Here is a 144,179-nt window from a genome sequence, read left to right as displayed (position 1 = left end):
TAATCCAATGTAAATTAATAGAGAAATTAGGATTTTTCTATTGTTTTCATTGGAAGAAATGCTTGTTCGCGTGGAGGAGAAGAAGATGTTTGCGCAAATAGAAGATCTACAATCTATGATTTGCAGAAAACAAATCTGCAAACTGTGAGTAACCTCTTTCTTACAGGTTTGCAACCACACGAACAGCCCACTGTTATGTTTGATTGCTGATTTTTGATTGTCTTTTATCAACCATGATTAATTTCAGATCATCTTCTTGAATTGGATCTTGAATTAGACACCAAACCCTAGACACATTTGACCCAGATTGGAACAAATTGGTTGGACCGAATTTGTGTCTCAATAGGGACTGCTCACAGCCCTAAAATTTTATAATGGGCCAAGGGTTTGATGGCTGATTGCAAGATGCAATTCAGCCCAACCTGTAAAACCCAGTATTGTTAAGTTCAAACTACATCAGCCCTAATTCAGCTATATGGGCCAAACTGCTTTTTGCAGTTCTGTCCATGTACCTAGATAGTGTTTTATGATAATGTTATGGGCTCTAATGGGTTGATACAAATTTAACCTAACTATTTTAGGGCTTTACAGATGATCAAATTGATTGGATCAATTGTGGTTTTATTTCATGTATATGATGTATGATGTGTGATGTGCTACGTGCATGGGCCATAAGCACTTGGCCCATGTCAATTCGATAGTGGCTCTTTTGCACACCATAGCTAAATGCACATTATTGCCATGGTGTCCTTAAGATCATTGGATGATTTCACTTCTTGATGGGCCCCACTTCAGCTTCCTCCCAAAGAGGAACCGTGCAGAACCCTAGCCGTTTAGGGCCAATCTGAATCTGACTTTAAGAAAGTCAGTGGGAACCACTTTGGTTTGACCTAAATAAGAACTAGGGCGTAATTATTTGTTCCCTCTAGTAAAATATGAGAGCATGTCATAGGGAGATTCATATGATGAATACTCTACTTCCTTCATTAGCATGAAGATGGGTCCTTCAAAAATGAGGAGATGCACCATAAAATTGGGTTATCCATTTGCCGATGGGTCTATTGGATTGTTTCATAACATGATAGGGGCATCATAGACCGATGTGGGAGGGGCCTATCCTAAAATGGAAGATGATGAAGGATGATTTGGCCCGACCTAGTAATAGGAGGACACGTGGACACGACATGGCTAATAGATGACAACTCAGCCTGACATACCAGGTCCGCAACAGATCAAGCTCGGATAATCAAACCACCTTGGCACGGGTCACCTCGGTACAAGGTCGCATCAGGACCACCTCGGTCCCAAGGCACTTCGGTGTTCATTTCAGTTCAGAACTAAAGAGCATCAATTTGGGGATACTAACTCAGACCACTACACGGCAACACCGGAAATCTCTCCATCAGATTTCGAGCCTCACGGGATCATGCCTCGTAACGGTAAGCCTTATCTTCCCCCCGCCCGGTTTAGGTGGAATTGATAAGCCTTATCAGTTGGCAATGTTATCCCTCAATTAACGTGGAAACGGATCTCATCGTGACGAGGATCCCAGAACCGCTCCGTGAAACCCACGAGGACTCAACTATATAAAGGCTCCAACCTTGAAGGCACATGGTACGCGTGATTTCTCTGCTCTCAAGCTCTCAATATTCTCTGCAATTTTCAGCTTGCAACAAGTTTGCTAACTTAAGCATCGGAGCGACCTCGCCGGGTTAGCTACCCCAGGTTCTCTGATCCTCCTTTTGCCAATCAACCTAGTTCGTCGTCCGAACTGGAAGCTAGATCACCTCCAGTAGGGAGCAGCTAGATCGCGCTACATCATTTGGCGCCATTTGTGGGAAACGCTACAGAAAGCCTGTTCCACTATCAACATTTCAGAAATCCATGGCATCTTCCAGCAATGTCAGACAAAACACTGAAATGAACGTCTTCGGGGGGCAGCCTCAGTTCCCGTATGTCTGCATCGGTCAGTTCACCATACTGCTTACTGTAGCTAGGGTCCCGACATTGACCATGCCCCAAGCGACTACACAGGTAAACACGCCACTCCCTCCTGTAGTTGGCGCAACCTTCGCTGAACCGTCTGTGGTTCCCCCTGGAGTCGGGCAATCCCAGTTCAACGACCTGGTACACTACGTGCAGGCCATTCAGGTCCAAATGCAATAGGTCTAGCAGTTCCAGCACTATCAACAACAAGTTCTCCACCAGTTCTACCTGCAACATGACCAGCAACACTTCCCTCACTGCAGCAAAATCAGCAGCCGGTTCCACCCTGGCACCCTGCAATACAGCATAATCAACCTCGTCTGCAGAACACTCGCTCTCCCCGCCGAGGCGAGACTTCCCAGGTTCCACTTCCTCTTGGGAGCCAGGTCTCACCCCGCAGGAGAAGGGATGGACAGGTCATCCCGCCCGCTTCACAGGGCAACGTTGGAAGCAGATTAGGAGATACTTAGCCCACCAGGGCTATTTTACCTCGGCCTTTGCATCAAGAAGGTTCACTCGCAGGTAACCGGTTTGGGATTCTAGCCGCGAACTCAAGGCGAGGCCCTTCCATCCAAGGCAGTCAGCCTCAGCATCTAGAGCCACCCCACGCCAGAACAACAACCAACCACACAGAGGTCAGCAACACTAATGCGGAGCCGATGAAGAAGTAGCAGCAAAGGCGTCGCAAGGCACGATGAACTACAACTCAAAATAGCCAGCTCGACAGACCGCCTAGACCTCGTGCCAAATCCACCTGGACTTGTCATGAACTCCCCGCATCGGGTTGGGACCCCTGGCTCAGGGAGTGGGGGGCAATTGATGAAGGATGATTTGGCCCAACCTAGTAATAGGGGGACACGTGGACACGACCTGACTAATAGATGACAGCTTAGCCCGAAATACCAGGTCCGCAACAAATCAAGCTCAGATAATCAAACCACCTCAAAACGGGTCACCTCGGTACAAGGTCGCATCACCACCTCGGTCCCAAGGCACTTTGGCATTCATTCCAGTTCGGAACTAAAGAGCATCAGTTTGGGGATACTGACTTAGGCTACTACACGGCGACCCCAGAAATATCTCCATCAGATTCCGAGCCTCACGGGATCATGCCTTGTAACGGTAAGCCTTATCTTACCCCACCCGGTTCGGGCGGAATTGATAAGCCTTATCAGTTGGCAACGTTATCCCTCAATTAACGCGGAAACGGATCTCATCGTGACGAGGATCCCGGAACCGCTCCAACCTTGAAGGCACACAGTACGCGTGATTTCTCTGCTCTCTAGCTCTCAATATTCTCAGCAATTTTCAGCTCGCAACAAGTTTGCTAACTTAAGCATCGAAGCGACCTCATCAGTTTAGCCACCCCGAGTTCTCTGATCCTCCTTTTGTAGATCAATCTAGTCCGCCGTCCAGTAGGGAGCAGATAGATCGTGCTACATCAGAAGACTCTCTCATGGTACCTTGGCGTTCACGAATATGATGGGTAAGCACTTACTGGACAGAAAGGTTTAACCTAAAATGACAATGAACCTTGTCTAACAGAGGCCAAAGGGAAAGCTCATAAGATGAGTGGATATAATCCTTCACAGAAGGTGGTGGGGTTATATAGCTAAAATAGTTGACTTCGTGCACTGTATGTGATTTCTCACATTTCCAAAGACATACTTCACGGTCTCCGTCACTAAGATCGGAGGGAAATCTCAGAGATGAACAAATGAAAATTGAACATAGAATAAAAACCATATCTATATAGTAAACATGAATCAATTTAGGTTGTGGACTAATAATCTACCTTGCCTTTTATTAGAAATGGCAAATGGACAATTCGCCAAGTTGTTGGATGATAACAAACTTAAGGGTCCAAATTATACTGACCGGTTCCATAACCTTATGCTGGTGTTAACGTCTGGGAAATTGGACAAGGTTGTTAAGAACCCTACTCCAGATCGTCTGGGTGATAGGGCTTCAAAGGCACGTAGGAGGGAGTATCAAGAATGGGAATATAAGAATTCTCTTGCCCAGTGCTACATCATAGCCTCTCTCGACAATTTGGTCAAATCGAAGTGTCCAAGGATATTCTGGATAGTCTGAGGACCATGTATGAAGAGTAGAATTGTTCTACTCGGCAAAATGTCTTAAAGCAGTTTATGACCACTCAAATGTCCAAGAACCAGCTAGTTCATAACCATTGTCTTAAGATGATGGGATACATTAATGAATTGAAGGCTCTTGGATCTAGGCTAGATCATGTCACCAAAGTTGATGCCATCCTGAACTCTTTGCCTCCTTCCTTCAATCAGTTCATCATGAACTATAAAATGAACAAGCTAAATGTTAGCCTTCAGGAACTCAGCAATATGTTGTAGAGGGCCGAAGAACTGATAAAGAAGGATGAGCCCATGGCCATGCTTGTTGAAGGTGGAAAATCGGGCAAGAAGAAGAGAAAGGCAAGGAAGAAACCTTAGAAGAAGGTTAGCAAGCCTAAAAGGCAGAAGAAGGATAAGACATCAGATACATGTCACTTCTGCAAGTAGACCGACCACTGGAAGAGGAATTGTCCTCAATACCTGGAGACCAAATAAACAAGGTAATTTTGAATCCTTTGTCATAGAAACCAATATGTTGATTACTTCTGCATCCTGGTGTATTGACTTTGGGGCTTCTACTCATGCGTGTAATACACTGTAGGGGTTCAAGACAAGCAAAAGGCTGAGTGATGGGGAAGTGGTATTTTACTTGGGGACTTCTGCAAGTGTTGCAGCTATAACTATAGGAACTGTAGAATTGTATTTCAGAGAAGGAATTATTACATTAAAAGATTGTCTTTATGTGCCAAATTTGAGAAAAAAATTGATTTATGTTTCAAATGTGCATGGATGGTTATTCTATTTTGTTTAATAATGTGATTACTATTAAATGGAATTACAAATTTGTTACTTATGGAGAACTTGAGAATGGTGTCTATGTTCTCCATCCTTCTCTAGAAACGAATTTAACCGAAACTACATCGAATAATAACCCCAAGAAAAGAACTCGTGATATAGTTAATCCCACGAGTCTGTGGCATTACTGAGTTGGCCACATTAATATAGATCGTATCACATGGTTGGTAAAGGATGGTCCTTTGGATTTTCTAACTATAGAAGATCTTTCAATCTATGAACTTTGCCTTCAAGGTAAGATGACAAAACGGCCATTTACCGGTAAGCCTTAAAGATCAACAAGCATGCTTAACCTTATACATGTTGATGTATGTGGTCCCATGAATATTAGGACACATAACCAGCACGTTTATTTTATAACATTTATCGATGATCATTCACGGTATGGTTACGTGTACCTAATGAGACACAAATCTGAATCCTTTGAAATAGTTAAGGAGAGAAATTAAGACCCTTCGATCAGATCGAGGCGGCGAGTATCTCTCTAATGAATTCAATGACTACTTAAAGGACAATGGGATAGTGTCATAATTAGCTCCTCCTACTACACTACAATTAAACCTTCGATCAGATCGAGGCGGCGAGTATCTCTCTAATGAATTCAATGACTACTTAAAGGACAATGGGATAGTGTCATAATTAGCTCCTCCTACTACACTACAATTAAACGGTGTGCCAGAGAGGAGAAATCGGACTCTATTAGATATGGTCTGTTCACTTCTCGTCCATTCAGAGTTACCTATATCCTTTTGGGGTTACACATTGGAAACTACTATTTACGTGTTGAACCGGGTTTCAACCAAATTCGTTCCTAAGACTCCATATGAGTTATGAACAAATAAGAAACCAAGTGTGAGACACTTGAAGATTTGAGGTTGTTCAACACATGCTAAAAGAACTAGTGCTGACAAATTGGAATCCAAAACCAGTCATTGCCTATTTGTAGGTTACCCCAAAGGCTCTGTAGGTTACTTATTCTATGATCCAAAAGAGAAAAAAGTGTTTTGCAGTCAAAATGCCTACTTCCTAGAGGAAGACTACATCCTAAATAATCTTTCATTAGGAAGTTGTTCTTGATGAAGAGAGCCTAGGGGTAGTGGGAGATGTCTCACAAGCTCCAAAAAATAACCAACCTAGAAGTAGATTGATGCCATGAGAGCTGAGATGGACTCAATGGAAACCAATGGAGTATGGACTCTAGTAGATCCGCCCCTTGGGGTAAAACCAATTAGTTGCAAATGGATCTATAAGAGGAAGAAAGACCCCAATGGTAAGGTTGAAACCTACAAGGCTCGTCTTGTGGTGAAAGGATACACTCAAAAAAAGGGAATTGACTATGATAAAACCTTTTCGCCTGTGGCCATGCTTAAATCTATAAGGATTTTACTAGCTGTAGCAACATACCATGATTACGATATTTGTCAAATGGATGTCAAAACCGCGTTCTTGAATGAAGATCTTACTAAAGATATCTATATGCATCAACCACAAGGTTTTATAAATACAGGTCAGGAACACATGGTATGTAAACTTAATCGATCTATATATGGACTTAAGCAAACTTCTAGGAGTTGGAACATCCGATTTGACTCTACCATCAAACAGTTTGACTTTGAGAAGAATTCGAATGAGCCTTGTGTTTATAGGAAGACAATAGGAGATAAGGTTACGTTCCTAGTTCTGTATGTAGATGACATCCTAGTCATTGGGAATGGATATAGGTGAAAATATGGCTTTCACAACAGTTCTTTATGAAAGATCTTGGAGAAGCCTCCTACATCTTGGGTATTTGACTCTATAGAGATAGATCGAAGAGGATAATAGGATTATCCTAATCTGCTTACATTGACAAGATTGTCAAGAGATATAGTATGGAGAACTCCAAGAAAGAAAATGCTACTTTCAGGCACGAAGTCACTCTCTCTATGGGCATGTCTCCTAAGACTCCCTAGAAGATTGAGGGCATGAGAGAGACTCCCTATGCTTCAGCCATAGGGAGCATCAAGTATGCCATGTTCTCGGCCCAACATTGCTCAAGCAGTGAATGTGGTAAATAGATACAAATTTAACCTAGGGTAGGAGCACTGGACAGCTGTGAAACACATCCTAAAATACCTTCAAAGTACAATAGAATTTTGTCTAGTATTCAATGGTAGTTTATTGTAGATCATTGGGTATATTGATACCGACTGCTAGTCAGATCCAGATAGTAGAATGTCTACATCTAGTTACATCTACACGATGGAGTGTGCCAGTTCGACTGCCAGTCAGTAAAGAATGTGGCAGACCCATTGACTAAGCCACTGACATAGAAAGTGTTTGAGAAACACGTAGAAAGTATGAGACTCTGGCTTATACCCAATTGGACCCAAGTGCAAGTGGGAGTTGTTAGACAATGTATGCCCTTAGCTCCAATCAACTTGATGTATATTATGACATTTATTATAAATAAATAAAGTACATATTTGGTTCATGTTATTATGGTGTGTTTCTATGTAATACCCTTAAACTGGACACATATGAGACTTGTATTAGTTTAAATTCTTCATAATCGTTAGATAGATTTAGGGAGATTTATCCTACCAAGGCTAACACTAATGTGCCTTCAAGTTGGTTGGGGTGGCTTGTTTCAGCTGCCAGGGTGAGACTTGAGGTACATGTAGTGTGGGTTTTCTTAAAACCCTGAATCAGACCAAATTCTAGTGTTGCCCTGAACCTTGGAGATAGATGGGCAAAACTAGAATGTTACACCTGACCCTTAGACTCAATTATGGTATAGTACTAGGTGTCAGATTGGGCTATCTTTGATATACTAACCAGTGAGATCCTTAACAGGGGTCAAAACCTAGGTATGTTGGGGTAGTTCAAGAATTCACTTGAGTGGGTGATCATAGTGGCATGATCAGCCCTTTTGTTGGACAAAGTGAACAATTGGGGAAATGCACTCTCTCTGATGGAAACCTAAATTGTCGGCAATGGATTTCAAATGTGTTTGAAATTTGGTTTTGCAAAATATATTTATATAGAGATATACTTATATATTATGCTTTCAAATTGTTTGCAAAAGGTTTTAATTCCTGGGATCTATGTGAGTAGAGAGTGCATCACTATACTTTGCAGCCGAGGGAGAGGTCATCTTTTGTCGGGCAGTGTTTGATCATTAAGGGCTGAGAGGTTAAGTGTAAGACCATTGAGGGTTATACCTAATGGGCTAATTTTACATCTGCCTATAGTCCTTGGGCCTTCATAAGTTGGCTGTACCCAAGGACCATTTAGTGTAAATGTTGGGCCCATTAAGAGCCCATGGTGATGGACTCAGAGGTTCACTATGTCCTATAGTGAATTCGGACAGGCGTTGTAACTAAGGATGGGTTGAACCCATGTGGCTGATGTGTAGATCAATGACAGGGTCCCACGCCACACAAAGAGAGCTAAGCTAGCCAACATTAATTGGAAGTGAGCCTGAAAGCTTAATGAGCTTTAAGCCCATTTCAAACTGGGTTAATTGGATTAATTAATTAGGGGCAAATCTAGGTATGGATTAGCAGATGAGGATAAGAGGATAACTCTTATCAACTTAAAGTGTTTAGATCCATATAAAGATTTGGATCAAGAAATTCCTAATCGGATTAGGAGATCATCTCTTTAAGGGTTATATATATATAAAGAGCAAGGCGGACTTGAAAAAACAACACAGTTTGAATGTTTCTGCCTCTAGTTTTCTCTCTACTCTTGCCACCCTACCCTGTTCGATCTCTATTTTTTGGAACTGATCAAGATTTGATCTTGATATTGTTTCTTGATAGAAGAAACAATTCTGAACCTGTTCTCACTACCCCATTCGATTCTTGCTGAAGAATCAGAGGTTCTTAGAGAAGAACTACCTATTGATCCTGCATCATCCTAAGTTGTGTCATCTTCAATGGAGGGAGGATTTGGTACTCTCTTTGGGCGTGAACACCTGCGTTGGGAGGAGCTTTTTGCATGGATTCCGTATCAGGTTTACCTCTCCCTAATCTTGGTTTCAGATTTGGTCTAGTTTGGTTACAAGAACAAACCTTGAAAATGTAGTTTTCTAAATTGGGAATACAATTACCGGATGGGAGTAAAGAAATTTTTAAAATTTTGCCCAACCTTCCTATAGGGTACTATGGTTTGGCCATCCATGTCATGGATATCCCATCCCTTTAGTGATTGGAGCTTAGGGACTTCTTAATTTGTTACAGTTCTTTAGGGGATCGTCTTAGCAACGGTTCCCACAAACGATGCTAATTGTTGATGCTCAGATTGGCCGAAGACAACAATGTAATTTTGCCCTTGGGCTCTAGAAGTGGGCCAAAGGCTTCGAGGATTCGGAGATGAGGTGCTAAGGCCGAGGACTACAGGCCGGGGCTGATCGTGTACCGAGTTCCATAGAAGCCGAGGGTTGGTAGCTGAGGTGCTGTAAGGTAGAGGATGTTAGAGGCCTCGGGTGAGAACCCAAGGCGGAGACTCTGATGGTCAAGTCAATACGAGGGTACGAAGAGGGTAATTAAGTACAGATGAGGGCTCTGAGGAGGCTACTCATTGGCACTGAATTCCCAAAGTGAGTGCACTTAAGTTCTGTAATAGGATCAAATTTTAAGATCAGGATCCCTCACCTGGAAGGGGGGTAGCCCCTATTTATACTTGAGGCGCCTGGAGGTTGGTGGAGATGAATACCTGAGATGGGGGCCACATGAGGGCAGTTAGCGAGCTCTGTGGGGATGCGTGGGCGCTTCGCGATTGGCTCAATAGAGGGGTGCAGGTAGCCCCTATTGTGGCGAGTCGCGTCCCTTGTTCTGGCATTCATGGGTTGGGCGTCCCAGCCTAGAATGGGCTGAATTGGGCCACCCCACATCATGCTACTATAGCTAAAGCCACTTCTACATTTTTTTGCATGCTACTCATTTCCCTTTCCCTCAATTTCTTACATATTAAAAATCATCCAAAGATCAGTAGTCTTTCTCTTACCACCCCTAACACTAGTATTAGGAGTGACTTGAACAACAACATTATCATAGACACCAACTTTAGTGCTATCATACAGTGACTTAAACATCAACAAAATTATAAGAGGGAAAGGGATTTTGAGAAGGATTGACCATTTTAATAAATTTGAAATATTAAAACCCTAAGTTTAATAAAAAATAAAAAATAATTACCATTATCTGGTTTGTCAATCAAGTATTCCAATTTGATTTCAATTCATGAAATTTCTAAGCCGTAACTTGAGACACTTGAATAAGCCTTTTTAATGTTGAAGCTTGAATAAAGTTGAGAATTAAGGACTAGGAAGTAAGAAAGTATAAGAGTATATGACAAAGTATAAGAAAATGTGAGTATATAAGTGGAAACAGCGAAAGACACCCAATTTAAGTGGATTCCGGTGTGAAAAAATAATATAAGAAGAGTAAGGAGAGTATGGTACCTGCCGGAATGCTGGATTTATTGCCCGCCGTTGTGCAGTCAAGGACGAATTAGGGCTCGGAATTCTTGCCACCTATTCACACTTTTTTTTTTGTGTGTGTTTTTATCTTTTGTGGGTGGTTGAACCGCATTTGTTCAGCTATGTGTATTTCCATGAAGGTTTCAATCCAACGGTTTCTAACTTAAAAAAGATCAGCCAAAGTGATCTCCGTTTAAGACCATGTTAGCATACAACAACTTCATACATCTCTAATGATGGCGAAACCAGATGCTGACCCACGAGTTAGACGGTCTAGATCGATTCGACTAGACCGTCTGTGAAGTGTGATTGATGAACGTTGAACGTTGAAACCTTTTGTGATTCATCAACCTTGCAACGCTAAGAAATATTCAGTCATCCACCACAGAACTCGAATCTTCCGCCACAAGATTCTGACCACGCGTACCCATTTCCCTCGAGAAAGGAAATGAGATGCGAAAAGTCAAAACAGCCACCTTCTAGAAAGATCGCCTTTCTGAGTAGTGGCTGAGTACTTTTGTTATTTAGCCAGAAAGTTCTACCTTTGACCGCAAAATTACAGGGATATTTATGTCATTTAGCTCGTGAAACTCGTGGCACCGCCTTGCGTGAGAATAAATTCGACTATTTTTTTTTTCATTTTAAATATTCTCGTAGCTTCTGTGAAGGCGCTTTTTGTCAGAGAAAGAGAGAAGAGAGAGGTCGGTGAAACCCTAAAGGGTCTGCTCTTCGGTCTCATTTGTTCTCTTCAAAACTACGAACTAGAAACTCTAATTTCCTTTCCCCAGAGTTTGTGAGGAATGGCGACATTTAGCGAAGCTCCACCCGGCGATTCCAAGTCAGGAGAGAAGATTTTCAAGACCAAGTGCGCTCAGTGTCACACTGTCGACAAGGGGGCTGGACACAAGCAAGGTAAGATTTCTTGATCTATTCTGATCTGATTCTATTTCTCTGGTTATTCTTTATTTTATTGTTTCTTCCCTTCGGAAGAAGAGGAGCACGGTTGTCTGATTTTTCTGATCTTGTTTGATGGCTGAACTTCTTGCTATTTGGTTTTGATTGATTGAGATAAGGAGCAATTCTATTTTTATTAATGCGATCTGCTCAGAAGCGGTGAATTTATTTGATCTGTCTCTCGTTCCCATCTTGTTTACGATTTGTTGTGTCCTTATTTGTCTTTCCAAAAATGTTGGTTTGATTACAGATAAATTAATTTCCTTTTGTCGATTTTTCTGATTAATTTCATTTGACTTTCTGGATTTGTGATTAATCTATATATTGATATTTTTGTATGATTCTATGACATGATAACTTTATGTTGGGACTACTTGGTCAAACTGACTTTCATGTCAATTCATCTTTAGTTTTGAACTTCTTATTCGAGAATTTCTTTTATAGAGATGATTTTGACCGCTCCATACAAGTTTGGAGCTGGGTCGAGTTATTTGCTATTCGCCTTAATGGAGGAGATTCGTGTATGTTTTACCTCCTTGGTTATATTTAATATTCTTATTTGATGCAGATTAGTTCCGTGTGTTATTTTCTCCCTTTCCACAACTTTTTTCTAGGCAACGAAGGTTTTATAGAGAAACATTTTTAGTGATTTAAATATCTTCTGTGTTTGTAAGATAGTTAAATCTTTGGGGTGCTTGCTACCCGGTAGGTAGAAGGAGATGAAGTTATGGAATGGGATTTAAAAATCTCATGTTTAGTATTTGTGCTTTTTTTATTTCTGCTTAATGTCGATTTCTAGCATATCTTCGTTTTGTACTATATAATTTTAATTTGGTGACCTTAGTTCTGTGATGATCTCTATTTAGGCAAGTGCTACTAGGCTCAAATTAGAATTTGAAATCCAACCCTAGCATGTGCAGAATCCAAATCTTGAATGGAAAACTGAAGTTTGATTGTCTAGACAAATTTCCACTCTACCTAATGGAATCTACATCTCTTTCTGGATGATGTGTGATCCAAGATCCTTCTTTAAAAAGGGGGGCTCTCGTCATTTTCTCTACTCTCTCTCTCTCTCTCCTTTTAATCTGAAATCCTGTACAAACTGCCTTCATTATCAGCAATTGCTTCCTCCCATCACCAAAAATACCAGATCACAAAATGGTTGACTCCACTATCTTGAAGTATTGCATTGAAGCTCAACCTTCCAGTGATCCATAAAAGTCCTCCACCACTTCTAGATTTTCCAGAAAATCCTCAAATCTCTTCGCAGCTGCCAGAAGTCTTCTTTTGTTGTGCTCCGGAACGATATTCTTGGTTTGACTGTTCAGCTGAACCTTTTGAACAACCTCTCAGCTTGTGCTTTTACTAGGCAATGACATTCACAATATTTTTTTGTCAAATTGAGCAAAACAGGGGAAACTTTCAGATTGATCCTGGATGGATGCAATGAAATGGAACTGGGTGGGTTAACAGCTTTAGGCCAAGGTGGGTGAGGCAAAACTGATATTTCATTAAAAGCAATATTTTCAGGTTCTCAAGGGATCTTTGCACACAGATGATGTGTGCCCACCATTTAAAGGTCGAATTTCACCAAAGTAGAGATCCCTTTTCAGTAATGTAGTATTTGTAGCTATATTAGGGGTGTTGGACCTTGGACGAGAGAAAACAAAAGAGAGCAGCTGCATAAGAGAAATACATTCACAATATTTTTTGTCAAGTTGAGCAAAACAGGGGAAACTTTCAGATTGATCCTGGATGGATGCAATGAAATGGAACTGGGTGGGTAACAGCTTTAGGCCAAGGTGGGTGAGGCAAAACTGGTATTCATTAAAAGCAATATTTTCAGGTTCTGAAGGGATCTTTGCACATAGATGATGTGTGCCCACCATTTAGAGGTCGAATTTTACCAAAGTAGAGATCCCTTTTCAGTAATGTAGTATTTGTAGCTATATTAGGGGTGTTGGACCTTGGACGAGAGAAAACAAAAGAGAGCTGCATAAGGGAGATTACATGGCGTCCATCATTCCATCTCAACAAGAAAAAGGAATATACGTAGTGTAGTGGGAATGTGAGATACATTTGATTGTACTTGTTTCATATGCTTATTGCTTTCTGTCTCCACTGAAACGGGATTTCATTTGACTGTACTTGTTCTTGCCTTTACCATTGTATACTATATTGGCCTTCTTACAGAGTTACAGTGCACTTTCCAATTATTATTTTTCCATAAGGAATGTAAATATGTTCCTTTAAGAACCTGTCTCTGGTAAAAAGTGAGCGATAACTTGGGGACTAATTGAGGGGAGGGTGGCATAAGGTTCTGTTCTGACAGATTTAGCTCATTGTCTAATTACTGTTCGAGTGGAATAATTCATCATTGTGCACTGACTTCAGAGTTCAGATGTACAGCACCAATTTTTCACCAATTCCATGAGTGTCTGTAGATAAAATTATCGTCAATCTTAACCTTGTTAAAAATACACGTTAATCATGGAATAAGTAGATCTGCCTGCAGCAGGGGTTATCTTTGCTAATCAATACCCGTCTAAGTCTTAAATGAAAGACTGCACGTTTGCCTGCGAACTTGGTTTGTGATGTCAAGTTGTGGCAATTTCCATCCTGAAAACTAAGAGCACAGAAGCCCATTTGAATTTGAATTAATTTCAAATTGGTTAACTTTTTTGTTCTCATCTTAAATTGCCAGATGAGACTGTGTTACATTTTATCCTTGTCAAATTCTACGAATTCTCTTCTTGACTATGCTCTGTGCAATATGTAGGACCCAATCTGAATGGTCTTTTTGGAAGGCAGTCTGGCACAACCCCTGGTTACTCATATTCTGCTGCTAACAAGAACATGGCTGTGATTTGGGAAGAGAAAACGTTGTACGACTACTTGCTTAACCCCAAGAAGGTATGGATTTGGCTGATTTCACTTTCACATTCCATGATACAGATGCTTTCTTTTTAGTTATTCTGAAAATACCAGTAGTATGGCATTGTTGCGTGGGTTAGTATGCTTCATAGCAAAAAAGTAGCACATTTTCTTTACCCTACCTAAGCTCACCTTATTGTGATTGATGGTAGAGCATAAAAGTGAACAACGGATTTCACTTCAGAAAGCTCTTATTCTTTTACATGAACTGATGGCTGTCCGTCAAATTGTTTTATGCAGTACATCCCTGGAACAAAGATGGTTTTCCCTGGACTGAAGAAGCCACAAGAACGGGCAGATCTAATTGCATTTCTCAAAGAATCCACCGCATCTTAATGTTTTCTTTTCTTTTTCAAGCAATTCCTGTCTTTCTGTTTGCGGCTGTTAGAGGTGTCTGCAGTAGAGCCCAGATAAAACTATTTTTTTCAAATAAGACCAAACAAGGTCTCTTTCTTTTCCAACAGTATCAGCAAAGCCATTGCTTGTGCTATTGGTGAGAAGTACATTCAATTCTAATTTGTACTCCTACTTTGATCTTTGCCATTTTCTGCGACCATTTGATGATGTTTCCTTCTTGACAACATACATTCATTCGGTAGGTTTTTAATATTGGACCATACATGAATGCCTTTCATCTCATTCATAGAAATATAGTCAATGAAATGCTTAAGGCTACGTTTGGAGATGATGCAAGTAAGTGTAATTGCAAATCTGTAGTGTAAAACGGTCTATATGGGTTAATTTTGCACCGACAAATTTACCTTTTTACCAAACAAATTTTATTTTTAGTTGTAATGGATGTAAACAAATTTCAATAAAGCATATCCTTTTTTTTTTAATCAAAAGTCCACTTGAATACAAATGTAAAATCTGTTTTCTTCATTACAATTTTGCAATTTCTTTTGCAAAAGATTCACCAAAGGAAAATGAGGGGGGAAAGGAACTAAGGCCCAAAAAACCAAAATAAGGGGATTGTGGGGCTTGAAGGGTGCGATAAATGTAGGGTGCACTGTTGGGAAATCATTAGATGCGATTTCAACTTGCGCTGGGAAGGTCTAACTGCACCAAGTATTTTTGAGATGTGATTTCAACATATGGTGAAAGGGTCTAATTATGCTAAGTATCATTGGGATGCCATTTCAAATTGCGTTGGAAGGGTCTAACTATGCTAAGTATTGTTAATCTGATTTCAACCTACGTTGGAGGGGTGTAACTACACTAAGTATTGCTGAGATGAGATTTCAACCTGTGCTGGAAAGGTCTAATTGCACTATGTATCATTGAGATGCAACTTCAAATCGCAAAACTAGCAACCTTTAACTTTCTAAGTTTGAACCTTAATTGCTCACAATGCTTAACGTAAAATTGCACCTAATAAGCATCATTCCTACCAAGGTTCAAAGTATTGACACATATTGGTCCGTATCGACCAATATGTATCGTTCCGGGACCCTTTCGATACGCCCTTATAGTGGGTGTATTGGGGGTCTGACCGGTTCAAGGGGTGGAGGAGCCCTAAATTGGTCCCCTGAACCGGTTTCAAAAAAAAAAGTAAAAAAAAAAAAGAATCAATTCACCCGATACGCCCCTATCGGCGTATCCGGTGTATTGATATTTGAAACCTTGATCCCTAGTGGAGTCATCAACTCTGAGCTTCGAGAAGTTCATGGATGGTTCAAATGAGGAGTTGCCTCCCATCATTTAGAGGAAATGGGCCCTTTGTAACAACATTGAAATTTTGATTTATCTTTAAAATAGTGACTCCATTTTTCCAAGAGAATTGTACTCTATCAATAAAAAGATTGCTAAGAATTCCTAAAATCTTGTAAAAATGCTTTTAACTTCTCTTGAAACTAGTTTTAGGAAATGTTATCAAGTCTTTGGTATTAATTTCCCTAAGGCCCTAGATTCTCTACCTCTTTATCCTAATTCTAAAGTAGTTGGGAATGCAAGTTTTCCAAGATTTCAGAACTTCAAACACCTGGAACTAAACTAAAAATAATAGGGATCACAAACTTGAACTAAATGATGGAGTGAGAGGCTCACTTCTCATGCGTAACCTTGACAAAGGTTTTCTACCATTGAAATGGGTTGAAGTAATGTTTGTATGAGTTGTTGAGCTAGGGAAGTGCTTTTAATTGGCCTTTAATGTCAAGAAAAGTCTAAAAACTGTTAAAGCTTGAAGAGTTTTTTTTTTTTTGAAACACAATGGTTGGATTTAAAGTTTTAAGGCTCAAATGCTTAGGGATTTCTTGTAAATATGATCTCTATAGAGTATAAGAATGCTTCTAGGATCTCCCTTCTTTCTTTTGGGCTTGCGTTGGGCCTTTATTTATAGAGAAAGAAAGGAAAACCTGAATCTCACCCAACCAAAGAGCTTGGGTTTCAAGAGAGTGTTTTCTTGAAAATGGCCAAAGATTTTTAAAGAAAAATATATGTAGTGAACCTTTACTTCTTGGTGCAACATTTTTCCTCAATTTAGGATGTATTTCTATTATTTTTATGTGTCCAATGATAGTCTAGGGCATGATTGTCATTCTAGTCATATTTGGGGCTCCCAATGGCATAAAACGTAAATTTGACTCATTCATAAATGCTATTTTATCTTTTCTTAGCTTTAAGAAGGGGTATCTTTGGGTTTCTGGGTTTCTTAAGTCCACTATGATTAGTTTTATTGGTTCAGGTGTTTGAATAGGTCAAGTATGGGACTGACATCAAGCTCCACTGTTTTGAGGTCTTAAGTTGGAACAAATGAAGTGGTGATTTAATATGGTACATAGAAATGAAATCTTTTTAGTTTAATGGTCAAACAAATGTATTAGGTCATGAAATTTGACATACAAAGGTTTTTTGGGTCTTTGAGCATGGTGGTGAGGTATGATAAGAATGAATTAGATGCAAGATAGTATAAAAGGCTTGTGAATCAACAATGACTATTTACCTTCTAAGCTGGTCTTAACTCTAGTTATGAGCCCATTCCGGTTCAAATTTTAGGGAGTAAGAAACTCCCATCACTTCATAAAGTGTACTCTTTTGTTCAATTTAAGGAGAGTAGGATGGTAGCCATGAATCTTCTAGAGGGGGAGTAGTAGGTTACTCTCTTTGCCAAGGGAGGTGGTGGAAATAAAAATGGTGGTCCTAGGATGAAGAAAACCAAGGAAGTTGACAAAGATAAGATGTAGTCACTATGGTAAACCCAAACATACTAAACAAACATGTTGGAATCTTGTTAGGAAGCCGAAGAATTTTCAGCCTTTTCAAAAGAAGCAACCACAACATTCTAAAAAATATTCAAGCTCAACTAATGTTGTTTCTAGTGGTTCATCTCATGAGGGTGTCTCTATAGGTTCTAACCTTAAGAGGGATTACTAAATACCTTATGTGATTAGTTGGAAGAATATTGTAGGACTCTCTATCAACTTGAGGAGACCTTTATCACTCCTACTTCACATGTGTCCACTTTAGGTAACTAGGCCTCTACATTTCATGTTTCTTCTTTATCCTCTAACTTTTGGATCATTGATTCTAGGACAACCAACCACATGACTAGTAAGCCTAATTTGCTTTTAACATATCATTTATTTAAAGGAAAAGGCAAAGTTAAGCTAGTTGATGATTTTTACACCATCATTACTAGCCAAGGTACTGTACCATTCCAGAATGGACTTCTATGTTTTCCAAGATTTGATTTCTAGGAGAATGATTGGTAAGGATCGTGTGGTTGATGGTCTCTACACTCTGGATAATGTTGATGCCCTAAAATCAAGTAATACAATACCGCTTGGGACATTTATCTTTTCTATCTTTGAGAGTTTTGTTTCCAATGTTATTAAGTCAGTGTCTTTGTCTTCACTTTAGTGTCCAACTTGTCCTTTAAGGAAACATTGTAGAACAAGTTTCTCCCAAGAAATAAAATTATTGAATTTCCATCGCAAATTGTTTACTTTAATGTGTGGGGCCCTACTACTATTATTGCTAAAGGTGGTTATAGACATTTCATTAGTTTCACTCATGATTTCTCAAGATACACTAGGATCCATTTACTTTGTTAATGAGATGAAGTTCCAAATATAATATAAGACTTCCAAAAAATGATATTCACTCAATTTAATGTGGAAGTGCAAAGATTTCATTCAGATAATGCTTGGGAATATTTTAGAGATAACAAAATCAATTTTTTTCCTAGCACGATACATTCATCTGAGTACTTTCCCCAAGACCCTACAATAGAATGATACTGTTGAGAGGAAGAACAAACATCTACTTAAAGCAGCCCATAGTTTGATATTGCATATGCATGTGTCTAAGTGATTTTGGATTGATGTTGTGTTGATCGCTGCATTTCTTATAAACCATATGCCTACTCATGTTCTCAAGTTCATGGCCCCACACCAGCTCTTGTTTCCTTAGTCCTTCACTATTTTCTATCCCTTTTCGTACTTTTGGATGTTAGTGTTTTGTCTAGGATTTATCCCCGTCCCATGGTAAATTTGATCCGCATTATATTCCTTGCATTTTAATGGAATATCTTACCACTCAAAAGGGATATTAATGTTATGATCCCTCTACTCATCACACCTTCATCTCCATGGTTGTGACTTTCATTGAGCATCAACCATTCTTTATTACTTTTCTTTAGGGGAAAATAGTACCTTGGAGGAGAAGCAATAGATTCTTGTTCCTCTTTTCACCCGAGTCTTTAGTTCCCTTTGTTGCTCCATGTTGTTCTCGTTCTCTTGTTTGTGCTCCTATTCATCATGTTTGCTCTTTCTATAGATCTCATTTCTATCATTTGGATCAGCATACATCACCAGATGGAGAGGAACTTAAGAGTGTTCCCCCTGTACCTACTGATTCTCAGGAGGAAAACCTAAAGAGTAGTGCATTCCCTATTGAATCTGGTAAAGTCTCTATTATAATCTAAATTTTGATCTTGATCTTCCTATAGTTGTTCAGAAAGGTACCTATTCATGCACTCCTAAGCATTCCATTAGTCATTTCACCACTTGAAGCAACTTATGTTCTTACCGTTATTTTCTTTTTTCTATTTTTAGTGTGTCTATTCCTAAGTCTATTGCAAAGGCCTTGAATTCTCCTAAGTAGAAAATTCTATGCTAGAGGCACTTGATGCTCTTCATAAGAATTGCACATGGGATTTGGTGGATCTTCATAAGGGTAAAAAACCCATAGGATGTAAGTGGGTGCTTACTATTAAGCATCATAATGATAACTTAATGGAAATATATAAGGCAAAGTTAGTAGCCAAGGGATTTTCATAGACATGTGGAGTTGACTACATAGAAATGTTTGCTTCAGTTGCCAAACTAAACTCCATTCGTGTCCTTTCCCTTGTTGCAATTTTTTATTAGGGATTGCACTAATTAGATGTCAAGAATGCCTTCCTAAATGGTGACGTCGAGGAAGAGGTTTATATGGTTCAAATTTTGGGTTTTACTTTAGAGAAAATAGAAGTTGAGGTTTGTTGCCTCAAGAAGTCATTGTATGGTCTAAAATAATCTCCAAGGGCTTTGTTCGATAGATTTAATAATGCAATCAAATAGTTGATTTCAAATAGCGTTAGAGTGATCATAATATCTTTGTTAAGAGAGAAGGGGATCAAGTGGCTATCCTTATAGTTTGTGTATGACTGTCACTATAGGGAACTGGGGTCAAAGATACAAAATTTAAAGAAATTCTTAAGGGCTTAGTTTAATGTCAAAGAACTTCCTTGGAATTGAAGTTGTAAGACCAAATAAAGGCATCTTTATTTCTTAGAGGAAGCACATTCTAAACTTTCTATAGGGCACTGATAAGCTTGGAGTTAAGCCTACAGATACTCTAATTGATAGCAATTATAAGCTTGGCAAAGAAGGTGGTGATCCTCTCTCTAATGCAAGGCAATTCCAAAGACTTATTGGGAGATTAATGAACATCCTAATATATAAGTCAAGAAGGGCTCCACCCCTAACATCCTTTGGAAAATATTATTATTCTCACATTTCAAACCACATTATTGATGACTTACTATAAAGTATGAACTTAAATTGAGCTTTTCACGAGCTATTCAAGTTAGCTTGTTAAATGCTTGATTCAATTTGATCAAAATGGAGCTTCAAGCTAAGATCAAGCCCAACATATAGGTTTTTTTCCTAATGATCCAAGATTGAACTCAATGAAGCTTTGCTCATGGACTGATGACCAAAATGATGCTTGATCGGAGATGGTTCAATAAAAGATCCTTCATTGCTAGCTAATTAGGTCTATCTAGTGCTCACTTACCAATTTCTGAAGGATCGAGGACTTAGCGAATGGGATGAAACATGGTTTATGATAGGGGATATGAAATGAAGGGTATATAAGGCTAAAAAATTATTTACAATAGGATACCAGATGCTTGACGTTTATGCAGGGCTGTTATTTGCTCTTCATCATTTTATCTTTTCATTTTCATTTTCTTTCTTTTTCATGCACTTTACATCTTTCAATATGAAATGTTCTCCTTCACTTATCATGGAAGATTTCACTACATGATAAAGTAAATCAATTTAGAGAATGATAAGACAAATACTTAACCCAACAAATTCTAAAAATATTGAATCATATTTTTATGCCCCAATTTCTTCTTTATTACTCCTTTCTCTTAACCTCCTTTTGTAAATATCTCTCCCTCATTCCCTTTGTTTTCTAACTTCCCAACAAAATGCACACAAGGAATTTTAATAGTTAATCAAAGAAGAGGTATCTATGCCTCAACTCAATGGAGCTAACTAGCAGATCTTAAGAGATAATAAGGTCTCTTGAGAAATAAGATGGCCAAAGATGACCTCCAATCCTTTCCTTTATCAATTGGCAAAGCATTAGGTTATGATGATCCCTTCAATATGTGCTAACACAGGGGTGGATTGCTAGAGGACACATACTTAAATGGCCAATGCTGCCCCAGTTTAGGATACTTGGGTGTTCTTGGAAAAATATCAAGATTCATGCTCAAGGTTATTTGAAATGTTTAGTGAGGTGGGTAAGGGTGGGTGTCGTTGCTTAAATATTAGGCTTTCATGTTTCCCTGAATATTTTCATAACTATCTTTGGTTTTAATTATGCAACTTTCTTAAAAAGAAGAATCTTAATCTTCTTCCAAGGGTAATAGGACCCAATAGGACTTATTGTTCAATCATGAATAAGCACTTCAAGCAAAAGAAGATGACAAAAAAGCATTGAAAAAATTAGTATTTCTTTTATGGAAGAGGCTGAACCCATGAGATGGGCTGTCCTACATATCCCTTTGAAAGGGATTAGGCCGAACATAGTTTAAGGTGTCATAGAATGACACAGAACTAGGAAATAGATAACGACTATATACGTGGACAAACAGATGTTCTCAATCAATGTGAAAGTAAGGTAAAAAGCATTGACCCCTACTCCGAAAGTTACATTTAAACCGACGAAAGTGCCCCAATATCGGAGGTAACATTTGAAATAGTTGGGCAAACAATCAAATTATTCTTAACTTTTGACAAAACATCTGAATCGAACACATATACATCATATTCAATTGGACTTTTATTAACACACTCTACGGCCTTGACAACGGTCAATTCTTTAATCACTAGCAATGGCTCAAAATTGCAATTGTTAACTTTTCTTGGTCAAAGCTATAGCAACATCAAATTTCTTTCTTTATAATGGCTACCTCCTCTAAGAATTAGTAAAGAATTAATGTTATGCTTTGGTTGAGGCCTTCTTTCTAGGGATGGGCCACTAGTGGATCTCCAATAGCAGTAATAAGAATGTTAGGATCACAAAAAGCCTTTTCCTTACCTAGGAAGTTGATAGAAGTGTCAAGTTCTACCTCCGAATTAGGTAATGGGTTCTATTGACTTCTACAAAATGTTGCATTTGCACAAGGTCCTGGTTAGCAAGAATGTTGCCATCAATCAAATCTTAAATCACAAATTTCAACTGCCAGCAATGGTCAGTGGTATGATTGAGCCCTTGATGATAAGCACAATAAGCATTTCCATCATAATTTCTAGTCTTGGGCTCTCATGGAAGCCTCCATGTAAGCAATTGAAAAAACCCTCCATGAATTAAAGCAAGGAGAAGCTGATAATGAGGACATGGCAAAGGGGAAATATTTATTCTTTCCTTTTAAGGAAATTGATGATGATCGGGGTTATGGGAGAAAGATGATATATTTGTGCTTATATAGGTGTCAGCACCCAATTTTTGCGTAGTCTCTTCTTCCTACCCTACTTTTAGACCCCAAACTATAAAACGCAACCAAATCAAATTGAAACTTTCCAAAAACCAATATTTCCTCTTTTGACACAATCCACAGGCAAATGAAAACCTTGAAATCAACATCAACATCCAATCAAATGTCGTCCACAGATTTCGGAAACTATAACTTAGTCACATATCCACCGTTCATCATACCAACTTCCTTTCTAATAGTGCTAATTCAATGCATCCATTGCCTTAAGATCACTAGGATACAATCAACTAGCAAATTCCACCGCAAGTCTACAACGATCAACCTTAAATTACCAAGATTCCATTCTGACGGTCCTGCATGACTAGAAGTAGAAAATCAAGCTTAACCATTTATTTCTTAGATCAGAACCATCCACTTGACTCATCACCTTAATCCATGCCTACCCACTAAATTTTAGATAAAAAATTCCTCTATTTGATCCACTATCAAGCCTATATCTTATTTCAACAAATCTCATTGATTATAACTTATCATCCATCATTCTAGATTTATTTGGCCAATCAAACCTCACCACTGTGTTCGGAAATCCAAGAAACATTGGCATGCCAAATTTCACAACCAAACTCCTCAATTTGACCATTAAAAAAGTGAGATTCCATTTCGAGCCTTTTTATTAACTAATAAACCTTTGACCCAAAATAAATATGTAAATCTACACATCTGATCAAAGATTCATCACTTCCATCAGATTGGGGACATAAAAAATGATTACCCATCAAATTTCATCCCAAAATTCCCCTGTTTGACCCATCATCAAGCTTAAATCCTATTTTAGCAAATTCCGTTATCCAAACTTACCAACTATATATCTCTATTATCACAACTTCATTTGACCAATTAAACCTCACCACTATGTTCAAAGACTCAAAAAAACCCTATCACATCAAATTTCACAACCCAATTTGCTCGTTTGACCATAAAACTTGAAATATACCATTTTGACACACCATATTAAATCATTATGTCATCTATTCTAACCTGAAACCTTAAAGGATGTGATGTCTGATGTCAGAATCATTATTGACTTGTTCAAACACCTGAACCAGTGAATTTGGGCCTAATAGACCCAAAAAACCCCAAAACCCAAAGATACCCCCACTTAAAACATAGAAAAGGCAAAATAACTTTTGTAAGTGGGTCAAATTTATATTTTTTTGCCACTAACAGCCCCAAATACGAGACTAGCTATTATGACAAGCACGCCCCAAGCTCCCATTGGACGGACAAAGCCTGTGAAAACCACCCCCAAATTGAAGAAAACCTTTCACCAAAGAAGAACGCTTGACTAAACACCATGTTCTTTGAAAAATCTTTACCTATTTTTGTTAAAAAAGCTATTTTTAAGTCCATGTCCTTTGATTGGATAAATTTCAGAACTCTTTTCCCTCCTTTTCCATATAAATACAAACCCAATTTAAGATTTGAGAGGGAAAGGAACCTGGGGGGCGAGTTGAAGAGAGGAGAGGAATAATAGAAACCTCATAAGAATTCCCCATCCTCTATAGAACTCCCCATTCCCAACTCACTCTCTATAAAACTCCAAATCTGTCCACTATTTTAGATATGAAATATGCTCGAAATCTCCAAGCATTCAACCATATCAAATTTCCATTGAGCTCATACAACCACTCTTTTGGTTAGTTCGATTGCTGGAATATCACTAACAAGGTTACATATGAGAGGTAAGCCTCTTACCCCATCTGTAACTCGAGTTTGTTTTTTTCTGGGTTGCTCAAAATTCTGAGACCTTGGAAAACCATTGTTTTCAACTATTTTTAGGCTGAGAATAAAGGCAAACAGGCGAGGGTGGTCTTAGGGAAATTAGTACCTAAGACTCGATAACATCACCTCAAAGTCAGTCTCAAGAGAAGTTGAGAGCATGTTTTTCTAGATTTCAAAAATTCCAACAACCATTTCTATTGTTTTTCATAAGAAATAAAGCCTAAACAACTCGCATATTGGGCTGCTATGGTAGCTTGGAGAAAAGGGTGCCTAACACATTCCCTCTCCCAATCCCTATGACCTAAAATCTCTCGGTTAGGTGCCTTTCCTAGTAAAGAACAGAATCGCTATCAAAGAGATAAAATTGATTTTCGAATCTGATAATGAGGGCCCATTTCCTTTGAAAATGGGTGGTGATTCCATTTCTTTGAGTCAACTATGAGCTTCCCGGAGCTCACAATAGGAGAGGGATAATATGTCTACTCAGGGGCAGTTAAACTAGTCTGAGAAGATCTTGGATAGGCTACAACTTTGAAACTTGTCAGATAATGGGCTTGAGGTAGCCAAGACTTAAAAGCAAAAATAGCTTACATTTCATCTCTTCTTTATACTTTGGAGAGGGTTTCCCATGCGATGATGAATTCTTAGGGATCATCACTAGGTTAATTCAACCTTGTCTAATAGCTTCTTTGATTATGACATATCCATTCACGACATCACTAATATCCTTCAAAGTTTGTGCAATCAACAGGGTATGATATGGAACCTTTATCTTCTTGATGAACATCCTTACCATCTCTTCTTTTGGCATCAAGTGTTGTAATCTAGCTGCCATTTTGCACCACCGATATGCATAATCCAGAAAGCCTTCTCCTAACTCTAAGTCATGGACTTGAGATTCCATCGATCAAGTGCTAAATCTATGTTGAAAGAGGACTGGTATAAAAGAATGTTTCTAAAACACCTTTCCAATCTTTTCATCTATCAAATTCGCAAACCAGGTTCTAGCACTCCCTATAAGACTCTTCTAAAACATTTGAATGAGTAGTTTCTCATTTGAGTCATATTAAAACATGTCACTGCAATAGATTTTCAAATAGGTTTATGGGCATTCCTTCCTATTAGACTTTTCAAGGTTTGGCATTTTGAACTTAGCAAGCAACTCCGCATTAGGGTATAAGCACAATTCTCTGAAATCTATAACTCCCAAGTTACGAACTTTTTTCATCCTCTTCAATTCATCATTCATTTGTTCTATTTCATTCTTAAGGGAATCTTAGAGTGATGAAAGGGTAATATATGGTAGTATATGGGATGCTATGTCATCAAAAGCTAAAGTGAAACATAATAAGGCAAAAATGTAACTAAAATAATATGCTTATTCACAATATAAACAATCAAACCAAAACGGATCCCATGTGAGCCCTACCTATGTTCCAAGAATTCCCTAGTGGAGTCACCAATCAGTGAGCATCGGGAAATGACTCACTTGGGTTGATTTGGAGTCGCCACCCATTAGTCAAGTGAAATGGAGGTGATGGAACCTCTCAAAACAATGCCAAAAATCATCTTTGTTTAATAGTGACTCCAAGATCTAAGGCACTAACTGAACCAATTTGGGTAAGACTTAGATGGAAAAGAGAAGGGGCTAGACACTCCTTTCTCGGGTCCAATATGTAGGGTCTACACAATCAATCTAAAGCATAGAAATTATAGAGAAAGTAACAAAGTTGGGAAACAAAAGGGAATCTCCCCTATTTTTATTTATTTATTATTTATTATTTTTCTTCTTTTTATGTTCTATATTTATTATTATTATTATTATTTATATTTTTTGTTTACTTTATTTATTATTTTGCTATTTATTTATGCAACCCTATTTGTTTATTTCTCCAACTATGCTACGATGTTACGTGGGTAGACGCGGGCAAAGTTCTTGTGGGCAGGAGATACAAACTCAGTTTATTCCCCCTGCAAATATATCTTTTCTATCAAGTTAAACATTCAGGTATGCTAACCAAACCCGTTATTACAAATTTTCACTTTAGTATTATTTTCATTTTTTGATCTTTTTGTATTATTATTTTTTATTTATTATTGTTTTTATTTCAAATCTGTTTTGTTTTCTACAACCGACACCCCTCTTCATTCTAATCTAGGAATATTGCTCGACCCTAATCTGTCATCTCCCCCTATATCATCTCTTCCTTATTCTCTTTTTTATTTTTTTCATTTACCATAGCAAGAAATCCTCCCAAGAGAATTCGAGCCAGTCGTCTTCTTCCACTTTGGCATCAGAGACATTGAACTAAAGACAAAAGAAAGGGTCTCTAGTCATGATCTCCAGAGGTCCAATTCAACGACTGCTCAGTCCGAGTCCAAGTAAATGAAGAGAAAAAACAAACAGATAGTCTACATAAATCAAACATCATCTGAACTAATCAACATTGAATTAACATCGACTTAAACACAAAAAAAGAGCAAAAGAAATTAATCCTAAGTCATAGCTTAAAGTGATGATCCATCCTCAAGATAATTAGCAGACATCTTCTGTTAAAATTAATCCATTCAACGAACAAGGCATTTGGAGGAAGCTACGACGGGATTGGGTGGGCATCGAGCTTATAGGAGCCGGTTCGAGGGAACCTCATCACCAGCTCGTCGACTCTCTCCCTCTCCCTCAACCTCCATTAATCGATGGCAGAAATCAGGTAAAAGAAATATACATATATACATATATATATATATACATACATATATACATATGTATATATACATACATACATATTATATATATATTATATATATATATATATATATTTTTTTTTTATAGAGAGAGAGAGAAATGAACCTGAAGAATAATGCAAACGGGACTTATATTTGGTTGATAGAACAAGGAGGTCTCTCTCAGTTCCGATTTCAGAACTCTTATCTTCAAACTGGAATGATGATCGTAGGTTGCCACCGGGGGTCGACATGAATGAGGAGGGGGGTGATGCTACATCCTTGGGTCAAGCTCGAAATGAAATAGTGAATGGTGCAACGGGGTTGCTACTGCTATCAATGGGTGTTGCTTGACTGAAGGCAGAGATAGAACAATAGAGGTGTGGCTTGGCTTGAAGAGGTAAAAGAGAACTTAAAACCAATGGGGGAACAACAAAAATAGAGGGCATGGGAGAAGATGGTTCGACTAAGTTTGGTTACATTCAAACAACGACAAAACAGGGTCTGATGCGTGGTCTGGAAGACGGAAAGAGGGAGACAGAGAGGAAAGAAAAGGAAAACATGGGAGGTGGAAGAAGAGAAGGAGAGAAAGAATAGAGAAGAAGAATGAGAGAGAGGATAGATTTCTCGGTCCTTGCCGCTTTGTTTGGTTATGAGATTTAGAAGATGATGTACAACTGATTTAACCGATTGGTGGAGGTGAAAAATGGAGAGAGAGGGATAGAATCAGTTATGGGACAGAGGATTCGTTGCTGCCGCTAGTTACATTCAAAGACATTGCTGCAATGACTTGCAATGACAAGAGATATGTTCTGGGTGGTCGGGGACGACAAAGAGAAAGAGAGAAAGAAAGAGCAAGGAGAGATATGTTATGGGAGAGCGGGCTTGTCGTCGTTGATCCACAACAATGGTGGTGAACAGTCGATTAAGTTTATGGGGGTAGTTCGGTCATTTTGGGTTCAAGGAGGGCCAAGCTAGGATTCTAATCTAGTGGTGGGAGTTTTGGGTCAAAGATTGAAGGGTTGAGATGGGTCTAGGCGTATACAATGGTTTTGTGCGTGGGGCCAATGAGATTGATTGAAACGATTTTCTTTTTAAATAAATGGATAAATAAGGACATTTTTGTTGAAATTTTCCTCCGTGGGTTTTTTGGGCATTCTGAATTGATTGATGGGATTAGATTGGCCCAACTAGGCCCAGATCAAGTAGATCTAGAGGGTGCTTGATTCAATAATTTGAAGCTTCAAAACGGAATCTATTTACGATGAAGGGGCAAACAATAGGTAGGGACTTTATAATGTCTAGGATTTGATGGTGATGTCCAATTGGTTCAAGGGGGTCAAGATTTAGAAATTTTGGGTCAACGAGGGGATCTAAAAGGAAATCTTGGTTTGATAGATGGGTAAATGGAGGAATCTTGGGTTAAAATTCTATGGGTAGGTATTTTGGTAAGTATGGAGTTCAGTGGTACAATTTGATTGGTTTCAAGGTGTTACAATTCAAGAGGACTTGGGTTGCAGGTGTTTAGGATAATGAATGGCCACAAAATGAAATCTTGGTTTCATGGAGGGGTAAACGCAAGGGTCAAAGTATTGAAAACGCTAAGTGTATCAGAAAGGAAAATTTAAGAGACATATCACGATATGCCTCAGATACTCATGGATACACATGGAAATGCTATAAATATTTCAATAAATCATAAATAAACATCAATGTCACTAAATATAAGACTTAAATGAACTATTTATACATAAAAATCACATGTTTTAGTGGGTTTCATGAAAAAACATCTTATAATCAACATACGGGAATAATCTAATAAATTACTTAACTCAGTTCCAACTTCAAATTTTAAATCTATTATAATTTACAAATTCAGCATGTGAATCCCAATATGATGAAGCTAGAAGTTAAAAGTTAGAACATACCTTGATCACTTTCATTATCTTAATGGCTTCATTAAACTAGTGAATGGTGACAAAGTGATGGTGTTTATTAATTATTTAAATAAAAATTATTAAAATTAGATAATTAATAAATAGAATAAAATCATAAAAAATTATTATTACTTGGCAATTTATAATCATACATAGAATCAGAAGTGATGACCATCAATATCATAGGGAGTTATGTGCAGGTTAAAAGTTACTCATATCAACATTAAACTAATCTGACATAACAACAATATTGATTTCAAGTCGTCCTAGTAGAATAAAAATTCACATATGTTTGTATAAAATACTCATTGCTCCCAAGTGCATTGCTGATAATGACTTTGAAATTGATAACTTGATTCATAGTCATGTGAATCATATTGTTGTGTACTCTCTGTTGTATGAAGATGAATCATCAGTTTGCCTACTATCATATCCTCCATCACCAAAAATCCAAAAACCCATAAGGAGCAAATTGAATAGTAGCCATGTGTCCCATGCCATATCCATAATCTAGAGATGATTTTAAATTCATGCTACCCATGCCTTGCATCATTTCATTCCCAGGCTTATCATAAGCTTGGCTCTGCTCATTTTGTTTTCCATAATCATAATTGCCCGTTAACTCATTAACTATGAATCCATACACTTAGAACAATGTTGTTTTTCATTAAAAGGCATTGAATCATATATTGTAGTATATATTTAAGAAATTCACCACCTTGATCGCCTTAATTTTGGCCACCTCTAGAATTAGCACCTTAATTGTTTCTAATGTTACGAGCTACATTACTAACACCATCACCATCATCACCACCACCACCACCACCACCACTATCATCATCATCATCATCACCATTAGTTGTATCTTTTCTCTATTTCTCTTGTTTTTTGACCCACTGATTAATATTTACCTCTATTTGACTAGCAACAAAGGCATCAAGTCTTGGTGGATCACCTAACTCATCTAATGATGTATTTTTCTTCTCTGCCAAGTATGACAATACTAGATCATCTTCATCATATATGTTATTAAGATTTATTAGGTCAAAGTGACTTTTTTTATGCTTCCTATATGTAATAAGATGTCTAACCCTTAGTCACATATTGTAATGCACATATACCAACTTTTCTAGAGTCTCATAGGATATACGATTCTTTTGTTTCGTATGAATGAGGCCGAAGGTACTCCAATCGTGTTCACAACCACTAGATTAAGTAACTTGTGATAATACCTTGATTGCAATTTTGCAAAAATGTGGGGCATCTTGACCATACATCAACCACCATTTATTTGAAAAATATAAAAAAAATCTTTCAATATCATATATCATTAAAATAAAAATTTACTTACTAAAAGACTAATAATTCTAAAATATATTAGAAGTTTAGAACTCCATTATACCTGGGTCAGCTTTATTTATTAATCTCTTTGCTAAACTCTCTCCAAATCCTCCTAGTGCCTCATAGAATAATTTGACCTTATTGCTATTTGAGATAAAAAAGTATTAATATTATATGATCAAATCATCAAAACATATTATTCCATTTATAAATTTATAAAAAATAAAGAGCAATAAATAAACAAATAATAACTAATAATTATATAAAAATTTATACTTACAACTTACCTCTTGTATGGCAATGGAAGCATTATCTTCATTAGGCTCCAACTTTGCATCCACCCTTTTAAAGAACTTAACAAATCTTCATTAACACTGAGATCCATGGAATATTGAAATGTTGGATTTAAATAATATACTAAAATTCAAAAAATACAATAATATTAATTATTACTATAAATATTTAGTCAACATAAATGATTGAATGCAAATAATATAAATGTACGAAAGAACATACATATTTTGTAAATATTATGAACGAGTTGTGAATTCCATCTCTTCTCTGTGATATTTATGATTTTCTTTTGGGAATTTAGGCCAGTTTCTTTTTTTTCTTTTGATAATAAACGTAAGGGGCTACACAAGACGGGGGGTAGCACGTCCCCACAAATTACTACAACACATAAACGCTAAAGGCCAAGGTAGCTTACAAAGGTTCAGAGAAACATAACTATCACTCGACAACTCGACAACTATCACTCATGCACATGTCCTTCATAACAGGAATACACATTTTTCCTTTTGCCATCCTCCTCGAGCAATAAATTCTTTGAAAGCTCCAGCCACCAATCTTTTATGGACCTATCTTGATCTTCAAGCCCTTAAATAGTTGGGAGAATAATCCTCCAACAATTCCTTACAATAGAACATTTTCTAAAAATATGATCTGCATCCTTATCCTCACCACAAACATGACATCCACCATCGATATTGAACCCCTTGCGTCTAAGAAGAGACTTAGACAGAAGTCGATTGTTCAACAATAGGAACATAAACACATGAAGTTTTGGCGGGCACTTTAGCTTCCAAATGTTCTTACTCCAATTAAAACTATTTATTGGATTTGAAACAATACCACATTTCAATCTATAGGGAGAATTTGAAGAAAATTTGCCATTAGCATTCAACCAAATATCATATAGAACAAGACTGCATGTTTCCTCTCTATTCCAAACTTTCTAATCTTGATCAATCACATCACTAACTAAGAGTCCCTCATTAACAATGTTTCCTTGAGGAACTAAATCAGCAGTGCTTTATCTCCAATCCATCTATCTCTCAAAAAATTCACTGATTTACCATTACCGATTTCTTAGCCCATACCCTTCATAAGAAGCTCTCTATCCCAGAGGATCCCTCTCCAATTCCACGAGATACCTTTCTTGATTTTAGCATCTAGAAAATTGCTTGTTTTTAGATATTTACTTTTAATTATTTTGACCCACAAATTATTTTCATTAGTAAGAATTTTCCAACCTAATTTTGCAAGGTTGGATTCATTAACCCAGACAAGGTTCTTAAGGCCTCAACTACCCTTATCTTTAGGAGTACAAACTTTTTCCCACTTCATTAGGTGAATTGGCTTCCTGCCTTCAAAGTTAAACCAAAGAAATCCCCTTTGAATTCTATTAATCCCCTCAATCATATTCTTTGGGATTTGAAAAGATCTCATAACAAACTGAGGAATCAATTGACAGAAGAGTTAAGAAGAGTGATTCTTCCAACTATAGAAAGAGAATTCTTTTTCCAATTAGCCAACTTGCTAATAATTTTCTCATGGAGATTGTGAAATGTATTTTTTGTAACCATGCTCTTGATAATGGGGGCCCCTAAATAGGATTTATAGTTTACTTCTAATGGAATTTTCATAAATTTAGCTAAAATTTTCTTGAATCTCATGGGCATGTTTTCAGAGAAAATAATTGAAGATTTTGCAAACTTAGTGCTTTAACCCAAATCCTTTGCAAAGTCATCAAGGATTTCTTTGACTTTAAGACCTGCAAGGATAGTAGCTTCAGCAAAATAAGGCAATCATCAACAAATTGCAGAATAGGAATCTTAGGAGCACCTCTAGCAATTTTATAGCCAATAGGGTTTCCCTAGATAAAGATTCTTGCTCCAACTTTCTAGCTAAGGCCTCAACACAAAGAACAAAGATGTAGGGAGAAAGAGGTTCCCCCTATCTTTTTCCTCTAGTGGGGTGAGACCCAATTTACCCATTTCTCATGGAAACCAAATTTCCTCTAGACTTTCCCAATAAAATTCCACTCCAATCTGTTATAAGCTTTCTCCATGTCAATCTTGCAGGCCATCACCCCTATTTTACCCTTCTTCTTTCTCATAGAATGCATCATCTCATGAGTAATAAGAATGTTATTATTGATTTGCCTGTTAGGAATAAATGCACTCTGATAAAGGGAAATAATTTCATCCAATATAAGTGATTCTATTAACTAGAATTTTAGAAATAATTTTATAAATAACATTACATAGACTTATAGGTCTAAAACAATCCACTAATTCTACATTTTTCTTCTTAGGAATAAGTGAAATAAAGGTTTTGTTGAGAATCCTACATAGCTTTATCGAATGAAAGAAAGCTTTCACCACTTAGCACATTGACCCCTTAACAATAATCCAATATTTTTTGAAAAATAAAACATTGGGACCATCAGGACCTGGAGCTTTAAGATCTTTCATAGAGTTGAGGGCACAGAGAATCTCCTCATCAGTAACATCACTCCCAATATCATTGTTTTGATCATCACTTATACAAGGAGTGATACCAGTAATGACTTTTTCAATATTACAAGTCCCTTCAATGAAGAATCTTTTATTAAATTATTTGCAAAAATAATCAACAATTTCATTCTAATCATTAATTAATATTACATCCTCATCTTTAATATAGATAATCCTATTTCTATCCCTTCTGATTATAGCCATTGTATGAAAAAATTTGTTATTCCTATCCCCTAGATTGATCCAATCAATTCTAGATTTTTGGGCCCAATAAAACTCCTATCTTAAAGATATTATTTAATTGTTTATGGAGAGCCCTCTCTAAGTTAGGTAGTGAGGGATCATTCATTGTATCAACTTGTTGCCTTTTCACCTCCTCTAGTCTCCTGAGGATACCCTCTTTCCTTTTGAATATGTTGCCAAATTTATTTCTATTCCATTCTCTAAGAACTTGGACTAGTTTGTTACCAACTTCTTTAATTACTAAAATAGATGTTTACATTGTTTTATATATAATTTCCATTGTTGCTCGTTTTCACCATCAACTATCTGAAGGATTTTAACGATGGGCTTAATCATATTACAATACAGAAAATTTACTCTTCAAAATTGATGTTACTGACTATTTTTTTCAACTTTTTGCCCTACTGGTGTTTTACTTCATTGCAACAATTTCCACTCATCTGAATCAATCATGGCTCTCACTACTGCTTTTTGAGAAACAAGACTTTATAGAGCAATGTAATGAGTAGCAAATTTGGTAGGTCCTAGACGTATTAATTCTCTATCTTTTGTAACTTTATCATCAAGTTGAAAGCTATGGCATGATTATAAATGAAACTTGTAATTTTCCGCCCTTTTGCAATAAGATTAGACACTATGTAATTTTAAAATATTTTTCAATATCAAGTCAATATAATGGGCTGCACATGGTTTCCAATATATGTGTTTTTTATTTCCTTTCAACATGTTCCCAAATGCTTTATAAGAGCTTCTATTGTCAATTATGATTTGGATAACATTTTTAGGATCAATTTTATCAATCATTGAATTCATTAGTTTATACAAATATTGTAAATTATGCCGCTCATATGATGCATTAATATATTTGTGCAATATTGTTTGTCCATTGCAATACATTACAAAATTTATGATGGACAATCTGGTTGGCCATGTCCAACCATCACACATGATGGTAAGTTCATAGGTGTTAGCCTTATGATAAAATGTCTTGAAATGGTCTTTCAATTCAGCCAATTCTTCATCTAAAAACTTTCCCATCACCTCATAAGTTGTGGGCCCCTTTAAACCTTTTTCTACATATTATGAAGTTGTTACACTTGTAGGAATGTGATTGTATAATAAAAACTTTGCAACTACTCTTTTCATATTATGTCCAAAGCCTTTCTCATAACACTCTTTAAGTTTTTTCCATATAGCATCTTTGTTTCTATACAAATATGTATCCATCTCTTCATTATTAGGAGTGTCCTTACTTAATGAAGATTTTTTAAAGGGATTTAGTTTTGAAAATGCTCATTTCATACTCGATGTATAGAATAATTTTCTTTTACTCTTTGACATGGATGTTTGTAATGATCCACTACCCCCTGATAATCTGAATCTACAAATACATACTTACTTCTCTGAAATCATTGTACTTACTCCGCTTCCCATTATGCAGCTCGTGATGCATGCCCCATATTATATGTTATTTATACTTTTCTGCATCATCATCATATATGTTAAAATATTGAGGCCTTGATTCTATGTCATCTTCCTCCTCCCCTTTATCATCATCATCTCTAGGCCCTAATATTCTTTTAATCATTTTTTTTTTGTCTTTTTCTTGTTAATTCCTTAACATCTGTTGTTCTTTAAGATGATTTTGCATTGCCTTGAAAATTTCTAAGGGGAATTTAGGGCAATCGACAACATTTGAATATCCCCTTGCTAAATGATGTTTTAGGTGGGTCACACCACCACCTTTCATAACTAGCCCACAATAGTTACATTTTGTATGGAATCGATTATCATCAACTCTTGTGCCATCTTTCCAACCAATATCTTCTTTTTATCTTTTAAGTGCCATGTCGAAGGTTTACATGGTGAAATTCTATATCCCAAATATCACATATTCATAATGTCACACTATCATAATGCATATGCATAAAAATTAATTGAAAATTTAAAGTTATAAAATAATATCTAATAAAATATTCATAAATAATAAATCATAAATCTAACAAGTAATTAAATAAATTATCTAATTTAAGAAATAATAATCATCAAGTGCCCAATTATCCATCATGTTTACACATTTAAAAATTTAAAATCATCTAATTTAACAAATAAATTTATAAATATCCACTATGTTTACAACATTATATGAATCACATCAAAATTCTATTATTAAATAAATTATCCAATTTTAAGTGTTAATTTGTTACTAAACAAAACTTCAAGTGTTATTAGGAAATCTCTTTTTTTTACTTTTTGAAATATTTTTTTCACTTATAATCTAATCCAATTAAACAAATAACAATTATTTACAAATTTTTTGAGTCCACAATTATCATGTGAATTATATCAATGCCTTTTATTCTGTAATTTTTTTTAAACATTCTTAAATATTCACATAAATTCTTTTTAGTTACATTAAAAATTTTGTTAATTGTTATCTAATGCAATTAAACAATTAAAAATTATTTATTCAAATAATTATGTAACATTTTTAACTAGTCATGTAAGTATGTAATGATTATTTAACCAAACATTTTTTTCTATAAATTTTAAATAATTATTTATTTTTATTTAAATAATTATTTTCCATGTTTATTCTAAAAATTACACTAAAATTAAAAAAAATAAGCATGTAATAGAAAAATTGAATGGATTTATGGACATTATAGTTCACCCATATATTTATAGCATAATAAATATTTATGATTAGATCCGAGCAAAAAATTAGAGAAATAAATAAGCATTTTTAATCTAAAAATAAAAAATAAAACAAAAAATAAATTTAAATTTTCACATGATATTTCAGGATGGAATTATGGAGTATGTTAAATCAGTGTTATCTCTACAATACACTCAACCTATAAAATTAAAAAATTAATTATTTTAGAATAAATTTTAATTGATCTATGGTTATGGTAGATCATCCATAGATCTACAACATAATCAATTTTTAGAGGTAGATCACATCAAAAACATAAATTTCCATTTTTTGTATTGTTTTATTATTCTAAAATTTCTTCAAATACTCACAAATATCTACACTAAAATTAAAAAAAATAAATATGTAACAGAAAAGTTAAATGGATTTATGGACATAATAGATCACCCATATATTTACAACATAATAAATATTTATGATTAGATCATGGCAAATATTAGAGAAATAACTAAACATTTTTAATCTAAAAATAAAAAATAAAACAAAAAACAAAAACAAATTAAATTTTTTACATGATATTTAAGGATGGAATTATGGAGTATGTTAGATCAGTCTTATCTCTACAATATACTCAACCTATATGGTTAGATCACATAAAAATAAAAAGATAATAATAAAAAGTTAATTATTTTAAAAGAAATTTAAATTTTTAGAGGTATGGTAGATCATCCATAGATCTCAAACATAACCAATCTTTAGAGGTTGATCACATAAAAACATAAAATTTTCATTTTTTTCGTCTTTTTTATTATTCTAAAATTTCTTCAAATACTCACAAATATCTACTTATATCAGCAAAATATGTGCAGCTTTTAACACAAGGGAAGCATATCTACACACATAACAATGTTTCTAAGCATCCGGCCAAAAGAAAACACAAAAATCTTGTAAAAAAAACCATACCTATTATCGCCCCTTTTGAAACAACTTGGAAAAACTTGATAGATGTCACAATCTTGTGGGTTTTCTTCCAGATTTGCAACAAATCTCACTCTCTAAGGACAAGGAAGAGTTCTAGAGAGTTTTAGGAAGAAAGAAAGCTTCTAAAGTGGGTTTAGAAGCCTTCTTTAAAATTGTTTTCGCAACACAGTAAATTTGTAGTGTATCAGTTGATGTGCTACTGTATCGGTAGCATATTGACCAATACGTGCACAAAACATGTTGAAATGCCACAATTCACATAGGAAATGACGAATAGGAATGGTACATGCATTTTAGTACCGTTCCCTGTGTCAATAAGCCAAAAATACGATATGTACCTGTCGATACGGGCCGATACATTGCAAAATTTTAAACCTTGGGTAAACGGAGGAATCTTAAGTTGAAAATTTACAAACCATTATTTTAAAATGTCAAGGGTTTGATGGTGTAAATAGGGGTTAATCGAGGCTATCAAATTGGCAATGAGTAGGTTTAATGGTGGATCTGAAGGCTTTTAGGTTGAAATTTAGGCTATTTGAGTTTTTTGATGTTTCAAGAAGATTAAAATAGTCTAATCAAGTGTTCGGAGTGAATTGGGGATCCAAGCGGTGGACTGAACAAAAATCAAGTGCTGACACTAATCAAGCTTATATTATATATAATATTTTTAATCTGTGTTTAATAATAAATCATTTTTATATGTAAATATTATATGTGTAATTTTTTACATGTACAATTTTTTTATGAAGATTGGCTCATTGCTGAACTAGAACATATGAACTTTTGAATCAAGTTGAATTGAAGCTCAAATCTCTAGCTTGAATCGAGTTCAAATTTTGTTTTTTTATCAAGCTAAACTCGAATAGCCAAATAAATATTTGGCTCAACTAGACTCAAATCCACCCTTTCTACTTCAAATAGGAAATAGGAAAAAAAACCCAATCCTTAGATTAGTCTAGAATGATAATATCACGTTGACTGGATTTATCATAATTATTCCTAATGTTGATTGTATTTGGTAGTGATTGGTACTGTTGATGTTTTTACCTTAAATATTTTGAGTTGATCAACACAAATTGGCATACAACTGTTAGCTGTTTACAGTTGAAAGAGGCCTAAATTAAAAATGCGTGTAAAGGCATCTTATAAGAATGCCAAATTGGGATTTCAAGTAAAAACAGCAATTGTATTACCATGGAAAGGGGTTCTTTAACCATGCATCATATGTCGATCACATTTTTGACATAGGATGTGTAAATTAGGCATTTACTGCCTCCAAGATGCAAGTTGGCATCAGTGAAGGATTCTCCAGATCAAGCTTTAGACATTTTGTGTTCTTGATAAAATATCAATGATTATTGTTTTGGAGATCTATACTAAACTCTAATGCTCCCTGCATATAGAATAATCTTACACGTCATGTCATCTTTAGGGATCTACTCAACTTTGAGGGCGGTGAAATTTGTCCGGATTTATATAGAATCTGTCCAATATGAAAATCCTTTGAAACAGAACCAACGTGTAATTTTAATTTAATCTGCCCTAATATATAGCTGGGATAGGTTATAGATAATACTTGTAAACTTAATTGAAGTCAAAACTGAAAAAATCTTGAATGAAAGTTGAAATGAACAAACCTCTGACAAAAATTGTATTACCATACAAATGCCACCCTTGGTTCAGAACTCCATAATCTAAAGGGTGTTTGCCAACGTAGTCATTTTCCAAACCCCAGTATTTCAGGAAAGCAGGTCCCATAATTTGATTTGGTTTTCTAAAATTTGAAAACCAGGAAATAAGGTTAGAGGATCTTCAACAACATTCATTACGACATTTTAGAATCAACCGAACTTGATTTGATTTGGTTTTCTCAGCTCATCTTTGATGCTTGTCAAATCAATGACCTTTTTCCCTTGATTTCTCTGGTATTTAATTCAAGGCAACTATTGCTGTGGTCGACGGAGTCCTGGTATCTGCAAAAGATTTTAATAGAGATTATCGTTAGAACTGATGTAGTATGTATATCCTTATATTCCTTAGACTTCATCAATTTATATTTATTTGTCCTTTAAAATTCAAATTAGAAAGGAAATTGAAAAAAAAACAAGGACAGTATATTGTTGTCTGCCACAGAAAAAGAGGTAGAAATAAGAAAAAAAAGAAAGAGTGTTGAAGAGCAGCAAATTCAGAGTGGGTGGCATATTTAGGGTCAAACATATTAAGGATGATTACCAAAGTACCCTTTCATTTAATGTAATCAAACATATTAAGCATTGGGTAGATACACTTTTGGTAAAAACATCAGCTAATTGATCTATAGAGTTTACAAAAAAGAAGGCATTTCACCCTTCTCGACTCTTTATCAGATAAAAGCACATCTATTTCAATATGCTTGGTCCTCTCATACTAAACATGGTTACAAGCAATGTTTATTGTTACCTTGTCATTGCAATAAAGACATTGAACCTCTCATGGGAAACCCCAATTCAGTAGTAAGCTCCTTAACCACAAGACCTTACCAATAGCCCTATACTTGGCTTCAACACTAGATTTGGCAACAATTGCTTACTTCTTGTTCTTCCATGTCACTAAATTCCCTCAATGTGCAGGAACTTGTGATAGATCTTCTATCATCAACAGAACCATCCAAATCAACATCTACACTTCAACTCAAAGATAACCATTAGAGAAAAGAATACCTCTCCCTGGGTGCTTCTTTAAGTACCTAAGAAAATGCTCAGTAGTAAATTGGGCTGTTGTAGAAGAATGTATGTACTCGTTGAGAACTGAATATATCCAATATCTGGTCTAGTCATAGACATGCATCGAAGTATCAACCTCTGGAATTGTCTCACATATAAAAGCTTCTCTCTGCAATCTTTATCAAGTTTTAGGTTAAACTTCATAGGTGTATCAGCTGGTTTGAGCCTTTGTACTAGTTTCCTTGAGTATATCTACGATGTAATTTGGAAAACTAAGATACCATTGTAAGGCCTAGCAACTTCAATCCCTAGAAAGCACTTTAATCTGACTAGATCTTTCACCTTGATTGTGATGTCAAGTAACTTTTTTAACTGTTCAATTTCCAGTGATGTCAAGATTACCAACATGTATACTAAGAACTAAAATTTAGTCTTGTTCCCTCTTAACAAACAAGATGCGATCAATTTGAAATTGTTGGAATTCTACATATTGTAGTATCTTATTAAACCTTTCAAACCATGCTCTAGGGGACTGTTTGAGTCCATATAAGGACTTTTTCAAATAACAAACTTTTATTCACTACCTTCAAGTTGGAAACCTAGTAATTACACTATATATACCTTTGCTTCTAAGTCTCCATTAAGGAAGGCATTCATCATATCCAATTGATGAAGTGACCATTCAAAATTTCTAGCTATAGATATAATAGAACCCATATCGAATTCATGTTAGAAATTAGAGCAAATGGCTCATTATAGTCAACCATTGTACTCTATACACCTTACTACTTTTGAGTGTAGATGTTTTGTTTATATCTATTTCCTTTGTCTGGGAAGTTGGATCCTAGGTTACTCTTTAGCTCAAAAAGGGTACAATATGTTATGGTTTGATGTCTCAAAAGTCTTATATATCTACAAACATCTTTTTTTTTCTTAGTCTTAGGCTTTTTTCCTTGCCTATTCCTATATCCTCATCTAGTTCTTAGCATTCTCCAAAGCGTCGTCTTTAATATCATCACCAAAGGTCTAACCCTTAGCTAAAAATGTGTAAATGCCAAAGCTATACATGCAGTATCAACAAGATCTCATGGGGCAAATCTAAACCAGAGGACTCTGTCCCAACCATTTTTTTTATCAATAGCAAATGAATTCATTAATTAAAGAAATAAGATTACAAAGGGGAGATAACCTCTCTTGTCTCCCCAACAAAAGAAACGTTACAAAAAAAAATTACAGTTGAGCCCTGTTTCTACTGTAGCTACAGTAGTCCAAACCAGTAAGAAGAAGAAGAAGGAGAAGGAGAAGGAGAAGAAGAAGAAGAAGAGAAGAAGAAGAAGATGAAAGAACTGTCGAACCTAATAGCTAAACCCAATCAGTCGACCTCTTAATAGTGATTAGGCTTCTAATTAAATGTACAAGGACTAAACTGCCCCTACTTAAGTATGGGACAGAGAACCTCTAATAAGACTGCCACATAAGCTCATAACTTAACCAAGGTGAGTTGACTAATCTACCCTTATTCGGCTAACTCTAACAAGCCCAAAACAAGTTCTCCCTATTCACCCCTTGTTTTGCTAACCCATCAGCAAAGGAATTTGCACATTTCTTTTTTTTTTTTATCAATAACAGGAACCCATTAGATTAATAAAAAAAATGTAGCTACTGCACTCTAGAGAGAGATAAAAAGGCTTAACTCTCTCCAGGAGGACAACAAAGAAATAATTACAGAACAGCCCAAAACATTTTATCCCTTCCCACCCCCTGCTTTGCCAAGGCATCAGCAAAAGCATTTTCTGTTCTCTTAACCCACTGAAAATGGATTTCTAGTCCTTTAGTCAGTCACTTAATCTCCCTCCTCTCATTAGCAAATTTCCAAAGTCCACTCTTTTTCTGTATCCAGCTTAACACCAGCTTTGAGTCCCCTTCAACAACTAACTTTGTATATTCAGTTCCTTAGTCTTCCTTATCCCCTTCAGTACAGCATGGATCTCAGCTTTAAGAGAGTCCCCAACCCCAATGGGACCTGAATACATTGCAAGCATCCTCCCATCATCATCTCTGAAGACCCCTCCTACTCCTGACGGACCTGGATTTCCTTCACTACTACCATCAAATTTTAGCTTTGTAAAGCCACAGGCTGGTGGTGATCACACAGGACAAACAGAAGGGTGAGTAGGAGCAAAATTTGCCACCTCCGTCCAGCTATTCAGCAACATGTCTGTAGAAACATCAACAAACAGGTCCAAGGATTTAAGCCAGTGCACCACCCTAACTATTATTACTTCAACAAGGCTTTCTTTACTACTTCCATTTTCAGAAAAATTTCTGGCATTCCTTTCCTCCCATAGGGTCCAGCAAATAGCAGCCCTCATAGATCTCCACATAATCCTTCCCCTTTTGTTTGGCCATCGAAGGAACAAAGAGCTAAACAAGCTTTGAATATTTGGTGGTGGGGTCCACCTGCAACCAAATAAGGAAAGAAACTAGTCCCAAAGATCAAACAGCAAAGGGGCAAGAAATTAATAAGTGGTAGGAGCTTTCATCGTTAGCCTTGCAAAGAATGCACCAATTAGGAGACAAGCACGAAAAAGGCCTTTTTCTTTAGAGTAAGTCATAAATATTACACCTTTCTAGGAAGGCTTCCCAACAAAAGGCTCCAACCCTTGGAGGAATCGGCTCACCCCAGACATCCTTAAAAGGAAAATTTTGTGCAAAATTATTGGTCGAAGGTTAGAGAGACTTAAAAAGGAAGAACAAGAGAAGGTCCCAGAGGGAGTTGGGGTCCATAGTCTCTTATCCCGCTTAGAGGGGTACAACACCACCCCGTTCAAGATCTGAACCAGATTCAAGACATCTTCAACCTCTACATTCCTTAAGCCTCTTCTGAACCCCAAATCCCAATCAAACATAAAGTTAGACTAAGAAGGAACTAGAAAACTGGATACAACCTTGCCTTTATACCTAGAGAGGGAAAACAAAGAGGAGAATTGATCTTTCAAAGGTACCTCACCCACCCAAATGTGCTCCCAAAATTTTACATGATTTCCAGAGTAGAGGTCATACCTGATGTACTGCAAAAAAGAAGGAAGAATGGCATGTATTGATTTCCAAGGAGAGGCACCATTAGACCTTGCCAAAATTGCAGAGTCCTAGCCGTCATTTACCTGACCATGAATACTCAGAACTACCCTAGTCCACAACTTATCCCTCTCACCTTCTAAACTAGTAATGTTCCCTTAAACGTCCCTTATAACACCCCCAATACCTGAAGGCCCTGGGTTTCCGATACTGCTTCCATCAAAGCTCAGTTTATAGAATCCATTTGGAAGGGACCAAATTGGAACTGAAGCCTCTTGAACCGGAGCTGAAAAGGCAATTTCTTTCCATTTACTTGATAAATCATCTATTGAGACCTTGTTGAAAAGATCAATTGATTTAAGCCAATGGAATACCATAGAACAAATCACCTCCTAAATGGTTTCCTTATTCCTCTCCCTCCATGAAAAGATTATGGAGTTCCTTTCTTCCCATATTGTCCAAACAACAACAGCTCTCACACAATGCCACATTATTTTTCCCCTTTTCTTTGGCAATCTGGAGAAGGAAGGAGCAAACAAACCTTTCACATCTGATCGAGGGGCCCACTTACAACCAAACAAAGAAGAAAACCATTCCCATAAACCTTTAGCAAATGAACAAGAGATCAATAAATGGTAGCAATTCTCACCAGCAACCTTACAAAGACAGCACCAATAAGGAGACAAACAACTCTTCAGTCTTTTTCTTTGAAGCACATCACATGTGTTAATTCTTTCCAGGTAAGCTTCCCAGTAGAAACAACCAATCCTTGGTGGGATAAGTTTGCTACACACTCTTTAACAGGAAAATGTAGACCCCCAATGGATTCCGGTTGGGTTAGGGTGTTGAAAAAGGAAGAGCAAGTAAACAAACCATGAGTGGGGCTCTAAATTCTTCTATTAGCTTGATGAGGGTCCATCAAGTACACTCAAGAGAGACAAAGTACAACTTAACTCAGTATCCCTAATAGCCCTTCTTAAGCCCAAATCCCAATCAAAACCAGAACCGAAATTGTAAGGAACCAAGAAAGTAGACATAGGCTCGTTTTTATAGAGTGACAAAGCAAACACAGAAGGGTATTGATCCCTCAAAGGAGAATTCCCCACCCACAGATGTTCCCAAAATTTAATACTATTCCTAGCGTGCAAGTCATACCTGATCCAAGGCAAGAACAAAGGATAGCTTGGATGGCTTTCCACAGGGATGCTCTTGTAGTCCTTGCTCTCATTCCAGTGTCCCAACCATTTTCCGTAGTCCCATGAATGCTCACCACTACCTTTGCCTACAACTTTTCTTTCTCATCAGGGAGTCTCCACAACCACTTACCTAAAAGAGCTAAGTTTTGTTTCTATACATTTCCAACTCCCAAGGCCCCTAATTTCTTTCTCCTACAAACCACTTCCCACCTAACCCTATGATCCTTTTCTTCCTCTCCTAGGGTTCCCACAGAAAATCCCTCATTAGTTTCTCCAACTTCATAGCTATTCCATTGGGAATCTTGAATACTGACAAAAAATAAACATGCAACTTAGCTACAGTGGACCTAGTTGAAGTAACCCTTCCTCCCATGGGTAGGTAATTTCGTTTCCAAGAGGCAAGTCTCTTTTCAAATCTCTCCACCATTGGGGACTAGAAACTCACTTTCCCAGGGTTATCACCTAGAGGAAGACCTAGGTATTTCATAGGCTAACTAGATACCACGCAGTCGCGCACCCCAAAGTACCAAAACACTCATCCATCTCCCCCTCTCCCATATTCACTCCAGATATGCAATTTTTCTCAAAATTTACTTTTAAGTTTGACATTTGTTCAAAAAGTTTCACCACAACTCTGAGATTCTTCACCCACCCCTGATCTCCACCATCACAAAACAAAATTGTATCGTCAGCAAACTGTAGATGAGTAAGAGATACTTCTTCCCCACCAATTCTCCATCCTTTTTTATGAAATCTGTACTATATAACGCAGAAGGGCATTTTCATCGTTTCCTCTTTTTATTTTGTCTTGTTTGCCCTAACATATAAATAGCAATGTTGGGCACCGCCAGCAGTGATTTCTTTTTGGCTCTCATGTCATTCTTCTTCTCCTCTTCTTCTTCTTGCTGAAAACATGGTATCAGAGCAGGTCGGTGATCTGTAAAATCTCCTCAACTGCATCGGCTGAGTGTTCTGTGATTTTTGGACTAAGAACAAAGGAAGCACACTGATGTTCTGGACCTGAGAACTGTTCGACTGCATATCCTTCGTCTGTTCTGGGCTTAAACTCGACTAAAGCGATTCTGGGAGGTGTTAATGATTGGCTGAATCTTCCTAAGAGGTCGGCTGTTCTTTTTTTTTCTCTGTTGTTCCCTACTGTGTTACTGGAAAACCCAGAATTCTCTCAGACTGATCAGGGACACTTTGTAAATTTTTTTTTGTTCTTGGTGCTGATACCAAGAACAGGTTAAGGTTCTTTTGCCTTGACCGAATGATATAAGGTGGGTTTAATCCCTTTGTGGATCGGATGATCCAGAAAACCCTTTTTTCTTTGTGAAGAAATCTGTAGGTCATGAGTGACCTGGTTCGGCTGACTGGTACAGCAGCTGTTTACTGATGTTTGTGGCTAATATTAGCCTTGGAGGATCTGTTACACATGTGAGAGTGTTCAGGTGACCAGTATCGCAGCAGAAGTTGGTTTTTTTATTGTTATTTACTCAGAGTGAGGGTTGTGTCTTCTCTTGTGGTGCGTATAGACTAAAACCATGAACGCTGAAGAGTCTGCAACTTCGAGAACCACCATGAATCACAGTGGAATGAGTAGTGGTCATGACTCCATGAATTTCCCAATGACTATCACCCCGTTGGATGGTAGGAACTACCTGGCTTGGTCTAAGGAAATGCGGCTGTATATCACAGCCAGGGGTAAGGTAGGATATGTTAATGGGAAAATAAAGGAACCTAGGGCTGGTACTGCAAAATACGATAAGTGGGACCAAGAAAATTGCATGATTATGTCCTGGCTTTTTACATTCATGCTACCATCTATCAAACAAAATTTTATGTGGGCTGAGATAGAAAAAGAAATATGGGACCAAGCACAAGCAACTTACTCAGAGCAGAAACATTATGCTAGAATTTACCAACTACAAGCAGAATCTTCGACATGTAAGCAGGGAGAAAGGAACCTATTGACATATTATTCTGCCCTCACTTCAGTTTGGAAAGAACTTGACTATTACCAGAACGTTGAGTGGAAAGCGAAAAGGATGCCAAAGCATATAAAAAGTTAGTTTCACAACAAAGGGTGTTCACTTTCCTTCTGGGTTTGAATCCTGTGTATGAACCTATTCGTGTTCAGATTTTGGGCAGCAAGGATCTTCCGTCTGTCCAAGAGGTTTATGCACTTATTCAATCTGAAGAGAGTAGGAAGTCTGCCATGAATCCTCCTGAGGGGGGGACCATTGCCCTTGCTGTAAGGGGTAACACCGGGGCACCGAGAAAAGGGGAAAATCAGAAAAAGACAGATGATAAAGACAAAATGTGGTGTACTCATTGCCAAAAACCTAGGCACACTCGTTAAACCTGCTGGGAATTGAATGGGAAACCGAAATGGTCACAGGAATTGGGTAAGAAATCAGCACAAGAGCTAAGCAAGAAGCCATACCAGAAGAAGTTTACTTTGGCTCAGTTAGCATCTCATGAACATCAGAGTACTTCTCAGGGCTGCCCCCCTTCTTCTGACCCAAAGGAAGATATTATAAATTCCTTTCGTGACCACCTAGAACAATATGGTAGGGCTCTCTGCAATGCTGATTCTGGACCCACACCTTCTACTTCTTTTGCCTCCTCCTCAGGTAATTCTGCCTCAGCTTTCCGTGTGTTTACTGATAACCCGGAATCCCTATGGATCTTTGATTCCGGTGCATCCAACCACATGACTAGTAACTCAACCTTGTTTCAAACATATTCTCTTCTCTCTGGCAAAGATAAAGTGATGCTAGCAAATGGATCATTCTCCTTCATTGCTGGTCAAGGATCTATATCTTTTCCTTTTGGCCTCTCCTTATCTAATGTCCTACATGTTCCAAAATTACCCATTAATTTGTTATCCATTAGTAGTATTACTCATGCTTTGAATTGCTCAGTAACTTTTTTCCACATTCTTGTGTTTTTCAGGATTTGGCTACCGGGAGGACGATGGATGGTCTGTACGTGCTAGAGAACAAAGTTGGTCGTACAGTTTCAGAGTCTTGAGTCCGTCGAATAAGAGTCAGATTATTTTGTGGCACCACTGTTTAGGCCATGTTTCTTTTGAGTCTTCAAAGTTTTTGTTTCAAGAGTTGTTTAAGTCTTTGTCTATTAGTGATTTTCAGTGTCAAGTGTGCCAACTGAGTAAACATTGTAGAACCCCATTCCTTTACGTAATAAAAGATCAGAATTTCCTTTTCAAATTGTGTATTCAGATGTGTGGGGACCTGTTAATTTTCCAACTGAGATTGGTTACAAGTATTTTATTTCCTTTGTTGATGACTTCTCTCGCTACACTTGGATTTATCCTATGCACTCATGGGAGGAAGTTCCTAAAATTGTGAAAGACTTTCAGCATATGGTTTACACCCAATTTCAATCCGAGATCCGAATCTTCCAATCAGATAATGCCAAGGAATATTTCCATGGAGACCTCACAGATTTCATTGCCTCCTGTGGCTCTCAACACAGGAGCTCTTGTGCCAAAACCCCACAACAAAATGGGGTTGTAGAAAGAAAAAATCAACATCTCCTTGAAGTTGCTCGAGGATTAATGTTACAGATGAATGTTCCTAAAAGATTTTGGGTGGATGCTGTGCTAACTGCTGCCTATGTCATCAATAGAACACCATCTCGGGTATTGGAATATAGGTCTCCTCATCAGCTCCTTTTCCCTAAAGCTCCTTTGTTTCCTATCCCTATGCGGGTCTTTGGATGTAAGTGTTTTGTTCATGATCTCTCTCCTACTCGTGGTAAGTTTGATCCTAAGGCTATTGTGTGTATTTTTCTTGGTTATCCCCTTGCTTAGAAAGGTTGTCGTTGTTTTGACCCTGTGTCTAAAAAATATTGTGTCTCTATGGATGTCTCTTTCTTTGAAGATGTTCTGTACTTCCCTGTTTCTCCTTAGGGGGAGAGTAGAGTTGAGAAGAAACAGAGTTAGACTCAAGTTTTGTTGCCCTCTATTCCTGAGGCTCCTCTATTTCGTGTCTTTTGGAGATTGCACTACAAAAATCAAAGCCAACATAGTTCAATAGCCACAGAGCCACCATAAACCATGCCACCAATGCCATCAGAATCTCAGAAGCTGGATCCTTCACCCCACCCAGGTGCTATTGTTCCAGTTGATGTTCCTGAACCTATTCATATTGACACTTCAAGTTGTGATCTAAACCTCCCTATTGCAAAAAGGAAGGTGTCAGATCATGCACCACACACCACCCTGTATCTCATTTTTTATCCTATGAGAATGTCTCATCTTCCTTTCGTGCTTGTCTATCTTCCATTGATAGTATTACCCTTCCCAAGAGTGTTGCGGAGGCCTTACTTGTTCCTAAATGGACAAATGCAATGAAAGAAGAGATCAATGCTCTCCACAAGAATGGAATGTGGGAACTGGTAGATCTTCCTTAGGGAAAGGAACCTGTAGGGTGCAAATGGGTCTTCTCTATAAAACATAAGGCAGATGGGTTTGTGGAAAGGTACATGGCTCGGCTAGTTGTGAACGGTTTCACACAGGTGCATGGAGTTGATTATGCCGAGACTTTTGCTCCGGTTGCAAAAATGAACTCTATCCAGGTTCTCCCGTCTTTAGTTGCAAATCTTGAATGGGAGCTTCACCAACTTGACATAAAGAATGCCTTCCTAAATGGTGATTTGGAAGAGGAAGTGTATATGACTCAACCCCCTGGTTTCTATGTTAAGGGAAGTGAACAGAAAGTCTACAAATTGAAGAAATCTTTGTATGGTCTAAAGCAATCTCCAAGAGCTTGGTTTAGCAGGTTTCATCAAGTAGTTCAACAAATGGGTTTTAAGCAGTGCCAATCTAACCACACACTTTTGTAAAGAGGGAACAAGGAAAAACAACAGCCTTGATTGTCTATGTAGATGATTTGTCATCATTGGAGACTGGGTCTCAGAGATTCAGAGGTTAAAAAAATTTCTTGCTACACAATTTGAGGTAAAGGACCTAGGGCACTTGCGTAACTTCCTTGGCATTGAGGTTGCTTGCTCTCAGCAAGGCATCTTCATTACCCAAAGGAAGTACACCCAGCTCTCAGCAAGGCACCTCTCAGCAAGATCTCCTAAAGGATATAGGGAAGCTAGGAGCTAAACCAGCTGACACACCTATAGATGTAAATCACAAACTTGGGGATTGCAGTGGTGAATTCTTGAAAGATCCAAGGCAGTACCAAAGACTTGTAGGAAAGCTTCTCTACCTATCCATGACCAGGCCTGACATAGCATATGCTGTGGGTGTCCTTAGTCAGTTCATGCATGCACCTAAGGAGGCACACTTAGAGGCAACATACAGAGAGTTCTTAGGTACCTGAAGAAATTTCAAGGGGCAGGTTTACTCTTTAAGAAACATGGGCACATGGGAGTAGAGGTGTATACAGATGCAGATTGGGCCGACTCAGTGGATGACAAAAAATCCACCAGTGGATATTGTACCTTTGTTGGTGGAAACCTTGTGACTTGGAGAAGCAAAAAACAGAGTGTGGTGGCCAGGTCAAGTGTAGAGGCAGAATACAAGGCTATGTCACATGGAGTTGTAGAGTTACTGTGGATCAATAACCTATTGAATGAATTAGGATTTCCTTTTGATGATCCTATGTCACTCTATTGTGATAACAAAGCTGCCATCAACATTGCAGCCAACCCAGTTCTCCATGATAGAACCAAGCATATTGAAGTGGACAAACATTTCATCAAAGAGAAAATTGAGAAGGGATAAGTGTGCACTCCCTACATTAGGTTTGATGAACAACTTGCAGATGTTCTTACTAAAGGATTATGCTCACTACGACATTATAATCTTTGTGACAAGTTGGGGATGATTGACATCTACACCCCCATTTGAGGGGGAGTGATGAAATCTGTACTATATGCCACAAAAGGGTATTTTCGTCTTTTCCTCTTTTTTATTTGTCTTGTTCGCCCTAACATATAAATAGCAATGCTGGGCACCGCCAACAGTGGTTTCTTTTTGGTTCTCACGTCATTCTTCTTATCCTTTTCTTCTTCTTGCTGAAAACACTTTTATTAGACCCCTTGCATCTACTTTTGAAATCAATCTCCCCAACACATCTACTATTAGGGTGAATAGGAAAGGAGAGAGAGGGTAATACTTGCCACTACTCTGCATGTTTCTTCAATTCCTTGTGACCACTGGATTATTGACTCAGGGGTGTCAACCACATTACCGATAGGCCTAGTCTTTTTTCTTTATATTAACTGCGATCAGGGAGAGATAGGGCGAGGGGGGCACCTTGCCGCCTAGTTTCCTAGGTGATGGATTTTTTTATGTAGAAAACATAGATTCTACAGTAGTTCCCTAGGTACTATAACCATATTTCCTTAATAATTATTCATAATTTTCATAAGAAAAGTTTAGAGTTCATGTTAAAGTATAGAAAGTCAACATATTCATGAAAAGAAAAAGAAGGAAAAGAAATTTCAAAAATATAGGGACTGAACCCTTATTTTTGTTATAGGAAAAGAAGAAAAGAAAAAGTAGTACTAGTAGAAGAATATATGGAAGAAGAAAATGTGTTGATTAGACAAAATTTTAAGCTCTTCCCTACTTAGTGGTTCAGGTTTCGAAGTCTTTAAGGGTTCAATACAGCATTTAGCAATGTTTGTGTTGATTAAACCCTAACAAATAAGAAAATAATAAAAAGAAATTAGTATATAAACACACAAAATGGATATTTTAGTTTAATAATGTCTATTTTATAACTATAATGTCAAAAAATAAAGAATAAAAAACTATATTATAATAGAAAGTACAAAACTTCTTGTCAATTAGGTGAGACGAGCCTCAAAGGGTGCCTTGTCGGCTAGGTGCCGCCTTAACAACTATGTTTCCTACTTTGTTCAAGTCAGTGTCTGTGTCTTCATTGTAGTGTCCTACATGTAAAATAAGTAAACATTTAAAACTTATCCTTTAAGTAATAAAAGAGTTGATTTTCCTTTCCAAGTTGTTCATTTAGTCTGTGGGGTCATACCTCTTTTGCAATTAATGGTGGATGTCATTGTTTAATTAGTTTTATTGATGATTATTCCAAATACACTTGGCTTTTCATGTTTCAATCACGAGATAAAGCTCCACAAAAATGATTATCTGTAGAAGTCCATAAACCAAACAGTACATTGTGAATCATTCATGTAAACCAAGCACAAACCTCAATTCCATGAGGGCCAATACGATTGCGAGCAATAAAATTGAGTATAAGTGATGCAAATTCATCAGATGCATCTTCCTGCAACATATAAGAAATTTAAACAAGACATAATCTTAATGAACTCACTGATAAATTATGAGGAAATATACTAAAGAAAATAGAGAAAATAACCTGTATAGCATGACCAGTGTGCCGGACAACCTCCATTTGGAACTTGCCTTGCATTTGACCTATCGTGAGAGATCTGTAACAGTATATGGAAGTTAACTTCTTAATGTATTACATTTAGTTGACCATTTCTCTTGTCTTTGATGTCCTTAATTTAAGACTGACGATTGATAGGACATAACATGGTCAAGGAAATATCTCAAGACTTGATTTTCTTTTCTTACTACACCTTGGTTAGTGGACCCAAGTTGAAAATATTGGTCCCTATAAATAATCAAGAGAATTTTGTTCTGATGAACAGGCATGTGACAACTATAGAGTATGAGAACCTTGTGTTGGATGATCAAAAGAGTTGTGAGATACCTGTAGGGGTTAGGATGAGTACTCCGTCTTTTTGCTTGATGTTTGGAGTGCAAATATTGTTTGGCAATGTTTATTGTTTTTTTTCTTTTATTTTTATTTTTATTTTTGATAGTAAAACAAAAATTCTCATTTAAAAGAATAAAGAGAATTACAATCCACTCAGGTCTTAAGGTAAAACTAAGAAGGAACAAGTTAAAAGAAACTCTCAGAATTACAATTTTGTAACTCAAGTACATCACAAAAATTAACCCTAGACTTGAGATGCAAACATGCAAACTTGTGCACCACTACACCCCAGGCCTAGATTGCAAGCCCAAGCCTGGCCCTATACGAGTCTGAGCTGGGCTTTCTGGGCCTATGACATGAAATAATAAAATTTAATTTAATTAAATATTGTGTAAATGTAATACGTACAAAAAATTACACAAGCCAAAGTTAAATTGGGCTTGGCTATGGCACAAAAAACAAGGCATGACCCTCATTTAATTGTTAGACTTGATTTGGCTTGGGTTACCTATCCTTTTATAGAGGAAGCAAGGCCTTCATTCCCATTCTTGAGTATTGTGGGATTTGGAACACACTAAATAATTAGTGCAGCCATTGAGTGTTTTCCCAGGTCCCACATTGCTTAGGGAATGAGAATGAAGCTTTTGCGTTCATCTATATCAGGCTTTGCTTAAGAGGACAAATTTCATACTTGAATTGGCTCAAGTGTTGACATATGTATTGACACGTTTCAATTCATAAATATTTATTTATATGTAAAATAAAATAAAATTTTTATATTTAACATATATATTATGGGCCGGACTGGGCTTAGGTTGGGCTTGAAGTATTAGAACCAAGCCTGGCCCTGAATTTTCTGGGCCAGAGCCAGGCTGTACAAAAAAAATCTAAGCCCAAGCCCGGAAATTGCAGGCTGGGCCAGGCCGGGCCAAGAATGATCACCCCTAGTTGGGGGGGGGGGGACTTTGTGTTGGAGGATGAACTACCCCCTAGTGTGTAGCTCTTCAAAAGATATCAAAATATAATCTTGTCCAGCATGATGGGACCAAGCACATTGAGATTGATAGAGACTTTGTGAGAGAGGATTGTGTCTAGAGAGTTATGTATTCCTTACATGCCATCTACAAGACAAGTTGTTGATGTCTTCACTAAGGGTCTTGCCAAATCCAGATTTGGAGAATTGGTATGCAAGCTAGGCATGATGGGCATCTATACTCAGCTTGAGGGGGAGTGTGGTGCGACTTAACAGTGTGGGCCTCGGCCCATTTATGTTATGTCTTTCTTATTTCTTGTTGGACTGTACTGTTGTGTTAATGGGCTTGGGTCCACTTTCATTTTATGTTACACTACCTCTTACTAATGAGGGGTAAAATTGTAATCTTATGTTTTATTGTTGCTCTAATATAAATACCAGTTTGAAGGGCTGCTTAGAGGCTTCCACCCTATTCTCAATCTCACTTCTTCTTCATGAATCAGGATACAAATACGTCCAATCCTAAGTGTAAAAGTTGTCAACTATCCAAGCATTGTATACATTCTTATATTACAAGCAATAAAAGATGTTCAGTTCCATTTGATCCTGTTCACAAAGATATGTTGGGACATTCCTCTTGTCCTCTCATGTATTTCAAGCAATAAAAGATGTCTAGAAAGAGGGAAGCTGAGCCTCCTTTGCAAGCTTGATTTGGAAAAAGCTTATGACCATGTTCACCGGAGGTGCTTAGAAATTGTCCTTGAGAAGGACTTTGGTCAGAAGTGGAGGAATTGGATTGAGGTTTGCATTACTTCCCCAAATTCTCCATCTTCCCACAGTTGCTCCAACTGGTTGTTGACCAAGACACAATGGTGGCCGACTGCTATGAGCTCTTGGGGAATGTTCTAAAATATTAATAGTTTAGTAAAATATATAAAATAATAAAATATTAATAATTACCTAAATAGTTAATTAATAATTGTTGTTAGGGTTGATTTTCCCACTATTTTACCTTTTGAAACCAAACAATGTAACTTGAAAAATGTCCACCCATTTTCCCTTTCTCATCCCATCCCATCCCACCAAAATCTTCCCACAAACCAAAATGCAGCCTTAGAGATTTCTTTACTACAATGATGGTATCTTCCCTATTCCTTTCTGTGTTTTTGGTTGCACATGCTTTGTCCACATCTAAGGTCCTCACATTAACAAGTTTGACACTAAGACTATGAAGTGTATATAACTCTAATCAAAAGGAGCATTATTGCTTTGATCCAATTAGTGGAAAACGGTTTGTTTCTTTGGATGTGTAATTCTTTTTAGATTGTACCTTATTTTTCTCACAGGGAAACAAAATCAATTCTTTACTCCTCTATTTTCTGAGTCTCAATGTCAGTCTCTTGCTTCTACTTCTAAGTCTCCTCTTCTTTTTCCTATCATTGATTCTAGTGATGTTATGATTTAGGTATATTGACAAGAGAAGAAAGAACGTTCTACTGATCAGTCACTTCCTGTCTCTTTTGATGATGCAGGCAATATGGACCCATCAGTTCCTTAACTACTTTACCTCCACCATTTACTTTGCCTTCTCCTCCATCTGACCTTGACTTATAGCTCTCCATAAGGGTAAGTGTTGCTCCACCACTCATAGTATTTCTCATAATATTTCTTATGATCATTTATCTTCTGCATAAAAGTCCTTTCTTGTATTTCCTATGTATCTATTCCAAGAAATGTGATTGAAGCAATAGGACAGCCAAAGTGGAAGGCTGCAATGCGGGAAGAGATGTATGTTTACTTAACAATGGCAAATGGGACACCATGCACTTACCAAAGAGGAAGACACCAGTTGGTTGTAGATGGGTGTTCATAGTTAAGCATACATAAATCGGCAATTGAATATGAGGAGATATTCTCACTTGTAGCAAAAATGGCATCTATTCGCGTACTCTTGTCTCTAGTTGCCCATTATTCTTGGTCTCTATACCTCCTAGATGTCAAGAATGTCTTTCTTAATGGGGATCTTCATGAGGTATATATGAATGCTCCACCTGGTTTTTTTAGTGATTTGCCTAAGGGGAATGTAAGCTCAAGAAATCATTGTACAGGTGGAAACAATCTCCTTGTGCAGATTTGACCACTTCAGATGTTAGATCATACTCTGTTGATTAAGAAGTGTAGAGAAACTGACTGTGGGGCCACTCTGTCCGTAGGGTAGAATATACCTAGTCTATCTGTTATGTTATTCTGTTATTCTAGTTCTGTTATTTACTTTTCAGTTTTTTTATATTGTTAAGTGTTATGATGTAAACACCAAGGGCAAATATGTCCTTTCATGTAACTAGCATAACAAATAAATATTAAATTGAAGTGGCGGCGGCAGATCATTCAGAATCTGTCCTTCCTTTCAAACCTGTGTTCTACTGCTCTCTCACTAATCTTTCTCCTCTTTCTTCTTCACTTTCTCTTCTGTTCGAACCTGAAATTCCTTAGTGTCCAAGACTGATAGCAGTCTTTATCATCATCATGGTATCAGAGCCAAATTAGGGTTTTTTATGTGAGTCCAATACCAGCCGACCACATGAGAATCTCCTAGGACTAGAAGCTGAAAAGGTGGAGTTCACAGACTGATTCTTGGAGATCACCAGAAGTGCTAGCAGCTGTTGGAAGTTTTGTTATGGTTGCAGAGTATTGGTGGTCAGGAAGGATCAGAGAAGACTAGGGTTCGGGTAACCCTAGAAGGCAGCGAACAATTCTTTTTCTTGTAAGTCATCTACTTTTCTAAGAAAAGATAGGTTGGACCTATCTGGAGAGAAAGGCTGAACCGCTCTAGGTTTTCATCTCTTCGATTCACTAGGGTTTTACAGCAAACCCTACTGTTCTGCTGTGATTAAAACCCTACTGTTTTACACTTCGATTCACTAGGGTTTTACAGCAAACCCTACTGTTCTGCTGTGATTAAAACCCTACTGCTTTACACCGAACTGTCTCAGCCTTGTTTCTTTCTGCACTAGAGTTTGAAAGTGATCTTGCGGCAAGCCCTAGTGCTGGACTGAATCTTGTGATCTATCTAGAGCTGTCCTCAAGTTTATTGTTAGCATTGATCAGATTCTAGGGTTTCATATTAACCCTACTGCAAGTCTATCTATACAGTACTGATTAGATTGTGCAACTGAATTGATCACTTTAAGGACTGATTAAAACCCTAATTCTGCAAAGGCAAATCAGACCTTCTTCTAAGCTGTTTTTCAGAGTTTTTTGGGGCTTTCGAACTCTCTTAAAGGGGTTAGAGCTCTACGGACAGCCACTGTTGTGTTTGTTAGTTGATTTCAGATCAGAGCTATCCCAGTTTTGTGCACATACACTGTGAATACAGATCAGGCCTATACTGTTTTTGATTGTGATTGGTAGTCCAAGTGCTGTTTTAAGACTTGACCGAGATGGAGTTTAAAAATCAGGCAGAAGGCAGCTTTGGAGGCATCAGTTATGGCAGTGTTTCTGAGATGGGTGGTCAGATTACAACCGTAAATTCAGGTACTCTAGCTTTAGCCTACCATGCCTCAGCTCCAGGTACTACTGAACCTTGTTGGGTAATAGATTCAGATGCATCCGACCACATGACTAGCTTACCTTCACTGTTTACCTCTTACCATTTGTCATCTGGTAGGGATAAAGTATCTATTGCTGATGGCTCCCTGGTTCCTATTTCTGGGAAGGGGGACATTAAGTTATCAGATACGATCTCCTTGTCTTCTGTCTTACATATTCCTAAGCTTGATACTAACCTCTTTTCAGTCAGTAGTATTACCAAACACATGAACTGCTCAGTAACTTTCTTCCCTGACCGGTGTGTTTTTCAGGACCTAGAGACGAAGAAGGTGATTGGGACTGGCCGTGAGACGAATGGGATCTATCTGCTCGGGGAGAGTTCTCGTCGGGAAGAGTCAGTGGGTAAGAGGTCACTTGTTTCCCAGAGTGTGAGTTCGGTTATGCTTTGGCATAACCGATTGGGTCATCTGTCTTTTCGGTCCTTAAAGAGTCTGTTTCCTACTTTGTTTGAGTCTGTTGAGTTGTCCCAGTTGCAATGTGAAAGCTATGAGTTTGCTAAACATTGTAGAAACTCTTATTCATTGAGTAATAAAAGAAGTAATCGTCCTTTTGATCTTGTGCATACGGATGTTTGGGGGCCATATCACATTCCTTCTATGGGTGGGTACAGATATTTTTTGTTATTTGTTGATGACCATACCCAGTTTTCTTGGGTTTATCTTATGCGTTCACGAGATGAGGTTCCCGCCCTGACCCAAAACTTTCACCAAATGATCCTAACCCAGTTTGATGTCAAGATTAAAGTTCTTAGATCTAATAATGCAAAGGAATACTTTGCTAAGTCATTGGCATCTTACCTTCTTACTCATGGGGTTATCCATCAGAGCTCTTGCCCTCATACACCTCAGCAGAATGGGGTTGCAGAAAGGAAGAATAGGCACATCTTGGAGGTGGCTAGAAGTCTTATGTTTACCTCCAATGTCCCTATTCGCTTCTGGGGTGATGCTATCCTCACGACGGTATATCTTATTAATCGGATTCCTTCCCGGGTTCTTGATTTGCGATCTCCTTTTTCCCTTCTATACCCACATGAGGAGTTGTTTTCTATTCCCCTTAAAACATTCAGTTGTACCTGCTTTGTTCAGCTTCTCGGACCCCATCACTCCAAGTTTGAACCCAAGGCCTCCAAATGCATTTTCCTTGGTTATACACAAACTCAAAAGGGGTATTGCTGCTATGATCCTGTCACAGGGAGGAAGTTCGTCTCCATGGATGTCACTTTCTTTGAGGAGACACCCTATTATCCTCGGGTTTCTCCTCAGGGGGAGAGCAATGAGAGTAGGGGTTTAAGTCTTTGTCTTCAGGGGGAGAGCAGTGAGAGTGGGGTAGTTCCTTTACCTATTCCATTGGGTGATGGGAGCTGCAATGGTGAGGGTGGCCAGAGGAATCAAGAGTTGAGGGGGAGCTGCAATGGTGAGGGTGGTCAAAGGGATCAGGAGTTGAGGGTCTATCACAGGCGGTGCAGGCAGGTTGATCCCGATCATCAGTAGTCCAGGCCAGCTCCAATCTCATTTACGGCTCCAGGTCCAGACATTACAGTCCCAGGACCCACAGAGACTTCTTCTAATGTTGTCATTTCACCTCCTACAGATGACCTTGATCTTCCGATTGCAGTCCGTAAAGGGAAACGACATTGTACCACATCTACAGCCCATTGTATTTCCCATTTTTTATCCTATGATCGCCTATCTCCTACCAACAGGTCCTACCTTAGTTCCATTTCCAATGTCCCTATTCCAAGAACAGTACAAGAGGCTCTATCAGTCCTGGAGTGGAGAGGTGCAATGCAAGTTGAAATGGATGCCCTGTTGAAAAATAATACCTGGGAGCTAGTTGACTTGCCCAAAGGAAAGAAACAAGTTGGATGCAAATGGGTATTTACTGTGAAGCACAATGCGGATGGATCCATTGAGAGGTACAAAGCTCGGCTAGTTGCAAAAGGGTTCACTCAGACTTATGGTATAGATTACTTGGAGACATTTGCCCCAGTAGCCAAGATGACCACCATTCGGGTTCTATTATCTCTTGCAACAAGCCACACTTGGCCTTTGTACCAAATGGATGTTAAAAATGCCTTCCTGAATGGGGACTTGCAGGAAGAGGTTTACATGCAGTTGCCTCCTGGATACTATGATACAGAGACAGGTAAGAAGGTCTGTCAGCTCAATAAGGCATTGTATGGTTTGAAGCAGTCACCTAGAGCTTGGTTCGACAAGAGGGTGGAGTCTTCACTGACACTACTTGCAGTATATGTTGATGATATTGTGGTGACAGGAAATGACAGCCATGAGATTGAGTCCCTCAAACAACTCCTTCATCAAGAGTTTGAGGTGAAAGATCTGGGTACACTACGGTATTTTTTGGGCATTGAGGTTGCTAGATCTAAACAGGGGATCTTTGTCTCTCAGAGGAAATATGTTTTAGATCTGTTGGCTGAAACTGGAAAGCTGGGTGTCAAACCTGCAGATACACCCATTGAACAAAACCATAGGATTAGTGCAGAGAGTGGGGAGCTGTTTGAAGACAAAGTTATGTTCCAGCAGTTGGTAGGAAAGCTCCTATATCTCTGCCTCACTCGGCCGGATATTACTTATGCTATTAGTGTTGTCAGCCAGTACATGCATTCTCCTAGAACTACACATCTTCTTGCGGCAGAAAGAATTTTAGCCTACTTGAAGAGATGCCCGGGTAGGGGTATACTGTTCAAGAACAATAACCACATGAAGGTGGAGGTCTATATAGATGCCGATTGGGCTGGGAGTGTTGATGACAGATGGTCTACCTCAGGATATTGTGCCCTTATCGTCTCCTGGAGAAGTAAGAAACAAAGCATTGTCTCCCGGTCTAGTGCTGAAGCAGAATACAGGTCCATGGCCAACGGAGTGGCTGAAATCCTATGGCTAAGATCTCTACTTGAGGAGTTGGGCATTGAGTATGAGAAGCCTCTGATGCTGTATTGTGATAATCAAGCAGCCATTAATATAGCACATAATCCAGTGCAGCATGACAGAACCAAACACATTGAAGTTGACCGACATTTTGTATGAGAGAGGGTCTCATCTCAAGAAATATGCCTCCCTTACATCACATCCAGTATGCAACTAGCAGATATCCTCACTAAAGATGTATCAAGAAAGAAACTAGAAGCGGAGCTATCCAAGTTGGGAATGATAAACATTTACTCCCAACTTGAGGGGGATTGTAGAGAAACTGATGTGGGCCCCACAGCTGTGGGGCCACTCTATCCGTAGGGTAGAATATACCTAGTCTATCTGTTATGTTATTCTGTTATTCTAGTTCTGTTATTTACTTTTCAGTTTTTTTATATTGTTAAGTGTTATGATGTAAACACCAAGGGCAAATATGCCCTTTCATGTAACTAGCATAACATATAAATATTAAATTGAAGTGGCAGCGGCAGATCATTCAGAATCTGTCCTTCCTTTCAAACCTGTGTTCTACTGCTCTCTCACTAATCTTTCTCCTCTTTCTTCTTCACTTTCTCTTCTGTTCGAACCTGAAATTCCTTAGTGTCCAAGACTGATAGCAGTCTTGATCATCTTCAAGAAGTAACGGCAGTTTATTGTCATCTTGATAGCATATATAGATGATAATCTGATATAGTTCTCACAGGGAACAATGAGGAGGAGATCATTCATCTCAAAGAGTTCTTGGAAAGTTGAGATATTTTTTTAGTATTGAGGTTGCAAGATCCCAACATGGCATTTACATCTCTCAGCAAATGTACTAAATCTTCTCACAGAGACAGACAAACTAGGGGTGAAGCCAATTGACACCCCCATTGATCCTAATCGCAGGACTATTGCCACTGAAGGGGAGCTTCTTAGTGATCATTGAATGTACCAAAGGTTTGTTGGTAGATTGTTATATCTATGTATGACTCAACCTGACATAGTTTACTCAATTAGTGTGGTGATTCAGTAAATGCTTACTCCTCGCACCACTCATTTTGTAACAAAATACAGGACCTTGCCTACTTGAAGGGCTGTCTAGGGAAGGGTATTCTATTCTCTAAACATGAGTAATTGAGAATAGAAGTATATACTGAGGTAGAGTGGGCAGCTTCCCTTGGTCCATTGCTTGTCTCCAGTGCCTATAAATAGCATGGATAGTATGAACTTTCCTACAGCCATCACACCTCTTGATGACCTAAATTACTTCGAGTGGTCAAAGATTGTGAAGTTGTTCATGACCTCAATGGGAGAATTAAGGTACCAAAGGGTGGTACTGCTGAACATGATCAATGGGATCAAAAGAATAACATGATCATGTCTTGGCTAAGACTACCTATGAAATTTGGGAGTAGAAAACAGCCACCTACACTAAACAGACATTATTCTGTTGGACAGTGTATGCCTTTGGAGATCCAATGATGTTTGTGAACTGTTTGATTGTTAATAAAAGTGCCTTATACACTTATGTGTCATAGTGGCAAGATTCAAAATTTAGCTATGTATCGGCCCATATCGGCCGATATGTATCGTTCCGTTAAAGGCCTCATAAATGGAATGTATAGAAACTAGTCGTTCTGTTTCTTTTCATCTGTATAAAGCCGATATAGGCCCATATTGGACCATTTTGGGTCTGTATCGGCCAATACGAACCCGATACGAGCTGATACTCTAATGTATCAGCCAATACATTGTAGATTAATTAATTTAATTAATTACTCTCCCTCTCATTAATTACTTTAATACTCCCTCTTTCATTAATATTTCTTTTATTGCTAACCCTTCTAATTAATTTCTCCCCCTCTCTCTCATTAATTACTCCCTCTCTCAATAATGTTTCTTTTATTGCTAATCCTTCTCATTAATTACTTCCTCTCTCTCTCTCTCTCTAATCTTTAAGGCAAGTTTGAATTTGAATTTCATATTTGGCACACCATTCTGATGCCTATTGCACATAATTTTGGGTGTAAAAACTTGTAGAAGACTGGGCCAATTGGGTGCTAGCATAGTTTTCAAGGCGCCAAGGCGAGGCTAGGCGATAGTGGGGTGCCTTGTCGCCTAGGCGATAGATTTTTTTAAGTAAAAACATGTATCTTATGGTAGTTCCCTAGGTTCCATAATCATATTTCCTTAATAAATATCCATAATTTTCATAAGAAAAGTATAAACTCCATGTTAAAGTATAGAAAATCAACATATTCCAACATATTCATGAGAAGAAAAAGAAGAAAGAAAAGAAAATTAAAAAAACATAGGGGCTGAACCCCTATTTCTGTTATAGGAAAAGAAGAAAAGAAAAGGTGGAAGAAGAAGAAGAAGAAGAAATTATTATATAAATACACAAAAATTAGTAAAGAAAAATAAGAAAATGTGTTGATTGGACAACATTTTATGTTCTTCCTTGCTTATTGGTTCAGGTTTTGAAGTCTTTGAGGGTTCAATACAGCATTTAGCAATGTTTGTGTTGATTAAACCCTAACAAATAAGAAAATAATAAAAAGAAATTAGTATATAAACACACAAAATGAATATTTTAGTTTAAAAATGTCTATTTTATAATTATAACCTCAAAAAATTAAGAATATAAAAGTTTTTTATAACACACTATAGAAAACTACTTGGCGATTAGGCAAGGCGAGCCTCCAAGGGCACCTTGTCGCCTAGGCGTCACCTTGACAACTATGGGCCCTAGCCCATTACTATCTTATTGTTAGTTCTTCCTTGTTGTTTTGTTTATTAATGAGCCTTTTCTCTATGGGCCTTTAATTATTTTTTATGCTTCCTTTAAGATGATGATGAGCTGGACGCCCACTCAAGGGCAGATTTGTAATTTATTCAATCTTAGTAAGATTAATAAAAGAATAGAGAGGTGGAAGAGGAGACCATCGAACTCCTTTCTCCCTACTTCTTTCTCTTTTGTTATAATCTGAAATATTTTACAATTTTTTATTGGACTGAATCACATCTTGGTATCAGAGCGGGTCTTCCTTTTTGTTTTTCCTTTCTTTTCCCATACACCCTTTGATTAGAAGAGTGTATGGAGAGATAAGTTGCTGATTATTCAGAGGACTTTATGCCTAGTTGGTAGAGGGTTTGGAGAGTTAGAAACTGACTGTAGATTGCCAAGAAAGTGGGGCTGCTGATCTTTTGCCCAAAACCCTAGCCAACTAGAGAGTTTCCAGTTACAGGTTAAAGAGACTATTTGGGTTTGGTGCTCAACCCTTAGGGGGTTCCTTTTAATCTCTAGAAGTGGGCAGCTATAGTTGGAAGAGGTTTGGGAAGCTGTTGTAGGAGCGGTTACTTCTTCTCTCTTTCTCCCCAGAAGACAGGTGTAGTGAAACCCTAGTTTTTGGACATTTAGGTATTGAACTAACCTCACGGGCAATAAGGAGAAACCGATAGAGACTGATCCTACATATGAGAAATGGGTGCAGAAGAACTACACAGTGATTAGATGGTTAGTCTACTCTATCCAACCTCACATAAGTCAACATTATCTCTGGATGACTTTAGCCAAGGAGATTTGGGATAATGTTACAGAAACGTATTCTCAGAAATTGAATGTTGCAAGGGCCTATAAGCTGACGAATGATGTGAATAATCTAAGATAAGGGGGGAAGAATGTAGTTGTCTACTACTCAATGTTGAAATCACTATGGCAAGAGATTGATGTTATGGAAATAGTTGTATGGGAGAGCACCAAGGATGCAAGAGACATTTAGAAAATTGGTGGGCAGAAACAAGGTAGTTGAGTTTCTTATAGGACTTAACCCTGAGTTTGGTATTACGAGACAAAATATTCTAGCCAAGGATGAAGTAACTCTTGCTCAAGCATATTCTATGGTGAGCAGTGAAGAGAGTAGGCGGCAAGTACAGGTACAGGGACCACCTTCAGAACATTTTGCACATGCTGGAATAAAACCAAAGGGGCCGATTGAGAAGAAAGAGGTGATGTGTGTATACTGCAAGAAACCAAAACATACTAAGAATATTTGTTGGAAACTTCATCCAGATCTTCTCCCAAAAAGGTTTCGGAATAACAACAACTTTAAGAAAAATGGTCAACCTGTGTTGAGAAAGTTTAGGCAATGGTGTTTTTAGTCTTTTCCTCTTCTCTTTGTACTCTCTTTGTATTCAGGTGCCCAAGTAGGGGCCTAATTGTAATTTCTTGTTTCAAAATATAAAGTGCCTTTTGAGAGTGTGAACAATAACAAAAGCACACCACTCGACACATTCTTCTTCTTCTCTCTTTCTTTCTTTCTTTCTCATACAAACCCTAGATTTACAACACTAGTTTCACAACTTGGTAACAGAGCAGGTAAAGGCACTTGGGAGTATCTTTCCTACTGACTCTATTCGACGAGATGAATTGCTGATGTTGGACCGCCGCCGGATGACGTTAGTAGTCCGTACAAGTGTCAGCAACAATACATGGATCCTACATGGTTTGATTTGCCCTGATTTTAGAAGATTTTTGGTATGACTCCTATCTCTATTTGAAGCTTCTATGATTTTTAGTGGCTTTTTTCAAGCAGAAAATTGTAGAAATTCCAAATCTGATGTCGAGCCTTATACACTGTTTAATCAATTGTTCTGCTACAAAACCTAGACCATTCAGGTCATTTTTCACTTTGGGAGCAATGGGAAGGGGTTCAGTAATTTTCTAAGCCCTAGACAATTTTTGGGAGATTTTCTTCTCCCTCTATTTTGCCGCCAACCTAGTTTTTTGGCCTTTTTTGTCTCCTAACCGTGTGGTGACCTAGTTTCTTGGGTCCTTAGCTGTTGTTAAGTATTGGGGGCCCTTTTTGGTTGACGCAAGTGTTTTGCTAGAATATGGAATCATTTAAGGATGTACAGATGGTTTCCAATGTGCTCTCGAAAAGTGTAGACATTTCCAGTGGTATGATAACTATAGTTAAACTTGATAGAACGAACTTTTTAGAGTGGTTCCAATCTGCTAAACTTACCATCAATGGGAGAGGTAAACTGGGATTCATCACAAGAAAGGAGGTGAAGCCAAACCTAGAAGATCCGAAATATGCAAAGTGGGAATAGGACAACTCCCTTGTAATGTCATGATTAATTTGCTCAATGCAACCTCATATTGCCCAAAACTACATGTTTCTTCCAATGGCCAAATATATTTGGGATAGAGTTGTTGCCACCTATTCCCAAGTTAACAATACTGCTAGAGTGTACCAGCTTTAAAGGGAATATTGTAGTATGTGTCAAGGAAGAGATTTGTTGCTATGTATTTCTCTTCTCTACAATCTATCTAGGAAGAAATGGATCACCTAAAGGCACTTACAATATGCGTCAGGGGGAGAGAGTTGTTGCTTGAATCTAGAGTTTGATTTTACCAAGCAACATATTCTTAGTGCCGACCAAGGATTTAAATATCGACAAGATACACCCGGTACGGGGCATATCATATCGGTATTGGTTGACAGCGGTACAGGATCCGCTACAAATAGAAGCATATCTCATAAGTTGTTTGTATCGCACTGACACGGATGCGTATCAGCCTGTATCGTATTAAATTGGCCGGTACGCATCAGTACAAGGCGATACGCACGAAACGCCATGTCTCTAAACTTCATAAAAAATGCACATATAACGATACGAACCCAACTCATTCGAACGCGCCTATCTTTTGCCACACTCTAAATAGAATAAAATACGTGTTTAAATTTTATTAAGTAGAATAAAATAATTATAATATGACGTGTTTATTCTATTTTATTAAATAGAATAAAATAAATTATATTACCTTTTTTGTGTCAACATACAATTTAAACAAAAAACACGTTTATATTTAACAATTCTAAATATTCCAAACATTATTCAAAAATAGTATTTTATAAATTAATAGAATAAATAATCTATCAAGTCCATATTTATATAAAAAGATGATTTTTAATATCAATAAAATTATAATAAAATATTAATAAAAATAATTATTTTAATATTTAAATTGCACATGATATGCATCTTAAATTGTTTATATATTTTTACAAATTATTAATTAATATTTTAATTTACATTAATAAGTCATCACAACATATTTATTATTTATAAAAAATAAAAATATTATTTACAAAATATTGAAGAATATAATATTAAATTGAATCTATCAAATCCACTATCTACATTTATTTCAAAAAATGATTTTTTTATTTCGAATTATTTATAGAAATAAAAATATTAACAATGGAATAATTATTTTAGTAATTAAAAAATATGAATTTGTATAGGATATGTATCTTAGAAATTTTAACAAATTTGATATACTTTAATTTAATATAAAATATTATATATAATATTAAGTGTCATATTAAAATATTTATATATAAAATACATATATTTAAATATATGGGTTGGACCAACCCTAAACACAAAACCTAGGCCCAAACCTGGAATTTCCAAGTTGGGTCGGGCTGAGATAATCACCCCTAGATGTTTGTCAATAAATGGTAAAATTGATTATTAAAATTTATATGTTAACAAATATTAAGATTTAAGACATTATTTTGATTTTCTGAAAACCAAGGTAAGGTATATATGTACACATTTTAGTTTTTCCGTCATTTTCAGTAGTTACCGATTGTATTCTGATGTCTCACACTTCATGTAAACCATTAAAGTAAGGTTTTTATGTTTAAATAACTTATTAACTTATTTATGGTCATATATACCAAGTGCTTCTTGTTATTAATATACTTTTTAGGATTTATTTGAGTTTCATAGTGTGCATATCTTGGTTTTACATTTGTATCTATTCGTATCCAAAGTGTATCCTGGTATGTCTCTTAAAATTGCCTTCCGATACACTTTGCATTTCTATTATTGAGCCTTGCATAGTGGTATGTTTCTGTGATTTAGTCCTTATCTACATTATATAAATAGAATTGTATAAATTGATAATTAATAGACAATCATAATTGGTATGTAGACTAAATGTTCTCAACCGGTGAATAAGATTGGGCAATTTATTCTGACAAGGTTGACATGCTTGTACTGCCTTGAGAGGTGTAGTTTGTCACAACCATTATGTTAAGACCCAAGGTGCAAGTATGGGTGTTTGAGAAACACTGAACTGGACAATTCCAAAGTATCCTAGACTTTGTGATTGTTGGAATATCTGGATTGTTACATGTAATGGTCAAACTTGATATGGGTACCTTGCTGGGTGACTGATCTTTCTACTTTTGATGTGCCAACTAGTGGGATCCTTTTGGGTTGATACCTCGGTATATTGGAGCAATCAGGAATGTGTTTGTAGTAGGTGATCATTGTGACAAGATCTATCACTCTGTTAGATAGAGAGCATACCATGAGACATGTTTTCTCTGATGGATACCCAAATTTGTTGATAGTGGATTTCAAATGAAGTTTGAAATTGGTTTTGCAAATTTTATTTATTTTAATAAATAGTATATTTTCTAAAATGTTTTGCAAAGTTGTTTTCCCGGGATTCCATCATGGTAGAAAACATAGCACTACATTTTACAGAATAGGGATTAAGTCCTTCCCCAAATCACAGTGTTGGTATTGCTGACAGAAGGTTTATTATGTAAGTGTTTTAAGAACTAGAACCTGACAAACATGATTCAAGTTGGACCATTACTTAGGCTTGGAGAGTGGTTACGCCTAAACCCTGCAATGTTAGACTTTAATGGGCTTAAGTGTAGGCCCATTTTACCTAGATGATTGCTCCTACAATGATTAGGATAATTCGGCAAGGGTGGACCCCACCTCTTGAGATCAATCTTAGGATTGAGGGAATCCCATGATAATGGTCTCCATATCTGTAACTCCTATGGGTCCTATGCAATCTTCTTTTCTTAATTGGACTCAAAATCTTCTTTTGTTTAGCAAGTTCCAAATTTGTTTGAGCTGGACTAGCACAGTCCTAGTTGAACTAGAACCCTCTAATTGTAGAGAGATACTCCTCACCGGTTTAGGCCTAGGGAACTGCTTTTAGCAATTTTCCCTCTCTCTAGGCATCAAATTGGGCACCCTTTAGAAGCTTAGGGAGGTTATATATGTCTCCCATTGGGATTCACACACACAATAGACCTCCTAAAAGAATTCAGTCATAGTTATAAGAACCTTTAGACTCGTGTAAACAACTTATTTTCTGGTCCAATCTCCTCCATCGAAGATTGTCTTCATACTCAAACTGCTGGGGAACCAATTGGAGAATACAAAGAAGCATCCATTTCTGCAAGACATACGGTTGTGCCACTTACAGCTGCTTGCTAGGATCAAGAGAAAGGTTGTAGTTTGAAGCATGAACACCCTAGTGACCATATGCACTTGTGGTTGGATTTGTGCATCAGGTAAGAGTTATATTAATTGTTTTGGTCTAAAACAAATTCATTCTTCTCCTCTTCTCTTCTTCTCTACTTATTTTTCAACCATTACATAGTTTTTCTTCTTGTTTTACATTTTCTGAACTGAACAAGCCTAGACATTAAGATAGGAATCCATCATCACCACTTCCAAAAATATAATTTACTATTTACTAAGGTCCAAATCAACTTCAACTTTACATAGTGCTTGGGAAATTGGGAAACATGGCGGGAGCTTCTTTGGGTATTTCTTTTTTTTTTCCTCTTCCACTTTGGCCATACTGCTTGTATCCTTTACCCCTTTAATGCGAAATTTCCTTTACTACTATTACAAATAGTTTCCAAATTTCATATAATATATTCAGAAGAACAATGTGAAATATGTAGGTACATGAAGATTACCTGTCCAGTCTGTCTGTTCCTGCTAATAGTAACAGCTTTGGCACAGGACATGAGAGAAACTTTTCAGAAAGCCCTTCATACCTGGAATATTAGGAAAGTGTGTATCAGTTAGTTAATATAGGTTTAATGGACCTGCATCTTGAATTATTAAAGAAAATACTATAAGAAAAAAAAGGAAAGAGTAAATAGAGAAAGATAACCAAGACATTTCCCACATCACATAAAGCAAAAGTAAAGACAAGAATCATTCATCAAAAAAATAAAGACAACAATCCCAACAAGGAAACCTAGGCATGAGGCATTTGGGATATGACTATTAAATTCAATGGATTAAGAAACATAGTGATTGATATACCAAAAACTTAGTAGACATTGTAGTTAGGCAAGGACTCACAAACAAATAAAACCCCCAATGACCAACAGCTTGTGTTCCACATAACAACATGGACCCCCTAACCTGGAAAGACATTCAATAGACCAACTTGCCCCCTATGCTCCCTTCCCCACCCAAGTTGATGTGATTGTGCTTTCTCCCTTTACTACCCTTCTTTTCTCACATGATTCTTCAAATGACTATATCTAAGGTAGCCCAACCATAGTTCTCAAGGTGGAACCTAGGCACCTGCCTAGGCCACAAGGTGCCCTTGGAGGGTCCCCTCACCTAATCAACAAATCTTCTTCTTCCACCCTTTCTTTTCTTATTTTCTGATAACAAAAATAGGGCTTCAGCTCCTATATTTTCTGAATTTTCTTTTATTTTTTCTTTTTCTTTTTCTTTATACTTTTCTTATGAAAATTATGGATAATTATTAAGGAAATATGGTTCCTAGTTACTACGGAACCTAGGGAACTACCCTAGGACATATTACTTTTAATTAAAAAACTGAATTGCCTATGCGAGTAGGCAACAAGGTGCCCCCAATCTCCTAGCCACACCTTGGTGCCTTGAAAAAACTATGAGCCCAACAAAATATCCCCTTCCACCTCACTTGATTGATAAACCCTGACTACTCTTTCAAAACTAATAACATTAGCTTCACATATCTCACCACCAAACGCGGAGGCATGACGCGAGGTGTTCCACTACCTAGAGGTATGAGGTGTAGTTCAGAACGTAAGAGGTGTAAACCTTCTAAGCACAAAGAGGCATAAGCCTACTTAAGAGGAGGGGGAATGAGGAGGAAGGAGGATCTCATTTTTCTTTATTTTTTTTGATAAATGAGTGATATTTTATATTCATAAAGGAACAATATGATAATACAATACAGACTGCCCAAGGAGAGGCACGAGCTGGTACTTCTCCTAAACAACAACCATGTATTACATCAGACTAGGAAATGAAAATTTACAGAGCTGCCCAGAATAAATGTTCCCATTATGCCTCTTGCTTAGCTAAGCCATCCGCTATGGTATTAGCTGTTCTACCCACCCACTGAGAATTAACAGTCATGTTCCCTTGATGCCCCTTGCTTAGCTAACCCATCCACTATGGTATTAGCTGTTCTACCCACCCACTAAGAATTAATAGTCATGTTCCTTGAAAACCAATTAACTTTCCTTAGAAGGTCCCTATAGTACCATATAACTGAATCTAAATCTTTTAACCAACCCACAACTTTGGAGTCTCCTGCCATAACAACTTCACCAATTAGTATCAAGGATTAAAATGTCAATATGATACGCCAGATACGAGGCATATTGTATCAATATCAAAGTAGGGCGATACAGGATACGTATCTCGTAAATCACGTGTATCGGATCAATACGTGTGCTTATCGAACCGTATCACATTGTATCGGCCGATACACACTGATACACAATGTCTTCTATTAAAAATGTAAACAATGCTAATAGCATGATTTGAACCCGAAACACTACGCTTGTGGCACCAAAAGTCTTAAACCCGCCATCAAACCACTAAGCCATGTCATGCTTTGTGATATTTAACGAAATAAAATAATTTTTATTAATGCCTATCCAAACAAATAATCAATATTTATGTTTAACAACTCCAACTAAAAACTAAAATATATAATATTTAAAATTAGTATTTTATAAACAAATGGAATAAATAATCTATCAATTCTATATTTACATCGAAAGATGATTTTAATATTAAGAAATACCTACAAATGAAATATTAATAGTAGAATAATTACCTTACTACTTAAATTTATAAATATGCACTTGATATATATCTTACAAATTTTATATATTTTTAGAATTATTAATTAATATTTTAATTTACATTAAATGACAATATATTTATTATTTACAAAAAATAAAAATTTGTTTACAAGATAGTCAAGAATATAATATTAAATTAAATTTATCAAATCCACTAATTTACATTTATATAAAAAAATAAATTTTTTTTAATTTCAAAAATTATAAAAATAAAAATTTTAATCGATTTGATATATTTTAAGTTAAAATTATATATTGTTATAAATTATTAAATGATAATTTAATTTATATTTGAGAATTTAATATTCTGTTACCTTTTTTGTTTATGTGAAAAAGTAAAAATAATAAAACAGAAAATAATTGATATAATAATTAGGATAAATATAATAGGTCCATCATGGACTCTTAATTAATGCATTGTATGATATCTGTGCATTCTGCTATATTAATTATAATATATTTTTATGTACACCATTAAATATATAAGTCTTATATATTTATACATTATTTATGGCCATTTGACCATAAATTTAGTGTTATTCATGTATTTATGAAATTTGCACATGTTTCCCTAGTGTATCCAAGTGTTTCCACGTTTTTCGTCTGTATCCATGTGTTTCCAAAGCGTATCCATATCCGTATCCAAGTTGTTTGATACGATACTCAATACCGATACTTTAATCCTTGAGTAGTATATAACTAGTGGTTTCTCGCCCTACCTTGGAGTGTTTGCATCATTCTTCAACTTGTATGCTCTTGCCACATTCATCTTCTTGGAGTATTTCAACTACATTGTCCCATATCTCCTCAGTTGGATCCATCCATAAATAATGTTGACTAATGTGAGGCTGCATAGAGTTTCAATATTGGAAATATGATTTCCATGTGCTCATTTAAAGTCATTTTATGTCTCTATATCCTTTCTTTATTTAATGAGACATTTATTTAAGGAATTTCTTTATGTATGTTTATTACTATTTAATCCAAAGGTTACATTATAAAGCATTTAGGTGATGAGTGAAATATCATGATTATGGATGACCTAGTTCCTTGTGGACCTAAGACATCACAAGTGTGGACTAGAGAAGTTGACTTTATGGTTGGCATGTGGACAGTTTATGGTGATATTTTAACTATTAGAGTGAAACTCCGAGCTGCCATGTGTGTATCATATGCATATTGATACTAATCCAACTGAGTTCAACCCATCACAAGATTCGTTAGTCACTGTCAATGATTATGATCAAACAGATGTAAAGACTTTTCTACCAGGACCTTAGAGATACTCAGGATAGTGGTATTATGATAAATTTGCTTTGACATACTGTGGGTGAGGTTATTATTGAATTATAACCGACACACTAGGTATGATTTTTTATCAATAACTGAAACTTTTTGATAAAAGAAATTAGAAAAGGTACATAAACAAATAGTAACATAGTGTATGTTGCGAAGCGGAAAATGACATTGTAATCTTGGGGATTGCCAACAAGAAATCTACACCCTCAGACAAGAAGAGATTGTCACATGAATTGTGTTTCACCTAGTTCAACCTACACCCCTTATTATGGTAATAATCGAATGTCACTACTAATGATGATAAACTTCAAATCCTTGCATTGACAATTTGAACCTTTCTACAACATCTTCTGGCTCATTGTCTTGAAAGAAAGTATTTCTTATACCTAAACTAAGCGCCAATGTAATTTCAATTGGACAACTTGTTGACAATGGATATGATGTTCATTTCTCATGTAATGGTTGTTTGATTCAAGACCAGCTCACTGGGAAAGTGGCAGAGAGTGGTCGTAAGGTTAAACATCTCTTTGCATTGAAATTTAATCGTGACTACTCCACCAAGTTGTTTTATGCCTCTTCCAGGAATTCTCATGATACTTTTTGGCAGCTTGGGCATCGTTGCTTAGGTCATCCTCATCATGATCAATTGTGTTTGATTGAGAAGAGAAGAAAAGAGAGAGAGAGAAAGAGAAGAGAGAAGAGAAGAGAGGTTCGATTGAGAACCAAAGACTAAAGGGCTGGCCGGCTACCAGCTTTCTTATTTATATTCCCTTAACATAATAACCAAAGACTAAAGGAACTAGCTAACAGCACCTAGGTTGACTAGGCTGACAGCAAAATAACAGCAAACCAAAATAAGTTTCCCAACACTCTCCCTCAAGTTGGGCTGTATATGTCTATCATGCCCAACTTGTCACACAACTCATTGTGCCGCAAGTATGGAAGTCCTTTTGTGAGGACATCAGCAAGTTGTTCCTTAGAGTTGACATAAGGGATGTAAATTTCCCTTTTTTCTAATTTTTCCCTTATGAAGTGTTTGTCCACTTCAATGTGCTTGGTCCTCTCATGTAGGACAGGATTGTTGGCGATGTTAATGGCTGCCTTGTTGTCACAGTAAAGAGACATAGGATTATGAACAACAACTCCAAGCTCCCCTAGAAGATTTTTTAGCCAAAGAACTTCAGCCACCCCATGTGCCATAGCTCTATACTCCGCTTCAACACTTGACCTTGCTACCACACTTTGTTTATTGCTTTTCCAAGTCACTAGGTCTCCTCCCACAAATGTGCAATACCCATTTGTGGACTTTCTGTCATCCACAACACCTGCCGAATCAACATTTGTAAAGACTTCCACCTTTAGATGATTATGCTTATTGAATAGTAAACCTGTTCTTGGATACTTTTTTAAGTATCTAATAACTCTCTCTGCTGCCTCCAAATGAGGTTTCCGAGGAGAGTGCATGAATTGGCTCAGGACACCAACTGAATAAGCAATGTCTGGACGAGTCATGGACAAATAAATTAACTTTCCCACTAACCTTTGGAATTGTTTTACATCTTTCAGAGGTTTACCATCACAGTTACCCAATTTATGATCAACACCCATAGGAGTATCTGCTGGTCTTGCACCTAACTTGCCTGTGTCTTGTAATAGATCAAGAGTGTACTTCCTTTGAGAAATGAATATACCCCCTTTAGAGCAAGCAACTTCAATTCCAAGAAAATACTTTAGAGGACTTAGATCTTTCACTTCAAATTTAGATGCAAGGAATTGTTTCAATTGTTGTATTTCTAAACTCCAATTTCCTGTGATGATAATATCATCCACATACACTATCAAAACAGCAACCTGTTCCTAACATCTCTTCACAAAGATCGTGTGATCGGACTGACATTGCTTGAACCCTACTTGCTGAACTGCCATATGAAACTTACTGAACCAAGCCCTGGGAGATTGTTTCAAACCATAGAGAGACTTTCTTAGCTTACACACCTTATTCTCACTTTCTTAGCTTACACACTTTATTCTCACTTCATCTACAAGGTCAGGAGGTACCCAGCCCAATAGTGGAAGGTCTACACTCCATGATTAAAGGGGGGTTTGGAAAAGAACACCTGCTGCTGATGCAGATGGGCCCAGTGCCTATTGGGCCTTTACTAAAGCTAGAAACTGAGGTCCAATCATCTAAGGACCAAGATGGCATACAAAAGGTGATAGGCCAATTTCCAGAAGTCTTTAGAGACCCAGATCAGCTTCCCCCAAATCGGTTCCAAGATCACCGTATACCTCTAATTCCAAGGGCAGCCCCTACTAACGTGTAGCCCTTCAGATACCCGCATTTCGAAAAAACTGAGATTGAGAGGCTCGTTAAGGAGCTCCTGTACAAAGGATGGATACAGCCTAGTACGAGCCCATTTTCGTCCCCAGTGCTCCTTGTAAGAAAGAAAGATGGGTCCTGGCGTTTTTGTGTAGATTACCAGGCCCTGAACCATATCACCGCCAAGGATAAGTTCCCGATCCCGGTTGTGGGTGAACTATTAAATGAGCTGGGGCAAGCCAAGTATTTTTCCAAAATGGACCTCCAATCCAGCTATCACCAAGTCCGGGTCCACTCTGAAGATGTATACAAGACAGGTCTGACCGACCAATTTTGGCACCTTCCAATCCCTCCAATCACTGCGTGTCCGTGCGGGAGGCCAGCTTGCTGCCATTGTTAATGTAGCGGAACTGATCCGGGAGGAGTTTTACTTCAGGTTCAGATCTGAAATCCCTAAAAATCCAAGTTATTTTGCCGTTTCCAGCATGGTATTTCTTGTGCTTATTGCTGTATACATACTTGAGGTATTGCATGTAACTTGTCTTTCTGTCCACATCATTGTCCAATCACAATGAGATTTTCTTAGTAGGTAAACCAGGTCTGGGCGACACCAGTTACAGTTTCCCTTCAAACAGATGTTTTCCCAAAGAGTTCAACGAAGATCTCCCTTGCTGAAATCGCAGTCAGAGTAACCAGGATTAGGGTTGATTGAAACAACCCTAGCTTCAGTCGATGAGTCCAAAAACCAGTAGGATTTGAGAGGTTAATGAGTGAACATAGAGCAGATACAGTCTACGGAGCAACCTGCTCTGATACCATGTCACACATTCAGTTCGTACAAGAGAGTTCAACAGGTTTAGGGTGAAAACAGAATAATTGATCCCACCCCAAAGAGGCAGAATATATAAATATATATATATATATGAAATATGTGTATTTACAGAAAAGCCCCAGGCAAATATGATTTAAAGGAATTTTTCCTAAATATTTTAACATATGTTATCTGCACGATACTGAAAATCAGATATGCACAAAGCAACTTTTGACCAAATGAAATGAAGAAAGTATTCTTGTATAATGCATTTGATAAGTCAAATCCTGATGAGCATTCCTAATTTCCATTAGCAATTGTAGAAACAACGACTACATAAGTTGCCACTTCCAAAGTATGTACAAAGCAAATTAATACATACCAGCCCCTCCAGTATCCTTCAGTTTCTTCTAGCCGTGTTCGGTAAATATAACTGCCATACGCCTTCATAATTAGAGACATGGTTGTCTAATATAGAATTAGAAAGTGTACATTTTGTAGAATATGGTATGCAGATAATAAATAAAGAAAGAGCAAAAGAGAAGAGGTGAAGAAAACAGCAGAGAGAAAAGATGAAATCTGTTGATTGAGGAGAAAAAAGCTCAGCTTCCCAGCCAGCCAGGATATATGTGGATAAGGTCATATGTGAAAGCATAATTACAAGTATCCCTTGTTCAAGCAATTATCGTATTTCCTAAACTACCACATTTAAGAAATAAAATAAAAAGACATATATACCCCAGATCTAAACAAATAAAACAAAGAATAAATAATATAACAGCATATATAACATAACAAAAACTCTCAATACTGCCCCTCAAGCTGGTATATATGTTATATAGACTAAGCTAGTTACTGAGAAAGCCAATCCAAGGCCGATGCAACGCCTTGGTGAACAGATCTGCTAGCTGATTTTTCATTTCTCAGAAATTGTGTATCCACAACACAACTTTGAATCTTTTCTTATGGCAATAAACCTCAATGTGCTTTGTCCGTTCATAAAAGATAGGGTTTGATGTAATATGTACAGCAGCCTGGTTTTCACAAGATGCATAGAAGTGTCACTGTGATCTTCATCATCTCCTTAAGTAAACTTTTAAGCCATATTATTAGCTCACATGTAGTAAGACTCATGGAACAATATCCGGCTTCAGCAGTAGGTTTGGTCACCGCAATTTCCTTCTGGCCTTCTAAGAGACTAGAAACAACTAGGAACGTATAATATCCCATAATAAATTGGCAAACAATAGATGAACCAACCAGCCCTGCATTGTTAAACTCCAGCATGATCAACTGTCCAATGATCCTAAATAATATTCCTAGACCTGGTGACTCTTTCAAAAATCGTAATATCCTAAATACTGCTTCAAGGTGGGGTTCTCTAGGTGAGCATATGAATTGGTTAATAAAACTAGTAGCAAAGATATATTAGGATGAGTGATGGTCAAATAGTTCAGCTTTTCAACCAGCCTTCTATACAGTCGTGGATCATCTATCTATCTATCTATCTCAGTGTTTTAAAAGTGCAAGACCCAAAAAAGGCGCAGGGATCAATTTGCACCCGAGGCGCAAGGCACAAGGCGAGGTGGCACCTTTCTGAAGCAAGGTGCAAAAATTAAAAAAAAAATGCTAAAAATAAAAAAAAAAATGTCAGAAAATTCAAAAATGCCAAAAAATAAAAAAAAAATCAAAAATATAAACTTAAATTTTAAAATAAATGTTTTAAAAAATAAAAAACCTATTATCTAAAATTAAAATACATAAACTTAACATGTAAAGCATATTCAAATTAAAATTTAAAAGTAAAATCAAACATATAAAACATTTTCAAGCATGTAAAACCCGCAATCTCATTTTCAAACATATAAAACATTCCTTGTCGCCTAGCCTCGCCTTGGTGCCTTGAAAACTATGGTTTAGACATTAGTTTGGGTCCAAGCTAGGGTTCATATTTAGGTTGGCCCTTAACCTAACCCACCCAATCCATCAAATTTACACCCCTTCTTTTTTAGAGAGAGCCAAAAGGGTTCTAAAAGTGATTTTAGAGGAAAAGAGGGATTTAATGGGGATGGGAGATAACACAAACATTGACTATTAAGGTGAGAGAGAGAGAGAGATTTAAGAATGGTCTTACTAGAGAGTAAATATGGATTTTATGAGAGACAATAAAGTCCAGTGAGAGTGTTAATTTTGCCTTGTTATATTTTTTTTATTTCATTTAAAAAATAAATATGTACATGTGTGAGAAAGGAGTGGAGGAGGCCCCTGAGAGCACTGTAGTGAGAGGACTCCTCACCTCCCCTATTTCCTATTTCTATTATATTGCCACCAGACTTGTTTTCCAAAGAACAAGGGTTTAGTAGGAACAATAATCTGAGAAGGTTTGTTTGAAAAACTATTCTAGTGGTTACATAAGATATGAAGAGAGCTCCAATGCCCAGATAACCATGGTTAAACTTGATGACACCAATTTTTTGAAATGGACTCAATCAATGAAATTATCTATTGGAGGATGCGAGAAGATGGGTATTCTTACAGAGAGAGAGGTGAAACCAAATATCATCCTACTTATAATCGATGGGAGCAGGACAAATTATTTGGCATATCATGGCTTGATTGCTCTTTGCATTCTCACATTGCCCAGAACTAAATGTCGTTGATTATAGTGAAGGAGATATAGGATAGGTTTAATGCTACTTATTTCCAGGATAAGAACATAGTGAAGGTTTATCAACTCCAATGAGAGGCCAATAATTTGAGGCAGGGGAGAGAAGTCTGTTGTTATGTACTTTTCTTCACTGCAATCTATCTAGGAAGAGATGGATCACCCTGAAGCTCTAGAATAGAGGAATCCATGCTGAACAGTACAAGAAATTTATTGAGAAGACTCGAGTTTTAGATTTTTAGCAGGGTTAATTCTGGAGTTTGTTTTCATGAGGCACCAATCAGATTTAACATGGCTCTCAAAGTTGTGTAAAGGAGTACAGAAGAAGGCAGGTCAGAAGATAAGGGAGAACCAGTATACTGTAATCCTTGCTCTGACACCATCCCTGTAAAGATGACAAAGAAAGAGCAGAATAGGAGAACAGAACAACAGAGAGAAGATTTTCCAATTGAGGAGATATACTCAACTCTCCCAGTCAGCCAGGTCACTAAATAATAAATATAAATAATCTCATAACTGAAAAAATAATTACAGGCATGCCCCTTCTTAAGAAATTACTGTAGTTCCTAAACTACCCCATTTAAGTCATCATCATCCATACCTTATCCCAACTATATGGGGTTGGCTACATGAATCCTGTTTTGCCAACCTGTTCTATTTAAAGCCATACCCACTGCAAATTATTAGTGCTTAAATCATTTCTTACTACTTCTACCCATGTCCTTTTTGGTCTACCCTGAGCTCTTCTAGCCCCTTCAGTGTGTAACAAATCACTTCTAACTGGCACAAATTACTCCATTTAAGCAACAGCATAAATACCCCAGATCTAAAGAAAAATAAAACAAAAAAAAGACATCAAGAAAAAAAAAAAAGCAAAAACTACACACCATCAGAAAGTATATATGGCAAGTATGATACAAATGAGAACACTGGTTGTATTGTTAAACAGATATCTGTTGACAATGGAAGTTCTTACCATTTCTTTGAGTCATCATACTTCAAAGTCGACGGAATGGACAGCCGAGCAGACTCAATGTTCCTTAATGAGCCTCCTTTCACACTCCATTCAATCTATGAAAAACTTCTTCATTTAAATACACTAAGTTGATAATAGCAGACTATGACAGCAAACAATATGATACAATCATTTTTTTCTAGTAAAAGAAATAATTTATTAAACAAAAGAGAAATTCAAACATATAGAAGACAAGGATTTATGGCCCAAGCATCAATGCCAAAATAACTTATATATAGCATTAATATCAAACATAACAACCAGACAGATGACAACCGCACAACTGAAATGTTCCCACGGCAAGAGCATCCACAACAGCTTTCTTTTTAGTAAAGTCTCCATTGTATTAAATTTGTCATGGCAAACCTCCCAACAAAAGGCTCTGATTTTGGGTGGGGTTGGACCTTTCCAAAAGTTTCTTAGAAGACAATTTGAAGAGGAGAGGAAGTCCCTAAAGAGATCAAGGAAGAAGTCCACGTCCACGTCCATCCATTAGAGTCCACGTCCCTAATAAACGTCAGGAAACAGGGAGAGATGGCTGAAATAGTTTTCCAGGTGAGGAAAAAGCTCTAACATGAAGTCCACGTCCCATCCATTAGAGTGTAATCCGTGAATACTTTCGATAACCTGGTGCCAAAGCTTGTGTTAATTAGTGGGGAATCTCCACAGCCATTTACCCAGAAGGGCAATGTTTCTTGAAGTTACTTGTCCGATCCCTAACCTCCCTTACTCTTTACACTTGCACACTGTTTCCCAATTAATAAAATGGTCCTTTTTCCTTTCTCTCAGTTCCTAAAGAAAATCTCTCATTATCTTTTCAATTCTTTTCGCTATTTAGACCGAGATTTTAAACATAGAAAGATAGTAAACTAGGAGATTGCTGAAAGTGGATTTAATGAGTGTTATCCAACCACCAAGGGAAATGTAATTCTTCTTTCAAGCTGCTAGCCTTTTAGTAAATCTATTAATGATCGGATTCTAAAAACTAGAACACTTCGGGTTTCCCCCTAGTGGAAGACTGATATTTGATGGGCCACTAAGCAATTGCACACCCTAAGATTTCTACATATCTCTTTGAGACACTCTCATCTAAGTTTAAACCCACTAAACAATCATTCTCCAAGTTTACTTTCAGATTAGTGCTCCTCTCAAAGAATTTTACCAAAATCTGAAAATTTCTCACATCCTCTTGCCCCCTATCCTGACAAAAAAAAAAATCATTACATCGTCAACAGAGGGAGTGTGAGACCACCACTTGTTCCCTACCTACTGGTCAGCCTTTCAACAACCCTAACTCATCTGCTTTCTGAATCAAACAACTCAGGACATCCACCACAATATTAAACAAGAATGGAGATGAAGGGTCTTCTTGTCTAAGGCCTCACCTAGCTGGGAAAAAATCCTTAGCTGTGTGTCATTTATATTCTGTAGTTAGTTTGTCAACTAGACAACCATCTTGTTGAGATGTACGGGTTTGGTTTCCAGTTTAATGAATTTTCTTTGACCTTTCAAAAAAAATCCTTAGCTACCCCGTTGGCCAAAATGGATGACAAGAATGAGTACAGCCCCTAATTCATTTCCTCCATCTATCACCAAACCCACAATTCATCAAGGCTAAATCCAGGAATGACAAATCAACAAAATCATACGCTTTCTCCAAAAGTCCAAATCAAGTTTGCAAACCCAGCCTTTGCATCTTCCTCTTCTTATTTCCTCTACACTTTAATTGCCAATCAAGATTTGGTCTATAATTTGCCTACCTGAGATGAAGGCCCATTGGTTTTGAGGGATTAGTAGTGGTAGCACTTTCTTCAGTCTCAAGGAAAGGACTTTGGCAATAATTTTGAAAAGGCTCCATACAAGGCTGATGGGCCTGAAATCCTGAGGTCTAGAGGCAGTCAGGGACTTAGGGAGAAGGGAAACAAAGGTGGCATACTCCTCTATTGAGGACACCCCTCTCATGGAATTCCCTAACCACTCCTAATAACTCTCCTTTAATAATCTACCAGCAATTTTGGAGAAAAAAAACCATTGTAAAATCATCTGGTCCAAGGGCTTTAGAAGCATCCATCTCAAACACTCCATTTTTTTTTATTCAGTCTCCTCAAAGGTTTCTCCAGTTCCGCAACTGACTGACTCTCTATCTAGTCTCTGCCACCCCAAACCACTGACAGAAAGCCTTGGAGGGGGTGAGGAGCCAAATAAATTTTTAAAATGATCAACTAAGCATTTTGCTATCAGCTCACGATCAAGAATTACTTCACCATTCACAGCCAGCATCAAGTTGTGGTTCCTTTTACTCCTATTGTTTGCTAGCTGATAGAATAACTTAGTGTTGCTATTCCCTTCTTTTATCCACCTGCTCTAAGACTTTTGCCTCCAACATTATCTCTTCTCTTCTTAGTATCTCGTTCAACTTACTTTTTAGTTCATGTCTTAAAGTTCGGTCTTCCTCCCTCATATCACCCACACCTTCCTTCAAGTCCAATTCCCCAATTTTGTCCAATAGGTTCTCCTTTTCCTCCCCTATTAGCCCAAACACCTCTTTATTCTAATCTTTCAACTCCCCTTTCACCTTTTGTAATTTTTTGGTGAAATTGTAACCCTCCCATTTAATCTTGACACTATCACCCCACCATCTTTTGATGTTTTCAGTGAAAGTAAAGTGTGAGAGAGACATGTTCCCAAACGTGAAAGGGCTACTACCTATCTCTTCTTGAAAGTTGAAATAGCATAATGGGGCAATGGTCTGACACAGGTCTAGGTAGGGCAAAACAAACCAATCTATCCCAAAATTCTTCCCAATCAACAGAAAATGGAAACCTTTGTAGCTTAGAACAAACAAGGTTGTTTTGAATGTTCAACCATGTAAATTTGGCTTGACACAAGGGGTATTCCTTTAGGCTATGTTTGGTTTGATGGAAAAGGTAAGGACAGGAAGGGAAAGGTAGGGAAACCTATACAAACCAAACATAGCTTTAGGGAATGATCATTGATATAAGAGTTGAAGCTCCTCATACTAGTAGAGATGGAGTGATTTTGAGGAGAGGTTTCAGTGGAGAGTCTGATAACATTGAAGTCTCCCCCAATCACACAGGGACCACCCCAGAGTCCTCTAATAGAGTAGAGTTCTTCCCACAGTTCCCGCTTTACCCTATAGGAATTTGATCCATAGACATTAGTCAGGACCCATGTGAAACCAACTACATCTCTTGATTTTACTGAAACTATTAAGTTTCCTATCAATGATGGGGACATACTCCATTTAACATTCCCCAGAAGCTCCCCACAATGGGAGCATACTCCATTTAACATTCCTTCCCTTCCAGAAGTTCCTAATCCAACAAATATCTATCTCTATCAGCTTTGACTCTTGGAAGAAAACAAATTTCAATTTCTGCTTGAGTACGAGACTCTTTATAGATCTCCTCTTTCTAGTGCTACCCATACCTCTGACATTCCACCTAATGATTTTCATCTTACCTCCCTTAGTCCCTTACTGAGCCCCTAATCCAACAACATGTCTACTTCAACCCACCCTCTTCCCTTTCCATCAGCCTTCCCTCCAAATTTATCATAATTAATGTTGCATCGGAGGTTTTCAAGTTCATTTCTCTTCTTCCACTTCTAAAACCTCCTCCTTTAGTTTTACAACCATAGACCTTAACTACCGAAAACTCTCACCACCTTTTTTTTTCCGAAGTCTCAGGTTGCAGCCACAATTTAATCAATAACTCCTTCACTTTCTCTTCCATATCTCCTTCTACCTCAGCTTGCTCATTGACCTAGCCACCATATATACCTGCCTCTTCACCCAAAACTTCAATAGCTTTGGCACCCTCCTCTTCCCCCATCAACAATTCCTCAAACTTCTCCTGAACTAGGTTTCAGATAAACTCCCCAACCTGGGTAACTTCCATGAGCTTATTGTTTATCCCCAAAGATTCAGACAAGTAGAGGCCTTGATCACTAACTCTCTATTGAATGGGCGTGTGCTCTGCATAACCAACAAGAGGAAAATTAGTTCTGAACGAACAAGGCACAACAAACGGAGCAAAAGAAGGGAGCAGAAGGGTTAACAAAAGCTTGAGGAACAACACTTAGGTTAAGAGGTATCCCTTTTTTAGGAGACAAAACAGCAAAGTCACTAGGTGTCGCTTTTCCTGAGCTTCCCCATGGACACCCTGAGCTAGTGTCTTGGTCTAGAGATAAGGTTCTCTCCTTATTCAGAGACCGAGTCGAACTCCCCTACAGGTCTGAAAAAGTCAATCTCCGAACATCTTTCTTAGGATCTTTGTTATCGGTCCCCACTGAAAGCTAAATTACTGTAGCCGAAGTAGTAGAAAAGAGAAGAAGAAGAAGAAGAGATGCAGGAATGTCGAACTCTCTACTCAGTCGACAGTACTATTATTTATATTATGGTGTAGTACAATGATACAGGAAGTTACTAGAATGCCCCTGATTAGTGATGGGACACCCAGACAACTTAAAACATTAAACAGGATTAGGCCCATTAACAAAGGCCCAGTACAGGACAACTTAAACTTAAGTATAGGCTAATAAGAACTCTTATCAGCCGAATACTCATACATACAAAAACTTCAATCCAACACTCCCCCTCAAGCTAAGCATGGATATAAATCATGTTTAGCTTGCCAAGCATGTCCCTAAACTTTGCTACTGCCAGCCCTTTAGTCAGTACATCCGCAATTTGCATCTCAGATGGAGTATAAGGCACACAGAGTTCACCCGAGACAATTCTTTCTCTAACAAAGTGCCGATCAATCTCAATATGTTTTGTCCTGTCATGCTGCACAGGATTGTTGGCAATGTTGATGGCAGCTTTATTGTCACAATACAGCCTGAGAGGACCTTCAGCCTTAATGCCAAGTTCATTAAGAAGAGTTCTGAGCCATAAGAGTTCAGCAACCCCATGGGCCATAGCTCGATACTCTGCTTCTGCACTTGATCTAGCCACTACATTCTGCTTCTTGCTGCGCCATGTGACTAGGTTTCCTCCCACAAATGTACAGTAACCCGAGGTTGACTTCCTGTCTCCAACAGACCCAGCCCAATCTGCATCAGTGTAGGCTTCAATTTCAATTCTATTGTTTTTCCTGAAGAGAATTCCCTTCCCTGGGCAAGTCTTCAAGTACCTGAGAATCCTTTCAACTGCTTTCATATGAGGAATCTTTGGAGAGTGCATAAATTGACTGACAACATGCACAGCATAAGCAATATCTGGCCGAGTGAGGGATAAGTATATCAGCTTCCCTACCAATTTTTGATATCTCTCTTTATCATAGTAGTCCTCCCCTACTGATTCCTGCAGACCATGGTTCTGTTCCATTGGAGTATCTGCTGGCCTACACCCCATCATGCCTGTTTCCTCTAGGAGGTCAAGAACATACTTCCGCTGACATATGTAGATTCCCTCTCTTGACCTGGCAACTTCAATCCCAAGAAAATATCTCAAATGACCCAAGTCTTTGATCTCAAATTCAGAAGCTAGAAACTCCTTCAGTCTTTTTATCTCTTCCAAGTCATTCCCGGTAATTACCATATCATCCACATAAACAATGAGTGCAGTAAGTTTGCTATCCTATCTCCTTATGAACAAGGTATGGTCTGCACCACTCTGAGTGTACCCCACTTTCTTCATGGCCCCACAGAGCCTCTCAAACCATGCACGGGGAGATTGCTTCAACCCATATAATGCTTTCCTCAATTTGCACACCTTTCTACTAAAGTCATAGCCTGGTGGAGGTTCCATAAATACCTCTTCATGAAGGTCACCATTTAAGAAGGCATTCTTCACATCCAACTGATGAAGTTCCCATGAAAAAATTTCTGCTAGTGACAATAGAACCCGAATTGTGTTGAGCTTTGCTACCGGGGCAAAGGTTTCTTTGTAGTCAATCCCTTCTTTCTGAGTAAACCCCTTTGCCACAAGTCTGGCCTTGTACTTTTCAATGGACCCGTCCTCCCTGTGCTTTACAGTAAACACCCACTTGCACCCAACAGTGGTTTTCCCCTCTGGCAGATCCACTAATTCCCAAGTTCTTGCTTTCATTAGGGCTTTCATCTCTTCATTCATAGCTTCTTTCCACCTTGGATCAGACACAGCCTCTGAGTACCTAGAAGGAACACGCACAGAGGAAAGAGCAGACACAAAGGAGTGATAGGTAGGAGATAAATGTGAGTAAGAAACAAAATCAGCAATGGGGTGCCGGGTGGTGCAAGAGCGGATAGGCTTACGGAGAGCAATAGGAAGATCCAAATCAGAAGTATGAGAGTTGAAATTACCTTGGATTGTAGAGACAGATTGATCTGAGTCCAACTGGTTGCTGTCATGAGGTTGAGGACCCCTTTTCCTTCTGTTGTATGTAAGTATCTCTTTTTGTTGCCTACTGGAGCCTTCAAGAACATCTGCAGCATCAGGAGAGGTAACTGGCACAGTGGGAGCCTCACTGGGTTGACCCGGAATGTCACAACAAGGAATAGGAGGAGAGGATGGAAGACCCGAGGTAGATAGGGGAACAAAAAAGGAGGGAGAATGAGAATCCTCTTCCATCCCACTAGTCTCCCCCTGAAGAGGATTTTGAGAAGACTGAAAATAGGGTTGAGACTCAAAGAACACCACATCTCTGGTGACATACTTTCTCTTGGAGACAGGGTCATAACACTTGTAACCCTTTTGTGTAGGAGAGTACCCCAAGAATATTCCCTTTGTAGCCTTAGGATCTAGCTTAGTCTTCTTTGGATCCTTCACATGTATGAAACATATACAGCCAAAGACCCGAGGAGGAAGGGGAAAATCTAGAAGAGTGGGGCACAAAATAGAGAAAGGGGTTTTCATACCCAACACCTTAGATGGCATCCGGTTTATCAGATATGATGCGGAAAGTACAGCTTGAGACCAGTATTGCTTGGGGACTTTGTGTTGGAATAGTAAGGCTCGAGCTGTCTCCAATAGATGTCTATTCTTGCGCTCAGCAACTCCATTCTGCTGAGGAGTATAAGCACAGGATGACTGATGTAGTATGCCAGCATCTTCCAGGAATAAGTTCAAGGATTTTTCAAAGTATTCAGCAGCATTGTCTGACCTGAATTGCTTAATCTTCTTATTAAACTGTGTTTCAATCATCTTGCAAAATGCCATGGTTATCCGTGGTACTTCATCCCGTCCTTTTAACAGGTAGATCCATGTACAACGAGAGTAGTGGTCAATAAAACTGATAAAGTACCGGAAGCCATCAAAGGAAACAATGGGTGAAGGGCCCCAGACATCAGAATGAACCAAATCAAAAGGAGCACAAATTTCATTGCTGGAAATTGGATACATAGTTCTACATTGTTTTGACATTTGACATACTTCACAGGTTAGACTCTGACTTGGAATGCCCTTAAACAATTCGGGAAACAACATTTCTAATGAGGAGAAAGACACATGACCTAGCCTAGCATGCCAAAAATGCAGCTTAGCTATTGACTCCACACTTTCCGGATTACTAGCAGCAGATACTTGTAAGGCTGAGCCGATGTCTGCATCAAGGTAGTAGAGGCCTCCATACTCATGACCGCACCCAATCGTTCTCCTTGTCAATCTGTCCTGGAAGACACAATGAGTAGGAAAAAAGGTTATACTACAGTTCAAATTTTTGGTAAGTTTTGAAACAAACGAGATTTGAGGTAAGACTGGGAACATGTAAAACTGATTTAAGAGAGAGGTCCTTGCTTAGGTCAACAATTCCCTTTCCAGAGATAGTGGAGAAAGACCCGTCAGCAACTCTCATCTTATCCTGACCAGACAACAAATGATATGAAGAGAATAGGGAAGACATATGTGTCATATGGTCAGTAGCACCGGAATCAATAACCCAAGAAGTAGAGTCAATAAAGCCAGTGGCACTGAAGGCAGAGGCTGTACCTGATCTAGCAAGAGATGTAGAAGCAAAAGAATTATTTCTTAGACGGGCTAATGCCCTACTAAGGATCTCAACCTCACTAGCAGAGAAGCCCAATGTAGCAGTTCCAGAGGAATCAACAACCTGTCCCATAGGAGAAGAAGACACTGTTGATGTATTTTGTGAGTTGTCATCATTGTTGCTGGTGACAAAATTCCCACTTGCCGCAGGCCTGTTATCTCTAGAAGAAACATCTCTGGGTATTGAAGACATCTTGACTGCAGCCACTGTGTAGGTGACACTGATTGAGACTAGCCGAAGCAGTTCTGAAGGTTCTGAACCAGTTCTGGAGCAGATCTGATTAGCTGAAATGACCACAGCAGGTTCTGACAGCACTCGACACAGTTTCAGACTTGCCGAGACTGTCACAGTTCTGAAACAGTTCAGTTACAACAGCAAGCAAGGAGTTCTGGGCTGGTAACCGACCTGAAGCTAAGGGTTCTCAACTATTGTGCTATGCAGACTCCACTTGAACTTTGAGTACTGCAACTGTAAAGAGAGTGCCCTTCCTTGCGGCCAATACTAGGACTGCTGACATCAGTCCTCAACTAGGGTTCACAGTGCTGAACAATCTGGAGCTAGCAGCTCCCTAGGTAATCTCACAGCAGTGGTGAGGGGTTTCGGACTGATAACCACCCTGAACTTGGAGCTGTTTGCCACATTGCTATGATGGTAGAAGTGTTCACAGTGCTGGTAGAACACTAGATAGACTTCACTTGGGCTGAACCAAAAACTGCAACAGTTCGGGTACAGTAGTGAGTGAACAGTTCGAGGCCGCAACAGTAGCAAGTGAACAGTGGGCTCTGTAGAAGAAGCTAAGTCTGTGCAAGTCTTGCTGGAGCACCGAAGCTGTAACTGTAGAAGTAGCTAAGCCCCTTTCGGCTAGTGCTAGGACTGCTGAAATCAGTCCTCAACTAGGTCTGTCCTACACAGACCTCTCTTAGTAGCCAAATAGCTACTATTTGCTGGAAATAACCTAGTAGGACATCTACTTCTGGGTCTTACTTCCCTTGAGTCCCACAACCAAGAGAAACCCTAGGTTCGAACTTGCTTTACTCTTACACCCCTAGGTCTTCTCTACAGCAACCCAGAAAAGGGAGAGAGAAGATGAAAAGACAACAAGAGAAGAGAGTGTGTGCCGGCTGAAACCAGGAAGAAGCTAATGCTCTGATACCATGAAAGCTAAATTACTGTAGCCGAAGTAGCAGAAAAGAGAAGAAGAAGAAGAAGAGATGCAGGAATGTCGAACTCTCTACTCAGTCGACAGTACTATTATTTATATTATGGTGTAGTACAATGATACAGGAAGTTACTAGAATGCCCCTGATTAGTGATGGGACACCCAGACAACTTAAAACATTAAACAGGATTAGGCCCATTAACAAAGGCCCAGTACAGGACAACTTAAACTTAAGTATAGGCTAATAAGAACTCTTATCAGCCGAATACTCATACATACAAAGACTTCAATCCAACACCCACCAAGGCCTCCTCTTCAAACAACTTCACTGTGTTCAACGAATCTTCGTCCTAGATATTTAATCTCCACTACCCATACTGCATTCATCATTGCCCTCTTCACTATCTAAGTCACACTGTACCCAACCTTCATCACCTTCTTCTTCCTTATCTCTCATTCTCTCTCGACCCAACGATTGTACCTCTTCCACTGTAGTGTCGAAGAGGAGCTCCTGAGGGACTGTCGCCGACCATAGAAGATGAAGATAGAATAATTTTATGGTCAACCAACGACTGGGATATAGAAGTCATGTGATCCCTTAAAAGCTCACCTAATTTCTTAAGATTTGAGGACCCATTTCTGGGATAGGGTCCACCTCTCGATTCCGGTTTAACAACAGTTCCTAGTTAGCCTTTTTTGAACCAAGAACAGAGAGAAAAGAGCCAAAATTCATAGGCTTACTCGACTTCGGCTATGGGTTTACTGGGCCTTTTTTGAAGGTTTGTACTTAGTATGCAATCTACGTTAACCACCAGCTTTTCTTTACCCTTTTAACACCTTGATTCAAATTCAACCATATGATTAAAATCTTTCGGCTGGTTTAGCTCCAAAACAAGAGGAAAAACTTGTGGTGCCTTTCCTGGTCAACAAGTCCCCTCTTTCCTTCTCTACGAAACATTCCATCTGTTGTTTACCCACAAACCTTCCTTGTCCACACGCCGAACCTTTGCCACCTCATCATCCCTTACATCAAAGTGCCCTCCACACAAGCTCATCTCCATTGAAGGTGTGACCCAAACCTTGTGGGTTTTGTAATGGATATCAAGTAATCAGGAGATTGCATATGCTGATTTCCCTTCAACTTTAATCCTCGCACACCAAAGATCAGTCAAGTACTTTGTGAGTTTGTGACTTCTATAAGGCTGCCACAACACTCCCCTATTTGATTGAAGACCTCCACTGTCCATAGGATGGATGCAAAATCCCAAATTTCCAGGTCAACATACATCTTCTTCCAACGGTTTGTGATAACATTGGATATGGGTTTCCATTTAAAGATGGTGATCAGACCCCACCGAGAGAAAAACGCCATTGCTGCAATTTCAGTGACCTCTTTGATCGGCCAGAAATCACATGATTAGAGAGGAAACCTCTGACAGTAGCTCCTGAGAACTGATGAAATTTATAAACTATAACCGGCAACACCTCCTCCCAGTTGTTGGGTTTTTTCTTGACTGAGAACACATAAGTGTTATTCCAGTTCAAGCTACTAGTTAAACTGTCTGTCACTAACTGTGACTTAGCTTTTCTCCCTTCTCTACTTCCTGTTGCAGTATCTTTTCTTTCTACCAGTCCCTCTAAACCTCCTTGATTTGATTCCTCCTCTTTCTCTGTGCCCAAGTCCATAACCACTACGAAGCTGCCCCTCTGCCTTCAGGTAAACAAACTCTGTATCCCCCCCCCCGTCCAAAAAACTCCCACCATCTTCCGTTCTTATTTTCCTTTACCCCCACTGTAAAAGTTCTCTTCTGCAAGTGCATCTCATTCTTCCAGTTGCTGGTTTCGGCTGCAATGCATGCCACATCCAGGAAACCTTTCAAGCCAAATAACAGCATCCCTGGCCAATAATACTGTAGGTTTCCCTTCTTCTTTGAACTTCAGGCCTATCTTTCCATGTTCCTGAAACTCTTCAACAAGAAAATTCTTCGCCTCGAAAGCTAGCTTAGATTTACATTTACTGACTTGCTGAAACCCTTCGCCTCCCATCTTGCTCCTTCTATTCACTCCACCAAGAATCATAAACCCATCCCACAAATTGATCATTAAAAAATCTATGTTTCATAATTCCTATTACAGAACAAATCTGTACTGGTTTTAGCCCTAGATTAGCAGAGAATAAAGATAGAAGAAAGAGAGAGATGAGAGAAAGAAGAGGAGGAGAAAACTGGTTCGATCTAGAGAAAATGATGTTCTTTCTCTAGTCGAAGATTGTATTTACATGTTTCTGATTAAGTACATAAAGACTCTTATACCCCTAATTATGGGACATATAACTTAAACCTGCACATAATAGACATTACATCACACTAATAATATATACTGAAAAGAAAAAACTACTCCTATATAGTCGACTCTTAACAATTCCCAACTCCCACTGTCCCACACTACTCAATCCACATCTAACAACACACAAACGAAGCGACCGATCCCTGAAATGCAGAAATAGACACTAAATAACAAGACTCTTATCTCTATCTCCCCTTGGGTGGTGGCAGGGATAAAAAAAATGATATAACAACAAATATTGTTAACATAATGAAGCAATGTAAGACAAAATTTCAGTCTTGAGACGGTGAAGAAATCTCAGAGTTAACTTCTTTGTAGAATTTCATGTTGGTGAAAGTGACATAAAATTCTCTTCTTTCTTTGGTGGCTTTTATTTTTTTTCCCTTTAGGTTGGGGCACAAGCAAGGAGATAAGACTCTTAGAGCCTATTACTCCTCTCTCAATTTGGCTTAACTAACGCCCCTCTACCTTTCAAGCCTAGATGAATGAAGTATTTCATCCCTGTCTCCATAGGTTTATTTTGGCATTTTTAGATGATATCCTCATATATAGTGTGGACTAGGACACGCTCTTACAGCATCTTCGCACCACCTTGGGCCTCCAGCAACACCAATAATTTGCCAAGGCTTCAAAGTGTTGCCTTAGGCAGAACAAGATTCATTACTTGGGCCAAACTGTTTCAACCAGGCAGGTGATGACAAAAACATGGAAGATTGCTTGCATGCAATCTTGGCCGCAACCCAACTCCATCAAAAGCCTTTGAGGCTTCTTGGGTCTGATCTACTGCTACAGAAGGTTTATTAAAGCCTTGTGCAAGGATTGAAGTTGGCAGTATCCTCACCCCCTATGCTCAACTTACCTGACTTCATCAAGAAATTTGTAGTAGAACGCAACACATCTGGCATCAAGCTTGCCTCTGGGGGCTGTACTAATGCAGGATGGGCATCCATAGACTTACTTCAGCAAAGCCTTGTTAGATGAGGCTTGAACCAAATCCATGTATGGAAAAAAGGAGCTCATAGCCTTTCTTTAGCAGTTCAAAAGTGGAGGCCTTACTGGTAACTGGTTCACCACAAGGACTGACCAAAGGAGCTTAAAGCACCTATTGATACACACCTCAGAGCAACAACACTGGATATCTAAATTGTTGGGCTTCAACTATGTTATAGATTATAAGCCCAGCTCATCAAATCCAGTGGCAGACACTCTCTTGCAAGTCACCAAGTTGGCCCACTTAGGTGTTTCACAAACCAGCTAACCCTTACTGGACCTCCTCAAGACCAAAGTCCAACAGAATCCTGAGCTCACTCGCATCCAAGAAAAGTGAAAGGTGAACCCCACATCTACACCTAGATATTTAGTCATCAACTCCATTCTCTATTACATTCACCAGTTAGTGATTGCCCAAAAAGTCCAGGCACATGCCAAATTACTCGGGCTTTTTCATAGCTCATCCTATCAGCAAGCCTCCTTAGCTAAAAGAGCCAAATGTCTTCAATTGCACTAGGATGATGGATTACTGCCCACCTCAGGAACAGCTTCGAGGGCAGCTCTGTCTCCTACGAAAGAGAAGAAGAGATAATTCTAATTAAATGGTGCACTAAGCATTTCCTTCTGTAATACCAATATTTATAATCATTAGCTCATGTCGCACATGGGCTGTTATAACAGACTACTGACGTGGCCTTCTCACAAACAAATATGACAGGTGGTCCAGGCTTGCCGTTAGGGGGAGCTTTCTCAGCTGCTGCTCGAGCTGGGCTGGTTCTAGCCGTTGGAGTCTGGGTGGGCTGATGTCGTGCTCCCTGAGTCTTAACAAATCCTCCCTCCCAGAGATCAACCTTGTCCTCAAGGTTGGAGTGAGGAAACTGCTGTTTGAGGCTTTCAAAATTTTCCCAGGTGGCATCTTCTGCAAGGAGTTGTTCCCAAACTACCAGAGCTTCTTGGACTATCTTTTGGCCATTCTTAACCCAACAGAAATCTAAGATCTTGAGCGGCTGAACTATCAGTTCCTCTTCATCAGTGAAGGCGGGGTACTGAGGACTGAGTGATAGATCCTTCCCCAAGATGTTTCTTAGAAGAAAAACAGTCCTTGAGAGTGTGGGACTGTTTAGAATAGATGCAGAGATCAAAAGAAATCGAAAAGAACAGCAGAAAATACTTCTTCTATGGAGTAGAAGGTGAAGGAGATGGTGGCAATAAGGGTTTAGAGTATGAGAGTTTCGAACCTTACTCTCTCTCTAACACCCTAACACTATTTTATTAAGTTAAATTTGAATAATTACAAGGAGGCCCTTAGTTGGGCAAGAAATTACAAAGAACATAACATAGAAAGGATGGGCCCAGAATAAGGCCCATTACAAAAAGGAACATAAACAGTAAGAAAGGATAAACAGCCTATAGGCCATTCGGCCCATCTTCTCTACATTCCTCAGTAAGGAAACATGGAATACAGGATGAAGCCGCACAGTGGCTGGGAGGTCAAGGTGATAAGCAACTTCTCCAATCCTTTCTAAGATGCGAAAGGGCCCAAAGAATAGAGGTGAAAACTTCTGCCATGTTCTGCGGGCTACTGATGTCTGTCTTTAGGGCTGTAGCTTGATATGCACTAGGTACCCCACCTGATAAGAGATGTCACGGTGTTTTTTGTCATATTGGGTCTTCATAACCTGTCTTGCTCTTTCCAAGTGGTGCTTGAGGGATTGAATGGTAGCATCCCTAGCTAGTAGTTGGTCCTCTACCTCGGCTACCTAAGTGGACCCCTTCTCATAGGGGTAGTAAGGCTGGTGGCTCCCTCCCATATAGGGTCTTGAAGGGAGTCGTTCCAGTGGAGCTATGGTATGTTGGTGTTGTACCAATACTCAGCCCATGGCAGCCACTTGACCCAGTGCCTTGGCTTTTCTCCTGTGAAACACCTAAAATAAGTCTCCAAACACCGATTTACCACTTCTGACTGTCCATTAGTTTGGAGATGGTAGCTGGTGCTGTGGTGTAGGAGAGATCCCTGTACCTGGAAATATTCAGACCAGAATCTGCTCACAAAGGTGGGGTCCCTGTCAGTAGTAATAGACCTCGGCGTGCCATGGAGCTTGCCTATGTCTTGGACAAACACCTTGGCAACCTGGGCTGTTGTATTTGGAAAGTTGTTGTATTTGGAAAGCCAGTCTACCACTACTAGAGTTACTGTCTTTCCAAATAATGGGGGTAGACCGGTTATCAAATCCATAGTTATATCATCCAATACCTGATCTGGTATAGGCAAGGGCTGGAGAAGGCCTGCTGGAGCTTGAGTTTCATACTTGTAATGCTGGCAAGTGGGGCATTTGGCGACAAACTCCTGAACTGTCTTCTTCATTCCAGTCCAGATGTAGTGTGAAGCAATTCTTCTATAAGTTCTTAGAATACCTGAATGTCCACCTGTGGCCAACTCATGGAAAAGTTGTATGAGGTCCTGTATTAGAGGAGATTGGGCAGGTAGCACCATTTTGTTCTGATAGAAGAGATCTGAGTTGATGACTGTATAACCGGGAACCTTAAGAGGATTTGAAGCATACTGAGCCCAAAATTGCTGTAGGTGAGGGTCTTGTTGGGCTGCAGCCTTCAACTGTTCCAAGAGAGGGTAAACGGGCCTGGAAATGCCTATGGAGTTCAATTCATGGGCCCTAGACAGGGCATCAGCGGCCTTATTGGATGGCCCAGGTTTGTATTCCAGCCTGTAATTGAAGCCTAACAATATATAACCACTTATGTTGTTCCGGCGTGTGAATCTGCTGCTCCAAGAGGTATTTTAAGCTGTCTTGATCCGTCCTTATCACAAACTGCCGCCCTAGTTCTCCATTTTTGAACAGCAAGAACCACAGCCATAAGCTCCTTTTCATAGGTGGACTTCAATAATGCTACACCTGACAATGCCTTACTGAAGAAGTCTATGGGCTTAACGACAAATTCTTGAGAGAAATCGGGGAGGGCGTAGAGACTGCTTTTCTTAAGTTCCTCGAAGGCAGCTTCAGCTTGATCATCCCTAGTGTATGCATTCTTTTTCAACAGCCGTGTAAGTGGGCCAGCTAGGAGCCCATAATTGCGAATAAAGCACAGGTAGTAACCTGTCAGTCCAAGGAATCCCCTAAGGCTACGAACTGATGAGAGCCTAGGCCAATTTACCATGCTGGTCACATTATCTGGTTCCGGGTTGGCTGTGACCGTTCCTTGAGACACTATATGGCCAAGGTATTGCACCTGATTCTGGCCGGATATGCATTTAGAGGACTTCGCAAATAATTGATGCTTCCTAAGAAGGTCCAAAGTGATGTCTAAGTGCTCAAGGTGGCTGGTCCAATCAGGGCTATATATCAAGATATCATCAAAGAAAACCAATTCAAACCGGTGCAAAAATGGAAGATGTCATTCATAACTGACTGAAATGTGGACGGGGCATTGGTCAGCCCAAAGGGCATGACCAAAAACTCATAATGCCCGTCGTGGGTCCAGAAGGCTGTTTTATGAATGTCAGTCGGGTGGACCCAAATCTGATGGTAGCCCGACCTTAGGTCTAGTTTTGAGAATACAGTAGCCATCCTGAGCTCATCAAGTAACTCGTCTATAATAGGAACCAGAAACCAATCCTTGACAGTGATCTGGTTCAGGGCACGATAATCCACACAAAACCTCCATGTCCCATCCTTCTTCACAAGGAGAACCGAAGAAGAGTAGGGACTCGAACTGGGTTGAATCAACCCTTGTTGTAAAAGTTCATTCACTATTTTCTCTATCTCCAATTTCTGGTAGTTTGGATATCTGTAGGGGCGCAAATTCGCAGGCCCTTCTCCAGGTTGAATGAGAATTTGGTGATCCTGGGCTCTAGGGGGTGGAAGGCCCACAGGACCGGAAAACACATCTTCAAAGGCCTTCAAAAGTTGTTTCAGGACCTGCTCCTGGTCTGGTGAGAGCTGTAAGGCCTCCTTAGTTGTTAGCACCGGCCCACTGAGGTTAGGGCCCAACATCATCACAAGAGGGGGTTCAATGAGTTGGCACTATTTGGCCACAGAGTTATAACCAGCCGCCCGTGGTTGGTTAGGCTCCAAACCCTTAAGGGTACACTGTTTCCCGTCAACAGTAAATTCCATAGTAAGGTTCTCCCAGTCACATACCACCCGCCCCAGTTGGCGTAACCATTGGACACTAAGGACCACATCAGCCCCTCTAAAGTTTAGCGGATGCAATTCAACGCTGAACCAGTGCCCTTGAACCATGAGATCTATGGCTCGACACACCTCACCACATCTGAGTCGGTTCCCATCAGCTACATGGACTGAAAAGAATTTGACTGGTCCAACCGGTAAGCCCAACTAGCGAGCCAGAAACCCAGTAATGAAGTTAAGGGTGTTGCTGCTATCGATTAGGATGGAAACTTGACGTCCCTTGACTGTCCCCTTAACTATCATGGTACTGGGGGAGTCTAGGCCAATTAGGGCCTGTAAAGAAATCTTCGGTTCGTCTGTATCAACCTCAACTTCAACCTTTGGGGTTGGGACTCGTCTTCCTCAAGAGCTTCATCAGATCGGAGGAGGAAGAGATGCTGGCTCTTGCAGCGGTGGCCGGGAGCAAATTTTTCATCACAGTTATAACATAGACCACGCTCCCTTTGTGACTGCATCTCCAACCAAGTCAACTTTCTCAGGGGAACGGTTGGACCAGTGGCAGTGGTTTTTGGGTTCCCTGGTCCGGCCAGTTGGGTGGGATCTTTAAAAGTGGGCCAGGATTTTTGTATATCTTCTTAAGCCAATTCAGGTGCTCTTCATGAAGTCTAGCCAGCACTGCAGCGGCACCGACAATAGCAAGGGAAGGGCCTTCCCCTCTATCATAATATCCTCATGCAGGCCCCCTACAAAACTTCCGACTATAGCATTTTCAGGCCACCCATAATGACGCAGCGTGGAAGCAATGGAAACCGGAGCTGGCTATGCAAGCACCAGGCGATCGCTAGCTTCTAGCGAAGAACACCGAATTCTCTAGGAGAGAGAAAAGGTGGCAAAAACTCAAAGAAGAGAACTTGAAGAAATTCTGAAAATCTGAAGTATGAATTGATGATTAATTCTGGGAAAATAGCAGTATTTATAATACATTTAGAAATTGTAAAAGAACTAGGAAAGAACATGAATCTTGATCTTGATCTTGATCTTGATCCTCTTGGGCTGTCTTGATAAGGTCGAACCCTCTTGTAATTCTTGGGCTTGATCTTCCACCGTCCGATCTCTCTGGCTCTCCTTATGCATGAATCTGGGAGTCTTGGATTTCTTGATGCTTCTTGGAGTTTTTGTTGGATCTTGATTGGAGTCTTGAATTCTTGCTAATCTTGGAAGAGTTTTGATAATCTTGGATTCTTGATAAGTCTTGGATTAAGTCTTGAATTATCCTTTCTTGACTTATCTTGGACTCTTGTCCTTATCCTAGGAGTTGCCGCCCCTAGGGGTGAGATGGGCCTTGGGATGGGCCTCTATCATTCTCCCCCACTTGGAGAGAACTCGACCCCGAGTCATGACTAGGATAGGCAAGTGTTATCTCTAGCAGGTACCGGTGAAGGTCAGCAACGTTGAAGGTCTTGGATATACCCATATGATCTGGTACGTCCACTATATAGGCATTATCATTAATCTTCTTCACGATCTTGTATGGACCATACTTCTGAGGCTTCAACTTGTTGTAGGTACCTACGGGAATTCTTTCCTTCCTTAAGAAGACCATAACCTCATCACCTACATCAAACACTTGAGACCGTCAATGCTTGTCTGCGGCCATCTTGTACTTGGCGTTGGATTGCTCAAGCTTCTGCTTCACGGCCTCTTGGACGAACTGGATTTGTTCTGCCATCTGTTCTGCTGAGATACTGGCGTTGGGTACTCTGGGTAGCTTCACTAAATCCGGTGCATGGTTAGGGACCTTCATGTACACGATGGAGAATGGGGATCTGCCTGTAGAACTGTGCACTGCATTGTTGTAGGCGAACTCAGCCTGGGCTATGGCGAAGTCCCACTGTTTTGGCCTCTCCCGACATATGCTGCGAATTAAATTCCCTAAGGTCCAGTTTACCACTTTTGTCTGTCCATCTGTCTGCGGATGGACTGTACTGCTGAAATTAAGTGATGAATCAAACAACCTCCACAGGGTCATCCAAAAGTGACTGAGGAACCGTGTGTCACGATCTGATGTGATGGTCTTGGGTACCCCATGCAAGCGGACAATCTCCCTGAAAAACAATCTGGTTGTTGCGGATGCATCTGTTGTTTTCTTGCATGGGAGGAAGTGAGCCATTTTTGAGAATCTATCAACCACCACGAAGACGGAGTCTAGGAAGGCAAACCATCTAGCATGCAAATCACTTCTTAATTGCTTTTGCCCATTAAGATATTTTAGGGCCTGGTGGTCAGTGTAGAGAACAAATTCTTTTGCAATTAAATAGTGTTCTCATGTCTTCAGGGCTCTAATCACAGCATAAAACTCATTGTCATAGGTGGACCACTTTCTTCTGGCTTCACATAATTTTTCACTGAAGAAAGCAATGGGCCTCTTATCTTGGGACAATACAGCCCCTATGCCAACTCCACTAGCATCACATTCAACTTCAAATAATTTATTAAAATCTGGCAAGGCAAGAACAGGAGCAGAACATAATTTTTCTTTTATGAGAGCAAAACTTTGCTCTTGTTCTTCTCCCCATTGAAAGTTCCCCTTTTTCAAACATTCAGTAATGGGAGTCATGATACTAAAATTCTTAATAAAGCGCCTATAGAAGGATAAGATAAGACTAAACCGATGCTAGACCAGTTATGCTAGACCCTTAATCTATCCTACTGAACTGATAAGATAAGATAAGACTAAACTGATAAGATAAGATAAGACTCATTCTGTAATGTGGGAGGTTAGGTAGACTGGCACCTGGAACAAAATCAATATGGTGTTGTATGTCTCTCATGGGAGGGAGTTCATTTGGTAACTCCTCGGGAACTACATCATTGAATTCATCCAGTAGTCCCTGTACTTCTACTGGAATTTTATTTTCATCATTAACATCTTCTCCTTTTACTACTAGCAAATGTATTTCATGAGTATCCTTACATTCTTTAACAAATTCAGCATAATGATGGGTGATGGTAAGGAAATTCTTCTCATGTGTTTTTGGAGCAGTTGTAATATTTTTTTCAGCTATGGGTAACAGAGTATAACGTGTACCTTCTTTTCCCGATTGGTAGGTATTCTTCCTACCCATGTGCCTTGCATCTGTATCAAACTGCCAAGGCCTCCCTAACAAAATATGGCAAGCATCCATATCAATAATATCACAATATACTTCATCATGGTACTTACCAATCGAAAAAGGTACCTTGCAGCGTTCTTCCACTCGTACGCCGCCTCCTTCCTTGATCCACCCAATTGTGTATGGGTTGGGATGTTTTTCAGGAATCAACTGTAATTGTTGGATGACATCCCTACAAATAATATTTCCTAATTGCCACTATCAATAATTAAATTAAATAATCTTCCCTTGACAGTACATCTGGTACAAAATAATCTGTGTCTTTGAGAAGTATCTTTATTTTTCTGGGACAACATTAATTTTCTGACCACACAAGTATACTCCTCATGTTCGTATGGACCCTCTTCATCCTCCCCATCAGGCCCACAGTATACCTCCTCCTCAATATCTTCTTCCTCCTCCCTTTCTACCATATTAACTGCCTTCCTCCTGGGACAGTCACTGGATCTATGTCCAACCTCATTACATTTAAAACATTTAATAGGAGCAGGCCTTGCATAAGGGTTACTGGGTTTAGGAGGGTTGGAAGGATTACCTCGAGTATGTCCTCCTGTAGTAGCCTTACCGGCATTACTGGTGCTTGCCAGGTGAGAGGGTTGCACTGCCGGGACTGATTTGTTCCTGTCGACAGTTGTCGGTCTGTTGTCGCTCCCACTGTACCGGCGGTAATTATCACTGCGTGCCTTGTCTTGAAACATTAATTCTGCTTTCAAGGCTAGGTTCCTTGCTTCCTGCACACTAAAAACCATTTGTACACCAATTTTGTCCCTGATGGACGGTCTTAACCCGCTCAAATAACGGGCTGCCTGCTGGTTATCACTTTCAGACAACTGGTTTCTTTCTGCTAATCTTAAAAATTCTGATGTGTACTCATTAACACTACGTGAACCGCTGATAAGATTCAAACATATATTGTTCATAGTCAGGAGGTAAAAATCTACCTCTGATTAACTGTTTCATGCGCCTCCAGGTTCGAACAGGACCCCTTCCTTCTCTAATCCAGGTCTCTCTCATCCGTTCCCATCAAACAGATGCGCCTCCCTTTAATCGAAAAGCTACTAGTTTTACCCTTCGTTCCTCTGGTATTTCCATGTAATCAAAGAATCTGTCGACTTCTGTGATCCAATCCAGAAGTCCTATGCCAAGATCTCCACTAAAGGTAGGAATATCTACTTTAAGTTTGAATTCATCATTATTCCTACGGGGATTGAAATTACCTTGATTGTGGCAATTTCTGCCGTTTCTGTCGTTGTCAGGAAGAACTGGAGCACCACCAAATTCGAAATCATCATCACTGTCGTCATCAAGAACTGGACGTCGGGACACAGTAGCGATGGGTGGTCTGTCATGGTCGTCTCCTTCGATCTGTTGTGGATTTTCCCGGTTCCATGGGACAACCTCCCGTAACAAGGTTCGCAGTTGCTCAGTCACCTCTGCCAACTGTTGTTCGATGTTACGTGTGGTCGTGCATTGTTCTTCAATCGCTCTCCAAACAGCTGAGAACCCCTGATCTCCGTCACGGGGTGGGTTGCAACTGCTACTGTCTGGGTTGGACATGACTGGGCGAATTCCCTGCTCTGATACCACCTGACGCAGCGTGAAAGCAATGGAAACCGGAGCTGGCTATGCAAGCACCGGGTGATCGCTAGCTTCTAGCAAAGAACACCGAATTCTCTAGGAGAGAGAAAAGGTGGCGAAAACTCAAAGAAGAGAACTTGAAGAAATTCTGAAAATCTGAAGTATGAATTGATGATTAATTCTGGGAAAATAGCAGTATTTATAATACATTTAGAAATTGTAAAAGAACTAGGAAAGAACATGAATCTTGATCTTGATCTTGATCCTCTTGGGCTGTCTTGATAAGGTCGAACCCTCTTGTAATTCTTGGGCTTGATCTTCCACTGTCCGATCTCCCTAGCTCTCCTTATGCATGAATCTGGGAGTCTTGGATTTCTTGATGCTTCTTGGAGTCTTTGTTGGATCTTGATTGGAGTCTTGAATTCTTGCTAATCTTAGAAGAGTTTTGATAATCTTGGATTCTTGATAAGTCTTGGAGGTCTTGGATTAAGTCTTGAATTATCCTTTCTTGACTTATCTTGGACTCTTGTCCTTATCCTAGGAGCTGCTGCCCCTAGGGGTGAGATGAGCCTTGGGATGGGCCTCCATCACATAAACCCTGGCTACCAAGCACTCGAACTCTTGCTGATAGTCACGCACAGAGCCGAGCTGCCTGAGTTTAGAGAGTTTCATCAAATTTTTTGTAGCCAGAAGGCGGCATAAAGCCTTAGTCAAATCTAGCCAAGTCAACTGGGGTGAGACTGACAGTACCATTGGTACCACAGTATGGCTTCTCCTTCCATATGGATGGAGGCCACTGCTACCCGATGATGCCCGGGTATCTCATTGTATTCAAAATACCATTCAGCTCTAAATATCCATGAGATAGCATCGTCACCTGAGAAAAGGGGAAAATCTATCTTCATTGGTCGCACCAGTAGCCCTTCGTTCCTTTTCAAGCCAGATGACTAGAACTCTCGCCTTCACTGTCACGGCAAGTTGGGAGGACATTGCCGTGATGGCTTCCTTTGGCTCCTTCACATCTCCGGCTATCTACTGTATATTGGTTTCTAGTTTATCCACTCGTTCTTCCATGGAAATCGAACGGGTGGTCGGCATCTTCTGACTCTAATACCAATTGATGGGACACTGCCCACCTCAAGAACTGCTTGAAGGGCAGCTCTGCCTCCTACGAAAGAGAAGAAGAGATAATTCTAAGAAAATGATGCACTAAGCATTTCCTCTGTAATACCAGTATTTATAATCATTAGCTCACGTCGCACATGGGCTGTTATAACATACTACTGACTTGGCCTTCTCACATAAACAAATCTGACAGGTGGTCCAGGCTTGCCGTTAGGAGGAGCTTTCTCAGCTGCTGCTCGAGCTGGGCTGGTTCTAGCTGTTGGAGTCTGGGTGGGCTGATGTGTGCTCCCTGAGTCTTAACAAAGGATCTCCAACCACTTCTAAGTTGCAGTCCTTCCACTAGTAAGCTTTTATAAGACTAATTGTTAATCACCTCTTCCATAACCGCAACTGCCCTTCCAAAAAAAAAACAAATCATCATGTTCTTCTCGTAGTAGAGAGTGGCATATGATAAAGCTATTTATTGGCCAAATCCCTTTTCACTTCATTTCATTATGTGCTTTACTCACTTCTTGGGTATCATTAATTTTTGTTTAGATTTCATCATTCACAACACAGACAAACAGATGGATAGATAGATAGACAGACAGACAGACAGATGCCTTCAGATGCATGAGTATCACTTCAACTAAAACTATGATAACAAAAACAGATAAAGGACAAAAACTAGCATTCAAAAGAACAGTGTTCAAATTTCAAGTATGATGGATACCGCTTTTTCAATGGAAGAAAAATGCTGCATTCTGCTTGATAGGACTTTCTGCATGTGAATCAATGAAGCCATGGCCGTACCCTGAAGTTATATTTGAACAATACAACCAATATTTACAATACAGAGACAATTTCATGTAATCTTGACATGATTTTGCTGGGGGAGAAAGATGAGAAAAAGAAACAATAGAAAACATGCACCTCCACAACATCAACAACAACAAGCCCAGCCAAGCTTCGAATTTCTTTCTTTGCTGCTACATGCACAGCAACTGAGCCTCCCATGCTGTCAGCAACATAAATATAGATTCAATATGGAATATTGAATGACAATGTGAAGAAAAATGAAAAACAAAAAAAAACAAAAACTTTTCAACTGAATTGATGCAAGACACACACATGTGTATAAATAATGGGGGGAGAGAGAGAGGAAGAGAGAGAAATAGACATAAATATTTGAAAAAAGGATTCCTATATGAAGTAGTTATGGAGCTTATATGCACAACCTAGCCAATTTAAGCCACATGAAATGGCATGAATACGCTGAACCATCCATTGAATTGGAGGCCATCTGGACAGTCCATTCGTTAAATCCCACTACCACATCAGCCCAGTAATATACTATTAACATTTACTACAAGAAAAGTTTGTTGTTCAAGATTGCATCCATGATGTCTTTTTCTGATAGTTTTATTGCATCCATGATGTCCAGCAGGTGACAGTCATGTCCAACAGTAATATCTGGAAATTTAATTGCTAGTGTAGCTCAAAAGCAAGCATTGTAGGTATGAAAAGATCAGAAGCTTCAAGAATGGTAGGGAAGGCTCAATCTCCATTCCACCATTGCTGAGGAAAGACAAGGGGAGAAGGGTCATTAAGGACATCGACAGTCGGTAGGAATGAGGCATGTTGAGGTTGAAGGGGACTCCAAGGTGATCATTTCTTGGGCTAAAAACAATAGAACTACTCTGTGGACATTCAAACAAGTGATAAGGGAAGTGGAAAAGATCGCAAGGGAGGTAGAGGCTGAATTTAAATGGGTTAGAAGGAGTGCAAATGGGCTAGCTGATAGGTAGTCCTAGAACAGAAATGGAGCTGATACTGGTTGACAAGAAATGGGAGGTGGAGGAAGAACTGATAGTCCAGCTGTTAGTAGTGATTGCGGATGATTGAGCAAGCACTTGGGATGACCAACAAGGAGGTGGGGCAGTTTGACAAATGGAAGAGGTTGTTCCAGACAAAACACTTCACCTTTATTGGGCAGATAAAATGGAGGCCTAGAAAGATAAGGAACAGTGCAGTGGCAAGAGCACACTAGTTTGGGTAAAACAAAACGTCCTGGAGATTAGAAAATTCTAGGGGGTGCCTTTTTAAGGCCATGGTCAGGAAGAGTTGGCATTATTCCTAGCAGTTGACAAGAAAAGGTCGTAGTTATGCCGTCTCAACACAGATGGTTACAAGTGGAATCAAAGGATACTCAGTACCTAACAGGTGCATTTCCCGAGCCCTTACGCACAATTCTGCCATGTCTCACAGCATTGCTTTGCTTAATGAAATACTCAAGTTTGTGCTTCTCAAGGTTCCAGAGGTTCAAATGAATGCTTCGCAGGACTTTGATGACTTAGATCAGTGGTTCGCAGGGTTATTTTGCCAACCTATGCTGTTGGGCATGTGCATGCCCTTACAGATGGCCCATCTTGGAGTCACATGATGAGTTAGAACTGTTGTGGGACATAACGTTGTGGGGTTGGGCCTTCTTTTATTTTCTGTTGTATTTTTCTTGTCTGTGTTTAATGGACCTGGGCTCATTTTGTTCTTCTCTTCTCTTCAAGATTGTATGCAAAGAAGGTATCAGATGCTGTCTTCTGATCGAACTTCAAATCTCTTGCTGTTCTCTACTCTTTTTTATTCTCTTTTCTTTGTTTTGGGTTGTTGAAAAAAACTCTGGGTCTGCTCATGGAATACTGAGTTTGTCTTTAGGGCTTTTCCTTGGGAAAGAGTCCAAGAAAACCCAGAACAGTTTCTATTAAGCCCTAGTAGGGCAAGACAAGCCTTTTCTCTATAGTTTTGTTATTGTACCTTTTGGGTGGCAGGATATCCAATCTGTTGTACCTAATATTTTCACAAATGAATAAAATTTCTTTGCCGATCAAAAGAAAAAGGAAATCCCATTGCTACAGGGGAACTTGGTCAAACCTTCAATGCAACCCCATTTGTTCCAAGTTATAAAACCTTTTTTTATCTCTGAGGATTGGGAGGACCACTGGGAGGGATTACTTTCTAGAGCCTTACCTAGAGTCACCTGTAATCATTGACCCATCACCCTTCATCAAGGAGTGGGAAAGCAGGTCCAACCCCATTTAGGTTTGAAAACATGAGGCTATGTTATCTAAGTTTCAACCAAAAAATGAAGAAATGGTGGAATGAAAGACAACCCATAGTCAAATGGAAGGGAATGAAATTTCAAAGGAAGTTCCAAATGCTAAAGGTAAAAATTAAGGAATGGAAAAAGGAACATTTTGGGAGATTAGAAGAGAGAAAAGAGATACAGTTAATCAGATTGATCAGTTGGTTACAAAGGATATTTTAGGTGAGTTAGGGAAAGAAAAGAAGCAATAAAGGTGGGATCTGAAGAAACAGTTAGAAGACATTTTATACAAAGAAGATATCTCTTGGAGACAAAAATCAAGGAACCAATGGATAAAGGAAGGAGACGGAAATATAAAAGTTTTCATGCAGTGGCTAACAGCAGAGCTTTTGTGGATGGGGTAGTTATCGACCAAACAAAGGAAATAGCTAGAGCTTTTGTGGATCATTTCAAATATATTTATATAAGGCCCTTAAATAGGAGACTCTTGGTTGAGGACCTGAACTGGCCTAGTCTAAGAAAGGAGTTTAGGATGATTTAGAAAGAAGGTTTAATTTGGAAGAAATTAAGAAAGTAGTATTCTTAAAGGATAGACCAATGGCACCAAGGCCGGATGGTTTCACAATGGCTTTTTACCAAGATAGTTGGAAGGTTCTAAAGAATGATGACCTCTTTGACGTCTTTTGTGAATTTTTTTAAAGGGGAATAATAAATCTAGCAATGAATGTTACCTTCTTGGCTTTGGTTCCCAAAAAAGCTAGAGCAAATTACCCCAAAGATTTTGGTCGATCAATCTGATCACTAGCTTGTATAAAATCATTACAAAGGTTTTGTCCGCGAGGCTCAAAAAGGTATTACTTTCCATCACTTCTCCTAATCAAGGTGCTTATGTGCACTATAGATAAATCACGGGATCAAATTCTCATTGCAAATGAGTGTGGAAATTTTGAGATCTAGAAGAAAAGGGTTGATTTGCATATTAGATATCAAAAAAATCTATATTCTAGTATATTAGGCTTTTTTGTTGGAACTTGTAAGTATTGAAAAAATTGTGGTTTTGGGGAAAAGTGGCGCAAGTGGGTAAAGGGATGTATTCAAATGTGCCACACGGTCCCCAAAGTTGTCAGTAGACGTTCAAGACTGCTATCAGTCTTGAACCCTAATGGATTTCAGGTTCGGAAATAGAAGAAAAGGTATAGAGAAGAGAGGAGAAAGAGAAGAGAGAGCAGTAGAACACAAGAGTTGAAAGGAGGAGCCAAATCTTAATGTTCTATCGCCGCCACTTTATTTAGTATTTATAGGTTATGCTCATTACATGGAAAGGACAGATCTGCCCTTAGTATTTACATAACAAATAAACAAAATAAAACTGAAATAACCAATTGACCACCAGCTAACCCTAGGATGACTAAAACACCTTCTACCCTACGAACACAGTGGGACCATAGATGTGGGGCCCACATCAGTGTTCTCTACACTCCCCCTCAAGTTGGGAATAAATGTTTATCATTCCCAACTTGGAGAGATCCGCCTCTAGCTTCTTCCTTGGCACAGCTTTGGTGAGGATATCTGCTAGCTGCATGTTGGATGTGATGTACGGGAGACACTTTTTGTGATGAGACCCTCTCTCGTACAAAATGTCGATCAACTTCAATATGTTTAGTTCTGTCATGCTGCATCGAATTGTGTGCTATATTAATAGCCGCTTGATTATCACAATACAGCATCAGGGGCTTCTCATACTCAACACCCAACTCCTCAAGTAGTGAACTCAGCCATAGAATTTCAGCCACTCTGTTAGCCATTGACCTGTATTCAGCTTCAGCACTAGATCGGGAGACAACACTCTGTTTTTTACTCCTCCAAGAGACAAGGTTACCTCCAACAAGGGCACAATATCCAGAGGTAGACCTTCTATCATCAACACTCCCAGCCCAATCGGCATCCGTATAGACCTCCACCTTCATGTGGTCATTGTTCTTGAGCAGTATACCTCTACCCGGGCATCTCATCAAGTATGCTAATATTCTTTCTGCTGCAAGAAGGTGCATGGTTCTAGGAGAATGCATGTACTGACTGACAACACTAACTGCAAAACTGATATCTGGCCGAGTGAGGCAAAGATATAGGAGCTTTCCCACTAATCGCTGGAACATAACTTTGTCTTCAAGAGGCTCCCCACTCTCTGCACTAATCCTGTGGTTCTGTTCAATGGGTGTATCTGCAGGCTTGACACCTAACTTCTCAGTTTCTGCCAACAGATCTAGAACATATTTCCTCTGAGAGACAAAGATCCCCTGTTTAGATCTAGCAACCTCAATACCCAAAACATACCGTAGTGCACCAAGATCTTTCACCTCAAACTCTTGATGAAGAAGTTGTTTGAGGGACTCAATCTCATGGCTGTCATTTCCTGTCACCACAATATCATCAACATATACTGCAAGTAGTGTCAGAGAGGACTCCACCCTCTTGATGAATAGTGTATAATCTGACTGGGCCTATACATAACCGAACTTCCCAAGGGGTAGTCTAAATCTATCAAACCAAGCTCTAGGTGACTGCTTCAAACCATACAATGCCTTATTGAGCCGGCAGACCTTCTTACCTGTCTCTGTATCATAGAATCCAGGAGGCAACTGCATGTAAACCTCTTCCTGTAGGTCTCTGTTCAGAAAAGCATTTTTAACGTCCATTTGGTACAAAGGCCAAGTGTGGCTTGCTGCAAGAGATAATAGAACTCGAATGGTGGTCATCTTGGCTACCGGGGCAAATGTCTCCAAGTAATTTATACCATAAGTCTGGGTAAACCCTTTTGCAACTAGTCGAGCTTTGTACCTCTCAATGGAGCCATCCACATTGTGCTTCACAGTAAATACCCATCTGCATCCAACTGGTTTCTTTCCTTTGGGCAGATCAACTAGCTCCCAGGTATTATTTTTCAACAAGGCATCCATTTCAACTTGCATTGCACCTCTCCACTCCGGGACTGATAGGGCTTCTTGCACTGTTCTTGGAATAGGAACATTAGCAACGGAAGTAAGATAGGACCTGTAGGAGGGAGATAGGCGATCATAGGATAAAAACTGGGAAATGCAGTGGGCTGTAGATGTGATGCAATGCCGTTTTTCTTTACGGATGGCAATGGGAAGGTTAAGGTCGTCTGCAGGAGGTGAAGTGGCAACAATGGAAGGAATCTCTGTGGGCCCTGGGACTGTAATACCTGGACTTGGAGCCGCAGAAGAGGTTGCAGCTGGCCTGGACTGCTGATGACCGGGATCAACCTGCTTGCATCGCCTGTGATAGGCTCTCAACTCCTGATCCCTTTGACCACCCTCACTACTGCAGCCCTCATCACCCAATGGAATAGGTAAAGAAACAGCCCCAAAAGTAATAACCCTACCCTCACTGCGCTCCCCCTGAAGAAAAGGACCCAAATCCCCACTTTCACTGCTCTCCCCCTGAGGAGAAACCTGAGAATAATAGGGTGTGTCCTCAAAGAAAGTGACATCCATGGAGACAAACTTCTTCCCTGAGATAGGATCATAGCAGCAATAACCCTTCTGAGTTTGTGCATAACCAAGAAATATGCATTTGGAGGCCTTTGGTTCGAACTTGGAGTGATGGGGTCCGAGAAGCTAAATAAAACAGGTACAACTAAATGATTTAAGGGGAGCAAAAAACAACTCCTCATTTGGGTATAGAAGGGGAAAAGGAGGTTTCATATCAAGAACCCGGGAAGGAACCCGATTAATAAGATATACCGCCGTGAGGATAGCATCACCCCAAAAGCGAATAGGGACATTGGAGGTAAACATAAAGCTTCTAGCCACCTTCAAGATGTGCCTATTCTTCCTTTCTGCAACCCCATTCTGCTGAGGTGTATGAGGGCAAGTGCTCTGGTGGATAACCCCATGATTAAGAAGGTAAGATGTCAATGGCTTAGCAAAGTATTCCTTTGCATTATCAGATCTAAGAACTTTGATCTTGGCATCAAACTGGGTTAAGATCGTTTGGTGGAAGTTTTGGATCAGGGCGAGAACCTCATCTCGTGAACGCATAAGATAAACCCAAGAAAACCGAGTATGGTCATCAACAAATAACAAAAAATATCTGTACCCACCAATAGAAGGGATGTGATATGGCCCCCAAACATCAGTATGCACAATATCAAAAGAACTATCACTCCTTTTATTACTCAATGAATAAGAGTGTCTACAATGTTAGCAAACTCACAACTTTCACATTTCAACTAGGACAACTCAACAGAATCAAACAAAGTAGGGAACAGACTCTTTAAGGACCGAAAAGACAAATGACCCAATCGGTTATGCCAAAGCATAACCGGACTCACAATCTAAGAAACAAGTGACTTCTTATCCACTGACTCTTCCCGACGAGAACTCTCCCCGAGCAGATAGATCCCATTCGTCTCACGGCCAGTCCCAATCACCTTCTTCGTCTACAGGTCCTGAAAAACACATCGATCAGGGAAGAAAGTTACTAAGCAGTTCATATGTTTGGTAATACTACTAATTGAAAGAAGGTTAGTATCAAGTTTAGGGACATGCAAGACAGAAGACAAGGAGATAGTATCCGACAGTTTGATGTCACCCTTGCCAGAGATGGGGACAAGAGAGCCATCAGCAAGAGATACTTTATCCCTACCAGAAGATAAATGATAAGTGGTAAACAATGAAGGCAAGTTAGTCATATGGTCGGATGCACCTGAATTTATTACCCAACAGGGTTCAGTAGTACCTGGAGCTGAGGCATGGTAGGCTGAGGCTCGAGTACCTGAATGTGCAAAAGTAGATGTAGCAGGGGCTGATGGTGACTGCGGTGACTGAGCTGAGTTTCCAACTTCCTTTTCCAACTGTATTAGAGCAGCCCAAATTGCAGCTAAGGTCTCTAAGGGTGTGCCTCTTGTGCCAGACGAGGATGTTGAATCAGTAGTCACGGCCACATGAGCATTACCCTTCTTCTCAACTTTGCCGGGACCAAATGAGGATGCAGCTTCCAACATGTTTCTTTTGTGTGTTTAGGTTTCTTACAATGCTCACATACCACATCCCTTTTATCTTCCTTCTTCCTGTCTCTCTCTGAATCACCCCCTGATTTGGGTTTAACAGCTGCAAGGGCTGGCGTAAGAGGCTGAGGTTGCATCATGACTTTCCTCCTGGTCTCTTCACTATGCACTAAGGAGTATGCCTGAGAGAGGGTCACACTATCTCTGGTCAAAATCTGTTGCTACACAATATCATACTCTGAATTCAAGCCTGCCAGAAACTCAAACACCCTATTTGTCTCGATGTGTTTTCTATGGGTCTGTGCATCTTTGGGAATCTCCTGCTCAAGAGTCTCTAAGTGATCATGCCACAGGGACTTCAAGGTAGAGAAGTAGACCGAAACCGGTTTCTCTCCTTGTTTAAGAGTATTCACATTTCAATTCATATGCTCTGGCAAGATTAAGGGGTTAGGAGTAAGTTTATTTCATAACATCCCATATCTCCTTGGCTGTCTTTGCCCACAAGTAATTTCGGCTGATATGAGGTTGCATAGAATTACACAGATATGTCATAACCAAGTAGTTTTCTTGGACCCACTTGGTATACATGGGGTCTCCCTTGGAGGGTTCTTTCACATCTTCCAAGAGATACCCTACTTTACCCCTTCCCCCAATAGCCATCATGGCTGATTGGGCCCATTCCAAATAGTTTGATCTATCAAATCTTACGGTTGTAATCTGAAAACCTGTCTCAGAAACACCACCATAACTGTTATTCCCAAAACTGCCTTCTGCCTGATTCTTAAACTCCATTTCGGTCAAGAACCAGTAGTCTCAAAAAATAGGGTTACTACAGTCAAAAAACAGCACTTGGACTATCAATCACAGTCAAAAAATCAGTATAGAACCAATCTGTATTCACGGTATATGTGCATGAAACAAGTATAAGTCTGATCTGAAACCAATTAGCAGACACAACAGCAACAGTCCGTATAGTTTTCACCCCTTATAATTGTTCGAAACTTCCCAAAAAAATCTGAAAACAGCTTGGAGAATAATCTGATATGCTGAAGCAGAATTAGGGTTTTAATCAGTCCTTAAAAGAAAATTCTCAGCCGCACATTCCAGGCAGTACCGTACAGATAAGACTTGTAGTAGGGTTAATATGAAACCCTAAAACTGATCAAGGTTCGGCCCAGCATTAGGGTTTGCCACAGGGTTAAGACAAAACCCTAGAGAATAGAAGGAAGAAAACCCTAGAGTGGTTCGGCCGCCCTTTCTAGATAGGTCCAACCTATCTTCTCTGATAGTACTTTTCTCAGAAAATAAAAAACTTACAAGAGAATGCTGTTCGCTGCCTTCCAAGGTTGCCCAAACCCTAGCCTTCTTTGATTCTTCTTGATCACCAACACTCTGCAACCGTGGCAAATCTTCAAACAGCTGCTAAACCCTCTGGCGATCTCCAAGAATCAGTCAACGAACTCTACTTTCTCAGCTTCCAGCCTTAGATGGTTCTCATGTGGTCGGCTGGACTAAACTCACATGAGAAACCCTAGCTCTGATACCAAGTAGACGTTCAGGACTGCTATCAGTCTTGAACCCTAATGGATTTCAGGTTCGGAAATAGAAGAAAAGGTATAGAGAAGAGAGGAGAAAGAGAAGAGAGAGCAGTAGAACACAAGAGTTGAAAGGAGGAGCCGAATCTTAATGTTCTGCCGCCACCACTTTATTTAGTATTTATAGGTTATGCTCATTACATGGAAAGGACAGATCTGCCCTTAGTATTTACATAACAAATAGAACAAAATAAAACTGAAATAACCAACTAACCACCAGCTAACCCTAGGATGACTAGAACACCTTCTACCCTACGAACACAGTGGGACCATAGCTGTGGGGCCCACATCAGTGTTCTCTACATTGTTCATGCTTATTACTGATATTTTTAGTAGATTGAGATATCTAGAGATGATAGGTTGCAGTTGATTAAGTGGTAGAAAGTTGTAAGGGATGGTATGGTAATAACTCATATTCCATTTACAGATGACAACATTCTTTTTTTCTTTTTTTTTTTGATGGGGGAGAGGCTCAGTGGGTTAGGAATTTGAGACTAACAAAAACCATCTGAACAAATCTCCAATTTGAGGATAAATTTTGATAAAAGCTGCATGGAGGGGTCAATTTGGAGGAGAGAGAGCTTAGTGGAATACACAAATACTGTAGGATGCCTTGTTTGTCAATGGCCAATGAAGTACCTCGGATTGTCCTTGGGGGCTAATCCTAAGAATCATTGCTTCTGGAATCTAGTAATAGAAAGATTTTCTAAGATACTAGCTGCTTGGAAGAGGAGTTACATATTAAGAAATCCAAACTTCCTAATGTACTCAGTTTGATTGAAACCCTTAAAGTCAATCACATTATTGCACTATTTTTTTTTATCAATAACAGAAACTTTTGTTAAAGAATTAATAGAACGGTACAGAGGAAGCAAGGGGAGTAAAATCTCTAACCCTCCCAAAGAAAAACAAAAAACAGAATTACAATACAGCCCAGAACATTTGATCCCTTCCCACCCCTTGTTTAGCAAGAGCATCACAATGGAGTTGGCACTTCTCTTAACCCATTGCAGCTGAATCTCTAAATTCTGATACAGCCAATTGAACTTTCTTTTTTCGTTGGAAAATTTCCATAATCCAATTTCTTCCTTTTGCAGCCAGCCTATAACCACTTTTGAGTCTCCTTCAACAATTAACTTTCTGATATTCAATTCTTTAGCCTTCTTTAACCCTTCCATTACCACCATAGCCTCAGCTCTAAGTGAATCCCCTACACCAATTGGACCTGAAAACATAGTAATAACCTTCCCTTCCTCATCTCTAAACATTCCTCCAATGCCAAGGGTCCCAGATTACCTTCACTACTTCCATCAAAGTTCAACTTAATAAAATCAGAAGTTGCGAAGACCAAAATGGACTAATCTTCACTTGAAATGGGGTTGAATTACCCACTTCCATCTAACTCCTCAACAACATATCTATAATGACACCTCAAATAACTCCAAAGACTTTAGCCAATGCACCACCCTAACACTGACTGGTTTAAAGATGTCCTCTTTGTTCATCTCCTTTTCAGAAAAATATGTGTGAGTTCCTCTCTTCCCAAATTGTCTAGCAGATGCCAGCTCTAACACACCTCCATGTTATTCTGTCCCTCTTCTTTGGCCACTTAATAAAGGAAGAAGCAAACAAACCTTGTACACTTGGTGGTGGTGTCCATCTGCAACCAAACAAAGAGAGAAACCAATTCCAAATAACTAAAACAAAAGGGCAAGAGATTAATAAGTGATAGCAGCTCTCACTCTTAGCCTTACAGAGGATACACCAATTGGGGAATAAGCACCAAGTCAGTATCTTTCTTTCGAGCAAATCACAAGTGTTGCACCTTTCTAGGAGAACTTCCCAACAGAAAGCTCCAACTTTGGGAAGAATCGCTTTACCCAAAACCTCTAAGACAGGAAAAGCTGGTCCAGCACTACCAGAGGACTACATTAGAGCTTTGGAAAAAGATGCACAGGAAAACACACTAGAAGAATTTAAGGTCCAAATCCTATTATCCCTCCCCAAATAATCCACAATTACCCCATTCAAAATCTGAATCAAGGCTAACACAGTCTTACCTTCCGAATCCCTGAGACCCCTTTTAAAGCCCAATTCCCAATCATACCCAGAAGTGGAGTCAGGTGGGACAAAAAAGGTAGAAACTGGCTCCTTCAACAAGGAAGGAAATTGTTCTTTCAAAGGCACATCTCCAACCCAAAGATGTTCCCAAAATTTTACAGAATTTCCAGAATAGAGGTCATACCTGATAAAAGGCAAGAAGGATGGCATGAATGGATCTCTAAGGAGAAGCTTCTTGACAGTAAATCTGAATGAAGATTACAGCAAAAGAGAAGAGAAGAGAAGAGGAGAGAAGAGAAGAGAAGGAAGAAAGAAGAAGGATTGAGACAAGGGAACGGTGCTGGCGGCGCCAGCTTCATTATAATATATAGGACGAAAAAATAAGAAGGGAAATGACCCTTGTGCCCCTACTAAGTGAAGGTACAATAATAGATTAAAATAAAAAAGGCTTTAGACAAACAAACATAAAATCAATTAATTCAACACTCCCCCTCAAGTGGGAACATAGATGTCAACCATGCCCAACTTGTCACACAAATCATTATACCGCACATGATGAAGACCTTTGGTGAAGATGTCTGCAAGTTGTTCTTCTGAGCTGACATATGGTGTGCACACTTCTCTACTTATAAGTTTCTCTCTAATAAAATGCTTGTCCACTTCAATGTGTTTCGTCCTATCATGGAGGACTGGATTAGCTGCAATGTTGATAGCAGCCTTATTGCCGCAATAGAGTGACATAGGGTTGCTAACTGTAAAGCCCAGTTCTCCTAACAGATTTCTTATCCACATGATTTCAACAACTCCATGAGACATAGCTTTGTATTCTGCTTCAGCACTAGACCTAGCCACCACATTTCGCTTCTTACTTCTCCATGTGACTAGGTTTCCCCCTACAAAGGCACAATATCCACTAGTAGACTTTTGGTCATCAACTGCCCCTGCCCAATCAGCATCAGTATATACCTCCACCTTTAAATGTCCATGTTTCTGGAACAGCAAACCAGCTCCAGGAAACTTCTTGAGGTATTTGAGGATCCTCTCTGCAACTTCAAGCTGAGTTTTCCTAGGATTGTGCAAGAACTGACTAAGGACACCCACTGCATAAGCAATATCAGGCCTGGTCATAGACAAATACAAGAGTCTCCCTACAAGTCTCTGAAACTTCTTCACATCTTTCAAGAACTCTCCCTGACTGTCTCCCAAATGATGGTTAGGTTCAATTGGTGAGTCAATTAGTCTCACCCCTAGTATGCCTGTATCTTCTAGTAGATCTAGTACATATTTCCGTTGGGAAATAAAGATGCCCTTGTGAGAGCGGGCAACTTCAATTCCAAGGAAATAACGTAAAGGGCCTAGATCTTTCACCTCAAATTGAGTGGCTAAGAACTTTTTTAGTCTCTGTATTTCAGCCTCCCAATCTCCTGTGATCACTGTCATCCACATACACAATTAGAGCTGCAATTTTCCCTTCACCTTTCTTCACAAATAGTGTGTGATCTGACTAGCATTGTTTGAACCCCTTCTGTTGAACTGCTAAGTGGAACTTACTAAACCAGGCCCGAGGAGATTGTTTCAGCCCATATAAAGATTTTTTTAACTTGTACACTTTCTGTTCACTGCCTTTAGCACAAAAACTAGAGGTTGGGTAACCCTGCCACTACTTTCGTCAGATGGATGCTCCTCCCTCAACCTCATTTGCATCCACGTCAGGTAACCCTGCCACTACTTTCCATGTTGCTTCTCACACCCCTGACTCTCCATGGATCATTGATTCTGGAGCATCAAAACATATGACTGGTATGTCTTCTTACTAGCCGATCGATCATACTCTTCCATAGTTGGTCAAGGAACTCTCTCTCTTCCTCTTGGTCTTACCCTTTCTGATGTCCTTCATGTTCCAAATTTTCCCATTAATTTGTTCTCTGTTAGTAGTGTTACTAATTCCTTGAATTGCTCAGTGACTTTTTTCCCTTCTCATTGTGTGATTCAGTATCTGGCCTCGGGGAGGACGATTGGTAGGGGTCGTATGGTTGATGGACTTTACATGTTGGAGAATAAGGCTGGTCTTCATGTTACAGAGTCTATGAGTCAGTCTATGAGTCAGTCCTGTAAGAAAAAAGTTTATTTATGGCATTGTCGTCTTGGTCATTTGTCTTTTGAGTCTTTGAAAGTTGTATTCTCAGAACTATTTAAGTCAATGTCTATTTCTGATTTTTCTTGTCAAACGTGTTAGTTGAGTAAGCATTGTAGAACTCATTTTCTTCAAAGAAATAGTAAATCTGAATCTCCATTTCACATTGTTCATTCTGATGTGTGGGGCCCTGTTACTTTACCATCTGAGAGTGGCTACAAGTATTTCATTACCCTCATTGATGATTATTCTAAATATACTTGGGTATACCTGATGCGAACCAGGGAAGAAGTACCAAAATCATTCAAGATTTCCAGCGGATGGTCTTCACTCAATTTCAAACTAAAATCCAAATTTTTCAATCAGACAATGCAAAAGAATTTTTTCATAGTGACCTCACGGAATTTTTTGCTTCGCATGGTTCCCTTCACCGTAGCTCTTGTGCCCGCACACCACAACAAAATGGTGTGACCGAACGGAAGAACCGACATCTCCTTGAAGTGGCTCGGGGTTTACTACTTCATATGAATGTTCCCAAACGGTTTTGGCTTGAAGTTGTTCTTTGTTCCACTTACCTTATAAACCGTATGCCCTCTCGTCGGTTAGAGTACAAAGCCCTACATCAACTTCTCTTTCCTAAGGCTCCTCTTCTTTCTATTCCTCCTCGTGTCTTTGGTTGCCGGTGTTTTGTCCAAAATCTGTCTCCCACCCGTGGGAAATTGGATTCTCATGCTATCCCTTGCATATTTCATGGTTACTCCTTCACTCAAAAGGGATACCGTTGTTTTGATCCTATTTCTCGTAAATTCTATGTCTCCATGGATGTTTCTTTCTTTGAAGATAAGCCTTTCTATCATGTTTCTCCTCGGGGGGAGTGTAGGCATGAGGAGAAACTGGTTCAACTTCCCTCTCTCCCTGACCCTCCGCCTTTTCGTGTTTTTTCTCGTCGTCGCAAAGGACAACCAAATTCAAGAGCTGTAGAGAATCCGGAAGTTGTACCTCTAGTGCCACCAGACTCCTCGGGGGAGGATCATACTCACTCAGGTATTTTGGCTCCCAATGATGTTCTTAAATCTATTGAAAATGATTCCTCTACTGCTAATGATCTTGACCGTCCTATTGCTCACAGGAAGGGTGTTAGATTGTGCACCACTAAACATCCCATTTCCAACTTTGTCTCCTATGAGAACATTTCACCCTCATTCCGTGCTTTCCTTACCTCTATTGACAATGTCCTATCCTTAAGAATGTGGCAGAAGCTCTTTCATTTCCTGAATGGACAAATGCCATGAGGGAAGAAATTAATGCCCTTCACAAAAATGGCAGATGGGAACTTGTTCATCTTCCTAAGGGAAAGGTTCCAATTGGATGTAAATGGGTGTTCACAGTCAAGCATAAGGCTGATGGAACAGTGAAAAGGTATAAAGCTCGCTTAGTGGCAAAGGGATTTACTCAAGTGTATGGAGTTGATTACGCAGAAAATTTTGCCCCGTTGCCAAGATGAATTCCATTAGAGTCATTTTCTCTCTTGCGGCTAATCTGGATTGGGTTTTACACCAACTTGACATCAAGAATGCCTTCTTGAATGGTGACCTTGAAGAGGAAGTGTACATGATTCAACTTCCTGGTTTTCTAGCTCAAGGCAATGAATAGAAAGTGTGCAAGTTGAAAAAGCCCTTATACGGGTTGAAACAATCACCACGAGCTTGGTTCAGCAGATTCCATGTGGCAGTTCAGCAGAAAGGATACAGGCAATGTCAATCAGATCACACACTGTTTGTGAAAAAAGGAGAAGGTAAAATTGCTGCTCTAATCGTATATGTGGATGACATAATTGTTACTGGTGACTGGGAGGATGAAATTCAAAAATTGAAACTTTTTCTTGCCACTCAGTTTGAAGTGAAGGATCTAGGACCTGCCAGATACTTCCTTGAAATTGAAGTCGCCCGATCAAAGAAGGGTATCTTCATTTCTCAAAGGAAATATGTCCTAGATTTACTTCAGGACACTAGGAAGATGGGGGTGAAGATAGTTGACTCTCCCATTGACCCCAACCATAAATTAGGTGACAGCTGTGGTGAATCTCTCAAGGATGTGAAACAGTTTCAGAGGCTTGTAGGGAGATTGTTATACCTTTCTATGACTCGCCCAGACATTGCATATGTTGTTGGTGTCCTCAGTCAGTTCATCCATGCTCCTAGGTCTTCTCATCTTGAAGCAGCAGAGAGAATCCTCCGATATCTAAAGAAGTATCCGGGTACTGGTTTGTTATTTCAAAAGCACGGACATTTGAAAGTTGAAGTTTATACAGATGCAGATTGGGCTGGATCCCAAAGTGACAGAAAGTCTACCAGTGGCTACTGCACCTTTATAGGAGGGAACCTTGTTACATGGAGGAGTAAAAAGCAAAATGTAGTGGCTAGATCCAGTGCTGAAGTTGAATATCGTGCTATGGCCCACGGGGTTGCTGAAGGCATGTGGATAAAGAATTTGTTGGGGGAGTTGGGTTTCCCAGTGGCCAAACCTATAACTCTTTTTTGTGATAACAAAGCAGCTATAAGCATTGCTGCCAATCCGGTGCTACATGAAAGAACAAAGCACATCGAAGTTGACAAGCATTTTATCAGATAGAAAGTTATCACAGGCGAAGTGTGTACCCCCTATGTCACTTCTGAGAACCATCTTGCAGACATCTTTACAAAGGGTTTAAACCTTTCCAGACATCATGATCTTTGTGACAAGTTGGGCATGATTGATATCTATGCTCCAACTTGAGGGGGAGTGTTGACAGTTGTTTGTGTATTCAGGTTTAGTACCATAAGGGTACTGTTGTAATTTCTCTTCTGTTTATATTGTTCGGCTGGACTAGTATAAATAATAAATTCATTCATTCGCCCCCGATGTTCTGGAGGGCTTTCAGTCACTCGACTCACCTCTCTTCTCTCTTCTCCTCTCCTCTCTTCACTTGCTCTTGCTCAACAAATATGATCGTAGGACACAAAGTGAGAGATAGGATGGTTAGTGGTACAAGATCTAACACCCTTTCTCTTAGCAATAGGAACATCAAGATCATTAATGACAGGGGAATCAACATTGAGAGGAGCAGGCATATCAATAGAAGCAAGTGTACCTGGTTGATGGGAAGGATCAACCTATGGTGAAGCCGATGATGTTGGTTGCATAGTGTCAGGTTCCACGGCTCTTGAACTCTGTTGGCTTTTGTGGCGATGAAGAAAGACACGGAATGAAGGAGGGTCAGGTAGAGGAGGTAGTTGAGTCTGAGCCTGTTTCTCCTCAACCCTACTCTCCCCCTGAGGAGAAACTGAGAAGAAAGGTTGATTCTCAAAGGACACATCTATTGAGACATAGTACTTACGAGAGACGAGATCATAACAACGGTACCCCTTTTGAGATAGAGGGTAACCAAGGAAGACACAAGGAATAGCATGAGGATCAAGTTTACCCGGAGTAGGTAACAAGTTATGAACAAAGCAACAACACCCAAAAACACGCATTGGAATGGGGAACAACGAAGCTATAAGAAACAAAAGCTGATGTGGAGCCTTATACTCTAGTAACCGAGAGGGCATACAGTTGATGATGTACGTAACACAGAGCAGCATCCATCCAAAAACGTTTCGGAACATTCATGAGGATTAACAAGCCACGAGCTACTTCAAGAAGATGATGGTTTTTTCTTTCAGCAACACCGTTTTGTTGAGGTGTCCTAGCACAAGAACTTCGTTGAAGTGGTCCACTCGAAGCAAAGAATTCCGTAAGATCACTATGGAAATATTCATTTGCATTGTCCGACTGGAAAATATGGATTTCAGTTTGGAACTGAGGGAACACCATGCGTTGAAAGTCTTTCACAATTTTAAGCACTTCCTCTCTAGATGGCATAAGGTAAACCCAGGTGTATCTAGAGTAATCATCGATCAAGGTAACGAAGTACTTATATCCAGCCTCAGTAGGTAGAGTAACAAAGACTCAGATCTTTTATTTCTCAAAGGAAAAGTGCTTCTACAATGTTTACTCAATTGACATGTCTGACACAGCAACTGGCTCACTAACAAAGACTCAAACAACTTTGAAAACATAACTTTTAACGACTCAAAAGAAAGATGACCAAGACGATTATGCCATAAATAGGCTTGACTCTCACTGGACGAACTAAAGAACTTTATAGCCACAAGACCATCTTTATTCTCCAACACATAGAGGCCATCCACCATGCTTCCTCAACCAATCGTCTTCCCCGAGGCCAAATCCTGAAACACACATGAAGACGGATAGAAAGTAACTGAACAATTCAAGGAGTGAGTAATACTACTAATAGAAAGCAGATTTATAGGTAATTTAGGAACATGTAGTACGTTAGAAAGGGTAGGGCCGAGTGGGAGAGATATGGTTCCTTGGCCGGCTATGGTGGAGAAAGAACCATCGGCTAGTCTCACCTTATCTCTCCTAGAGAGAAGATTGTATGCCTGAAATAAATCTGATTTACCGGTCATGTGGTTTGAGGCTCTGAAGTCAATTACCCAAGGGGAATCAGAGGTATGAGATGACACATGGAAGGCAATGGCAATGTTACCTGAAGCAGATGCAAAAGAGGTAGAAGTAGGACCAGTATCCATCTGGCAAAGAGTCCTACCATATAACTCCAAATGGTCATGAAAGGAGTTATGATCTCTTCCTTAGGGTCAGAATTGTGATGCCTTTCCTGAGTTACCATGGGACCAGTCTCTTGAGATGCCATATTAGTTGTGTGAGTTGAATGTTGTATTCGAAGTAGAGAAGTGAAGAAGAAAACCACTGGTATGTTGGAAAATGTCGAACTGAACTGCCCAGTCGACCAGCTATTATTTATATTTGAATGAAGTACAATGGTACAAGAATTTACTAGAATGCCCCTGATTAGTGATGGGACACCCAGTTAACTTAAAACATTAAACAGGCTTAGGCCCAGTTACAGGATAATTTAACTTAAGTATGGGCTAATAAGACTCTTATCAGCCGAACACTCATACAAAGAGACTTCATTCTAACATTCTAACAAGCTGAATTATACCTTTTTTGGTTCTGCTGACTTGGTTTCTTGCCCTGATCAGTTGTTGACTTCTTACCCAAATCCTGTGCCCATTTAGGTTTTCCATGGAGATCCCAGCAGGTACCTCTGGTGTGTCTTGCCTTCTGGCAGTGAGTGCACCAAAGCTTGCTCATATCATCTATTCTCTTTTGAGAGTCACCCTTCTTAGAACCTCCGACATTAGTATCTGAACTTCCCCAGACAACTAAAGCAACTAGCTCCCCCTCTGTAGAAATTATCACATTTCTTCTACTTTCTTCTGACTGAACCAAGGCATAAACCTCCTGAACTGATGGCAAATCTTTACTTCCCAAGATCTGCACCCTGATGGACTCATATGAAGGATTCAGCCCCAAGAGGAAGGCAAATACCCGTTGCTGAGATACAAGTGATTTGTATGCTTTTGCATCCTCATCACACTTTCAGTTAACATTCTGATAGTGATCAAGTTCTTTCCATATCGATGTCAGATCTGAATAGTACACCGAGAGACTCCTTTCCCCCTACTTGCAAATGGACGATTCAACTTGTAGTTGGTATATCTTGGCATAGTGTCTCTGCTCTGAATAAGTGGACTTTGCTTGTTCCCATATTTCACAAGCAGTTTCAGCCCACATAAAAGTTTTTCTCACCTATGGCAGCATAGAAACCAAGAGCCAAGACATCACCATACTATTTTCTTGGTTCCATCTATCATATTCAGTACTTCCGCTCTTCGGTTCCTTCACTTTCCCATTGATGTATCCTATTTTTCCCCCAGAAGTGATGTAGAGTTTTATTCCCCTAGACCATTCAAGGTAATTCAGACAATCAAAGGGAATAACAGCCATGGGGAAACTCATATCCATTCCCCCACTTACCCCATTTTGATTTCCAAAAATCGCTGAAGTAGCAGAATTCTCAGAAGACATGGTCAACACAGAATTTTTTTATCAAAACCCTTCAACTTAGATCCCTCCTTATATCAGAACAAAAAGCTCCACACACAATAAGTGATTAGTCCACCCACACTGCAGTTTTTGGACTTAATCTGAGCACAAGACCAACACCAATTTCCAAAAAAAAAAAGATGACAGATCTGATTTTCAGACCTGTACGGAGTAGCAGTCCTAGCCTACTAGTTTTCTCAGAACGTCTACAAGCAATAATCACAAGGGGAGATCCTTACACACAAGGCATCAAGCCAACTAGTGAAAACAGGTCATACGTGACCTACAGCAACCTTTCACAGGTACAGGATCACACGATCCAAAACAAACAGAGGAAAAACCTCACAAGGGTGTGCCGGCATTCAGTGGTTCAGGTCCATTCGTTTTCCTCTTGGTACACGACCAAGGTAAGAGAAGAAAAGAAAAAAAATGGGGCGGTACCAGTTGCAGGTCTGATTCGATCAACCCAGATGTACTCTGTTCCGCCCAGATTCAGCAGCTTGGAAAAAACACTTGATCGCCCAGATTCAATGGTCACGCTTTGATACCATCTTGACAGTAAATCTGAATGAAGATTACAGCAAAAGAGAAGAGAAGAGGAGAGAAGAGACGAGAAGGAAAAAAGGATTGAGGCAATGGAACGGTGCTGGCAGCGCCAGCTTCATTATAATATATAGGGAAAAAAAAATAAGGGAAATGACCCTTGTGCCCCTACTAAGTCATGGTACAATAATAGATTAAAATAAAAAAAGGCTTTAATCAGCCAAACAGACCCTAGCAAACATAAAATCAATTATTTCACATCCCTTCATCAACCGCTTGCCCATGAATACTCAAGATTACCTTAACCCACAACTTGTCCCTATCCTCTGCACCAAGTACCAAGTATTTACCTTACCAAGGAAAAGGGTCCAGCAGAAAGTTTGGATTTTTGGTGGGGTAGGTTTGCTCCAAATTTCTTTCACCGGGAGAGCCACCCTTTGGGGCCTAGCAGAAGCAAGATGACTGAAAAAAAGAGGAGCAAGAGAATAGCCCATCTGGGGAGATTACCCCAAATCTAGAATCCTCCAAATTGGGGTCTAAGTAAACTGATTGCAAGGTTCCAAGGAGATCAGTCAACAAGATACACTCTCTATCCCTAAGGCCTCTTCTGAAACCAAGGTTCGAGATGAGACCTGAATGGAAAGCCACACCCAAATTAGAAATGGTTTCATTCTTGAAGCCGGAAATGGTATAAAGGTCAGGAAATTGATCTTTAAGTGGTGATTCCCCAACCCAAAGGTCTTCCCATAAACGGATTCTATCCCCCTTTCCCACATCAAAACGGATGGAACTAGAGAATGTAGGGTAGACTTCGTGAATAGTTTTCCTAGGAAAGGGTGAAGTGGAGTGATGAGCCAATTTAGCATCCCAGCCATTGCAATCTAGACCATGAATGCTTTCAATTACTTTGTGCCACAACCTATCTCTTTCCTAATCCTAGACCCCCTTGCTCTTTTGGCTTCCTGTTCCCACTTGACTAAGTAATCCTTTTTTTCGTCCCCTGGTTTCCAAAGGAAATCCCTCATGAACTTTTCTAAATGTTTTGCTTTCCTTGCCAGGATACGAAAGGTAGAAAGAAAATAGATGGGTAGATTTGCTAAAGTGGCCCTAACCAATGTAATTCTTCCCCTTAAAGATAAATAAGTTCTCTTCCAAGTGGCCTGCTTCTTTGCAAACCTTTCAACCACCGGCTTCCAGAATCCTTCTGTCCTTGGGTTCCCCCCCAAAGGTAGGCCAAGGTAGGTTTAGGTAATGGGCCAACTTCTAATCTCACACCCCAACACCTCTGCAATGCTCAAGAGCTCTTCTTCCTCCACATTAATTCCAGCAATTCTGCTTTTGTTCCAATTGATTCTCAAACTAGAAATACCCTCAAAATTCTCAATCAACAACTTTAGGTTACTCACCATTTCCAGATCAAGATTCCCGCAAAACAAAATCGTATCATCAGCAAATTGGAGATGTGAAACAATTACTTGATCTCTTCCAACCCTCCAACCCCTGATCAGGCCCTGGGCATCTGCAGTTGTATTCATCTTACTGAGGATCTCTGTTACTAAGGTGAAAAGGAAGGGAGAAATGGGGTCCCCTTGTCCTAAACCTCTCTTAGTCGGGAAGAAGTCTTTTGCCACTCCATTAATAAGAATGGAATAGGACAGCCCTTTCCTCTTCCTTCTCCAGCCTCTCACCTCCTTCCACATTGGCACCTGGCCTCCACCTCAGCATCGTCTTCCTCCTCCAAGCAGCCTTCTCACATTGCTGCTTCCACCTCTGTCAACACCCAAACCTTCCTCCACAGCCCATCAGAGAAGAGAGCAAAAGAGCAAGAGATTTCTTCAGGTTTTATCCCACTGATCCTTGCACTTACCACCTGCAAATTGTCAAAGTTGCAGTCCTCCATCATCCCCCCAGCATGCTGATGATTTTATCAAGACCAGACTTCCTCCAGAATTTAAAAGGAAGCCCTACCATTTTAATGGTAAAATTACCCCCTGGAACAACTTCCTCATTACAAGACATGTGCCAACTCTCGATCATAACAAGCGCCTGCTAGATTTCAATTGAGGAGAACTCTATCATTTCATTTCCGAAGTCAAGGATTGCCTTAGTACTGCTGAAAGTTAAGATTGTTGTTGAAGACTTTATGCTAAATTTCTCCACAATCGGTTTCCAGTCTGCTATTTTCTTCCTGCTGTTAGCACTACCCTCTGCTCCAAGACCCCTTTTTCCACTTTCATTTCCAGTGTTTGTTTTTTTAGTGAGGCTGAAATTATCAGCTCTTTCTTTTGCTCTATCTCATCACTAGAATCTGCTCCAACCCCCTTTCCAACAGCGTCTACCACCATATCTATTCTCTCCTTATCTCCCACATCCAACAATTGTTCACCCACCTTGTCTTCTCCAACGTTAATCAAATAGCTTTGTAATCTGCTTGCAAACCACTTCTATCCTTCACCCTCCTTCCCTTCTGGAATACAAATTTTCTGCTTCTTTTTTTTCCCCTAGGCTACGTTTGGTTTGTGGGATGGGAGGGGAAAATATAGAATATTCTGAAATACTCCTCCCTTCCCATGTTTGATTTGTGGGATGTCATGAGATAGGATGGGAAAAAGGTGGGATTATAGATCCCAATTCTTGAGATGTGGAGTCCCACCATTTTGGTGGGAAACAAGTGGGAATGTAGGGAGAAACTTGTTTAACAAAAAACAACACCTTCCTTGTAGTATTTCTAAGAGTTAATACTAGATCCATGACCTAGAAATAAATTATTAATTATTTAATAACATATTAATAAAATATTTATTTAAAACAATCAACAAATAACGTAAAATAAATAATTAATAAAAATAGTAATCAATAAATAATTTAATAATTAACTATTTTTTAAATAAAATATTAAAATTATTAATTAAGCCATAGATATTAATAAAATAAAATGTTACTAATAAAATATAAAATAATAAAAATTAAAATATTAATTAATGCTAATAATTATATCAAATTAAAAATTAACAATAAAATACTAAACAATAAAAATATTATTAATTAATTAATAAATCAAAACAGAATATTTAATAATTAATTAATGAATTAAATAATTATTTTATAATTAATAATTTCATTTAAGATAAATTAAGAGAAATAAGTCATCAATGAAAAAAATTTAATAATTTATGAATAATTAATAGTAAAATACTAAAATTACTAATTAAGTCATGGGTATTAATAAAATAAAATATTAATAATAACTTATAAACTAATAAATGTAAAATGTTAATTAATTAATTAATTAATTATGGATTTTAAAAATTCATATCTAATTAATAATAAAATACTAAGTAATAAAACAATATTATTACTAATTAATAATTAACAAAAAATAGTTAATAATTAATTAACTAAGTAATTAGTGAATAAATAAATAAGGATTTTTTATTAATCTAATTAATGATTCAATAAAAATAATTAAATAATAAAAATGTAATAATTAAAGATAATTACTAATAAAATAAAATTATTAATTAATTCATATTAGATATTAACAAAATAAATTTTAAAATATTGATTCTTAGTTAATAATTAATTAGATAATCATCAATGTTAATTAATTATAAAAATATTTCATTAAAATATTAGTAATTAATAATTATTATTATTAGTAAAATATAAAATAATAAAAATATTACTAATTAATTAATTAATAAGTGTTATTTATCAAAAAAATTAATTAATAATTGTTACTAGGGTTGATTTTCCCACTATTTTCCCTTGCAACCAAACAAGGGAACATGAAAATTTTTCACCCATTTTCCCTTTCCCATCCCATCCTTTCCATTACCACCAAAATCATCCCACAAACCAACTGAAAGCCCTTCCTAGAGTAACCTCGGACCACTACCCCCTAAGTCTCTACCAAGAAAACCTTATTGGAGGCCCCACACCCTTTAGATTTGAGAATATGTGGCTGGAAGTTCCAAACTTTATGCAAAAGGTAAAAGATTGGTGGTTAGAAGGTGGAATAAGGGCTAGAGAGAAGGTGGTGAAACTCTCCAAGAAGTTGAAAAAATTGAAGGAAAAAATCAAGGAATGAAACAAAGAGGAATTTGGAAAACTTAAGGTCATAAAGGAGGAATTAGCTAGGAAAATAGAGGAGTTGGACCAAAAGGAAACCCGTAAAGAATGTGGGCCGAAGGATAGAGCTAAAAGATGGAACTTAAAAGTGCAACTAAAGGAGATCCTAAGGAAAGAAGAAATTTCTTGGAGACAAAAATCAAGGATAGACCAGATTTTTTCACTCCCTAGCAAATGGGAGAAGAAGGAAAAACCAAATCTCCAGTATAGAGGTGGAGGTAAGAGTAGTAAACTCAAAGGAGGAAATTGAAAGGTGTTCTGTGGATCATTTCAAGTCAATCCTTGGATCCTCTATTGAAAGCAATTTGGATTTGGGAGAATTACAGTGGGATAGAGTTCCAGAAACCGAAGCTGCCCTCTTAGAAAGAGCCTTCAGTGTAGAAGAGGTCCATGAAGCAATTTTCTCGATGGATAGATCTAAAGCTCCAGGGCCGGATGGTTTTTCAATGGCTTTCTATCAAGATTGTTGGGAAATCTTAAAAGATGATTTAATGGATGTCTTTGTTGAGTTATATCAAAAAGGGAAGCTCTCTCCAAGAGCAAATGCAACCTTTATTGCTCTAGTGCCAAAAAAGAAAGAGGCCAAAACCCCTAGGGATTACAGACCGATAAGTCTTGTGGGTAGCATGTACAAGATCATTGCTAAAGTTCTGGCTGGTTAGTTGAAGACAGTCTTGCCCTTTGTTATTTCTCAGAACCAATGAGCTTTTGTAGAAGGGAGACGAATAGTGGATCAAATCTTAGTGGCAAATGAATGTGGCAGCTAAGAAAAAACAAGGTGGCAAAGGTTTGGTTTGTAAATTGGACCTAGAAAAAGCTCATGATATGGTGGATTAGTCCTTCTTGTTGAATCTCATGGAAAAGATGGGTTTAGGTGAAAGATGGAGACTGTGGATCAAAGAATGTATTAGCTCGGCACACTTTGAAGGGATGAGAGATCCATCCTATGGACGCCCAAAGATTGCGGAATAAGGGGCGAATTTCAAAAATTTTATCTCTCCCTTCAACTGGGAATCGTATTCCCTATTTAGAAAATCATATTTTCAAGGATCAATCTTGAACCATAAACTGAACCAGATCTGAACCAAAAGGAGTGGGAGAGGATTATACCTGATACGGAGAAATACTATCTCCCAATGGAGGTGTTCACGCCCAAGGAAGGATCCAAAATCTGCTCCCACTGAAGATGGCGCAGTGAAGGATGGAGCAGAATCAGCAATGTTCTTCAAAAGAACTTGACCCTTCGCAAGAATCAACTGGACGGCTTGTGAGTACAGCTCCAATCAATCTTTTCCCAAAAGATTGAAATCAAGATCCAATCTTGATTGCTCCCAAGAACTGTTGATCGAACTGAAGGAATGGCAATGGCAGGAAGGTGGCAGCAGAAGAGAATTCGTAGTATGCAGGAAATCTCTTAATCTCTCTTTCTTAAAGAGAAGAATGCTCTTGATGTTATTGTGTTCTTCAAGGCTGCCGCCCCCTTCCCCTTTTATAATCTTAAAGGGATCAGCTCCTAATCAGATTAGGAGTTGCTAATCCAAATCATATTTGGGTTAGAAGTCCCTTAGTGATAAGGGATAATCCTTATCTTATCTGCAGATCAGATCAGCTGTCTCCTAATCTAATTAGGAGGTTTCCATATCTTAATCTTATTTAGATCTTGGACTCTCTGAGTGGATAGGGTCTAAGCCCAATCCTTTTAGCTGACCCACTTCAGAATTCGCCCCTGATCAAATCAGCCCAGTTCGAAATGGGCTTAAGGCCCATTAAGGTTATGTACTCAAAAAACCTTCCAAATTGCTGCCCAGTTGGGCTTCCTTGTATGGCGTGGGACCCAAGCATTGATCTACACATCAGCCACATGGGTTCAGCCCAGCCTTTGTTACAAGGCCTGGCCGAATGCACTGCTGAAGACAATGTACCCCCTGAAACCCATCAAATGAGCTCTATGGGCCCAACACTTACACTAAGTGGTCCCTGGGCCAAGCCACCTTGTAACACCCAAGGACTGTGGGCAGATGCAAGATTAGCCCATCAGGCATTATCCTCAATGGTCTTACACTTAACCTCTCATCCCATAATGATCATACACTGCCCGACAAGAGAGGACCTCTCCCTCGGCTGCAAGGAACAGTGTTGCACTCTCCACTCATATGGATCCCGGGAATTAAAACCTTCTTGCAAACATTTTAGAAACCATATATATATACTTTTATATCTTATATAAAATATATTTTGCAAAACAAATCTCAACGGTTGAAATCGGCTGCCGGCAGTCTTGGTTTCCATCAGTGAGAGTGCATCCCCAATCATTACCTTTGTCCGACAAAGGGGCTGATCCTGTCACTATGATCACCCACTCAGATGAATTCTCGGACTGTCCCAACATACCCAGGTTTTGACCCCCGCTAAGGATCTCACTGATTGGTACATCAAAGATAGCCCAATCCGACACCTAGTGCAGTATCATAATCGAGTCTAAGGGTCGGGTGTAACTTTCCAGTTTTGCCCATCAATCTCCAAGGTCCAGGGCAATACTGGAAATCTGGTCCAGTTCAAAGATTCAATTAATCCTACACTGTATGTGCCTAGGGTCTCACCCTGGCAGCTGAGACAGGCCACCCCAACCGACTTGGTGGCACCATAGTGTCAGCCTTGTCAGGATAGGTCTCCCCAGACCGACCCACTGGCTGTGAACATTCTAAACTAACATGAGTCTCATTAAGTGTCCAGTTTAAGGGTATTACACAGAAACATACCAAGGGAACATGAATCAAATATGTATCTTTATTCATTTACAATAAACTCATAAAGTACATCATTCTGATTGAAGCTAAGGGCATACAAAACTGTCTAACACACTTCTCTATCCTCTTAAATGGGGTAGCAAAGGACTTTTTCCCGGCTAAAAGAGGATTGAGACGAGGTAATCCCTTATCGCCATTTTATTTACTTTTGTGGCTGATGTTCTGAGTAGACAAATCATCAAGGCTGACCAAGAAAATTAGTTTAAAGGCTGGAAGATTGGTAGTTCAGAAGTGGTGGTGTCTCACTTGCAATTTGCAGATGATACAATCATTTTCTATGAGAGTTGTGATGAATCCAGTTTGAGGAATCTGAAAAATTTGGTGGACAAGTTTCAACAGGCCTCCAAACTAAAAGTAAATTGGGGAAGTTGTATGGTAGGAATAAACATAGGGGAGGGGGACATCCAAGCCATGGCAAATTTGCTAGGCTGTGAAGTGAAAAGTTGGTCTTTAGAATACCTATGTATGCCCTTGGGGGGAAACCCGAAAACTAAAAGCTTTTGGAAGCCAATCTTAGAGAGATTCACAAAGAAGTTGGCAATGTGGAAGAGAAATTATATTTCCTTGGGGGGGAGAATCACCTTGATAAAATCCACCCTAGCAAACCTGCCCACCTATTTTCTCTCAACCTTCAAGATAGGTTGTGGCACAGGGTCGTTAAGAACATTCATGGTGAAGCAGAAAATGGTTGGGATGCAAAACTAGCTTCCAATGCAGCTCCGAATTCCCCCTGGAAGGCAATCTTTGAGGTACTACCAACCTTTCTTCAATTTATCTGTTTCAATGTTGGGTGTGGCAATAAAGTTTTATTCTGGGAAGACCTTTGGGTTGGGGATTTGCCTTTTAAGGTTAAATTTCCGGACCTCTACTCTTTACCAGACCTTAAAAACAAACCTGTTGCTAGAGTTGGCATACTTTCAGACTTGGGTATCTCTTGGGACTTTGGCTTTAGAAGGGGGCCAAGGGAAAATGAATGTGAGTCCCTATTGCTTTTGCTATCAACCCTTGAGAAGGTCTATTTAGACCAAACTACAGCTGATAGTAGAGTCTGGTCCCCAACTCCTGATGGTTTATTTTCTTGTGCCTCTTTCTTCGGTTTGCTCACTCATTCTAATCCTTTGAGGGTGAACTTTCCAGTGAGAGAAATCTGGTGTAAACCGATCCCTCCTAAAGTACAAGCCTTCTGTTGGGAAGTCTTCCTAAGGAAGGTAAACACTTGTGATGTGCTACAGAAAAGAAGGCCAAATAAGTCCCACTTACTCTTATCTTGCCCTTTTGTTTCTTGTATTTGGGAAATTGTTTGTTCCCTCTTTGGATGTAGATGGGCTCCCCCACAGGATGTCGTAAGTCTATTCAGCCCCTCCCTCCTGAGGCAACAAAAGAAAAGAGGGAAGTACTTATGGAAGGCAGCAAGAGCTTCTTTGGTATGGACTATATGGGAGGAAAGAAAGCAAAGACTCTTCTCTAAAAAAAGTAAATCAAAGGAGGAAGTCATTGAAACCATAAAAATCAGAACTGCACATTGGGTGATGACCATAGAACTACTCAAAAACTTCTCCACAAATGAGATTCTAAGAAGACTGAAGTAGCACAAACAGATGTACCCAAAAAAGTTGTGAGAGTGGAGTGGAAGCCACCTGCACTGAACAAACTAAAACTAAACTTTGATGAGAGTTCCCAGGAAGGGCAGGTATAGGGAGTGCTATTAGAAATCATCTAGGTGAAGTTGTGGCACTCTTCTCAGGACCAATAGGTATTGGTGACTCAATACAGGCTGAATCTTTGGCTCTACTTCAAGGTTTAAAGATGGCTGAGAAGATTGGTACAACAGATTTAGAAATAGAAGGAGACTCACTGCTGGTCATTTCTTGGGCTAAAAACATCACATCAGCACCTTGGAAGCTCAAATTTATATACAGAGAAATTGACATAATTGCAAGGAGGTTCAACTCTCAGTTTGGTTGGGTCAAAAGGACTGCAAATGGGTTGGCGGACACCCTAGCAAAAAAGGGGGCAAATAGATCTACCTTGTACTGGGCAGAACTGTAAATGTTTTGTAGTGTTTGCAGATTGGGTTAATGCATTCTGCAACCTATAACTATTGTATTTCAATATTTCTCTGCTATTAATAAAAATCTTTTTGCTGATAAAAAAAAACAAACAAACAAACAGAGCCTTTTCCTCTGTTACTGCAACGAACCATCCTTTCTTGTTACACTTCAATTTGGCTGTATAGTTCTTACTTTTCAGCCCCAAACTAATCTTCCACCCAATCCTTTTTACTGAAAAACTTGCTCCATCAATTAATCCTTTAAGCCACAGGATTGCTTCAACAACGAGAAAGTTAGTAGCTTTCTTGTCTTCCCTCACCTTCAACGAACACTGTCCATTACTTCTACAATCTTCAAACAGGAATTACTAAGCCTCGAACTGCATTCTCCTCTCCATCTCTTGGCTAGCCGGAATCTTGCTTCCTCTCTCATATCACTTCAGGAGCTAATGGTCATTAACTCATTAACTTTGAGTCTTCTTCACTAATTAGCTTTTCTACATTCATCTCCATTGCCACTGCACAGGATCATGATAATATCTTACAACCATAACCTCTTCTGAAGAAACCTATCATGTATCGTTTTCACATTATTGCACTATCCTCGGGACTAATTGATATTGGAGACTCATTAAGAGTATAAAAGCTTGTGTCCTTTGTCTGGACAATGGCTATGGACAAATGTCTGTCCTGGACCAATCTTGAAAGAAGAGGGCTGCAAATTCAGGATAAGTCTTGTGTCCTTTGTGATGATCATCTGGAAACTACGGACCATTGGATTCACTGCCCTTTTGCTTCTCAGGTGTGGCATCACTTCTTGAAGATGGTGGGGATTTGTTGGGTCATGCCTACATCAACTAAGGAGTTACTATGCTGCTGGAAAATCAGTAATTTGAAGAAAAGAGGGAAAGTGGTTTGGTCCACTATTCCAGCAGCTGTGATTTGGGCCATTTGATCTGAGAGAAACAACAGAATTTTTAATCAAAAAGTGAGAGGGGCAGAGGATATAGTTCAGCTGGCTGTTGGTAAACTGCTTTCTTGGATCTCAGTCACTCCTGAATTCAGACACTCAAATGTAACTCATCTATTGAGAACTCAGTCAATCTGATGCTTGTAGTGGGAGTCCCTCAGGCCTGTCCGTTTGTGGGCAGGTTCTGTTTTGTACTTTTATGAGTTAGTTTTAATAAATTTATCTTACCTTTTCAAAAAAAAAAGAGTAGAGATAAAAGCTGTAATGGAGGGCGTGCAAAAAGCAAAGGCTATGAATGTGAGTAAAATGATTATTGAAGGAGATTCACAATTGGTAATAGGGTGGCTACAGAATAAAGAGAATGTTAAGGTAGCTAATTATGACATGGAAGTGAGATTTCAATGGATTCAAAGGGGAGCAAATAGCATGGCTGGTTCTCTAGCCAAACAAGGGGTGGGGAGAGATCAAATGTTCTAGGCACAGTTGTAAATGAAAAAAGTGTGCATGGGTAGGAGATAAGAGGTTTTATCTACTAAAGAATCTATAAATTTGTGTACCCCTTTTTATTATTAAAAAATGAATAAAATCCGGATGTTATTGATCATAAAAAACTTTAAGAGTTAATTATTTGGTCTATTGAAATTAAAGTCATCCATTGGTTAAATATAATGGTAGAAATCTGTAACTATCCCACTGATGATATTCTTATCAGATGGTAGGGGCAGTCCTATCATCTCTACTCCCCCCCCCCCCACACACACACACATACACAGAGAATGATGAAAGCGAAACTGAACTTTGATGGATGCAATATAGGTAATCTGGGCAATCAGGTATTGGAGGTGCCTCCAAGAACCATGTTAGCAAAATCCTAAAGGCATTTTTCTGGACCAATAGGAATCGAGAGTTCAATAAGAGCAAAACTAATAACAGTACTCCAAGGCTTGAGACTTGCAAAGGAGATAGAATATGATAATCTGATTATGAATGGGACTTGAAGTCATCATTGCATGGCTGAAAGGAGAAGTGACTGCACATTTAGAGCAGCCTTTGCATGAATCCCAAGATCCTGGCTGATTCATTAGCACATGAAGGAACCTATAGACATACACTGGTCTAGTGGGTATGCCCCTTGAGTTGAAAATAAGATGTATATTGGCCTAATGGGAAACAATTCCACAAGTTTTTGACGCAGCATTGACTCCTACAGCCTTATACATTATTTTTATAAACACAATATCACAATTACCGATCAAAGAAAAAAGAAAAGAAATGAAGAAAAAAAAATAGAAGAAGAATGAGGGAGAAACAGATAGAATTATCAATTCATCAAAAAAAAGAAACAGATAGAATTATCAGCCTAATTGGCAGGTTGATGCCTTCTACTTTAATTATATTATGGGGTAAAATTATGAGTATAACCTTCATAACTGTCCTAGTAGATAGACCTGTACAGTAAACAACATAGGAACTGACCTTTGGCAGGTTAATAAAACTAGCTTCTAGAATAAATACTGTCAAAGTTGAGAAAAAACCTTTCTTCAGACAACCCAAAGGACCATAAGAGCCTAAAAGCAAATTAGCATGGAAAGGTGGCATACCTGTGGCCAACAAGCACAATTGCAGGAGGAGAATCTCCAAACATTGCCTTTATAACAGCCAAAACGTCATTGCACAATGTCTGCAAAAAATAAGCTCCAAATTCATTTTCATCCAAAGGGGATGATGTAGAACAGTGCTTCAAAATACTGGTAGGCCAAGGAAATAATAATCATAATGCATGTACAAAATTTTGTGGAAATTTTCTTCTTAGGTATTAGGTTATACCTCAATAGAGAGGTCTATATCATTTTCTGTGATTGACTTTCCATGTCCCCGCAGGTCCATAGCTACTACTCGAGCCTTCTCCTTAATTTTGCTTGCTGACAATGCAAATGAAAGCCTGACAAGATGAATGAAACAATAATTTGGCAATTTAAATGAAGCCTAACCAAACATATAAACAATAATGAAGCAAGGCGGTGGTATGTACTCAGGACCAATTGGCCTTGGAGACTTTTTGACAGCTGAAGTTTTGTCCTTACTGGCACTGCAAAGTTTAAGACTAGCAAAGAAACTGGGGTTTCAACAGGTGGAAATGTAAGGGGATTCAAAGCTAGCCATATCTTGGACAATTGTAGCTGTCCAGCTGTTTGGGCTTACAGACATGCCTTTAGGGAAATTGAAAGTCTAGCAATGGAGATGACTGCCACATTCAGTTGGATTAAGAGGACTGCAAATGGGATGGCAGACTCATTAGTAAAGCAAGGGGTTAACAGACAGAAACTGCTTTGGACACAAGTGTAACTCAAGTTCTTATTGAAAACATGGGTTATTGGAATTTTCCAATAATTGCTTGACTATTTTAGAATTAAGTTAATTAATAAAGTTCCTTTTTGACTATCAAAAAAAAACATATAAACAATAATAAAGTATGTAATAGAAATAACAAGCACAATGCAATAATGGCAATCTTTTTTATGTTCACCCTAAACTTGTCGTTCTGGGTAGACTCATCATAAGAGCGAAATACAATACTTTTAAAGGATGGATGGTGGGAATACAAGAAGTCGTGGTCACACCTCTACAATTTGCAAATGACACAAACACCAAGGTTTAAAATGTCGATATCAGTGGAAATGTCGGTCATCCAAATATAAGAAACATGTCGGAAATGTTGGAAATGTTGGAAATATTGTGAAAATTTTTTTTTTTTTTGATAAATGACAGAAATTTTATTAAACCAGCAAATAAGAGTTACATGCAACCCGAGGAAAGGCACGAGATGTGACCTTTCCTTTAAAGCTAGTTATAGAATTATAAGTACAAAGAAATTACACGAAGCCCAAAATAAAGTATCCCGGAGAACCCCTTGTTTTGCAAGCAAATCAGCCAATGAGTTTGCTAATCTGCCTACCCACTGAACTCTGATTGTCATATTCCTTGTTAACCATTTAACCTTTTTGAGAAGATCTCTAAACCCCCAAATCACAGTGTCCGGATCCTTCAGCCAACCCACTATCACCTGGGAATCCCTTTCATATTCCTTGTGAAAATTATAGACATTGAGGAAACATTGTAAAATATGCAAAATATAGAATGATATTTTATGAAATGATAAAAGTAGCATCAGTACACTTTTTAAACTATTATCTTGTTCTGAATCATTGAAAAAGCTAAGAAACTAAGGTTATAGACAAGAGAATACATTCTGAAGTTGCCCTGTAAACCTTTTTGAAGTTGTGAGCAAAAAAGCAAGAAGCCCAAAAGAGATTATCCCACTAATTAAAAAACAGCCCCGAACATAGATTGTCTTTGAACTCCTTGTTTAGCTACACTGTCAGCCAAGCTGTTAGCTGATCTCCTAATACACCTTATTTGAATCAACATGTCTTTAGATGTCTGCTTGAAGCACCTAAGCCCATTCCTTAGCTTCCATATTACTCCTTCCCCCTTCAGCCAATTCACAACAATTTTTGAATCCCCTTCAATAATCAGCCTGTGAATCCCCATTTCTTTAGCTTTTTCCACTCCATACACTGCTGCCATCAGTTCTGATCTCACCACATCACCATGCTGAAACAGGACCTGAGTACATGGCTAGAATATTTCCTTTCTCTTTCCTTATTATCCCACCAATACCTGATGGGCCAGGATTTCCCAAACAGCTGCCATCAAAATTTAATTTCTTCCACCCAGCAGCTGGAGGAGATCAATCTCATTAACTCGAGGTCTTCTAGATGCAGTGTTAGCAATTGTTCCCCATGATCTGAAGAAACCTTCTATCTTAAAATCCGCTTCGACAAGACCCCCCCCCCTTTCAATTGGTGCTATGCATCTTCATTTTTCTTAACATAAAAGATTTTTATTAAAAATAAAGAAAAATGAGATTTTTCATCCTTTTCTTCCTCCTATCCCCCCTCCTCTCAAGGAGGCTTATGCCTCCTTATTGGTTGATACATAAAACCAAAAAAAAAAACTAGTTCGGAAGTGCCAGAGATCCATTGGCTTCTTATTTTTAAATTCCACCGCCTAGGCGCCTAGGCACCTAGGTGCCCCATGGTCTTGGTCAATCATTCCCGTCTTGGATGTCTGGGGTAAGCCAATTCCTCTTAGGGTTGGAGCTTTTCGTTGGGAAGCTGTCCTAGAAAGATACAATACTTTGTGATGTGCTCCAAAAGAAAAGTCCCTCATGGTGTTTATTCCCATATTGGTGCATTCTGTGTAAGGCAAATGGTGAGAGCTGCTACAACTTATTAATCTCTTGCCCTTTTGTGTCTGATATTTGGGTTTGGTTTCTCTCCTTGTTTGATTGCAGATGTACTCCTCCACCAAGCATACGGACTTGTTTGCTTCTTCTTTTTTCAGGTGGCCTAAGAAGAGGGGCAAAGTTCTTTGGAGATGTGGTAGGGCTGCCATTTGTTGGACATTTTGGGAAGAAGTTGCACTTTCAGCACCAGACCAAATGAAAGCCGGTCTTATTTGGTCTGCACCAGCTCCAAGGTTCATAAAACTAAATTTTGATGGTAGCAGTGAGGGCAACTTGGGGCCTTCATGTGTAGGAGGAGAGATGAAGAGGGGAAAGTGATTGCGATGTATTCTGGTCCTATTGGGGTTGCTGACTCTCTTAAAGCCAAGGTCATGGCAGTGTTAGAAGGGGAAAAGAAGGCAAAGGATTTGAACCTTAAAAAGCTAATTGTAAAAGGAGAATTTGAAACTGGTCATAGGATGACTGCAAGAGGAGAATAGTAAACTCTGGAGATTTGCTAATGAAAACAGAGAGTTCGATTGAGCAGCTTGGGGAATAGAGATTCAGCTTCATTGGTTGAAGAGAACTGCTAATTCCTTTGCAGATACCCTGGCTAAACAAGGGGTGGGAAGGGAACAATTGTTTTGGGCAGTTTTGTAACCGTTCTTCTGTTTTTCTTGGGAAGGGTTAAGAGATTTTATCTCTCCCTGTGTTTCCTTTGTAAGCTATTGTTTCTTTTTAATAAAAAGGTTCTGTTATTGATCATAAAAAAGCAATGTGCTTCCAATTAGCATCATATGCATTATATATAGGCTTATTTATTATTGCCAATATGCAAAGCATTCATCTTCTCAAATGAAAAATCAATTCCAAGGTGCATTGACATCTTGCAAGCTAGGGTACCAGACTATTATGAATATAAGTAATCTAATAGATGATTTTGTCACTAAAAAGGAGTAGGGTATACCCTGAATAGCCACCACCATGTAGACAAAAAACAACTGGTCCTTCAGCTCCTGCCTTGTATACATGATAAACCTAAACAAGAAAGCACATCAAGGAGACAATCCCTTTTATATGTAATAAAAAAGAAAATCAGGACAAAAAGTTACTCACATCATTTGATCCAGGAAAAGTGATGTCATCCTCTTGATCAAAATAACCCGACCATTCTAAAGGTGAGAATTTTGAAGAAGCCCTGGATGTATAATACTGAGTTTATAAGATACGTATTTCTATTTAGTTAAAGAAAAACAGCAAAGAATGATTTAGATAAGATTCTTAGCCATTGTCACAGATGCTTCTTACTTTCATAGAAACAAGGCCACCACACTATAGTAATAAAAAGATATCTAGGCAATATGGTGAGCTTAGTAGACTTAGGTTTCCATATAAATGAAGTGATCAAAATGGACACTAAACTTCATGCCTTCCATTATAATGGAGTGTCTGGCCAAGGTTATACAGGCTGTCTGAGCAGCAAATCACAATTGATCAGTTCTATGAATGGAGAGGGGAGCAGCTGATTTGGTCTCCAAAGTTTAGAAGTCCTTTACTTGATCAAGAAGTTGAAGAATGTATTCTACTGCTGGAGAAATTAGAAGGCACAAGTATCTCTTGGAGCACAGGAGATGATCTTTGGTGGAAAGAGTGCAAAGAAGGAAGATTCTCAGTGAAGTCTTTCTACAAGGCAATAACAAGAGAAAGTGTGGATAGAGGACAGATAAAAGGTGTATGGGGTAATCCAGTACCCCTAGGCCCTAGGATTGAGGCATTTGCTTGGTTGGTAGCACATGACAGCATTCTTACTACAGATCACTTGAAGAATAGAGGGTTTCACATGGCAATCTTCTGTTACTTATGCAACTTTGAGGAGGAACAGTTCTGCACCTGTTCTTTTCTTGTAGTGCAGCAAATTTCATCTGGAAGTTTTTCTCTTTCCTGTTCGGGATCAATGTCTTTCAACCTCTATCCCCAACCATAGTTGGCACCTAGGCGACTAGGTGGTTTTTCATGGTCGCCTCGCCCAAACACCACAAGTTTTGCATATTAGGCGCCCGCCCAGAGACTTAAGCGGGCGCCTACATTCATCTAAAAAATTATTTTTTTTAATTTATTGTTTTGATATTTTTTTAAATTTATTGTTTTGATATTTTATTGGATGTTTTATTCTTTTAAAATAAATCTGGTTACATGATATCATTTTAGTATTAAGACCAAATATACAGCCTTTTTTTTCTTTATGTCATAAGGGTTTTTTTGGTTCGATTGGAGAGGGAGGAGAACCGAAGACTTCAAACCCCAGCCCAACTCCACCGCACCTCAGCTCCGGCAAGCAAGTTCTTGTTCTTTTCCAGATTTCAGACATTTTTTCCTTTTCATTTTTCGAAAAAACAGGGGCTCTGCCAGTCCTCCCTTTCTCATCATCAGTAGTCACTTTCAGTCGTCAGTAGTCACTCTCAGTCATCAGTCGTCCACCCCATGAGTCCATTTTTTTGCTTTTTTTTTAAAAAAACAGGGGCTCCACCCTATACTCCTCTCCTCCCTTCACTGATTCAGTCATTGTTCTCACTTCTCACTTCAGTTTTTAACAGCTGAACCCATCATTAATATATATGAATATGATTATATGGCTGAAATCTATAGATTTTATATTTATAGATTCCATCGCCTAGGCGTCCCCTAGGCACCTAGGCGCCCCATGGTCGCCTAGCCTTGCCTAGCCACCTTGACAACTATGTCCCCAGCAGAAATCTTCTCCAAATGGCCAAAATTCAGAGGAAGAAAGAAAGCTAGAATCATGTGGAGCTGCATTCCATTTGCAATTTGCTGGGCTATATGGAATGAGAGGAACAGAAGGATCTTTGAAGACAAGGCAAAGCCCATTGATCAACTGGTAGCCGCAGTGAGCAATCTGATTTCAGATTGGGTGCTACAGCTCCCAGAATTCGACACAGTGAACAAAGCTGATTTGTTAGAAAACGTTTTGAGTACTCTTGAGTTACAGCCCTGTAATGAAGATTTATTTTCAGTTTGAGTGATGTACCTTTGCTCGGTTTGTCAACTTGACAACCAAAAGTTCTTGTAATGTACCTCATTTTCAATTTAATGAAATTTTTCTACTGATATTTCCAAAAAATAATGGAGTGTCTCAATATCTAGAGCATAAGGTCATCTCTCATCCAACTCTAGGACTTGAGTCATCCTCGACCTGAGTTGTCTCAAAAACCAAAGTACATCAATCTAATTCCATGTTTTCAATCCTCATTTCTCGCAACCCGGAGACACAATTACTCTCTCAAATCACCTAGTAACTCTACAATATCCCTCATTTCCTCATCCTTTGTACATTTCTTTCTAATGGAGCTTAATACCACCACCCATAAGCCCTCACAATGAAATTTTGCTGAGCGAAAGTATATAGAAAACAAGAAATACTCCAGTACAGTCAATACTACCATCTTAGATGCCTAAAAATGGATATGGATAGGGATCAACCTATTCTTCATCTATATAATTATCAAAAATTAAAAAAAAAAAAAAAAACAATTCTTCATCTATATGAAATGTCAAACCCCCCAAACTAATGGATGATTTAGTTCTGTATTGCAACTTACAGAATCTAGAGAAGAAAAGAGCATCATTTACTTGTTTTGAGGATTCTTAAGTGTTTACCAGTTGGATCCCCATACATAAACCAACCTACAACAGTATCCAGTAAATTTGAGTCCAGAAACATTGCTTGTTAGACCAAATAATCAAAGAGTAGTCATTTTAGATCAATATATAGGACTCCAATTAATTTAGGCATAACTTATGGCACTAAAATAGGACATCCCAATTGCTCTTATACCAAATACTTAATATATTTTAATTTAAGGTTGCAAGATTATTGCATGTCCTATTATTGTTAGTTTGAAGACGTAGCCCCCAAGAGAAGTTCACATTCAGACTCCAGCATATTTGTTTTTCTTGATTATTAACAAAAAGCTTCAGAATAACCAAACGAAAGCACAACAGAGTCCAGAACTAGACCTCCGGATGATTCTTTCAAGAAAAAATTAGAAGCAGATGTACCAAGACAGGAAGATGTTGAAGCCCTTAAAAGAATCATCAGTAAATGGCAAACAGATAATAAAGTTTCGATCTTGATCATGCTAATCTTCTCAATCAAATGAAAACACTCAGGAAATCTCGAAGATCCAATACCATCTAGTTCATGCCACTCCTAAATTAGAACTGAAAAAGTAAATGGGGAGAAGGAGAACGGCTTATTCATCAGGGTAAGAAGGAAAATGGGATAGCTTTTCGTTGTGCAGTAGGCAGATTATAAAAATCCTCCATATCCGATCAAAACTCCAGTTATACAAAATTTCCAAATTTCATTAGTTGTGCTCCTTGAAATTCGATCTTTAGTATAATTTAATTCAACTTCACAAGTTCTTGCCATTCTCAATGCAGCTATCTATTATTTAAAGAGAGAAAACAATATTTAGCAATACAAACCGAATGTAGTAAGAAAGCAAAAACAAAACAAATATTTTATACCAACTAACCATGAAAGACACATAAACGCATAAAACGATGAAAAATCTATGTAATGAGATCCTTTTATTCGTACTTTTGCATCGCTGTGATTGAATTTCCAGAAAATCTTATGGATCAAGTAGAGAAACATCAGACACAAATAAGATGGGGAGCTTACTGAGCTGCTGGGCGAGGAGGAACCGAAGAAAAAGCAGAAATGTGCTGAGGTTCCTCTTCCGAGGTCTCTTCGGGAAGAGAAGAAAGATTCGAGGGGTCCATCACCACCAAAGCAGAAATTTGAGAAATGAGAACTATGAGTAACTCTCGATCTCTTCCCTTGTTTTCTTATTTACGAACGATGGTTTCATCAAACTTCGGGCGGAAATACAGCACGAGATCAACCCAAAATGACGTCGAAGGGGTTATGCTAATATGCTCCTTTGGTAGCCAGACTATGAAATGGAGGAACCGTGTTTTGACCTTAACACGATATCAGCATGGCATTTGGCATGGCTTGAGCACATACGTGTATAAAACCTCCCTTTGATTTTCTATTAATCTTACAAACCGCCCCTGTGTTTTGACCTTAACAAAACCTCTCCTATAATTAAGCAAAATACCTCCCTCTAATCTCATACCTGATCCAATTACCTTAGATTCGAATGATGTATTTATGCAATTGGATTGGATTGGTTGTAGAGATGATGGGTCGAATGGCTTATTTTCTTGTGACTTTGTTAATAGGTAGTGTGTCTTAGTTATATGGGCCTATTTTCTTTTTTTGTTGTTGTTTTTGGTGCTAGCCGCCCTATTTAGGGTATTCATGTAATTGTCCTCATTTTTTACAATAATTAGGGGTGAGCAAAAAACTGAACCAACCGAACTGAAAAATCGGTTAATCGAATCGGTCGGTTCGGTTTCGGTTCAATGTTTTAAAAAAACCAACAGTTTCGGTTAACTATTTAAAAAAATGGCGGTTAACCAAATCAACATATATATATAGTAATATATTTTTATATAATATTATATATTATAATTTATTTTTTTAAATACAATAAAAAAGTTTGGCAGTCTGAGAGTGTTCAGATTACCGAAGTGAGAGTCTAAGACTTTCAGCAGGTTCGCCAGTCTAGCGAACAACCAATCTGATACCACACCCGCCACGTAGGGATTTTTCCCTTTCTTTCTCTCTCTCTCTCTCTTGACACTGGCGATCCCAATTCTCGGCGACACTGGTGATCCCAACGGGTTAGAGGCTCCACTGCATCTTAGTGATATTGGTGATCCCAGTTCTCTTTGATTGTGTTTTTCCCTTTTTTTTAATTTTGAGGGCATAAAAAAACCAAAAAACTGAACCACAGTTAACCAGTTTCATCGGTTTGGTTCCAATTCAATTAAATGTAAAAACTAAACATATCAGTTCGGTCCAAAAAATCACCCCCGTGAGCACCCTTAACAACAATAGAATAAAGATATTATTGGGAGATAAAGAAGGGTTTGAACTCTCTCTCTCTCTCTCTCTCTCTTCTTTCTTCCCTTTCTCCTCCATTACTTTTCTCTCTTCCATATTCTTCAATCTTCCTCTTACTTTCTTTATTTTTTTTATTATTGCAAGTGAGATTTACAACTTGGTATTAGAGCAGCAGTCCAAGTTGGAAAGGTTTCTGGAGCCTCTGGTAGGATAGCATTCTTTGACTTAAGACAATAAGTTTTGACTAGTAACACCCTATTTTGATTTCAATTTGTATCTATTTGGCCAATGGAGTAAACTAGATGTGAGATGAAACTCTCCATTGATTTCCAGATTGGTCTAGGAGGGTTTATGGAGACTCTATTAGGGGCAGTAACCTTAATAAGGTCGGATGAAACCAATTTTTTAGCTTGGTCTTACTCTATAAAGATCCATGTTTACAGTAGAGGGAAATGGGGGTACATCATTGGGACCAAGGAGAAACTTGCGAAGGATGATCCTACCTATGAGAGGTGGATGCAGGAGAACTACACTATAATAGACTGGTTAGTGAATTCCATGCAATCTCATACCAATCTGCATTATTTGTAGATGGAGATTACAAAAGAGGTGCGGGGCAGTGTTACAGAGACCTATTCCTAGAAGTTGAATGTTGATAGGGCCTACAAGCTGATGAATGATGTCAATAATTTAAGATAGGAGAGAAACCTTTGGTTGTTTATTTCTTTATGCTGAAATCTCTTTGGTAGGAAATTGACTTGATGAAGACTATTGTGTGGGGGTGTACTAAAAATGCTAAGACTCATAGTAAGCTAGTGGAGAGAAATTGGGCCTTTGAGTACCTTATGGACTCAATCCCAAGTATGACATTATTAGACAAAATATTCTAGCAAAAGATGAAGTTACCTTGTCCCAAGCCTATGCCATGGTTACCAGTGAGGAAAGTCTGAGACAGGTGCAGGTTATAGAGGTCTCAACTAATCATTTTGCAAATTTTGGGATGAAGCCAAGGGCTGGTACTGAGAAGAGAGATGTGATGTGTGAGTATTGCAAGAAATCTAAGCGCACAAAAGATACCTATTGGGAACTAAATCCAAAGCTTATACCTCCTTGGTTTAAGAATAACAATGGTAAGAAGAGTGGGACCGGAAAGAGTGGCAATGCCAATGTAACCACCTCTTTTGAGGTTAAAAGGGGTTTTGATGATGAGAAGTTAGTGGGGGAACAACTTTAAACTGCTACAAAAGAGTATGAAAAGTATGGATGACTCATTAGCTACCTAGAGTCTACTATTATCGCTAGTACATCTTTAGGAAATGGCTCCACATTTGCATATGCCCATTCAGGTATTTGTGCTACTATAAATGCTTCTATCTCAGATAATCTCATATGATCACTTGGATAATCGACTCCAGTGCTTTTGATAGTGTCCCATTTATTTTATACTTACCAACTTTTATCTGACCGAGATAAGATATTTCTTGCTAATGTCTCCTAATATGGGTGTTATTGGCCACTCTATCGGTGCACGACACGTGGCGCATCCCAAGGGTAATTTTGTCATCTCGACTTCATACAAAGGCACCCTTTTCCTTTCTAGCGAGTCATCAATGCGAAAGTGCACATCACGAACATTATGGTCCTAACCAAGCCCTCCCTAGCACATTTACTGTAGGGTAATGCTCAGTCGCATGGATAACGCTCCTATGATATCCCATAATCATGGCCCCCAACAAGCAGAGCCATTACACCACACCCACCACAATGACTCATGGGCAACTCCGACTATATAAGGGACTCCATGGCCTCAGGTACCTCTCTTACGTGCATTCATACTCTTTTACTTCTCTTGCTTATTGAGACCTCGGTACTCTTTGATCCCTTAGCTAACTTGATCGTCGGAGTCCTCACCCCTGGGACCACATCCCGGATTTTGTCGTCCTTTTACCTTGGAAGTGACAAAGCGACCCTCATCTCTAGATTTGGCAGCAATAATTAGCGTTGTCTATGGGAACAATTTACTAAGCTAATATTCCTTGTAAATTTAAACTTCTCCACTTATAACTTTGGCAATGGCTGACCATCAGGACAATGTCCCTCCTACTCCTCAAAACTTGGTCACGTTGGAGCAATTCAACATGCTACTCCAATGATTGGAGAACCTCTCTAACTGATTGGACAATTTGCAATTATAAGTAAGATGGTGGCTAGGATAGGGAGAAGGTCTCTTTGAAAGACAGAGGAAGGCCAAGAACAGGGAATCAATCCGGAGGCCAGGGTAAGAAGGGAGGGTGACAAAATGAGGGATTAATGAGGAGAATGCTTGATGGTTGAATTTATTTATGAGAAGGATCTCTATTTACGGGGGGAGGCCCCGAGATCCTAAAAGGAAGGAGTTAGAAGTGTTTGTCTTCTACTAGGAAAGGGAATATTGGATTCGTTGTCAATCATTAAGGATGTTGCTAGGGTTTTGCCACGTGTCCCTATGGGGATCTTTCCGAGCATTGGCTTTCCTTTCACTCGGAGATCCTCATAATCCATGAATGCTACTACCCTTCTCGTGCGCCTTGCTTGACTAACGTGGTGTTGGTGACGTCACCATCTGGAGGGGGACGTCTTATCAGACCTACATGATGCATTGTTACGTTCGTCCCTTCGAGATTATA

The 144,179-nt window shown here is 38.9% G+C and overlaps 2 protein-coding genes across 2 annotated transcripts; one reads left to right on the top strand and one right to left on the bottom strand.

Moving 5' to 3' along the window:
* Positions 1–11,064: 11,064 nt before the first annotated feature.
* Positions 11,065–14,842, top strand: CYTC-2 (cytochrome c-2). Its single transcript, XM_010247421.3, has 3 exons — positions 11,065–11,310; positions 14,132–14,265; positions 14,527–14,842. The coding sequence occupies exons 1-3, from the start codon at positions 11,199–11,201 to the stop codon at positions 14,620–14,622; spliced, it is 342 nt and encodes a 113-aa protein (XP_010245723.1). The 5' UTR covers positions 11,065–11,198; the 3' UTR covers positions 14,623–14,842.
* A 23,695-nt stretch (positions 14,843–38,537) lies between these two features.
* On the bottom strand, positions 38,538–140,688 carry LOC104589189 (esterase/lipase/thioesterase family protein). Its single transcript, XM_010247423.2, has 13 exons — positions 140,221–140,688; positions 136,632–136,713; positions 136,483–136,553; positions 133,055–133,169; positions 132,829–132,908; positions 101,723–101,807; positions 101,523–101,603; positions 78,265–78,359; positions 75,006–75,056; positions 68,007–68,087; positions 51,331–51,403; positions 51,160–51,237; positions 38,538–38,942 (listed from the first exon to the last, which is right to left on the bottom strand). The coding sequence occupies exons 1-13, from the start codon at positions 140,319–140,321 to the stop codon at positions 38,913–38,915; spliced, it is 1,023 nt and encodes a 340-aa protein (XP_010245725.1). The 5' UTR covers positions 140,322–140,688; the 3' UTR covers positions 38,538–38,912.
* Positions 140,689–144,179: the final 3,491 nt, after the last annotated feature.

This window comes from Nelumbo nucifera, chromosome 5, assembly GCF_055504915.1.
Source record: "Nelumbo nucifera cultivar China Antique chromosome 5, China Antique-T2T, whole genome shotgun sequence".
Taxonomy (NCBI): Eukaryota; Viridiplantae; Streptophyta; class Magnoliopsida; order Proteales; family Nelumbonaceae; genus Nelumbo; species Nelumbo nucifera.
This window is presented reverse-complemented; position numbering and strand designations above follow the sequence as displayed.

What these genes read in the sequence shown, in the direction of transcription:
- LOC104589189 (XM_010247423.2), bottom strand. Translation starts at nt 140,321, where the DNA reads ATGGACCCCTCGAATCTTTCTTCTCTTCCCGAAGAGACCTCGGAAGAG. An exon ending in CCTCCTCGCCCAGCAGCTCA is followed by an intron (nt 136,714 to 140,220) that starts GTAAGCTCCCCA and finishes TTATACATCCAG; the next exon opens with GGCTTCTTCAAAATTCTCAC. An exon ending in ATATAGACCTCTCTATTGAG is followed by an intron (nt 132,909 to 133,054) that starts GTATAACCTAAT and finishes TATTTTTTGCAG; the next exon opens with ACATTGTGCAATGACGTTTT.
- CYTC-2 (XM_010247421.3), top strand. Translation starts at nt 11,199, where the DNA reads ATGGCGACATTTAGCGAAGCTCCACCCGGCGATTCCAAGTCAGGAGAG. An exon ending in GGGGGCTGGACACAAGCAAG is followed by an intron (nt 11,311 to 14,131) that starts GTAAGATTTCTT and finishes TGCAATATGTAG; the next exon opens with GACCCAATCTGAATGGTCTT. An exon ending in ACTTGCTTAACCCCAAGAAG is followed by an intron (nt 14,266 to 14,526) that starts GTATGGATTTGG and finishes TGTTTTATGCAG; the next exon opens with TACATCCCTGGAACAAAGAT.